The sequence below is a fragment of the Myotis yumanensis genome, unplaced genomic scaffold (assembly GCF_028538775.1).
Source record: "Myotis yumanensis isolate MYYU_CA2020_CCGP unplaced genomic scaffold, mMyoYum1.0.hap1 SCAF_7, whole genome shotgun sequence".
Classification (NCBI taxonomy): Eukaryota; Metazoa; Chordata; class Mammalia; order Chiroptera; family Vespertilionidae; genus Myotis; species Myotis yumanensis.
Window position 1 is genome coordinate 10,357,965 of NW_027223758.1, and position 144,179 is coordinate 10,502,143.

Genomic DNA, 144,179 nt, shown 5'->3' on the forward strand with positions numbered 1-144,179 from the left:
TGTTTTCTGGGTTTCGAAGCTGCAGGATCTTGCTTGTTTGGTAGGAACACTGTCTGTGGGAGAGGAGAGGAGTAGGGAATTTAAAGGCGAGCATGCCTGGGTCTACTTCCCAGCTCTTCAACTGACCGGCGAGGCAGAATGGTCAATTTTTATGAGCTTCACTTTTCTTATTTGTTCAATAGGAACGCCGCCTCCGTGGGGCTAGTGTCAGGATAAAAGAGAAGGTTTCCAGACTGTGAGGCTGTGTTCCTCAGGAGTCTGAACTCTGAGGCAGACAGCCTGCGTTCTGTCCTGGCTCCTGTCATTCCTAGCTAAGTGATCGTCAGTGAATCACTGCCCCCTCTGTTGCCTCGGGTTCCTCATCTGTAAAGTGGGGAGGGTAACAACACTACCTCTAAAAGCTCTCATGGCCCTAACCGGTTTGGCTCAGTGGATAGAGCGTCAGCCTGTGGACTCAAGGGTCCCAGGTTTGATTCCAGTCAAGGGCATGTACCTTGGTTGCGGCACATCCCCAGTAGGGGGTGTGCAGAAGGCAGCTGATTGATGTTTCTCTCTCATCGATGTTTCTGGCTCTCTATCCCTCTCCCTTCCTCTAAAAAAATCAATAAAATAAAAAAATTTAAAAAAAGCTCTTATGAAGATCATATGAGTCAATACAATAACTTAGGGAGATGTCTCACATTTTGTAGCTGTTTGCTATCTGTAATAATAAAAGCATAATATGCTAATTAGACCAGACAGCCAAACGACCTTCTGGACGTCCTTCTAGACCAGCGGTTCTCAACCTGTGGGTCGTGACCCCTTTGGGGGTTGAACAACCCTTTCACAGGGGTCGCCTAAGACCATTGGAAAACACATATATAATTACATATTGTTTTTGTGATTAATCACTATGCTTTAATTATGTTCAATTTGTAAAAATGAAAATACATCCTGCATATCAGGTATTTACATTACGATTCATAGCAGTAGCAACATTACAGTTATGAAGTAGCAACGAAAATAATTTTGTGAGTGGGAGTCACCACAACATGAGGAACTGTATTAAAGGGTCGCGGCATTAGGAAGGTTGAGAACCACTGTTCTAGACAAAGACGGGGCATTGAGGGCTGAGCCCTTTGCAAGAATTTCATGCATGCGGCCTCTAGTTTCATTATAATATACCAACTGCCCAGCACAAAGTATTTGTTCAATAAATACTTTTCCTTGTGCTCCTTTTCATAAGCTCCTTCCCTGAGAGCCTGTCTCACTGCCAGCGTCTCTTCAGCATCCTGCCCAGGGCCCGCTCACCCAGGAGAAATGGAGCACTCATTCCTGTCCAGACGCCTCGTGTCTAATGCTATTCTGTACATGTTGTTCATTTCCTATTGCTTTGCACTATATTTTAAATATGAAAGGGAATAAGGAAAACATTCCTCTTTTAATGTTCAAGCTTACCGAAAATGGCTTACCAAAAACTCACATGAATGCCTTAGGGAACGCTGAGCAAGGAAACAATAGTGTCTTTTCAAACCAGCCGACATTCTACATGGCCCCCATCAGCGGCAATTCCCATCTTTCCAGAAACCCATTCTCACTAAATAAAAAACAAGACAGATGCTGCTTGGATGGGTCCAGCTGGATTCGTAAGATCTTTCCAAAGGGGCTTCTTGAGGAAATCTTCATTGGGACGTAATGGCTAAGGAACTCCACCTCGTTCCGTGGGCAAAGGCCGTGCGTGTCCTCCACCTCGGAGGTCTGTCCGTGGCACGTCTGAAACTCAGCTGGAGCTGGAACAGCACAGAGAACTTCTCCCTGGACCCAGACCTAAAGCTGGAGAACCTCACAGGTAAGTCCTTGTTATTCCACGAGCTTTCATGAAGCTGGCACACATACACCTCAGGACTTTCAGGTGTGGGGCGCCTGGTTGAGAGCTCTAGGGACGAGTTCAATGCCTTTGAAACACCAGAGTGGGGGTCCCAAAGATTGGGATGCCAAGGCCGTTTGTAATTACGTTTTCCTTCTGTTGGATAACGTTCAACCATTAAAGTAATTATAAGGCTTCAGGGAAGACCCAGCTCCCCCCCACCCAAGTCTGTTTCCCCTGCCGTGCTGATCAGAGCACACATTGTTTATTGCCCCTCCTTTACCAGCCCCCAAATATCATTACAGTGTCTGGGCCATGATATACGTATGGTTGTTACCCTTTTAATGGATAAAAAAAGATTTAAGTACTTCATTCTGTTGCATTTTGACAGCTGTTAGCCATCATTTTTCCATTCACCTGCATTTAGCAATCCCATAAAGGCAGGCAATCTCAGAAGGCGCCGGCGCCCAGCCCCGCAAGGTGATAATTCTGCATCGCTCCGGCCTATAAATACCTGCCACGCGTCTGCTGAGTCAGCAGGCTGTGACGGAGTGGCAGCCGTGCCCTTTTATCTGTGTGAGTGTCTCACGCAATCGGACCACCGGCCCCTGCAGTGAAAATCCATAGTATCGATCAGGCCATTTCTCCACTGTAATTCTTTTGTAGGAAATCCCTGATGACAAATTTTATCTGCACCACTTTTTGATCGCTGGTTTGATGTAAAGGATCTCCAAGGGCAGAGTTAAGCGCTGGGCCGTTCCACGTTATCAAGCAGCCGTTTTATTTACTGAAACTACAATTGTGGTCACACGCGCACGCACACACACACAAAGGAAGAGAGACAGAGAGTACCGGGAGAAAAAATAGAACCAAATAATATTTCAAAGGGAACAGAAGGCGAGGGGAGGGCAGACTCCAGCAGAGGTTATAAAAGGCCGGTCCACATTTGCAGCCACATAAATAGTGGCGATGGTGTTTGGATAATGGTGCTGAGGTGATGTAGGGCTGTATATTGAAATTGAGTTGGTCTATTTTTCTCCCCACGCGACCCTAGTCTTCTCCCCAGGCTAGTTAGGCTTCTTGCTCTATGTCCTCAATATGTTAGAAGAATCTCTTAATCTGATGGTGTTCAGCAGAGATTAGGATCAGATGAATCCAAGACCCAGGTGACCTTCTGCCAAATATCCAAACCCCCACAGAAAGAAGGGAAAGGTTGCTCCGAACCTAGATCCTCACACAACTGCTGGGCTTGCTATTTCTGGGCACGAGTGCAAAGTGGAAAGAAAAGTAAATGACCCTCCGTAGACTCCATAGGCTGACACTTCCTCCGCTGCAGGTTCAAGACGAGCCCCAGGGACCCCCAGGTGCCGAGGTGGGTAGGGACGCTCTCCTCCCTGACTGCTTAGGTGAGCAATACCCCGTCCATGGCCAGTTTGTCAGCTCGGCACTGTGAGCACTGGGGGCCGGAAGAGTCTTCGTTGTGGGAGTTATCCTGCACCTTGTGGGCCGGTCGGCAGCATCCCAGGCTTCTACCTGCTACGTGCCAGTGGCACTCCCTCCCCAGCTGTGACAACTGACAATGTCCCCAGACACTGTTAAAGGTCCACTAGAGCAGAGAGGGCGAAATAGCCCCAGGTGAGAAGCAGTGATCTGTAGGGCACTTGTGGGGGTCAGGGTGTGAGAGGTGTCCAAAAAGTGGGAGACCCTGGCTATTTCAGTTCAGTTGGGCACAAACAGAAGGGAAACACATCGTCACCCTCAGCCCAAGAAGGACTAGGCTGACTGTTCCCTGTGAGGAGTTGCAAACCGGATTCTCTTCACCTGACTTCTGCCCCGGGAAGAGTTTAATTTGGCCAGCAACTTTCATAATTGAACTTGAGCACGTTCGGTGGGACCTAAACTCTGCAGCTCTGGGCACCCCCTCACCCTGCCTGTGACCTTAACCCTGACGTTACTGCCGGGGCGCCTGAGGCATCGGTGCCCTAATCCACCCTCAGGGTGATATTTCTAGGACGGTGGTTCTCCACAGGGGATGAGTCTGCCTCCCGGGAGACACTCGGCAACGTGTGGGCACATTTTGTCTGTCTCAGCTGGGGTGGGAGGGGAGGGCCATGCTGCTGGCATCTCGTAGGCGGAGGTCAGGGGCGCTGCTGAAGACCCTACAATGCACAGGGCAGCCCTGCACCACGAAGGCGTGTTCGACCCCAAAAGCTAGTAGTGCCGAGGCTGAGAAACCCGATTCTGATCTCTCAGCCTTTCCTGCGAAGGCGCGCGTGTTTGCAGGGCCTCCGGTCTGAGTGCGGAGCGGCCTTGCACGGGAATCTGTCTGTCTGCCTGCCTGTGTCTGCGTGGGACAGAGGCATGACTGAACCACTCCCGCCCTCCCTGGCAGCGCCTCGCCACCAGATGGAAGGAAACCATCCCCAGCCCACATGCCGGGTCCTAAAAGAAGGCTGCGGCTGCCCCGGGGTTATCAGGCCCGATTCTCTATCTGAAATCACTCCGGCAGCAGCGAGCGGGAGCGAGAGAGGTCACGGGTTCTCGGGGTCATCTCGCTTCACTCCGCGCATCAGCATTTTCTCGCTCAGGAACTCGCCCAGCGGCGCTGAGAGGCGTCAGATGACTTTATTCCTCACACGGGCTGTATCACGGGTCCGCCTGTGAAGGCCCCCACGCTTGAGGAAAGCTCATTAAACAGCTGGAAACCGTACTTCAGTGACTACACACAAGTGCTGCCGCTCAAATAGGGAAATAGGGCCTCTGCTCTGATCTTATCTCTAATCCTGGGTGCAGCACTGATGCCCATGGAAGTCGAGCTGGGGTCATGGACCAGTGAAGCGGGGAGGTGTGGGGGGGGGCGGGGGGGAGGGGGGTGGCGGAGCGCTGCCAGATAAAATGCAGGATGCCTCGTTACATCCCAATTTCAGATGAACACCCAATAATGTTTCGTATAAGGATGTCCCATAATTTCAGAACATTCAAAGTAAGTATTTTCGTTTAAGTAGATCCCAAATATTGCGTGCGACCTACTCGTACTAAAGAGAAAAACTATTCCGTTATCTGATATTCAAATTTAACTGGGCACCCTGAATTTCTGTTTGCAAACTCTGACCGTGGTGGGCTGGGGTCAACTGGAGGGGACTCATTCCAACTGAGAAGATCTGCTGGTTTACAAATTTGACCAAATGTTGCCACTAGCTGAGGCAGGATTGCCAGATCTTCCGATTTCTGCAGGAAAATATTTTTTATTATTTTATGTAAAATCTACTGATTTTACAATGCTGGCAACTCGCTTTTTAAAAAATCTAATAATTCCCCATAGAGGAAAGCAGGCAGGCCTGCGGGCTGCCTCCCGCTTGGGGCAGAGGCTCACCTGGGCGGGAGAAGGAACATCAGCTGAGTCTTTGTTGCAAGCCAGGCCTGTTGCAGGGGCCCATGCATAACTCACTGACTCCTCCCACCTGCTCTCCATGGAAATAGCAGGAAAGTGAGGAAAGAAAGCCTAAGTATTTTGGCAAAGTTAATGGAGTAAGGGGCCCAGTTGGGGTTTAAAACCAGGAAGCCCCACCAGCACCTGTGTTTCTATCCATCACACTGCACCATCTTTCATAGCTTTCCAGAGGGCAAAATAATAATAATAATAATAATAATAATAATAATAATATATACACACACACATATAAACAGGTAAATGCAAATTAGTCGGGCATCATGACCAGCTTGAGGAGGCTGCATCAGGACTGCTCAGGAAGAGCTGCATGCACAGATGGGCAGGAGGGGACTGCATACCACCCCCAGCCCCAGCGGACACACACACCAGGGGTGGGGGCGTGCTCCGAGCAGCCGCACAGTGCAGCTCAGAGCACGCCCCCGGTGGGTGGCTGCAGCGGCCGGAGCGAAGCAGCCCCGGTCCCAGATGCCTGTCGGCAGCCGGAAGGAAGCAACCCAGGTCCTGGGTGCTGGAGGGAAACTGGTGACGGCAGCCAGGGGAAGGAAGACCTATTCTTGCACAAATCTTTGTGCACCGGGCCTCAAGTACAGAAATAATAAAGCTGGTTCTGAGTACCTCCTTCCAGACACAAAGTATGTGTGCTCGAGGCCAGAGGGGGTCAGTAACAGCACCGTGCCGGGTCATATTGGAGCCCAAAGCTAAAGAAAAAACCAGCGATACTGACTCTGCCCTTATTTAAAACTAGTGGCCTGGTGCACGAAATTTGTGCACTTGGGGGTGGGGGGGTCCCCAGCCTGGCCTGTGCCCTGTCACAGTGCAGGAGCCCCACGATCCATCACCCCAAATTGGTAAGCCCCAACCACCCATCCGGGGCTCCTCGATGGATTGTCCCAAAGAGGTAGGCCGGAACTGCAGACCCCGAGGCCTCCGCACCACGCGGGGACCCGCCGGCCGCACCTCCCCCACACCAGGTGGAGGAGGCCGAGCCCCCCAGGCCTGGCTGCACGCGGAGCTGGGAGGAGGCAGGACTCCCAGTCAGGTTCTGTGCCTCTTATGCAGTGTCAAGCCCAGCCCCGCCCACCTGCACATGCCCACTGTGCGCACAGCCATCTTGTGACGACATGAGGGCATCGTGGTGTGATGGCATGAGGACTACCTAGGCTTTTATTAGTAAGATGTTGCCATTTTGCTCAACATGGATTTGGATTTTTGTCATTAATTACATTTTTTTCTAAATATTGCACTAAGATATTATTTTACCACAATAACTAAGATTTGAGGGTGTCCCCTTAAATTTTGCACCCAAAATGAATATCTCATTTACCTTACCTATGCCTTTTACAGAATAGCATTTCCACATTTCTTGGTAACTTTTCAGATTTTTTTTAAGTTTTATGGGGGAAGCCAAAACCGGTTTGGCTCAGTGGATAGAGCGTCGGCCTGCGGACTGAGGGGTCCCGGGTTCGATTCCGGTCAAGGGCATGTACTTGGGTTGTGGGCACATCCCCAGTGGGAGCTGTGCAGGAGGCAGCTGGTTGATGTTTCTCTCTCATCGATGTTTCTGACTCTCTGTTTCTTTCCCTTCCTCTCTGTAAAAAAAAATCAATAAAAATATATTTAAAAAAAAAAAAAGTTTTATGGGGGAAAATGCATCATACGCCAAGATGTTCATTACCTTTTTATTCAAAACAGTGAAAAACTAGTGATGACTAAAATGTGCAACAGAGGGGAGTTGATTATATAAATCACAGTATGCCGATACAAAGAAATAGTAGGCACCATTCAAGGGATGCTTACAAAGAGGTCTTGAAATGATGGTTAAGTAATAATGTAAAATGAAAAAAATGAGAAAGTAAATTTATTTTTGCAGCATGACCTCAACTATCCTTTTAAAAAATAAAAGGAAAAAGAACAAACTAGGGGGAAAGACAGCAAAAGGTGACAGCAGCTTTCTCTAAGGGAGACTACAGGTGATTGTTTGTCTTTCTTCTTAAAGATAGTGTGATGCCCTGAAAAATCAAGCATGGGTTTTGGAATCAGAAAACTCTATGCTTGAGTTCTACTTCTTTTTTTAAAAATTTTTTTATTGATTTCAGAGAGGAAGGGAGAGAGAGATAAAAACATCAATGATGAGGAAGAATCATTTATTGGCTGTCTCCTGCACACCCCTTATTGGGAATCGAGCCCACAACCCAGGCATGTGCCCTTGACCAGAATTGAACCCGAGACCTTTCAGTCTGCAGGCCGACACTCTGTCTACTGAGCCAAACCTACTAGGGCATTGAGTTCTACTTCTAATAGGTACTTTGGGCAAGTCACTTAGCTTCATCAGAGACCTGTCATGAGTCCTTAGGATTATGTATATGTATATGTATATGTAACATACACACACACACACACACACACACACACACACATCATCAGCACAGTGCTGACTCACAGAGATAATAATAGGTTATCAAACATTATTCATATTTTTTCAGTAGTTGCTAAACATTGGTAAAAAACAAATATAACTATTATAATCAGAAGAAAATAAATCCTTTGCCATCCCAAGGACTAAGGAGTTGCTAAATCAATTTTCTACAAGGACCAGGAAAGTAACATAAATAAGTGAAATGAGCTTCGTGTCCTACAACTAGAACTGGGGAGACTGTGGGAAACTGTGGGGAACTGGGCAGCCCTTGTCCTGAGGAGGGTGCCTTCCACTCAGCCCAGGGGGATGCAAACTCAGCGTTATCACATCCTTCCTCTGATTAAAAAAAAAAAAAAAGAAAAGTTGATTTCCTGCTTCATATGTAAAATGCTAGCAGTTCATTCAAATTTTTAAAAATAATACTCTTAGAAAGATCAAAACAAACATGTTTATGACTCCGTATTTCTCAACCTCAGGAATACTGACATTTGGGGCTGGATAATTCTTTATTAGGAGGCCTGACTCTCCCCATACATTGTGATGACAAAAAAATGTCTCCTGAAATTTCCAAGTGTCCATAGGAGGTAAGATCGCCCCCGGTTGAGAACCACTGCTATCACGGAACCTGGCCATGGGCCACCTGTTGCAAAGTTTGAAAATTATTAGTCTCCAATGAAACCAAGAGCTGGTTCTTTGAAAGGATAAACAAGATTGACAAACCCCTAGCCAGGCTCACCAAGAAGCAAAGAGAGAGGTCCCAAATAAACCAAATCAGAAATGATAGAGGCGAAATAACAACAGACCCCACAGAAATACAAATGATTGTTAAACAATACTACGGACAACTCTACTCCAACAAACTAGACAACCGGGAGGAAATGGACAAATTCCTAGAAAAATACAACATTCCAAAACTCAATCAGGAAGAATCTAAAAATCTCAATAGGCCAATAACTATGGAAGAAATTGAAGCAGTCATCAAAAAGCTTCCAGCAAACAAAAGCCCAGGACCAGACGGCTTCTCAGGGGAGTTTTACCAAACTTTCAAGGAAGAACTAAAACCTATCCTCCTCAGATTACTACAAAAAGTTCAAGAGGATGGAACACTTCCAAACACATTTTATGAAGCTAGCATCACCCTAATACCAAAACCAGGTAAAGACAACACAATGAAAGAGAATTACAGGCCAATATCCCTCATGAACATAGATGCCAAAATCCTCAACAAAATCTTAGCAAATCGGATCCAGCAGTACATCAGAAGGATCATACACTATGACCAAGTAGGATTTATCCCAGGGATGCAAGGATGGTACAACATCCATAAATCAATAAACGTGATACATCACATAAACAAATTGAAAGAAAAAAACCACATGGTCATATCAATTGATGCAGAAAAAGCATTCGACAAAATCCAACACCCATTTTTGATAAAAACTCTCAGCAAGGTGGGAATAGAAGGATCATACCTCAACATAATAAAAGCCATATATGACAGGCCCACAGCCAACATCATACTCAATGGACAAAAACTAACACCATTTCCCCTAAGAACAGGAACAAGACAGGGATGCCCACTCTCTCCACTCCTGTTCAACATAGTCCTGGAAGTATTAGCCATTGCAATTAGACAAGAAGAAGAAATAAAAGGCATCCAAATTGGAAAAGAGGAAGTAAAACTGTCCTTATTTGCAGACGACATGATATTATACATACAAAACCCTAGAGACTCCATCAAAAAACTACTAGACTTAATACATGAATTTGGCAATGTAGCAGGATACAAAATTAACCCCAAGAAATCCGAGGCATTTCTATATACCAATAGTGAACTTTCAGAAAGAGAGATTATAAAAACAATCCCATTTACCATCGCACCAAAAAAATTAAGATACCTAGGAATAAACTTAACTAAAGAGGTAAAAGACCTCTACTCAGAAAACTACAGGATGTTGAAAAAAGAGATAGAGGAAGACATAAACAGATGGAAGAACATACCATGTTCTTGGATTGGTAGAATCAACATCATTAAAATGTCCATACTACCCAAAGCAATCTATAAATTCAACGCACTTCCCATTAAAATACCAATGGCCTTCTTCAAAGATCTAGAACGAACTCTCCAAAAATTCATCTGGAATAAAAAAAGACCCCGAATAGCTGCAGCGATCCTGAGAAAAAACAAAGTAGGTGGGATCTCAATGCCAGATATCAAGCTGTATTACAAAGCCACTGTTCTCAAAACTGCCTGGTACTGGCACAAGAACAGACATATAGATCAGTGGAATAGAATAGAGAGTCCAGAAATTAGCCCGAACCAATATGCTCAATTAATTTTTGACAAAGGAGGCATGAACATACAATGGAGCCAAGATAGTCTCTTCAATAAATGGTGTTGGGAAAATTGGACAGATATATGCAAGAAAATGAAACTAGACCACCAACTTACACCATACACAAGAATAAACTCAAAATGGATAAAGGACTTAAATGTATGACAGGAAACCATAAAAATTCTAGAAGAATCCAAAGGCAACAAAATCTCAGACATATGCCAAAGCAATTTCTTCACTGATACAGCTCCTAGGGCAGTTGAAACTAAAGAGAAAATGAACAAATGGGACTACATCAAAATAAAAAGCTTCTGCACAGCAAAAGAAACCATCAACAAAACAACAAGAAAACCCACTTCTTGGGAAAACATATTTGCCAACGTCATATCTGATAAGGGCTTAATCTCCAAAATTTATAGGAAACTCATACAACTTAACAAAAAGAAGGTAAACAATCCAATCAAAAAATGGGCAAAGGATCTAAATAGACACCTTTCAAAAGAGGACATTCAGAAAGCCAAGAGACATATGAAAACATGCTCAAAGTCACTAATCATCCGAGAGATGCAAATCAAAACAACAATGAGGTACCATCTCACACCTGTCAGAATGGCCATCATCAACAAATCAACAAACGACAAGTGCTGGAGAGGATGTGGAGAAAAAGGAACACTTGTGCACTGCTGGTGGGAATGCAGACTGGTGCAGCCACTATGGAAGGCAGTATGGAGGTTCCTCAAAAAATTGGAAATGGAACTCCCATTTGACCCTGTGATCCCACTTCTAGGAATATATCCCAAGAAACCAGAAACACGAATCAGAAAGGATATATGCACCCAGATGTTCATAGCAGCACAATTCACCATAGCTAAGATCTGGAAACAGCCTAAGTGCCCATCAGTAGATGAATGGATTAGAAAACTGTGGTACATCTACACGATGGAATACTATGCTGCTGTTAAAAAGAAGGAACTCTTACCATTTGCAACAGCATGGATGGAACTGGAGAGCATTATGCTAAGTGAAACAAGCCAGTCAATGAAGGAAAAATACCACATGATCTCACTTATTCATGGATAATAAAGACCATTACAAACTTTTGAACAATAATAGATACAGAGGCAGAGCTGCCTCAAACTGATTGTCAAACTACAGTGGGAAGGCCAGGGAGGGTTGGGGGGAGGAGGGGGGGGATTAAGAGATCAACCGAAGGACTTGTATGCATCCATATAAGCCTAACTAATGGACATAAGACACTGGGGGGTAAGGGAGGGCAGGGGTTTGTCAAGGGCGGGGGGGGGGAAAAAAGGACACTTATGTAATACCCTTTGTAATACTTTTAGCGAAAAATAATAAAAATTAAAAAAAAGAAAGAAAATTATTAGTCTCTGCATGGTCTCCATCTCTAAATATCTGCCTCCACACCGGCCTTTATTTTTTAAATATATTTCACCTTGCTTTACTTCCAGTTTTGTTGTTGTTGTTTTTGTTGTTGTTGCTGTTGCTGTTGTTGTTGTTGTTGTTGTTTTTAAGAGGATAGAAAGAACAAAACAAACAAAAGAAAAGAACAGAAAAAATTGGGAGAAATCAAGAAGACATGAAGGACTAAGGGAAGAACTAAGTACCAATGGAAAATAATGATTCACAAGGAAAAATGAGAAACGGGGGATGTTAAACACCCAAATCTCAACAGATAAGACCCAAATGATCATAAGAAGAAAACCATCCTAGAGAAGCAAACTTTTTTATTATTTAAAATAACTCACAGGCCCTCACACACATTCTTCATATAGAGACTCACAACAAATAAAATCGGGGGGAACCAGTCCTCGGGAACATCTTTATGAGGTTTCAGGCAAACGCTATAGATCCTTCTGTGTTCATGCTCCTCTATATCAATCACAAGTTCATTTCTGCACTCATAATGCCTATGTAATATCAGTGTTGCTCTTATTATTGAAGTACTCCATTTTCTGCACTCTATCTCAAACACTATATCCAGACGAACCACTTATTTAATTGAATAAGCTGACCCAATGGTCAGCTAAAATCAAGTAGCGTTCCCCCTCTTTCTGAACCCTGAGCTTGCCTTAGAAATCCAAGCTGTTGAGTTCTCACTAGGAAAGCTGAATTCTTTCAAGGTGGAATTCAGTCTTACTTGTTGGTATTACAAGAAGAAGAAATCCCACCAGGCAAACGTACGCACGCTAATATAGAGGTAAATATTTTGATAGGTTACATGAGGTGTGTTTTAATTCCTGGTAATTTATTCCAACCTCCTGGCTCTTCTCCATTCAAAGTTCATTCTTTTGATAAGTAAAAATGTTTCTATATCTTGTCATATCTTGAGATGTACCTAGAAAATGGCAGGTCTTGCCTCCATGAGGTTTATCATCGAGGACCTGAAGGACAAAGTTGTCATAGTCTCAGGTTTTGAGTTTCAAAGTCAAGGTCCAGGAAAAAAATAAAATTTAGAGAAAAGTTATAAAAGAGCATATGATGAGGTAGAGCAAGATTTTTCCACCCAATTAGAGATGGGGGAAGAGCGAGCCAACGCAAATAGATTTAGATGCTGGTGGAACTGCCAGTCCTAGAAAGGGTCCCCACGTCCCAGAATAGCCCCCACATGAAGAGCAATGACAGAAACCGCAGAGAATTTTGAGGGATCCAAAGGAGAGGGTGCTGGGCTCTGCTCCTGGGTGAAACTTAAAGAGGTGGCAAGCTTTGGGAAACTTTCTCAATTCAGTTGGTGTGATAACAATGCAGAATGAGCCAGGCGAACCCCCTGAAAATAATGGCCTGGGGAAGTTCCAGGATGCTTGTTTCTGTCAGCGTGCCCAGAACGTTGGGTGTGTTTTTTTGGTGTGTGTGTGTGTGTGTGTGTGTGTGTGTGTTTTATCTGTATGGACAAGAATGATGCAAATGAGGCCAACAGAGTGAGCAGATAATCCGCCATCTGGCTCAGGACACGCAGAATGCAAGAGCAATGTGTGTGGACTGTACAAGCAGAAACCAAATAGCAATATTAGGTATTTCATCCACTGACAGCCTGGACAGATGATGGAGTTAGCCCAGGTGCTATCCCCATCCATTCTAACCACCCTGTAGTCTTACTTAAGTCCCTTTAGAACATGTATGCATCTCCAGGGTGTCATGGCCTGAATTATGTCCCCTCAAACTCACATGTTGAAGTCCTAACCCCCAGTTCCTCGGAATGTCACTATAGTTGGACATAGGGACTTTAAATTAATGATTAAGCTTAAAATGAAGCTGTTTGGGTGGGACTCCATCCAATGTGACTGGTGTCTCTATAAGAAAAGGAATTTTGGACACACACAGAGACACTGGGGACATACACACATGTAAAAAAGACCATGAGGATACAGCCATCCACAAGCCAAGAAGAGAGGCCTCAGACAAAAACTAAACCTACTGACATCTTGATCTTGGACTTCTAGCCTCCAGAACTGTAAGAAAATTAATTTCTGTGTTTTAAGCCCCCAAGTCTGTGGTATTTTGTTATGGCAGCCCTAGCAAACTAATACACTGGGGGAAAGAGTTTGAAGCAGGAAAGACCCTTAATTGAGAAAATTTGGTGTGTCAGTCTGGATAAGCTAGGCCAGTGGTCAGCAAACTGCGGCTCATGAGCCACATGCGGCTCTTTGGCCCCTTCAGTGTGGCTCTTCCACAAAATACCGGCTCTTCCACAAAATACCGACTTCTGCACATGGGCCACGAAGTTTCAATCGCACTGTATGTGCGCACCCGCACGTGGTATTTTGTGGAAGAGCCACACTGAAGGGGCCAAAGAGCCATATGTGGCTCTCGAGCCACAGTTTGCCAACCACGGAGCTAGGCTATACTGTGATAACAAATGATCCCAAACCTTAATGGCCAGAAACAAAAAGTTTAGCTTTTGTTCATGAAAAAGCAACTACAGGTCCAGGTCACTTTTGGGTGCTGCTGACCTCCACATGGTGCAATAGCATTCGAGGCTACCTCAGTTTTGCAGCATTTATGTATCTATCTTTTTCCACGAATGAGGGGAGATGAAGAGAGGATGTGAACAATTGCGTGCCAACTCCTAAATGCTCACATTTTATTGGCTAAAAACAGTCCTATGGTCATATCTACCTTCAAGGAGGTGGGGAAGTGCCAGCCTCCTGTGCACTCAGAAGGAGAGAAGAACTAGAAGTAGCATCTCCCGTAAACATATGAACCTAGAGTAGCAGGAATCAACTCAAGATTAAATAACTAATCTCCTGCCTCATGATGGAATGGGGCTCAGAACAGTAAACAAATGAAGTCAAGGAAAAACAAAGGTATATTGCTTTCACACCTGAATTGGCCATCTGCGATTCTGAGATCGCTAACACAAGTTAAAAGTCAGGACAGTTAGATTTGTGGGACTTCCATCTCGTTTCAGCTATCTATTGCCGCAATAACTCTGCATAACTAACACCCACAGTACCCAGCGGCTTAAAGCAATACATGGGCTGGTTCTCATGGTTATAGCAAGAGAGAGCGAGAATGAGAGAGAGAGAGAGAGAGAGAGAGAGAGAGATGGGGGGCAGAGAGAGGAAACTGAGTGGTTTGAAAATAACACCCCATCATTTCTAGCACATTCCATTGACCAAAGCAAGACAAAGGGCAGCAAATATTCAAGGGTTGAAGACATAGTCTATCCCTCCGAACAGGAGGAGCTTGCAAAGGGTATGAATACAAACAGCGATGCAGACTTGGGATCACTTTCCACACACAGGGAAGGGGACCTATTCCAAGGCCCAGTAGTTCTCACACTTTAGCAGGCATCACAATCTCCCAGAACATATGTTTCCAACTTGTGGCCTACAGTGGGGCCCAGGAATCCACATTTCTAACGAAATCCCAGGAGAAGCTAATGCTGATGCAGCTGGCCAGGGGGTAATATGTTGAGAATCACTACAATAGCCTCGCCTGCAAAATAGGAAAACCTGGAGACATAAAGGAGTCACCTGGGTTACAAGTCATGTCTGGGCTGAGGCCAGAAGTAGACCCTGCCTACCATGGCAGCCTGGGCTTTCTTCCCATGACACCTTGCTCAGCTCTACAAGTCGTTGCCTTGCCTTTGTTCGCCTGTGTCTTGAATATTGTCATTATTTTTACTATCATCGTTAGTACTGATTAAGAATTATGAGGCATGACAAGGTGCTGAACGTTCTGCCCAGGGCGTATTAAAAGCTCTGGGCCCTGTTGGAGAGGCACAGTCTCAGTCACAGCCAGACGTGCAATACTCCGGCTGAGAAACCCCCCAGTATGACCCTGAAATTAGGCAGTCCCTGTCCACTAAGCCATTCATCTATGCAAGAGGTCAAATATGTCCCTATGAATCACACGTGAACTGTGTTCCCAGGTGAGAACAAAGCAAGTCCATCTATATATCCTCCAATCTAGACAGATGGTTTTCATTCCGTCTCCTGTTGGCCACCACCAGGGACAATCTCTTTCAAAGTGACATGACATTCGTTTCTCTATGTAACCATGCGACATAGCAGCTTCTCCTAATGATTCCCTTCACCTGATACCTTGTTCCTGAACCTTCATGGAAACCTCTCACTGACTTGCTTTAATGTCATGCCCTTGGATTTTCTTGAACGATGTTACAAGGTACTAACCCATGGTAATCACCATCCTATTTGTTAATTCACATATCCCTCCATGACCCTATGTAAGATGCCACTCCAAGTTCAGGTTTACAAAATGCTTTGCATCCCCTGAGAATCAGCAATACTTTGGATTTCCTTGGTAATGAGTATTATGAAACCAATTGTGCTGCCCATACCCTTTTTTCTTTGGCTACTAGGAAGCTCAGAGCCAAAGTTAAAGCTCAGTTTTAGTTGAGCGTGGTGATACGCTTACTAAACTCTTTTTTTTATATATTCTTGAGTGTATATTCTACTTCCTATTTTCTCTGATCCTAAATGTCTACACTTCTATCCATTTCGTTTACTACTTTTGTGTGGACGTATTACTTCATATTCCTTTTAGGACAAAGCAGGGTATAAATATATAAACACTTTCTCTGTTTTCCTAAGTAAAATCAAACATTGATTACATACAGCCCAACAAACATAAATCCTCCTCAATTGAATGTCTTGGTGTGTGGGGAAACAGGGAGGCATGTGGGAGGAAATGAGACACCTCAGTTTTGGGGAAAGACAAAAACAGATCTTTAAAAACACCCACTTTCACGTGAGAGGACGCAGAAACGTTAGAAAAGCAGGAAGTTAGAATGGGAAGCGAGTCTGAGCGACTTTGAAGCCCCTCTCTGTACTGGTGACCACAGCGCATCCTGGCGGCTGTGCCCCGCGGGCTGCGGCCTTCCACCCTCCACAGCTCTGCCCCTTCCCGGGAGTCAGGGCCAGATCGCTCCGAAAACAGAATGTCCTGGTTAAAAGCACTGTGCAGTGTTATATTACCCAGATGCACGATTTACGATGTGCTTATGAGGTTAATCGGGAACAGGTCCAGAGGAAACAGGAAAGAAGTAAAAAAACAAACACCTTTACTCTTACTTTTAAAAAAAAATCCAAAGAAGAATGAGTTTTTTCTATCAAAATGGTACTTCAGACAATCTTGCGGGGGGGGGGGGACTTAAGCCCTGGATGCTCTTATGATGGCTTCTTTTTTTATGAAAACACTGACCTCATATCCAGAAGGTCACGCGAGCCCAAGATTTTGGCTAGTCTAAAAATACGATGTGCTTCCTGGACCACTTAGCATGCAAGCCTTTTAGAAACGCTTCCTTCTAAACCTCACTCGGCCATTTCCCCGAAGACGGGCAGATGACGACACTGTGGAGTGATGTCAGCGGCGGGGAGCACAGCTCAGAGGGAAGGAACTCGAATGCTGCCAGCCAGGAAGGGGAGAGGCAGGAGTGAGCACACACATACCCCCCCAACCCCCACATCCCCCCACACACACTCCCCACACCCCCCCCCCCACACCCCCACCCCCGATGGTCACACAAACGCCGCCCTGTCCTGTTGCACCCCCTGGGCCCTAACCTGCTCTGCTGCTGAATCAATTAAAGTGAAGTGATCAGCTTTACCTTTCAGATTTGAAAGTTATTTTTGAAGCATTCCGTTAAGAAACTGCAGAGAAAAACTCGTCTCTCATTAAACGTGATAGGAAGGGTCTGAGACATTCTATTTTCCATTCACCTTCTCGATACGACGAAAGCTGCAGCCAGTGTCACTCAGACACAGACTAAAAGGTCAGCTCTTCCGCAGGGAGGCTTTGTAAAGGGTTAGAGAGCACGGCCATGACACCACCCAAAGCAAGTGGGGACCGTCACCCTGCCGGTCCACAGCTTCCGCCTCTCTGCTGCATGCAATGGAGTTGAGTTTCTTGGGACAGATGCTTTTTCTTCTCATTGTTTAGATCAGTGGTTCTCAACCTTCTGGCCCTTTAAATACAGTTCCTCATGTTGTGACCCAACCATAAAATTATTTTCGTTGCTACTTCATAACTGTAATATTGCTACTGTTATGAATCATCATGTAAATATCTGATATGCAGGATGGTCTTAGGTGACCCCTGTGAAAGGGTTGTTCGACTGCCAGAGGGGTCGCGACCCACAGGTTGAGAACCGCTGGTTTAGATGTTCCCTGTGCTTCATATCAGAGAATGGTAACTCCATCTCGCCCCTAATCCAAGAGATGCAGCCTCTTCTAAGCCCCACAGCACAGGTGGCTCATTCCTACCATCTGTCTCCAAGCACATCGCCTCCGGAGAACTTTCCCAATTCTCCCTTCATCCCTCCCTACAGGCCAAGAGCCATTTCTCCTGGCCAACTTGCCTGGAATGCTCACCTGAGATGCCAGTTTGTTATCTGCTCATCTGTGGATGGATGAGTGGAAGTGGGTGCAGGTCTTGCCTCAGAAGACCCATTCATTCACTCACTGAATGAATATTTTTGAGTCATTTTCTAGCACTTTCCTAAGAGTTGAGGACACTTGTACATAGGCCATCCAGGAAGCCTGCTCCTGGGAAGCTTACAGGCTGTCAGAGGGACAGGCATTTAATCAAGTACACGTGCTATGTTAGCTGTTTGCCGATGTAAGAAGGGCTTCAAAGGAGAACAAAGTCCTGAAAGATGTGTCACAGCAGAGCTCTGAGGAAGTCTCAGGTGAGCAGGTGTCCAATGGTCAAGGGGAGGAAGTAGTGCTAGGGAGGCGGGCATGTGCAAAGGCACTGGGGCAGCATGGAGACTTTGAGGGCCAGCAAGTGCTGAGAGTGGCTGTTAGAGGCTTCATAGAGGCTCCATATTCGTGTGACACATTCTTTAAGAGCAGTTGGGAATCACAGAAAGTTCTGGTTGCTGATGAGATGGGATTGCTTCGTGAAAATCACATGTAAGAGAACATTTCTAAAGTCTTTCTAGGCCCTGGATCAGCTGGCCCCTGCTTAGCTTTCTGAGCTCATCTCTCCAACCTCACTCACTACGCTCAGTTACTCTTCCTTTAACAACCAGGGCCTTTGCTCGTGCTGTTTCCTCTTCCCTCTGAGCACGTGGCTTCATTCATTCCCTCACTCCATTCACATTTCTGCTCAAACGTCCTCTCTTCAAACAGGTCTTCTCTGAGGGTTTGATGCAAAGAAACACCCACTGCCACTGCCTATCCTTCCCCTTGCTGTGTCCTCCAGACTCATGCCTTCCCGAGACCAGAATAGATATCCACTTCTCCATCAGTTGTGCTCGTTCTCCTAGATCAGTGGTTCTCAACCTCCCTAATGCCGTGACCCTTTAATACAGTTCCTCATGTTGTGGTGACCCCCAACCATAAAATTATATTCGTTGCTACTTCATAACTGTAATTTTGCTACTGTTATGAATCGTCATGTAAATATCTGATATGCAGGATGTATTTTCATTGTTACAAATTGAACATAATTAAAGCATAGTGCTTAATCACAAAAACAATATGTAATTATCTATGTGTTTTCCGATGGTCTTAGGCGACCCCTGTGAAAGGGTCGTTCGACACCCAAGAGGTAGCGACCCACAGGTTGAGAACTGCTGTCCTAGACTCTGAGCCCCACGATGGTGGGTTCCTTGTCTGTCTTGTTCACTGTTTAACACCAGTGCCCAAAGCGCTGGCCTGGTAGATAGACACTTGATGACAATGTGTTGGTAAATGAATTAATAGAGGATCAGTCAAAGGGGACCAGGCTGGGTGCAGGGCATCTATTCAGGAGGTGATTTGTAGTAACTGAGTTGAAAAGAACTTGATTTTTTTTTTTTAAAAAAACACAATTCATACCAAAAAATATTTAGTCATGCTTTACCCCATACTAAGTACTTGGCTGGGATCTAGAGATAAAACAAAACAGGACAGATAAGCTTCCTGTGACTACAGAGTGTACAACCTAGGGATTTATAACATGATATAATATGACAGGATATGAAGTGATACCACATATAATGGTAGCTTCCATTCATTGAATACCTACTACATACCAGATCCCGGGCTCACTGTTACACATATTCACCCCTTCAACCTGACTCACATCTCAATATTATCTCCATTTTACAGAAGAGGAAATGGAGGCAGAGAGGTGAAGACTGAAGCCACACAGCTAGTGAGCGATGGAGAGAGGTTTAGGGGTTAAGTTTATATGGCTCCACAGTTCAGGCTGGTAGCCAGGGCTGCTTCTGGCCTCTCCTCACAGCCTCAAGAAGGGAACTATGTCTTGTCCATGTGTGTGTCCCCCACGGCACCTGCTGATGTGACAGGTGTATGAACTGACAGTGGAGTTCTACATATCATACGTCTGCCTGTAGCCACCATAAATGCTTTTAAGTTTCATTGCCTGAAAAATAACATGCGTCCACGTTTTCTCTCTCCAATAATAACTAGAGTATCTAGCATTAATCAGACACTGACTAGCTCAGCACTGTGCTAAGAATTTCGCATGAATCATCTCATTTTATTTTCCCAAAAACCCCAATCCCAAAGTGTAAGAACTATTACTATAGCAGCAAGGATTTTTTTTTTTTTTTTGATTCAAGGAACTGAACTTTAAACTGAATCACTTTTTAAAAACCAACAATTTAAGGAAACATTTCGAAAATGACTTTTAAAGAGACAACAGCAAAGTCCCACATACAGCTGGCTGCAGGCAGGGTGGATGCAGAACCTCCACCGGCTTGGGAACACTGTGTCCGGAACCAGCCACTGAGACGAGGGAACCGGGATCCCTGACTGGTCGGGCCTGGGTGCACAGGGTGTGAGCACATCACAGTAACCCGAAGGAGCTGATGGTCCCGGGAGAAGTCACTCCCAGACAAACCACAGGGAGCGGAGGGAAGGGCAGTTCCGAGAGAAATGGGCTTTGTCACCAGATGAAGGGGACAGAGGCTATGGGGCAGGTAAAAGCAATAGATGCCCATTCTACATACTATTCCTGCTTCACGTCACAAGGTAACAAGCAGATATGGAAATCCACAGGGCCCAAGCCCAAGTATGGTACACTTAATCCTCTAGGTACCTGCCTACTCAGGTATCTCTGTGTCCAGCAGGTTTGTGAGAAAGAAAAAATTCCAAAACTGCTGAAAAACTCAGAGAATCACCAAATGTTAGAGTTAAAAGTAATCCTGGTTTAGGGTTTTAAAATATGACAAAGGCCCAGAGATGTTAGGTAGCTTAACTTGAGGACACATAGCAATCTAGACTTGAATGCAGGTTTTTTTTTAATCATCCATTCATCAAATGTTTATTGCACACCATCTTTTCCCACCATGAGGCTGTGTGCTAGGGACAGAAATGTAAGTAAAGCATCTTTGCTGTTAGGAAGCTCACCATTTTGTGGGTCATGTGGACCTTAGCCCAAAGCTCTTTAAACATGACATGGACGTCTCCTTTGAACTACAATTGTTCTACAGTATTCTTATTAATGGTTTTAAAAAAAATGCTTTCTTTGCTGTGAACTTACTATGTACCAAACAGGATGCTGAGCATATTACATAGGACAAACATTTGATTCTGTCAAGATGCATTTAAATACCAAAAAGCTAAATACACAACTCTTCTGGGCATAGCATTTAGGCACTGTATAAATTAGGGAGCTGGTGTGGTTGATGCAACAAAAGCAAAAATAACAATGGCTTAAAGAAGAGACATATTTTCCCATGAAACAGCCCAAGGGCCAGCATCCAGGCTGGTTTAGGGTCATTCTATGGTAGCCAGGACAAGAGACACCCATAGTGTAAGGCTCTGAGGATGCAGTTCTATCTTCTTCATTGTCTTCCTCTACAAGCAACTTCTCAGGGGCTAAGATAGCTGATCCAGTTCCCAGCATTCACATCTGCATTCCAACCAGTGGGAAAAGGGAGAAGGCTACAGGAAATGCCCCCACCCTTTAAAGAGCTGATTAACACTTTGGTCACATTCTATTGGCCAGCACCCAGCTCAAAGGAGGCTGGGAAATGTAGTCCTTAGCCAGGCCACCATGTTTCCCAGGTAAAAACCAAGGGTCCCACTAATCAAGGGAACAACTAATATTGGACACAACTAGGTGCCTCTGCCCAGGCAGCATGAAGGCAGTAGACAGCATGGTCAGAAGACTGGGCACTCATAAGGGGTACAGACAATGCTTTGTTCATCTCTGCATCCTCGGGGCCTTACACTAGGGGTGTCTCTGGCAGAGTAGGTACCCTCCTAGAATCAAGGGAGAAAACAGATAAATGAATTTACACATTTGTAAGAAATAAATGTATGTGATGTCTTTCCCCTTTAAATATGGCAGGTCAGTCATTACTATAATATAATCATTACCTGACAGAGCTGCTCCTATAACCTGAGTACCTAATTCAAGGACTCCTAAGTGGGGTGATGAAAACTCTCAGAGACAGGTGAAAAACATCCAAATTAAACAGAGGCAGATACACAGTGGTAGAGAAAACCCTGCATCTGGAGACCAAAAGAAAGATTTGAATGCTAACTTAGCTATTTATAAACAGTATGGTCTTGGGCAATATTCTGAGTGTGTCTTATCTGAACACTGGTTTGGTCAATTATAGAAACTGTGAAATTAATAAATTAACACCCACTTTACGTGGTTGTCATTAGGGTTAAATTAGAAATTATATGTAAGATATTCGGCATAATACCTGGCACATATCTCTATTTATTAAGTATAATTATTGTCATTAGCAACAAAAATAATAATCACCAGGGTGCTAAAAAGACCGTGTGTAATAAGAGCGGCACAGCTAACATTTTGAGTACTTTCCAAGTGCCAGGCATCATTCAATGGGCTTTTTGAGAAATTGTCATTTAATCCCCTCATTCAATTCAATCCCTGTGAAGTGGGTCACATTGTTTTTCCCATTTTCTGAATAAGGAAAGTGAGATGGAGTGTGGCAGGCAGCCTCCACAATGGCGCTGCTTCCTGGTATTCCTGGACTAAGTAAGCCCTCCATGGGAGCATCAGAGGGGTGTGCCTAACTACCATGAGTCAATTCCAAAGGCTGTAACTTTCCTCTCCAGAACAGACGCTCTCCCTTGATCAATTTTATAAACCAAGCTGCCATGTTGAAGAGGTCATGGCAAGAAACTGAGGGCAGCCTCCAGCCAACAAGATGAGACCTCAGAGCCCCACCCTAAAGGAGCTGAATCCTGACAGCATCCATGAGTGAGCCTTGGAGTGGTCTTGCCCAATTGAGCCTTTGGATGAGGATGCAGCCCCAGCTGACACTTTGATTATGACCTCATGACAGACCATAAAACCGAAGACCCAACCAAGCTGTGTCCAGACTCCTGACCCATAGAAACTGTGAGAGGATAAGTGTGTGTTGTTTTAAGCTGCTAAATTTTGGGATAATCTGTTAGGCAGTAATAGATAACTAGGCAAAAGTCTATCAAATGAGCCTAAGAATTTCTTTAAAAGCACCGGCCTGCAACTCAAGAGGCCCACCAGATATCAAATCTTTTGTGAGCAGGGCTGAGGCCTCAGCAACGCAAAGCATGGTGGGAAAGGTGTTTCAAGAAGAAGGAACGGCACGGGAAAAGGCTCCAAGATGAAAGAATGAGGTTTGATCTACTTAAACAAGTGCTTCTAAAATTTTAACGTGTACACAATCATTGGGGAAATTGTTAAGATGGCTATTCTGACTCTATAGGTCTGGGGTGGGGCCTGAGATTCTGCATTTCTAACAAGCTCCCAGGGGATGCTAATGCAGTTGGTCCAAGGGCCACACTGAAGAGCAGAGGGACACTTACGTACTGCTTAACAAAAGGATCAAAAGTGGATGGTCCAATGTTGACCAAGCTTCTATGTCCATTGGCCAGAGTCTGACAGTAGGAAAGACTCAATATATGACAATATATGTATAATATTATATAATCCTATCTAATAAAGAGGGAATATGCTAATTTACACTCATGCCATCACAAAGATGGTGGCACCCACAGCCACAAGATGGCAGTGCCCAGTCCCCTCAGCCCCCAGGCCACCCAGGGCCAGCCCGAGGCACAGGAAAGCCTTGGATGGAAGCTTCCCAACTACCCAGGGCCGCCCGAGGCTCAGGTAACCAGGGCCAGCCAAGGCTTGCACTGCCAGCAGTGGCAGTAGCAGAGGTGTGATGGAGCATCGCCTTCCCCTGATCGCTAGGTCGCCTCCCACCCCTGAGGGCTCCCGGACTGTGAGAGGGGGCAGGCTGGGCTGAGGGACCCACCCTTCAGTGCATGAATTTTCATGCACCGGGCCTCTAGTATAAAATAATTTTATATATGTAATTTGTACATGGACATATTTTAACAACTGGCACTGGTGGTCATTAACAAATCAAAACAAATGAAAGCTGTGAATGGTATGACCATAATGATGTATAGTAACTATGTAAAATATTACATTTATATGCATATGTATGCATGCACATATGCATCAATATACACATAAACATACACACATGTGTCTGTGAGAGAGAGAACAAGAACCCAAGAATAAACATGCTTAAACTCTAATTTGTTAGGATAAAGGAGACACACACACACACACACCATGCATGTATCACAGTTTCCTTCTCTGACAATGGCATCAGAACAGGACCCTGCTGTGGCATTGTAATGGGTGGTGGCAGTCCGCCTTGCTTGCCCACCTGAAACAGTCAATGCTCTTCCTGCAGGCCAGGTCTGTCCCACCAATAAGTTGCATCTGGCTTGAACAGTGCTTTCAATGTTCCTTAAATTGAAGATTCATTGCTTTAAAGCAGTGGTTCTCAACCTTCCTAATGCTGCGACACTTTAATACAGTTCCTCATGTTGTGGTGACCCCCAACCATAAAATTATTTTTGTTGTTACTTCATAACTGTAATTTTGCTACTGTTATGAATCGTAATGTAAATATCTGATATGCAGGATGTATTTTCATTATTACAAATTGAACATAATTAGAGCATAGTGATTAATCACAAAAACAATATGCAATTATATATGTGTTTTCCAATGGTCTTAGGCGACCCCTATGAAAGGGTTGTTCGACCACCAAAGGGGTCGTGACCCACAGGTTGAGAACCGCTGCTTTAAAGGAAATTTAACATGAAAATCTAGGTTTCAGGCTTCTCAAAAAAAAACAACAAAAAAAAAAACAGAATCCCCTGGAATGCTGAGCCCACATCACCACACAGCAACCACTGGCTTGAGCCAAGAGTTCATCCCCTTCAGAGGGGACAGGTCACCAGCTGTCCTGCCTTGGCCCCTGGAGGCTTTGGAGTCTGCAGCCCCTGCGTTAATGCCTCTGTTTTCTGGCCAAGGCTCTTCCATGGTCCACACAGGGGACAGAAATCATGCAGCGACCTTCCTCTGACTTAGGGTGGTGACTGCCCATGGCATCTCCTACAAAAAGAATCCTGGACTCAGCTTCTTCCCACCTCTATGTCTGTTTGGGGTCCAGGGGAAGCACCATGCCCATAACCCAGATCCAAATGCAAGTGCTTTTGGACAGGATGAGGCCCTACAATTCGTGGGTCAGCCCTGATGCCCTCTAATAGGCTGTTGACCTTCCTGACTACCATCACCATACAACCATCCAAAGGCTTTGAGAACATCAGCGATCACAGAGCTGCTGGGTAGAAACACTGCTTTGTCTCTTTCCCTCAGTCCTCCTAATGTCAACAGAGGTTACTCACAAAAAGTAACCCTCAGGGGCCGGGCTGTCTTGCTTTATCTTAATATCTTTATGATAACCAGGCCGTCGTGTCATTTGCCTTTTGGTGTGATCCATGGAAATGACTCCTAACTGCTACCTGCAAACACACGGACGCTTGAGATGAAGCAGCTCTAGTTAAAATGCTTACAAATTACAAGCGAGGTTAAGCCAGGGCCTCCAGGTAAGTGACAGGTATAGATACAAGTTAGGTGTTTGGGATGCTTCTAGGTCCTAGGGTCATTTATAAAGCGTTTCCCAAGCTAAGGATCAGAAGGATCATCTGCAGTGTATGTTAAACATACATATTCCCAAGGCCCTCCTGAGGGGAGTCTCAGATAATGGAGGGTGGAACCCTAGTGCTTCTGCTGTTAAAAACTAGTCCCAGGTGATTCTGCTCATCAGGCAAGGCTGGGAGACATGCCGATGGACCTGTGGATCCCACACCTGGCTGAGCCTCAATCCCTGGGAGGCTTTTGCAGCATGCAGATAATCAGGAAGCCATTTGGCACATTTGGAAGCCATCACTGGGGCCATGCATCTCTGACTCCAAGTGCACAGGGATCACAGGGGGTCTTGTGAACATGTAGATGCTGAGGCAGCAGGTCTGGCTGGCCCTGAGATTCTCCCAGGTGACCCCACTGTTGAGAGTCAGCCAGGCCCCTCGCGTAAGTTGTGAGGCCTCGTTGCCGGGAAAATGCGGGAACCCTTGTGCTTTCTTCAGTCGTCTCTCTTTCCATTGGTCATGATGTTTTTGAATTTGCTTTTTCATGTTGCATGCTCTTGAGCACGGGATGCTGGCAGGGTGAGTGCACCCCAGTCAGGCGCCCATCGAAGCAGAGGGCAGCAGCCACCAACCAACACCGGGCAGTTCTGGGAAATGGACTGCCAAGAACCCACAGGGAGGCGAACAGGCAGAGGAGCTAGGATGAGCTGAGGCTCAAGTTTCTAGAACAAGTGATGTCCATAGGACTAAAAAAGATGCAAATTTAAAGACAAATTTAAGGATTTCAAGGTGGTGACCACAGAGCATTGCACCCCAAGCGAGGGATCCCCGTCTGAGTGCAGGACCCTCTGTCTCTGCATTGGTTGCATGCCCCTGAAGTCACCCCACACCATCAGCATCCAGGAAGACAAAGTGTTCTCTCCTTTGGTAACTGATCCAACAAAGGACACTTTGAGAAATAAAAAATACTGTCTTCTCTAAAGGAGTCAGCTGGAATGATTTTCGTATAAAGAACAGTACTGATTGCACTAAGACTGAAGAAGACAGTCTAGAATAGTGGCTAAACGTCCAGGCTCTGGAGCCAGACAGGCTGGGTTCACGTCCTGTTTCTACCACTTATTAGCTGTGTGGTCTTGGGCAAATCACTTAATGTCCTTGTCCCTCAACTTTCTCGGTGGTAAAGGTAGATGATGAAGCTCTCAACATACCTATCACATAAGATGCTTGTTAGGATTAATAAATTAATTCCCATAAGGGACTGAGAACAAGAACTAAATATGAGCTTTATTTAGATGGAAATGATGCAGCAAAGTTGGCAAACTATGAGCCCACAGTCCACCACCTGTTTTTTGTCAATAAAGTTTTATTGGAACACCACTGTACTCACTTGCGTATGTATCATCTATGGCTGTTTTTGTGCTGCAGTGTCGAGTTGAATAGATGTAGAGCTGAAACATTTACTGTCTGGCCCTTTACAGGAAAAATGTGCTTTGGGAGAGTATAGAACCTTGCCTTTCAAGATCTGTCTTCAAGAGCCAAGGTTTCATATAGGTTTTCAAAAGGTGGCTTCACCTTCAATTTGTTAAATTACATCTAAGTCCTCTTAAAATTGTAAAGAAAAACACACACTCTCAACTGTGCTGTAGATCGCCCTGTAACACCACTAAGACCACCATTGTCCTCATGGGAACAGCCAGCATAACTCGATTTTGTGCAGACCTTGGAATAAATTGTCTGACTAACCGTGGAAACGTAGTTGAAGCACTTGTCAAGGCGTCATTGTTTGAGAAGGCTGTAGCTCTGCCCTGGTCTTTTTCAAAAGTTCTGAGCTGCACATACCCACTTCCATAAATTCCTACAGGCAACTGCACAGGTAGGGCACATGCAGAACATCAGCAGTTAAATGCCAGGTGAAGGTCGGGGCACCCGCTCAGAGTGGGGGCCAGGAAACAGATACCCAGCCGTGCAGAAGGGATAGTTTTACCCAGCTGTTCTAGCTAACATGCTCATCAAACCACCCCAACTCCGTAAGATAAATGTTATTTTAATCCCCATTTTACGTATGAGGAAGTCCAGGGTCAGCCTGGTTATGTAACATGCCCAAGGTCTCACAACCAGATTGGCAAGCCAGGATGTGAACAGGCAGTCTTGTGCGAGGGTCAGCCTCTAATTCAGGGATTGGTGAATGTGTTCTGTAAAGGGCCATCAGATAGAAAATATTTTCAGCTTTGTAGGCCATACAACCTCTCAGCTCTGCTGTTGTGGGGAAATCAGTCACAGACAATATGTAAATAATTGGATGTGGCTGTGTCCCAATAAAACTTTATTGACAAAAACAGGTGGCTGGCTGGATTTGGCCCATAGGCTGCTGTTTACCCATTCTCACTCCAACCACTAAGTTTCACTGTTTCTAGTATGTATAACAGGAGCCTAAAATATGTCTGACCACACAACAGGAATGGAATAAATAATAGTATTGACTACCATTATAAAAATAAGAACGGCGTGTCTTTGCACTACCCGACGCCAGCGGTCGTTTTTTCCACAGAGCTACGTTTCTTTCTGAGCTGAAAGGCTTCTTTATGTCATTTCATCTTGCCGCCACCCAAGAGGGGGGTGCTCCATCGAAACCCCCCTCTCTGGTGGGATTAGTCAATCACATCGACGCTGCAGCTGACCTCTGCTTCCACCAGGGCAGGCGTGGACATCTGTAGCTGCTCCTGGGTCACAGCACAGCAAGCTGCTGCCATGCCCAGGGCACTTGTTTAAATCCGCTCCTGGATTTCAGCCTGAGTCCTATGGGCTGGGAATGCCAAAATGCGCCCCCAACTACCTGTCAGCAATTAGGAGCCCAGGAAACAGCAGTCGGGCTGGCCAGATAGGCAGACATTTTAAGCATCAGAAAGGTTTGCAAAATGTGCACAAGGGCAGGCCTGGAGTGGGGGTGGGGAGAGTGACTCAAAGCCATCACATGGCCGAGTCAGAGACACTCCATTATGGTGATGCAACGCAGCCTCTGATAAGGAGGGCCCATAAGTAACAGGGCCGACAGAAATGGAGGAAAACTCGTTTTTAGATTGAAAAGCCGTGATCAGGCTCGACAGGATCGTTTCTACTCATTTTACCCCCTGCACTTTCCAGAAGCAAACGCCAGTCAGCAGCGCGTTCTCCTTCCCCCAAAGGTCAAAGGGTGAGATGTGAACACAAGCCGTAAAAAGCCCTGCATGTCGGTGGCTTGCCGGGGTCGTAATTCTTCCCCGCAAAGTTACCTTTCCTGTTTCTATGAATTACTCTTACATTCTTGTAAGAGATATGGTTTGAGGTATTTATGGTGCATTCAATTCTGCTATCATTGATTTATTGAACGAAACCAGCTCCGGGATATGATGGAAAGGGCCCTAATTCCAAAAACCCTTACATCTCTGCACGGAGAGCATTTTCTGCCCTGCTGGCCTCCCGCAGATGACCAGCCGAGATAAACAGAGGGCACGCCTCTCCCTGTTGCAGTGTGCGTGCCGATGTGAAGGAATCAATCAGACAAAAGCAGATTATTACAGTGTCTGAGAGAGATCAAACAGGCCTGGCATCCGCACCCACACACGCCTGATTTACAGGCGAGCTGATAAAGTGCTACAGCTCACTGTCAGGAGAACATGACAACTCCTTGAGCTCTGTGGATAAATTATTGCTGAAGCCCATGATAACATTTCTCCACCTAGCAACCAAACATAACAGGATGTGGCTCGGAGTACTAGGAGCCGAATGATACAAAGACGCGACGCCCAGGAGCTCTCCGAGCTCTGAAGGCTTACCCCAAGATGGGATAGTGAAGTAGCAGCCTCATGAAAACCTACGTGATGTCTCTGAGTAATTAAGAGCGCGGCAGAGGATCGCCAGACCTGTCCTCTCCATGCCGGTGCGCAGAGGACGTATCCTCTTTTAGGATGAACGTTACCATAGCCAACAGTTCCCCTCTGCGCCAGGAACTGAGCTAAGTGCGTTCTGCTGCATCCTCGTGGCGACTCCCAAGGTGAGAAAGGAAGTTAACTTGGACAACAGAATTAAGCAACATTGAGCCCCACACAGAGCAAAGTTAGCCCTTCTCTGGTTCTTATCGATGTTCCCAAAGACACGAAGGAGGACGTCTCGGTGAGGTGTTCCTCTGACGGAAGCACCTCTCAAACCATTGCAAATCTCTCCTCTAAACTAAGGAAGGGCAGAAAGTCCCTGCGAGACCAACATTGTTTTGCTTTTCTATCTTCATTTTTTTAAAAACGTCATCATTTTCAAGTGATACTGGTTCTCAACTGATGCAGGTGATACCAAGTGTCTATTTAAAATAAACGGTGATGGAAAGAGACTTGACTTTGTATAGTGAACACACACTACAATATACAGATGATGTATTAGAGATTTGTACACTTTAAACCCATATAATTTTATTAACCAGTCACCCCAATAAATTTAAATAAACAAACAAAATTTATTTGGTTTGAGCTTCATGAGGGCATGAAGTTTGGTCTTTTTTTTTTTTTTTTTTTTTTTAGAGAGGGAAGAGAGAGAAAAGGGGTAGACATCTATTTGTTGTTCCACTTATCCATGCACTTATTAGTTGGTTCTTGTATGTGCTCTGACCTGGGATGGAGCCCACAACCTTGTCATATCGAGCCGATGTTCTAACCAGCTGAGCTACTTGACCAGTGCGGGAGTTTGGTCTTATTTATTCACTGCTGTGTCTCCAATTAAGGATGTTTGCAGGGGGGCCCTACAATGTGTATTTTAAGAAACTCCTGCCAAAACCGGTTTGGTTCAGTGGATAGAGCGTCGGCATGTGGACTGAAAGGTCTCAGGTTCGACTCCGGTCAAGGGCATGTACCTTGGTTGCGGGCACATCCCCAGTGGGAGATGTGCAGGAGGCAGCTGATCGATGTTTCTCTCTCATCGATGTTTCTAACTCTCTATCTCTCTCCCTTTCTCTCTGTAAAAAATCAATAAAATATATTTTTTTAAAAAAATAAACTCCTAAAATGATTCTAGCATTGATAGTATAAAATCATACATTAAGAAATGACCAGTGTAAGTAATTTAATCCATAGCTTTTGGGAGGTGCTTCAGTTAAAGAGTCTGTCACTTGCAGGAAATGAAAACTTGGACTCAGCTGGTTTCAAGGATGAATAAACCTTAACAACAGAAGGAGATGTACAGTGGGCTCTGGGTGGGCTGACTCAGGAGCTCAGTGATGTGTACACCTGTGAGGTAGGACCTCTCCATCTGCATCCCCACCATGGGGCTAAGGCAAGATGGCTCTAGCAATCCCACCATGGGGCTAAGGCAAGATGGCTCTGGCAATCCCACATGTCACGTCCTGGCTCAATATACAAAGGAAGAGAGAGGCTTCCTTTTCCGTGAAGTGTCCCTTTCCCAGAGACTCCCCTTCATCACCACCTTAGCAAACTTCCCTTCACAGCTGATTGGCCAGCATTACATCAGGTGACCATTCCTGAGCCAATCACTGGTAAGGGGAATGGGAAGACCTAACAATCAGGCTCACTGAAGATGTGGGGTGGGCTGGGCTCCCCTTGAGGCAACTGATTGAGCAGAAGGCATGGAGATCTGAATGAAACTAGGATTCTATCAGCAGGGAGTAAAGAGCACAGGCAGGGACAAAACAGGACTATATGGGTGTCTTCACCATCATTCATTCCAACTGTCTTTGCATTTCGATTAAGACTCTTGTTTGTTCCATCAAACATTCCATCTACTCTATTTTTATCAACCTTATAGGGTACCAATTTATTCTCTATATTTAGCATAGCTCATGAATTCTATTTATGTCCCATAAGATTCTTCCATACTCGTTATTGTTCTTAACACAGCCTGTGTGTATCACCTATACCTCATAAGCCAACTAGCTTACTTACCATCCATGCTTAAAATGCCTTATGAGTTTCACCTATCCCACTTACTTTGTTTTGTTGTCTAGCAGATTTTAATATATTCAAATAATACAGCAAACCCACATTATAAAATACCTAAAATGTTGGAATTAAGGTGAAAGATGGGAGGAGGAATGACTAACAGATTAAAACAAATATAAGAAAAATATTAATCAGATACAATTTTAAAAAACACATTTGAGATAATTGAAGGAATTGAACTTTGTCAGGTTGCTTGATGATATCAAGAAATTATCATTTATATTAGGTGTGAAAATCGTATTTTAGGTGTGAAATAATAGTTTTTATGGTTTAGAAATGCATACTGAAATATTTATGGATAAAATTACATGGTGTCTGAAGTTTACTTCAAAGTAAGCTGATGTTTTGCAATTCAGATCAACAAATAATTCTTAAGATTATGCTAAGTAGAGTTTTGCAAACTGAGAATCATGACTCATTAGTAGATAAATTGTTTAATGAAGAATAGAACAGAACAGAAAATACCAGCGTGTGTGGCATTCTGTCATAGTGAATTTTGTTCTGTGAAACTTTTGTTACAATTGTGTGTGTGTGTGTGTGTGTGTGTGTGTGTGTGTGTTATGAGCATATGTAGTAAATCATGGTGTACAATGTATTTCTTCCCCTGGGTTGCAACTGATGAAGTTTGAAGATGACAGTGGAAAGCAGAGTCCTGATCACTGATGGGCACAGCTGATTCAAGAAGCATGAGATGGGGCCTCCCTTTCCAGAAGAGGCAGACACGACAGACAGTGTGGAATGCTCAGAGCTCAGCCAACAGTGAGATCCTGGCACTGTGGGAAGACAAAGGAGGTACTGACTAACTGGCATGACCTTCACAGAACAGGTAATATGTGAAACTAGAGGCCTGGTGCACAAAATTCGTGCACGGGTAGGGTCCCTAGGCTTGGCCAGTGATCAGGGCCGATCTGTGGGGCAACTGGTGGGGCAATCGGGGGGGCCCCCACTGGCACCTGCCTTTGCTGGCCTGGCACCTCCCATTCGCTGGCCCTGCCCCCCGATCTCCCTGCCAGTCACCTCCTAGGTCTGGCCTGCTTGCCCCCCAGCCCTGCTCCCCTCTGCATGCACGCTGGCTAGCCCCACCCCGCCACCACCGCCACCCGTCAATTGCCTCTACAGCAGTGGTTCCCAACCTTCCTAATGCCGCGACCCTTTAATACAGTTCCTCATGTTGTGGTGACCCCCAATTTCATTGTTACAAATTGAACATAATTAAAGCATAGTGATTAATCACAAAAACAATATGTAATTATATTTGTGTTTTCCAATGGTCTTAGGTGACCCCTGTGAAAGGGTCATTCGACCCCCAAAAGGGTCGCAACCCACAGGTTGAGAACTGCTGCTCTACGGGGTGAGACAGGGTGATCAGGGAGGAGGGACCCACTGACACCTGCCGTGGCTGGCCTGGGACCTGCGGGCTGGTGGCAGCTCCTGCATTAGGTATCTGTTCCCTGGTGTCAGTGCTCATCATAGCAACCAGTCGTTCCACTGTTCAGTTGATTTGCATATTAGGCTTTTATTCTATAGGATGAGTGTTGAAGGATGAAAAGGATGAAAAAGGGTGAAAAGGCCATCTCCCAGGGAGGGAATAAAATGGCAGAGGTGGAAACACACATGTGCCATATTTGGGCAAAGAAAGTAACTTGGAGAGGCTATGATCTGGCTGAGCAACGATAGTGGCTTGGAGTGGAGAGGCTGAGGAATTGGATTCAGAATGTTTCACGCTTCCTAGGACCCTCCAAAGTCCCTTTACATGCGATGTCCATTTGTCACATCTCAGGTCAGAGCACTCAAGTCACCTTGATGCCTTATTGGTGGGGACACTGTCATGACTCCACCCAGATGTCCTTGGGCCCTTTCACCATTTCTGTGCACTCATTCCTGGCTGCAGTCTCTTAGCTTCTAGGCTGTCACCTGCTTCTCTCTTGGAAGACTGCTTCTGACATCAGAAAGCTGGAAGTTACACACCACAGGCACCCCTGGTCAATGACTGGCTGGTGTGGGAGTGTGGAAGCTCAGCTCCCTTGGCGTAAACTGTGGGAGTAGAACTTAGGTCCCAGAGTTCCCTTGTGGGGTGGGGCTTCTGCCACCCAATGGGGGAACTGCCTGAAATCACTCCTTTATTGGTTTCTCCTGGGAGCGCAACCCTAAGAAATAAATCACTTGCATGTGAACTCTTGTCTTAGGGTTCTGCTTTGGCAGAACTGAAACTAATACATGTCCCACATACAAAGAATCAGGAAGTTCCTTTAACTCTGCATGTTCTAATTCCAGTCACCTAGGTTAAACAAATGTATATATATATATAGAGAGAGAGAGAGAGAGAGAGAGAGAGAGATAGTTTGCAGTAGCAGAGTTATAACTGGCTTACTTTTATTTATTTATCCAGCACATTGCTTTGTGTCTCTACTATATTCCAAGTATTGCTGCTCTCTCTTAAATTTGTCTTTCATTAATTTGTCCTCAAACACCATTGTCACAAGGTCACCTTGTTGATCAAAACTTTCCAGTGGCTGCCCTGGCCAGGTGGCTTGGTTGATTGGAGATTCATCCCATACACCAAAAGGCTGTGGATTCAATTCACGGTTAGGGCACATACCTAGGTTGTTGGTTTGATCCCCAGTTGGTGTGCATACTAGAGGAAACCGATCAATGTTTCTCTCTCTCTCTCTCTCTCTCTCTCTCAACATATCCTTGGGTGAGTATTAAAAAACAAAACAAAACCCTTCCAGTGGCTCCCACTCACCTCAAGAGGTTTCTCCTTGGGCTTAAGTACTTTCCTTTCTAAAGGGAACATATATATATATATATATATATATATATATATATATATATATACATTTTTTTCATGAACCTTCAATGTAATTTTAAAAATTCATTATAATTTAATTTCAATATGTATAAATATAAAACTAGTTATAAACTCCTTATACTGACAGCTTTGATATAACCATAAATCCAGAATAAATTTTCAAATTATATTCAAACACAACTACAAAACCAATAAAATTTAAATTCCCAACATTAATTTAATGTGACAGATGATGTTATTTTGCTGGAACAAAATTGCTGATATTTGGTTTAATAGGGGAAAGATGTAATCTCAGGTTTGTTTATTTAATCTGTTTCTGGATTTCAACTTCAATAATATTAATGCAAGAAATAACCCTTCTCACAAGCATGCTGTCTAACATTGTATTAATCACTGCAATTTTTAACTTGTAATTCAGGATAATCATAACTAAAAGTCTGCCTAGGAATAATCCTTGCCTGCTGGGTGTATTGAGGCATATACTAATAACTGCAGGTCTATTTTCTCACTTAAAGATAACCTTAGCACCTAGCCAGCATGGCTCAATGGTTGAGCATCAACCTATACAGTGGTTGGCAAACCGCGGCTCTTTGGCCCCTTGTGTGTGGCTCTTCCACAAAATACCGACTTCTGTGCATGGGCCACGTTGATTTGAAAGCCTGTGGGTCTTGTCAAACCGGGGACTTCTGTGGTTTGTTTTCTTGGTGGCGGGGGGAGGGCGGGGAGGGGGTGAGGGAGGGCAGTTCAGAGGAGGGAGGCATGAATAGGGTTTCAGATGCGCGTGAGAGTTAGAAAATGACCACATGTTCAAGTTGCAATTCTGAAATATCATGAACGATTGGCCAAAGGAAAAAAGACGAGGTCATGGAGGTCACCGTGTGTTGTTGTGCAAAAAATATAAACGCAGTAATGTTACCATTGAACCCATGGGCTTGGTTGAATGTTAATTTTTAGTGGCTGCTGCTGCTTTTTTATTACTTTTTACACTTTTAGCAGCAGCATCTTATAATTTTTAAATCACATTTTAAGTATATAAGCAATATGTGAATTCCGTTTGTCCGGTAAGAGCATCCTCCTTCAGAGACAGAGTTAAGAGTTCTTGACTACCCTTCCTTAGCCTGGTCTCCATCTCCCTAGAGCAGCTGTGGGCAAACTACAGCCCGCAGGCCGGATCCGCCCGTTTGAAATGAATAAAACTAAAAAAAAAAAAGACCGTACCCTTTTATGTAATGATGTTTACTTTGAATTTATATTAGTTCACACAAACACTCCATCCATGCTTTTGTTCCGGCCCTCCGGTCCAGTTTAAGAACCCATTGTGGCCCTTGAGTCAAAAAGTTTGCCCACTCCTGTATTCACTACACAGAATTCCTTCCACTTGTCAATTAATCAAACACTGCATTCTCATATCTTTGACCATGAATGGCTGTGTAACATTCCATGTATTCATATGGCATTTCCTCAACGAGGCTGATGTCTATAATGAGTCAGAGCCAACATGGCTTAATGGAAGAATGTAGATTCTACAATCCACCCCCTCTGCCTTTGGGCGTGGGCTCAGCTGCTCACCAGTCATGACCTTGGGTCTCCATTTCCCCATCAGTAAAAGGGAGACACTAGTACCTTCCTCACCGTGTTGCTGTGTGGATCCATATTTGAAAGCATTTTGCAGAGTGCCCACAATAAGCCAGATGTCCAATAAACAGGTGTTCCCTGCCTTCTTTGCAAACTTTTTGTTTCCTTTCATGGTTCTTTTCCAACAGCCTTGAGAAATTCCCAGGATCGTCTTGCAGGTCTGGCCCTTGTGATGAGTGGAGAGACCCTTGGCTCCTCTGTGATTTGCTAATAACCTAAACAGCCTGGAAACATGTTTTTATAAGATACTATTCTGGGGAGAGAACATCTGGATCTCGCTCATCCTTCTCTTTAAAATTATCCTGTCTGTGCCTGTAGACAGATAAAGAATCGATAAGCATATTCTCGTGGCCATGGTTACATTGTGTTTATAAGAAGCTTTAGTGGGCTGAAACAGATGGTCAGCTAAGAAGTTTTTTGCGGGTCCACACCCTATCCCAGAAGCATATTATTAATTCATATGGAATGGCTCTGTAGCCAGAAACTGTGCAAACTTAAATCTTTCCTCTTCGTGGGAAAGTAGAATTTGAGAAACTTGGTTTCCATGACCTTAACAACCAATGGTAATTGTTAAGAATTCTATGAAGCTGACTCAGTAATCACTCATGGTATTTTGTTTTGTTTTGTCTTTATCTAATATAGATGGTTGAATTGGGCTTCACATAGATGGTTTCATCTTGGCCTTCTTGACCTGTGGTCTCCCAAACAATCCATCCACTGAGGACACCACCCATTGAGGTGCACAGAAAGAGAATATTTAAAAGTCATTTGTGTTCCTTAAGAATCAATAATAAACTACCATTAATAACAGGCAACTTTTAAGAGATTGACTCTCCTTGCATAAATGAGTGTTTAAATCTACAATACATGGCACAGTTTTCTGATATTTTTCAGATGAAAACCAGAAACATCAGGAGGTGTCTACAGTTCACTGAGTATTTATATCATTTGAATTGCCAAAAAAATAAAATCATTGTAAATGGGATGAGCCTTTGAAGGGGTTATGAGGACTTACAGGTAAACTGCTTGTAGGACCAACAAAAGAAATCTATTCATGATGCGCTCGGTATATAAGGCATTATGTTAACACCGCCACTTCATCGTGGGCCAGTAATTGAAAAGCAGCCCAGCTCTCAGTGCTGGGGGTGAGGTTTTGTTTTAGAATAATGGTGTGGCCCCCTTGGATCCCTTCTATTCTGTGTGCTCTCCCAATACCCTCTTCCAGGATTCTACCAAAGCCTTGCAAAGAGTTTTCAGGGACAGGCACCTTTTGTTGTGGCCACTTTTGTTCACAGTTTGTCTTGATGGAGCTAGCTCCACCCTGTGGCAGGATTTTTTTTTTCTTTTATTTTTAAAGAATGCCTGTTTGTTGCTAGAAAAATGTTTGGCTATACATAAAAAGAACTCAGCACATAGGTCTATTTTTCTCCGGTAAAGAAATTCAGGTAGACAAATCTGAGCTGCTTCAGCTGCTTGTGTATCTCAGCAAGGATCAGGGTTCTACACCTTGCTTCTTCATTCTTAGACTTTATGCTTTATCCTCATGGTCACAATGTGGCTGCTGAATCTCCAGGCATCATGCCTGTGCTCTAGAAAAGAATGGGGAGAAAGGCCAGAAAGAATGTGCCAGTCGGGTCTAAATCTTCTTGCAAAACCTCTCCAGAAACCCTGCTGCTTACCTATATCTAGATATGCCAGGTAGCTAGATAAAACTAGGTCGGCTGGAAGTCTTGGCTGTAAGTATTTTAGGTGGCATATTTCCCCCCAAAAGAAAGTGAGGGTTTGGGTACTACAAAAGAAGGGCACGTAATTAATATCCAGCTAACAGCAGTGTCTGTTATATCATGGTCTAGGGAGACGAGTCATCTCTTAATAGAAAATCACTCTCATTAGCAACACTAAAACCTCTTTTTCTGAAGACATGTCTATTTTCCACAGGATCATAAGCAAAGCTAGACAAAGCATCGAAATGGGAGTGCTAGCTGGGTGGAAATAATGGGCTTCGAACATCCGTGAAGTAATGAACTTCGGGTCATAAATATAACTCTGAAAATATTAAATTTAAAGAGGCCCTTTCCCTCATAAGGTGAATTCATTCCTAAAACCATTTGCTTTAAACGGAAGGTGCTCTGCGTTACAGCTTATCATCCCGCTGTCTTCCAGTTTTAAATTAGAGCTCTATTGCCCTGGCCAGGTGGCTCAGTCGGTTGGAGCATCATCCCATACCCCAAAACCATTTTGGGTTTAGTCCCCAATGGAGAGAGTACTGGAGGTGACCTCTCTCTCTCTCTCTCTCTCTCTCTCTCTCTCCCAAAATCAATGGAAAAATGTCCTCAGGTGAGGATTTTTAAAAAATGCTGACCACCTAAAATCACATCCAAGAAAACAACAAGCCTGGCCGGCATGGCTCAGTGGTTGGGAGGTCGTGGTTCAATTCCCCGTCAGGGCACATGCCCAAGTTTCGGGCTCAATCCCCACTGTGCGGCATGCAAAGAGGCAGCTGATCAATAATTCTCTCTCATTATTGATGTTTCTATCTTTCCCTTTCCTTTCCTCTGTCTAAATTCAATGAAAATATATTTTAAAAAATAATAAGAAGAAAGCAGCAAACTTCAAAATCACACTTTTGTTTTCTCCCTCTCACCATTCCCCACTGGATTATTAAACCCATCAGGGAAAGAGCCCCATCTGCTTTGTTCATGGCTGTATTTAGGCACTCATCGCAGGAGCTGAAGTATAGGAGATAGTCATTAAGTATTTTATGAACAAACTTATGCATTTAAAATAAAAATTATTGTTTTCTTAAAAGTGTTATTATTAAAGCTCAAAATAAATTTAAAATCTTACCTAATAATAGACAAACATGCAAATTGACCATACTTTCGCTACACCTTAAGCCACGCCCACCAGCCAATTAGAGCGACTATATGCAGATTAACCCAACCAAGATGTCGGCTGGCAGCCACGGAGCTGGAGCAAGCAGGAGGCTTGCTTGCTCCAGTGATGGAGGAAGCAAGCCTGCCACCGGCTCTGAGCTCCACTCAAAAGCAACAAAGTTTCAATTATAGAAGGTAAATAAACCCCAGATACTTGCTTTCAGCAGGCCGTGGCCACAGAGCTGGAGTGAGCAGGAGGCTTGCTTGCTCCTGTGATGAAAGAAGCCAAGCTTCCCGGTGGCTGCTGCCTCATCTCAAGGCAACAAAGTTTCAATTATAGAAGGTAAATAAACCCCAGATACCTGCTTCCAGTCACCATGGCCAAGGAGCTGGAGAGAATGAAAAAACAACGACAAAAGGAAAGGCTGGGAGCTTCAGTCGCCAGGGGGCTTGGTCAGTCTGAAAACAGCCATCAGCCCCTCACCCAGGCTGGCCAGGCACCCCAGTGGGGACCCCCACCATGATCTAAGACACCCTTCAGGGCAAACCAGTCGGCCCCCACCCATGCACCAGGCTTCTATTCTATATAATAAAAGGGTAATATGCAAATTGACCCTAACAGCAGAATGACTGGGAATGACTGGTCACTATGACACACACTGACCACCAGGGGGCAGATGCTCAATGCAGGAGCTGCCCTCTGGTGGTCAGTGAGCTTCCACATGGAGGAACTCTGGTCAGCCACAAGCCAGGCTGACGGCTGCCAGTACAGTGGTGGTATTGGGAGTCTCTCCCGCCTCCTCAGCAGCGCTAAGGATGTCTGATTGCAGCTTAGGCCTGTTCCCCGCTGGCAAGTGGACATCCCCTGAGGGCTGCCGGGCTGCCAGGAGGATGTCTGACTGCCAGCTTGGGCCCGATCCCCCAGGGAGCAGGCCTAAGCCAGCAGGTGGACATCCTCTGAGGGGTCCCAGACTGCAAGAGGGCATAGGCTGGGCTGAGGAACCCACCCACCCCCACCCCCACTGAGTGCACAAATTTTTGTGCACCGGGACTCTAGTACAAATATAAAACAGAATACGATCATAATCTCAAACATCTTAATCTGAAGAGAAATGAGATAAAGTTCAAGATTAACTTCTGACTGAACAATAATGATAAACTCATAATAAACTTGAGGTGAAAGTGAACTTCTAAAGCATGAGGATATCCATCTTAAACTAACACACAAGATTACACTTTAAAAACCCTAGCAGCCATCCCACTGAGACTACAAGCAAGACAGAAAATTTTTTTTAAAAGCCTCTCTTCTGGCCAAGATTCTTAAACGATATTTTTTAAACCTGGCTAATAAAGTTAGACTAGAAAATAATTCTAAATACAATTATTGGAAAGGGGAAGGCAAAAATATTAGCTGATTATATAACTATTCTCTAGAAAACTCAAGAGAATCAACTAAAAAATAACAATTAGAGATAAAAAGTTCAGTAAGCTGACCAGCAACAGAATAAATGTTGAGAACATGCCAGCAATAATCAGAAAGTGTCTATGATATAACGTTGATGAAAACACATCTGCACACATGCGCAACTCCCTCAATATTGAAATAAAAGCGGAAATGGAAATGAAGGTATAGAGATAGATAGATGTAAGTAAATTATGTAACTTCACCAGTGTCAGACAAACAGTATTAAATTAAGAAATCCCTGATTTCTTTTTTCTTTTTTTTCTTTTTTTTTACCATTTAGCATTCTACAGACTGGCCATGTGAGAAAACATCATCACAGTAACCAACACAGGACATAGGACCGTGACAACTGAGACCCCGCAGCCAAGGACCCACATTCAAGGCCACTTGCTTCCTCTGTCCGCAAATCTTACTACACATGGACCTCTTCCTGCTCACTCATCTGCACATTCTACCTTAGTTTCAACTCCCATAAACAATGACGCCGCTTTGCTGAATTGTTCTTCAAAAGTGTATGTTGGCCCTGGCCGGTTTGGCTCAGTGGAGAGAGCGTCGGCCTGAGGACTGAGGGGTCCCGGGTTCAATTCTGGTCAAGGGCACATGCCTGGATTGCAGGCTCAGTCCCCCGTGTGGGGCATTCGGGTCATTGATGTTTCTGTCTTTCCATCCTTCTCCCTTCCTCTCTGAAATAAATAAAAATATATATTTTTTTAAAGTGTATTTTGTAAATGATACATAGCCTTTATTTTTAATGGGAGGTTATCCTAAATCCACCCTCCAAATCCAGTTTAAATCAATCCAGACCAAGAGTCAGAAAGTTAATTTTATTTTCATCGATGTATCAAAGCTTGAGAGGAAATCCACTAAAACATTTAAAATGGGATTAGAGGTGGTTTTTTTATGCTTTTATTTTCAGATTTTCTACAGGAAAGAGGCATTCCCTTTAGAATTTTTTTTTTTAATCTTGATTCCTCCCTTTTCCTCATCCTTCACTTCTTACCTCTCAGCAAGTCTTGCCGGGATAGCTCTCACATCACAAATCTTCAAACTGTACCTCCCACCTGGCCAGCGCTCTTCTCTATGGCCACGACCTAGCCCAGGCACTGTCACCTCCTCACTGGGAGCTGAAATCTACTCCCCGGTTCATCTCCTCACTCTCCTCATTCAGTTGTTCGTGTCAATACAAACAAAAGAGCTGTTGTGCAAGCCTAACAGGACCTAAGTACCGGGTGAACGGGCAACCCCGGTTTTGCCAAAAGGTGGACCACACCATCATGAGAGTAGTCAGACCCATGCCTTCCAACTTCAAGCCACATTTACCCTCCTACTCACTTGTCTCTTTCAGTAGGTCTCTGAGTCCACTAAAAACATTCTAAAATAAGCCAATAAGTGAAGACAGGATATTTTTTAAATCGAAGGATAACGAATGTGCACAAAGACTAATAATAGGTGACAGCTACTATTGGATCTGAACAGGCAACCCTGGAACAATCATCTACACTAATAAAAGACAAAGATAATAATTGACTGTACCTTTGCTAGGCCTAAGCCACGCCCACCAGCCAATCAGAGCGACTATATGCAAATTAACCCAACCAAGATGGCGGCCGGCAGCCACTGAGCTGGAGCAAGCAGGAGGCTTGGTTGCCCGGGCGATGGAGGAAGCCAAGCTTCCCGCCACCTCTGAGCCAGCTGTGGCCTCCACTAAAGGCAACAAAGTTTCAATTATAGAAGATGAACAAATCCCAGATACCTGCTTCCAGCCAGCCTCCACTGGGAGCTTGAGTGGCTAGGGGTTGTGGCCAGCCTGCAAACAGCCATCAGCCCCTCACCCAGGCTGGCTAGGCACTCCCATATATATTGAAAGGGTAATATGCAAATTGACCCTAACAGCAGAACGACTGGGAATGACTGGTCACTATGACACACACTGACCACCAGGGGGCAGATGCTCAATGCAGGAGCTGCCGCCTGGTGGTCAGTGCACTCCCACAGGGGGAACTCTGCTCAGCCACAAGCCAGGCTGACGGTTGCCAGTACAGAGGTGGTGGCGGGAGCCTCTCCCGCCTCCTCAGCAGTGCTAAGATGTCCGACTGCAGCTTAAGCCTGCTCCCCACTGGCAAGTGGACATCCTCCAAGGGCTCCCGGGCTGCCAGAGGGATGTCTGACTGCTAGCTTAGGCCCAGCAGGTGGTCACCCCCCGAGGGGTCCCAGACTTGCGAGAAGGCACAGGCCAGGCTGAGGGACCCCCCCGAGTGCACAAATTTTTGTGCACCGGGCCTCTAGTCTATATAATAGAAGCCTAAGCGACCATTACACTGAACGACCAGAACAACTGGTCGCTATGATGCGCACTGACCACGAGGGGCACACACTCAATGCAAGAGCTGCCCCATGGTGGTCAGTGCATTCCCACAGGGGGAGTGCTGCTCAGCCAGAATCTGGGCTCACAGCTGGTGAGTGCAGCTGCCACAGCAGGAGCCTCTCCGGACTCCAAGGCAGCAGGCACAGTGGGCTGGGATAAGCATGAGTGGTGTGGCACCCTGCCCCAATTCGGGCTCCTCCCTGGCCACCTGTCACTTGGCACACTGCTATATCCCCTGAGGGATCCCAGACTGCAAGAGGGCACAGGCTGGGGTAAGAGAACCTACCTCCCCCAACCAGTGCACGAATTTCGTGCACTGGGCCTCTAGTAAGTTATATGAATGTCTTGTCACAATGTTGTACCCCTGAAACTAATATAATATTTCATGTCAAGTATAATTGAAAAATAAAATTTTGAAAAAGAATTGAGTACACAATTAGCCAACATTGAAATCAGTATGAAATTATAAACTAGCAAATAAATGTGTCTGGGCAAATTGGAGAGAGGAAGCAATTTCAAGTGAAATCCATTCAATAAAACAAATTTGAGATTTTTAAAAACTTTTAATTTATATTTACTTCCAAATTTATAACCATGTGATTTAATTAACTAAAGTCATACGTCACAAGTACCATAAGTAAAACTTAAAGACAAACTACCAGGAATTAAATGGCATTGCAATATATGTGATACAGGTTATGATCTTAATAAAAAGTGCACTCTTAGTAACAAGAAAAAGAGTGCCTCCCTTTGGAAAATGAGCAAAGAATCTGAATAGACAATTTTTTTTCATGTGGCAAATAAACATGAAAAAAGATCAACTTTATCAGTAATCAATAATTGCAAAATAAAAGAATGTGAATAAAATTGGCAAACATGAACTAAAAGGATGGTATTTTTTTACCATTGAGGCAAATAAGACCATTTTAAATATTCTAAGCCTATTTAATGACATTAAAAAATTATGGTGGATAATTTTTAAAACAGCTTACAAAATAACAAATTCAGTGCAATGCCAATTTCTTTAAATTGTATACATTTCAGAAAAAAACTGGATACAAATATGGTGATATTATGGGTAAATATTGCATTATTCCTATTTTTTCTGTTTTTTTAATTTTTCATAAAAATAATGCATGCTATGGCAATTTGGAAAATAAACACTACAAACACACACATGTATGTATGTATGTATGCATGTATGTGTTTCTTTATATAGGTATTCCTCTAAAACTAATAAAAGGGATTATCAGGAATGGTCTTATGGAGAATCAAATAATGTTAAGAAATTTTATTTTCAAAAAACAGCTTTGTTAAACAAGGGGTTCTCAACCTTCCTAATGCCGCAACCCTTTAATACAGTTCCTCATGTTGTGGTGACCCCCAATTTCATTGTTACAAATTGAACATAATTAAAGCATAGTGATTAATCACAAAAACAATATGTAATCATATATGTGTTTTCCAATGGTCTTAGGCGACCCCTGTGAAAGGGTCGTTCGACCCCCAAAGGGTCACGACCCACAGGTTGAGAACCGCTGGTTAACCTTTCTCCCTCTTATTTTAAATAAAGTTTGTGCAAATTGTTCTGATTATATAAAGCCATTTAGGGGCTGTCCATCTACATACTCTTGTGTGCAGTGCCTGGCACACAGTGGGTCCTCAAATATTTGTTTGAGAAAGGAATAGATGCTACATCACAAGTGAGGGCAAGGGTCTTCTAACGCTTTGATAATAATTTTCTTGACACAATTTAGAACCCATCTAACTAGACTACTGGTCCTGCTATTTAACTACTTTTAGAAATGTCTCAATATTAACTGCTCTAAAAACAAAAAATCATTATTTTTGACAGATGCTCTCTAAAATGTAATTGGTTTAACGCCGATAATGCCATATAACAAGCTAATTTACTTAGCTACTTGGGGCACATTTTGCAATTAAATCTTTCCAGTGAGTTCACCATGATGCTCATTGCTTAAATTTTGATGATTCACAAAAGCATCATTGAGATTTTCTACGACTGCCCTGGGTGACAGCAACACCTGTGGTGAAAATTTTTCAAGATAAAATTACCTGGGCCTCGCTCTATAAAGTGGGAATTTCAGTAGTGAATTGATCAACCATTTATTTGTAGAGATGGTGCCAGCAATTATGAGTGAGCATGAGAGAGAAGGAAGAGAGGAATCTAGCTTTGCTTGTAGATTCTCAGGCCCACATTTGTAAGCTAGTGAGACAGCCTGACAAAGTAAGCTCCAAAAAAAATGTGTGCATGTGATGCAAAATGTACCCCTGCTGACCTAGCAAGGCATCTGAGCCCAATCCCAGCAAAGACTTTTAGAATTTTGACAATAGAATCTCATCAGAAAATATACTATCGAACTCTCCAGGTCTGATCACAAGCATGTTGAGAGACACGTATTGTACAGATTTTACCATCACAGATATACATGTAACTTTCCCTATTTTCCTGTAGGTGAGCTTAACCCAGAGCAAAGCTGGATCTAGTCACGTGTGGTAACTAGTGGCCTCCAGTGGTCCTGGCCTTGATGGGAGTCTCTTCCTACACAGAGTAGCCTGTAGGATGCTGCAGAAATGAAGGTGTGTGGCTTCTGAGACTAGGTCCTGCTCTGCAGCTTCTGCTTGGCTCTCCCTGGGGTAACTTGCTCCAGTGGAAAGCCAGACGCCATGTTGCAAGGACACTCAAGCAGCCTTTGGGTTTGTGTGCGGGTGGCGGATTGTTTACTGTTTGAGAAACTAAGGCCTCCCGCCAACAGCCCTGTGAGTGAAAACAGCTCCCGCAGCCCCTGTCCTGTTGCCAGGTGACTGCAGCCCTGGCCAGCATCTTGACTACAACTTTAGGACAATCCCTGAGCCAGAAACATCCAGCAGAGCCACTTCTCAGAAGTGGGCAGAGGTGGTAAATGTGTGTTGCTTTAAGCCACCAACACTGAGGGCAACTTGCTATGCAGATAGATAACCAATGCATTTCCTCTAAGAAAATTCACTCAAAGCGGTGACTCTCGGTCATATCAGGGTTCACATCCAGCCACTCCGGAACCTGACTTCCTCTTTCGGTGTGGAGGGGGATGGAATCTAAATCCCAGAGGACTGACCTAACCTCAAGTCGGGGAAGGACTCTCCTGCCGTTCATTTCTGTCTCAGTGGGATGTTTTTGGCAATAAATGACAGAATGACTGAATCAAAATTGTTCAAATAATATGCATTTGTATCTCCTATAACAGTAAATCAGGAAGCAGATACCAACAGGCCACCTAATTCAGTGGCTCCCCACCTCAGAGCTTCTGGTAGCTTCTGTTCTCTCCACTTTCCCTTTATGGTATCCTTTTTCTTTTTTATCCTCACCCAAGGATATGTTTATTTATTTGAGAGAGAGAGAGACATGGATGTGAGAGAGAAGCATCGATCAGTTGCCTCCTGTATGCACCCCAACCAGGGATTGAACCCGAAACCTAGGTATGTGCCCTGACCAACAATCGAACCCACAACCTTTAGGTCTATGGGACGACGCTCAAACCACTGACCACACAGCCCGGGTGGTATCTTTTTTCCTGTGAACTGTCCTTTCTTTCTTTTAACCAATTCCCTCTTAGGCTCTTGGTCATTTCTTACCAATTTCTAGGAACTATTTATACATTCAAAGGTTAACTTTTGGTGTACTATATGTTGCAGCTTTGCCCAGATTGTCCTTTGACCTTCTATTTTGCATTCTCACTCACGCATATGTTAATGAAATGCTTACACTTACTCCATCATTGTCTTTCAGGGTTTCTGGATTTAAAACCTCTGCTTCCAGGCCAAGGTCACAAAACAATTACCTCACGGTCTCCGGTAGTGCTCCCTGCTTTCTTTTTGTTTGCTTGTTTAACATTGAAGTGTTTAAACCAGGGGTGAGCAAACTTTTTGACTCGAGGGCCACAATGGGTTCTTAAACTGGACCGGAGGGCAGGAACAAAAGCATGGATGGAGTGTTTGTGTGAACTAATATAAATTCAAAGTAAACATCATTACATAAAAGGGTACGGTCTTTTTTTTTTTTTTAGTTTTATTCATTTCAAACGGGCCGAATTCGGCCCGCGGGCCGTAGTTTGCCCACTGCCCATGGCTGGTTTAAACCATTTGTAATTTCTCTTGGTGTGTGAATCTAAGGTATGGATCCAATTAAGTTTTCCCTTCAAAGCCCCCATTTTATTTCCTAAATAGTTCATATTCCTCACCACACTCCCAGTTCGAGATCACATTCTACTAACCCTAACATCACCTGTTTCCCTATGGCAGCCTGAGGGGCTGAGGAAGTGACCGGTACTTAACTGCTCCGAAGGCGCTATGAGACTTCGGCAGAGCCCAGGCTGTGCTGTAGAACAGGAGCCACAAAGGGCGGCCCTGGGCCAGATTGGGCTGCCCCGGTGGCAAGCGAAGTTTTATTGGGACGCAGCCGCACCCACTCATCTGTGTATTTCCTGCGGCCGTTTTTTGCCCTACAAAGGCAGAATTACGTTTGGCCATCCCCCCTTATCCGCAGGGGATGTTTTCCACGTCCTCAGTGGGTTCTCTATCCGTGTAGACCTAGAATAAAATCCAGCTTATAGATTAGGCACAGTAAGAGGTTAACAGTAATAATTAATAATGAAATAAAACAAGTACAAGTATACTATAGGAAAAGGTATGTGACTGTGGTCTCTCTCTCTCTCTCTCTCTCAAAATATCATTGTACTGTCTTTCTCGTGGCCAAGATGACAAATGCCTTATTAAGTGCCGAACTGTCACTTTATCACTTGAAGGAGCACTTGACAGCCTCCCTTGGCACAGCGCATTGCCAACATCACCAGTCTTATGCTTTAGAGCCATCAGTTAGTGAAAGGGAGGTGAGCTGAACACAGCACCTCCACAACCACGCTGGCTGCCCGAGACTGGTGGGCAGAAGCACCCACGTGGAGACGCTGGACAGAGTGAAACATCGTGAGATTTCACCACCCTGCTCAGAACAGCACACGATTTAAAGCCTATGAATTGTTTATTTCTAGAATTTTCCATGTAATATTTTCAGGCCATAGTTGACCATGCGTAACTGAAGCCTCAGAAAGTGAACCCGGGGCAAGCGGGCAGCTATTGTAGTTGTAATGGAGACCATAAGCCCTGTGAAGTCTCCAATATTTACTACCTGCCCCCTCCAAAAAGCTTCCAGCTCCTGTTTTAGAATTGGCGGAGCACGTTAAAGCACATTAACGCCACTAAAGCCGAAACCCAATGAGAAGTATTCTTCCCATTGCATCTGTAAAGACTATGAGACTTGGGGAGGTTAAGTAGCTAGTGACGGGCAGACCCAGGACCCAACCCAAATCCTATGATTTAAATTCCACGAATGTTTCTTCCATCACTTATACTGGGCTTTACGATTTTCCAAGTCCTTTCACACACCCTCATTCTCTTGGTATTTCCAGTAATCCTATGAGGAAAATACGAGTCCCATTTTACAGATGTGAAAACTGAGTTACAGGGAGGGTAAGTAAAATTCTGAAGTACTCACAAGCTTTTAACTGGTATGGAACTTAGGTATCTAGCAAAACAAAAGCAAACAAAACTCAGGCTCCGTCTACAATAGCTCATTGCTGATATGTTAATGCAAATCCTAGCTCACTCCAACCCAAAACACTCTGAGCATCCTAGGTATTCATTAGCTAATGTTACTGCAGCTATCTTTTTCTAATGCTGATGATTCCTCCAAAACAAAAAACAATTAAACTCAGAAAAGGAAAGAAATAATAGGAGGGGCTGCAGGAGCCTGAAATTCAGATTTTTAAATACAATGAAATATACGCCTATTCTTTGAAGCAAACAATCTTTTGAAAGGAGGAATTGGAGGCGTGGTACTCATTCCCTCAGGCTCTGGGTGCCACCAGCACTCCCTCTGTTGCTTCTAGCCAGATAAAGAAAGGCTGCTGTATACCGCTGTGTGCCCACCGCCCAACGCAATATACATCACGTGTCATAGAAATGTATACTTGAAACCTCCATCATCTTATTAACCAATGTCACCCCAGTAAATGTAATTTTAAAAAGGAAAGACCAGCAGAACAATAAGTGTAAGATAATGTTTCAGGCATGTAAAGGAAGGAGGGAGGGAGGGAGGAGAGAGGGAGAAAGAAGGAGAAAAAGAAGAAGAGGAGAAGGTGGAAAAGGAGGAGGAGGAGGACGATGAGGGAGAAGGAAAAGGAAGAGGGAGAAGGAAGAAAGAATGAAAAGAGGAGAGAAAAAGAAAGAAGTTGAGAGAGAACTCCTAGGCGCTGAGATTTAAATTGGATGTCAAAGGGAGCAAGGACTTTCACTGGTTTAAAAAAAGAAGAAAGAATACTGCACCATGCTTGCTAAACTCACTCTCTCAAGGCCATGTTTGTCATTTTCAGGAACCAGGAGGGTTCACACTGAGGCCTGAAGAGGGATATTAGGCGCATTTTTTAAGCTATCTTTTTAATAAACAGCATCCAGAATGTCTAAGCAATTCACACTATTCCCCCACAGGTCCTCTGTGTTTCTACTCCACTGGCTCAATAAAGTCACTTTTTTTTCCGTGTTATTAATCAGGAAATTCACCTCAGGTACTTCTTTAATTTCCTGTAGTTTTTCCAACACAAAATTAATTTGCTTTCTCCCTTATCCCAAGAATGATAACAGGGTTTCTATAAAAGTGAACATCCATGATCAAAGAGAAGCTTGCATTATAAACAAATTATTATAACTGGGCTATCTTTGAAATGTTTTAACTTAATTAGGCTCAAACACTTTTGGCAAGGGTTTAAAAACTTGAGAGTAATTAAATAGCCATCCAGCTTGGCCGGATTTTCTTTTAATGTTGGAGTAAGAGAGATAGTTTACATGGTCTTAGCCTAAAATGCTGCACTGATATTATTTCTCAGTGGCTACTTTTTTAAACAAAAGATACTGGGCACAATTGGATTTGTTTGGGCAATGATGGAATCTCACACAACTTGGTTACAGTGGTCATTCCGTGACTGTACACACTTCTCAAAACACACAGAACTGCCCTAGCCAGTTTGGCTCAGTGGATAGTGTGTCAGCCTGGGGACTGAAGGGTTCAATTTCAGTCAAGGGCACATGCCCAGGTTGCGGGCTCAATCCCCAGTAAGGGATGTGCAGGAGGCAGCCAATCAATGATTTTCATCATGGATGTTTCAATCTCTCCCTCTTCCTTCTGTTATGGGGCAACCCGTAAGAGACGACCACCAGAGCCAAAGGGTAGAATTTAGGAGCCTTTATTAGCTGGCCAGCACTCTCTGAAATCAATAAAAATATATTTAAAAAAAAAATTAAAGAGGCACACAGAGCTATACACTAAAAAAGTTTAATTTTACTGTTTACAAATTACCCCTCTGTAAACCTGACTTTTTAAAAAGTTGGATTGTGACTCCTCACCTGAGTTGAAAATGTTCTCAGGATATTTTTTGAAGCATTGCCTGTAGTGACCAAAACAAAAAAAAAATAACTAGAAACTGTATACCTGTTAATCAGTAAAAGCTTTGATTAAAAAAATGACTTAAATCTATATATATATTGACCTGCAACACTGTGTGTAAAACATTGTTAAATGGGGGTGGGGGCAGGCAAGCTATAGGATAATGTGCTAGTAAACCCAATAATAGCAGCTGTAGGAAAGGGTCTTGGTGAAATCACAGTAACTAATATTTATTGACCATTTCAATGTGTCAGGCATGGCTCTAAGCATTTTGCAAGTGTTATCTCATTTAATTATCCCCAAAACTCTGTGAAGTAGAGGAGGCGGTAGCGTGCCTCAGTTTACCTTTTGCACTCTCCAGAGTTGCCTCACAACATGGCGGCCAACTTCCAAGAGAGGATGAGTGAGAGCACCCAGCATCCGATCCAGTGGCATCTTGCAAGTGGCATTCCTCCACCTCTGCTACGTTCCATCTGTGAGCAGCAAGTCAATAAACCCAGCCCACATCCTAGGGGGCTTTTGCATGAGAGAATACCAGGAGGAAGGGGTCACCGGAGGTCACCTTGGAGGCTGCCTCCCCCAGAAGCCTACACCATGAATTACCTAATGTCCACTGAAAGGGCGAGGGCTAGGCCCTCCACCTTGCCCCAGGGTAAAGGCTACGTCCTCCATCTTACCTTGGCCACGTGCTTGGCAAAGAGCTTCTTCCTGGAAGTCTAAGACTCTGCTAGCCACACCCAGGAACAAGACATCGACTTGCGCCTGGCCAATTGGCAGAGCACAGTCCTTTCTCCTCCCCTTACTCCAACCCCCCCCCCCCCCCCTTTAAAACCCGTCTCTAGGCGGGGTTCTCTCTCTCGGCCACTTGGTTTGCCGTTGTGTCGGTGAGTCTAGTGGAGGGGAGCTCAAGCTAGCTTGAAATACAGATTCTTATGCTTTTGCATTGGATTGGCTGGCTCCCTGATGTGGTTTCTTGGGGATCTTGAAATCTGGGCATAACATCCACAATGGGATTTTTTTAAAAAAATTATATTCTGCATCAAGACATTTGAATCCTCACTCATGCTGAATGGGCTCAGTACTGACCATAAATAGCCTCCAGTCAATTTTAGGTCAGGTTTTGCTTCCAGATAAATGATGAAAACGTTTTGGTTTTCACAGCCTTTTGAGGTTCAGAATTAGGGAACAAAGATCAGAGATCCCTACTATTATCCTCACTTTACAGATGATGGCTCAAGGCCCGGGAGGTTAAGTATGTGTCTATATGTTTGTGTATCTCTGAGCCGAGACACAGTATAGATCAGTGATGGCGAACCTATGACACGCGTGTCAGAGGTGACACGCAAACTCATTTTTTTGGTGGATTTTTCTTTGTTAAATGGCATTTAAATATATAAAATAAATATCAAAAGTATAAGTCTTTGTTTTACTACGGTTGCAAATATCAAAAAGTTTCTATATGTGACACAGCACCAGAGTTAAGTTAGGGTTTTTCAAAATGCTGACACGCCGAGCTCAAAAGGTTCACCATCACTGGTATAGATGCATATGCATCAATCTATGTACAAAAGCATGCAATAGTATTCATTCATTTTTAAATTTTTAAAACAAGTTAATTTTTAGAAAAATAAAATAGTACTTCTCCCATAAGACAAGGAGTTCACCACATTGGCTTCCAATGTGCTGGTCTGTCTATATCCTGTGGTAACACACAATGGAAGAATTAGAGAAAAGAGTAAGAATAACAGAATGAATAAGAGAAACAAAAGTGTAACGAATTAGATCAATTTCCTCAGCTTACACATAGTTGGGAGAACGCAGGGGACAGAACCGAGCCTCCGGTTTCAGAAAATGTCTAGCTGTGTATCTGGGTGTGTAGGGAAGACTTCCGATTTGGTACGGTTTGGGTGTGAGTTAATGAAAAACACTGCATCATTTAAAGGTTGACCAGCCTTGACCAGAACGTAAATGCCAGTCAGGCTGAACCGTTATTTCTGCCTTTTAAGTTATTCTCTCTCCCCTGGTTTGCACTGATCCCTAATCAGAATTTTGAGCATGTATTAAATATGAGAGTAGGAAGGGAATTGAGTCCTTTATTTCAGATTTTACTTTTTTATGGCCTGTTTAAACAGATAAAAACTGACTTTAATAACTGCAAGCGGTATTAGATATACTGAATGGCCCTACTTCTGATTCTGTATATGTTTAACAAATTAAGCATTTCGTCTTTATGACTAAAAGTAAAGTACTTAGCGAGGCAAGCTGAGAAATTCATACAATCTCCTTTAAGAGGTAGTAATAAGCCCAAATGTCATTGGCTTCTGTTGTAATACTGTAACTTTAAATATAACACCTCAATTCCAAATGCATTCATGTCAGAATAAGAAATGACTTTGTGACTATGACATGGCAAACATTGGTTTATTTCTTTTTTTTTTCTCTTTTCTTTTTTAAGTAAATTTTAGAAACCAGGATAGAAAAGGGAATACACAGCAAATTCCTAAAGAGCAGTCAACACTGTCTTGTTATGACCCAGCTTCCCACTAGGTGGCGATGCTTCTCAGCAGCTATGAAATACTGGTATCTTTTAGGAAGTAAAATGGGCCCTTCCTGCTATTTGTGATACAGCTATTGCTGGCCTCGCAGAGTTCATTAACTGTACCGGACAAGCACCACCTCTTTTCCAGAAAGTAAAGTATTCCTGAGTGGGCTCACTTGTGCAATGTGTTTTGGGGGTACAACATGGAATGAGATGAGTAACAAGCCAAGAATGTAGTGAGGTGGGACGGGATCGTCCTAAAGCGCACAGACTCTAGGCCCAGGCTGCCTAGGTTCAAGTTCCAATAAAACAGGTACAATAGCCGTACCTAACTCAGAGGGCCGACGGGAGGCTTAAATGAGTGGGTCTAAGTAAACTCACTGGAACAGAGCCTGGCATGCAGCAAGCGCTACTTAGGAGGTAGCGATCATCCCCATGAACACCCCCTAAGAATGCAGCACCGGCTATTGCACTGCCCGCATTTCACTGAATCCTATCAGCAATGCTGGGCGCAGGCTGGCTCTCGCCAGCATTAGGTCCATTTTTACAGATGAGAAAAACAAGAATAAAGAAATGGAATGAATTTCCCAAGGTCTAAGTTAATGTAAGAGTTACAACATGAACCCACACCTACCTAACTCTAAATCCATGTTTGTAACCACTCTACTATATCATACAAATATTATAAGCAATAAAATTCAGAAAATGTGATGCTCAACCTAAGAGATAATAGCAATTGCACTCCATAAAAGTGTGTTTTTCTATTTGCTTTTCCTTCTCCAACATAATTCTATTTCCTTTTCTTTACGTGGTTTCCCCCCCCCCCCAACATTAAATTTTTGCCTTAATGTTTATTTTTAAACCAGCAGGAGGTACCTATAACCTAAAACCTTAAAAATTCTGGAGCTATGGTTTTGAGGTGAACTTAAGAGATATTCAACTAGAAAAGGTTAGAGTATTTAAAAGTCAAGAAAAGATGATTCTGCAATTCTGCACAAGGATAAAAATAGAATTCCAAGTCCTCTGCCCAAAAACTCCACCACCTTCCAACTGCTGGTTTTTTCCCCCTGTCAGTCCTTGAAATGACCTTGGTTTAATTACCTGCATCTCAATGAGTGAATCTACATAGAAAGTGAAGGTTAATTAATGAAGGATCGTTTCTTTTGCTAAGCCCACCAGGCAGTGGCTGACAGCAAGTCGGCCATGCAGGATCATCCGCTATCTCATTAGAAATGGTCAGATTGATGTTCTCACTTTGGACCAAGGAAACGAAAGAAAATAGTTTATTAATGATGGCCACTCGCGGTGCGCAGTCACAAAGCCGTCCCCCTGGCGCCTCTAACCCTGAATGGCACTGGTCCGGAACTCACAGAATCCAAAATGTTAGAGCCAGGTAGAAAAGCAGAGGTCAGATTCTGATGAGGCTTACACAGCAGTACCAGTGGTGCAATTATTCACACAACTTATGCTGTTATTTTTCTTAACGTTCCTTAGTGAGATATGTGTACATATAAAAAATATCTACTATATGTACACATAAAATATATGTGTATTTATAAAACATATATATAAACATATATATTAACTGAGTTGTTCTAGCACAGGGTTCATCAAGCTCGACATTAATGCCATTTTAGCCCAGGTAAATGTTGCTATTAGCAGCTGTCCTGCGCGTTGTAGGATATTTAGCAGCATCCCTGACCCCTAGCCACTTGATGCCAGTAACTAATTGTCACGACCAAATTTGTCTCTTTACCCTTATTCCCTAAATGCTTCCATGTTACACAGTCCTGGGCCAATTACTAAAAGCAGGAAATGAACATTGATGCGGTACCATTAAGTAATTTATAGGTCTTCTTCCCACGTCATCCTTTCCCTGGTCCAAGAACTAGTAGGGAGGTTTGGGGAACTACTCAAGGATCACACGTTGCATGTCAATTCTTGGTCTCTTTCGTCTCCTCCAATCTGTGACAGTTCCTCATTTCTTTTTCATGACCTTGATACGTATGAAGGGCACTGACCAGTTAGTTATTTTGTAAAAACGTTCTTCAATGTAAGTTTGTCTGTTGTATTCTCGTGATTACATTGAAGTCTCGCATTTCTTACGGGAATAGCACCATAGTGTGTGTCTTCTCCAGCGGGTCATACCCTCAGGTACATAACATGCTGTTAACTCGAGCCACTTGGTTGAGGCAGCATCTATAGTGTCTCCACTGTAAAGTGACTCTTTCTTGCTTTGTATTTAATGCCTTGTACGGAATTTCTTTGGAGCTATGCAACCATCTTTTTTCTCACCTTAATTTCACCCACTAACTTTGGCCGCCATTGACAATTCTTGCCTGAGATAACCATTACTGGGGTGATGCCAAGTGGTGATTTTTTATTTCCATCATTTGCATTTATCATTGGAATTCTACTATATGGAGTACCTGTACCTTTTCCTCCAGTTTTTAGTTATTTTTAAATGAAAGTTTTTCTCACTACCATAAATGAAAACCCAGGATCAAAACGTTTTAAATGTCAAACAATAACAGTAAGAAATAAATTCAATGAAAAAAAAAAGTCTATCAGTGTCCAGCTGGACTGCAGCCTTTGAAGGCTCCCAGTTTGGTGCCTCCTTTTTCTTTGTTAAAAAGAGAGATTAACGGGCATTAAGGAAAGTGTTAAAAACATATAGACTAAAACTGTCTTTCTCCTTGATTTATCATCAGGAGAATTGGAAGACAATCAGAAAAGAAGTCACTATGTGGTTCAATATTATTTGGTGTTGGATCTAAATAATACCTAGGATCTTCTCATCTTTTTCCAGTGCTCCATACCCTGCACTCTGGGAAATACTAACCAGCTTCTCCCATTTTACAGATGAAGTGACTGAGGCCAGTAACTTCACTGATAGAGGATCTTTGCTACAAGGAACAGTAATAACTCAGACAAAGCTAAGAGGACAGAGCTGGAGGTAAAATGCGTTGGTAGGTGGATATTTGTTACCAGGATGTCAGGGTGTCTCATAAAACCCAAGAACCAGAATGCAGCCAGACCAGGAAGGGACTGGAACCTGGGACATAAGAGGGACCAGGGCCTCTACTTCTCCTTCTCTCTCTCTCTCTCTCTCTCTCTCTCTCTCTCTCTCTCTCTCTTCCTCTCTCTCTCCTATCTCAGCCACACAGCAAACACATAGCAAGGCCAGAACAACCAAGTCCACAGTCGATACTCAGAATCTCACTGGGTGTCCCTGGATTCTAAACTCTCGAAAGGAGAATCTGATTGGCTCATCTTAAGCAAGACACACCCTTGATCCAATCAGCTACAACCAGGGAGCAGCATCACGTAATTCAAACAGGAAGGATGACCCTTGTCAGCTGAGGAGTTACCCTAAGCAAGTACCACAAAGCAGACGTGTGCATCCAAAGGACCGATTTCTTCCTAGATTTGTTGGTAAATATTTCATGCTTGCACTTGTACGAACAGAAGGAGACAGTCAGTTAAAGTCTGAAATGAGAAGTGTTAAAAAATTAATGGCCTTGGTCTGTTATAGCAATAAACTGACCAAGTACAATGACTTGATTGAATAAAATCATATTATAAAAGAAGGGAGGGGCTGATTTCTCCATGGCTGGGCCAGGACCTTAAAGTGGTGTGTTCCTGGCATCGGTCTTTAGCATACCAGCCATCCAAACGCCACATACAGCACTTTTTCTTTATACTTTTTCTTTGACCTGACTCACTTTTTTTTCTTAAGTAAAAACATAAGTCCAGATACTTGTGATAGTATGAGCTCAACTAGGAAAGTCAGGAGTTTTTCCAATACTGGTTCAAATCCATGCATATTCCTAAAGCCCTGGGTACATTCCCTGGCCGTACCAGTCCCCAGTGTATGCACCCCTTGCTCCATTAAGTGCGAGCCACGCTACACTCTGAAGCCTCTGTCCTCTGTTTCTCTGTCCCCTGCAAGATTCTACGTTCAAACCATTTCGTTTTCAAGCCATCCCTGAGTTATTCTCCCTAAAATTAAATTCTTCTGACTTGAAAACTTGCGCATTGTTGGGAAACTGGCTTTTGATGGTTCTCTGAGCTCTTCACGCTGACCATTTTGAAAAAAAATCAACCCTGCTTGGGTCTTTACTGGTTTTTACTACAATTGCCTTTAGTTGGGGATTTTTAAGGGCAGGTCTGGGTCATGTTTTCAACTTGGTTTTAAAGGGCAATGCAGATAATTACCTCAAATGGACTATGGAGGGTCTTCCCTTCTGGGGATACAAAGATGAGAAGACCCTGAACCTGCTCTCAAAGAGCCCTCAGGAAGAGGGGAGGGTGGATGGCGTGGAGGACGGAGAGAAGCCCAAACAGACCTCGCAGTGAGCAGGGTAAGTCTGTGCAGATGTCCACCAGCACTCACCTCCCCCAGGAGGTGTGGAACGAAAGTACGGGGCTGCTTAGTCCATTCTAGAAGGCTGGACAGGCTTCGTGGAGGAGAGGGCACCCACGCTGAGACTTGAAGAGTGTCCGGAAGAATCAAGATGAGAGGGAGGCCTCCTACACAGAAAAGATCTGTCTGTGCAGAAAGCAGGAAAGAGCCATGGAGATAAGTGACTGTCTTGGGTGATTCGTGTTCTGCCGGAAACCCCTTGGAAAAGTTCAAGAAATCAACCAACCCCATTATCAGCAACCTACTCCCTGACACCCTTGCATTTGGGAACAAGGAGCATGCAAAGAATCTGCATGTCTCTGCCCTCAGGGAGCTGTGGGTTGGCGGGGAAGCTAGTACTTAATGACAAGAAACAATCCGTGGATAATAACATTGCACCTACATGAAAATCATGTTTTGTTCAGCAAATCTTTACTGAGTATGCACTACATGCTCTCCCTGTTGGAACGCTGGGGATATAGCAGCGAAATAAACTAAGTCCTTTGTCTTCATAGTTTTTACATTCTGGAAAAGGAGCAACATATAAACAAACAAGTAAATGCAGAGTAGAACCAACCGTGACAGCGGTTATGGAGAAAGAGAGAACTGAGTAAAGGAGATGGGGCATGCTGGTGGGAGTTGAGTAAAAGGTTATTTTATGAAGTAGGAAGGTTTGGGGAAGTACTCAATGGTCAAGTAACATCTGAGCAGAGACTTGAAGGAGCTGGAAGATGTGACATGTGGAAACTATCCGAGTCAGAAGGAACAGCAAGCACAGAAGTCTTGAGGCAGGAGTATGCTTGATATATTCTGAGAAAGCTAGGAGCTATTTGTAGCTGGGACCGTGAGTCAGGGGACGGGAAATAGGAGTGGAACCAGAGAAGCAGTTGGAGGATGGGATGCAGGTCACGTGGGACCTTATGAAGGACTCGGGCATATCCTTGTCCTGAGATGGAAGCCACAGGGAGTCTTGAGCAGAGGACAGAATTTCATTTTAAAAGGCTTCCTTTGGATGCTCTGCAAAAAGTAGAGTGTAGGGGCCAAAGGTGAAAGTAGAAAACCCAGTTAAATTATTAGAAACTAGAGGCCCAGTGCACAAAAATTTGTGCACTCAGGGGTCCCTCAGCCCAGCCTGGGACCCGTTGGAGGAAGTCCACCTGCTGCTTAGGCCTGCTCCCTGGGGTATCAGGCCCAAGCTGGCAGTCACACATCTCTCTGGCAGCCCGGCAGCCCTCGGGGGATGTCCACTTGCCAGTGGGGAGCAGGCCTAAGCTGCAGTCAGACATTCTTAGTGCTGCTGAGGAGGTGGGAGAGGCTCCCGCCACCACGGCTGTACTGGCAGCCATCAGCCTGGCTTGTGGTTGAGCAGAGCTCCCATTGTGGGAGCGCACTGACCACCAGGGGGCAGCTCCTGCATTGAGCATCTGCCCCCCAGTGGTCAGCGTGTGTCATAGTGACCAGTCATTCCCAGTCATTCTGCTGTTAGGGTCAGTTTGCATATTACCCTTTTATTATATAGGATAGAAGCCTGGTGCATGGGTGGGGGCCGGCTGGTTTGCCCTGAAGGGTGTCCCGGACCAGGGTGGGGGTCCCGCTGGGGTGCTTAGCCAGCCTGGGTGAGGGGTCTGATGGGTGTTTGCAGCTGGTCACACCCCCTTCAGGGTGGGGGTCCCCACTGGGGTGCCTGGCCAGCCTGAGTGAGGGGCTGATGGCTGTTTGCAGGATGGTCAAGTCCCCCCACCCCCGCAGTGGGGACCCTCACCCCATGGAGGTTTGGCCAGCCTGGGTGAGGGGCTGATGGCTGTTTTCAGGCTGGCAACACCCCCTTTAGGGTGGGGGGGTCCCCACTGGGGTGCCTGGACAGTCTGGGTGAGGGGCTGAGGGATGTTTTCAGGCTGGCCAAGCCCCCAGGCGACGAAAACTCTCAGCCTCTCCTTTTTTTCTTTTTTCTTTTTTTATTCTGGGATTTATTTCCCTTCTATAATTGAAACTTTGTTGCTTTGAGTGGAGCTCAGAGCCACTGTGGCAGGCGGGGAAGCTTGGCTTCCTCCATCATTGGGGCAACCAAGCCTCCTGCTTGCTCCAGCTCCGTGCTGCCGGCAGCCATCTTGGTTAGGTTAATTTGCATATAGTCGTTCTGATTGGATGCTGGGCGTGGCTTAAGGCATAGTGAAGGTGTGGTCAATTTGCATGTCTGTCTTTTATTAGTGTAGACTAGAGGCCCGGTGCACAAAAATTTGTGCACTCGGGGGGGAGAGGGGGTCCCTCAGCCCTGCCTGGCCTGTGCCCTCTCGCAGTCTGGGACCCCTCAGGAGATAATGACCTGCTGGCTTAGGCCTGCTCCTGGGTGGCAGAGGGCAGGCCCAATCCCTAGGTGCAGCCCCTGATCGGGCTCAGAGCAGGGCCGATTGGGGAGTTGGGGCGCCGCCCCCTGTCATGCACAGAGCATGGCGGATCGGGAGGTTGCAATGCCACCCCTAGTCAAGCTCAGGGTAGGGCCGATTGGGGGGTTGGGGCACCGCCCTCTGTCACACTCAAGGCAGGGTCGATAGGGAAGTTGCGGCGCCACCCCCTGCCATGCACAGAGCAGGGTCGATCAGGGGGTTGGGGCGCTGCCCCCTGTCACACACAGAGCAGGGACCATCAGGGGGGTTGGGGCTCCGTACTCTGTCACTCACAGAGCAGGGTCAATCAGGGGTTTTGGGAGCTCCCCCCTGTCATGCACAGAGCAGGGCCAATCAGGGTGTTGGGGAGCTGCACCCTGTCACACACAGAGCAGGGCCAATCAGGGGGTTGAGGAGCTTCCCCCTGTCATGCACAGAGTAGGGCCAATAGGGGAGCTGGGGCACCGCCCCCTGTCACATACAGAGCAGGGCCCGTGGGGGGGGGGGGGGGGGAGTTGAGGAGCCACACCCTGTCACACTCAGGGCAGGGCCGATGGGGAGGTATGGCTCTACCCCGTCTCACATAGAGCAGGGCCCGTGGGGGGGTTGGGGTGCCGCCACTGTCACACACAGAGCCGCAGGGCAATCAGGGGGTTGGGGCGCCGCCCCCTGTCACCCACAGAGCAGGGCCGATCAGGGGGTTGGGGTGCTGCCCCTTGTCACGCTGATCCCGGTGCCGGGAGGCCTCGAGGCTCCGCTGATCCCGCCGGACAGGGTTACAGATCTGGGTCCCAGACCACAGACAGCCTTGCCTGCTGCTGCCTGCCTCCAGTATGCAAATTAGCCGCCATCTTGTTGCTTCAGGGTGGGGGTCCCCACTGGGGTGCCTGGCCAGCCTGGATGAGGGGATGATGGCTGTTTGCAGCTGGTCACACCCCCTTCAGGGTGGGGGTCCCCACTGGGGTGCCTGGCCAGCCCGGATGAGGGGATGATGGCTGTTTGCAGCTGGTCACACCCCCTTCAGGGTGGGGGTCCCCACTGAGGTGCCTGGCCAGCCTGGATGAGGGGCTGAGGGCCGTTTTCAGGCTGGTGAGTGACTGAAGCTCCAAACCTCTCCTTTTTTTCTTTTTCTTTAATTCTGGCATTTATTTACCTTCTATGGCTGTCACTGGAGCTGAGAGCCGGCTTTCTCTCTGAGGCTCCGCTGAGAGCAGGTTTCTGGCCTTTGTTTTCTGTATTCGAAACAATGTTGCGACTCCAGCTCTGAGATCCCGGCTGACTGACAGGAGGTTTCTGGAGTTTTGTTTATCTTCTGTAAATGTTACGATGTTTCCAACTGAAGCTCAGAGGCCGGTGGGGAACGTTGGAGTCCACAGCAAGCAAGCCTCCTGTTAGCTTCCAGCTGCCTGGCTGCTGGCCGCCATCTTGGCTGACAGTTAATTTGCATAAGGATATGCTGATTAGCCAATGGGAAGGGTAGCGGTCGTACGCCAATTACCATGTTTCTCTTTTATTAGTGTAGATAAGCCAGATAAGCAATAAGGGCAGCTTGGGTTGTGGTGGCACAGTGGGGATAGTAAAAAGTGATTGGATTCTGGGTATATTTGAACATAGCACCAACAGGATTTCAGAAGATTCGATGTATGGTGTGAAAGAGGGATAAAGTCAAGACTCCACGTAAAGTTTTGACTTGAGCAACAGAAAGGATGGAATTTCATTTACTGAGATGAGGAAAGATTTCTGGAGCTGTTAGGTGGGAGCTGCCAATCAAAGGTTTCATTTTGGACATGTCAAGTCTGAGAGTCCATGAGATGCATCCATCAAAAAGGCAGCTGGAGACACGAGGTTCAGGAGAAGCGTCTACACTGGAAATATGGGGCAGTGTAGACTATTAGTTCAGGACCTGTTATATAGTTATAATTCAATAAATAGTAAATGCATGAGCACCATGGTTTAGATCAGCAGAAATATTTGCTTACAGTTGGAAAATAACTGGGCCTTCACACCCTACTAATGGTGGGTCAATAGCATTTTCAGATGAGAAGGAAAGCATTTCTTTTTCTTATCCCAAATGATCTGCGAAATAAGATAGCGTGGTTTCACTTAGGTTGCTTTCTATCTCTACATTAATAAACAAATTTGAGATCACACAAGTACAAACGTAAATTATTTACAGTGCGTTTGAAGAGCTCAGAGAACTTTGTAAGGTAAATAATTCATAAACTCATAGTTTCTTTTTTTACTAATTAAGGGTGAAAATTTTACCAATAAATCATGATAGGTTTCGGGAAGTACATGAGCGAGATCAATTCAGTGCAACAGGCACTTGGTGGGCAATGGGCGGCTCAGGAATCCGTAGGACGGAGTTTCTGCTGCAAGGCGCTGCCTGTGTGGGAGGGGAAAGGCCATTCTTTTTTTTTTTTTTTTTTAATATATTTTATTGATTTTTTACAAAGAGGAAGGGAGAGAGATAGAGAGTTAGAAACATCAATGAGAGAGAAACATCGACCAGCTGCCTCCTGCACACCCCCCACTGGGGATGTGCCTGCAACCAAGGTACACGCCCCTGACCGGAATCGAACCTGGGACCCTTCAGTCCGCAGGCCAACGCTCTATCCATTGAGCCAAACCGGTTTTGGCGGAAAGGCCATTCCAAAGGGCTAAGGGCAGGAACTGCTCACCCCTGGGTTCTGATGCTCTGTTTGGCCGGCACACAGTAGGATGACAATTCTCCGCTGGCCTCAAGAATAGGCATGACCGTGGGGCTTGCTTCATCCAATGAAATGTAGACAAAAGTTAACGTGTTACTTCCACATGGAAGCTTTGAAAGGCCATGAGTGATTTGTGGTTGTTATGGACTGAATGTTTGTGTCTCCTCCCCCCCCACCACCACCACCACATTCATATGCTGAAGTCTAATCCTTAACAGGATGGTCTCTGGAGGTGGGGCCTTTGGGAGGTAATTAGATCACGAGGGTGGAGCCTCATGAATTGGATCAATGTCCTTATAAGAAGAGCTCAGAAACCTACTCACTCTCTGCCGTGTGAGGCTAGGACGAGAAGTCGCAGTCCGAAACCCAAGAGACTGGCTCTTACCAGAACCCAATCATGCTGGCCCCCTGATCTCAGGCTTCCCGAACTCTGTGGCATAAATTTCTATTGTTTACAAGCCACCCAGCAGCCTGGCCACATGACGGTGACCAGAATTATTGTTGAAGTGTTACTTCCTTCAACCTAGGCCCACGGGACTGTGGACATAGCCTTCCCCACCCCAACCAGATGACCTGCTGAATGTATGGCATGAACAGGAAATAACTTTGGGTGTGTTAAGCCACTGATATTGGGGGGTTGTTAGTTACTGCATAATCTAGCCTGTCCTAAAGGATACCAACTCTATATTGATAAAAGACACATCCTTTATGCACTTCCATGTTAAAAATGCCTCCTTCACCCCCATCCTTGGAGCTTTCAGTATCTCTATTTTAATTTTTTTATGTTTATATAGACTTGAGAGGGAAAGAGAGAGAAACATCAATGTCAGAGAGAAACATTGATCAGTCGTCTCTTGCATGCACCCCGATCAGGGATCGAACCCACAACCTGGGCATGTGCCCTGACCGGGAATCAAACCGGCAACCTTTCCGTGCACAGGACGATGCCCAACCAACTGAGCCACACTGGCCAAGGCTATGTCTCTCTATTTTAAAATATAATTTCTGCCCTGAGCCTCCCAAATCATTTTTCTACTTGTAAGAAACAAAGTTATAGAAACCAAGTCATAGGTCCAAGCCATCCTTCAAATGTTTTCCTCCACTCCTTCATTGATTTTAAAATTCCATATTTAGCCTGAATCGCCTTGTTTTATTTTCAATTGCCCTTCCACTTTCATCACCTGTAGCCATTTTTAGTCATATTGTATTTGCCACCAAAAGCAGAGTTTTAGTAGTTGTTGTTGATTTCACAAGAGTTCCCGGGTGTGTGAGAAGGTCTAGGGAACCTGTGAATGCTGGATTGTGACTTACTACGTGGCTCCCTCTGAACCCCCACCTCCTTTAATAGATTGAAACTGAACCTCAGCAAAGGTTATAAATACATCTTTGTTAAGGGCCTTCCAGGGACAGGCAAGTTGGCAAAGCTATGAAAGGATGTCCTGTTTTTGTGTATTTTTTTGCTGCCATCTTTCTAGTGCCTTCAAAATGTGTCGCACTGAGTAGGTGCTAAATAAATACTGTGATGGGAAGGAAAGGAGGGAGGAAGGGAGGAGTGGGGAGGGAAAGGTGGAGGGATAAAGGGAGCGAGTGAGGGAGTGAGGAGGGGAGGGAAGAACTATAATACCGCTCAGTAAGTGCAAGGACAGAGGCAAGGGGTGGGGGTGCCAGAGGAGTCAGGAGTTGCAGATTGGAGACGCACAGGGTGTGAATGCTTCTTGGGGAACATAATAAAACAAAGGCCAAAAGATACTCTTCTCACAGTTCTGGGAACGTCCCACCATCATTAATTTCAGACCCGAAGAAGGATTTCTATAGGTCAGCAGTTCTAATGGTTCGGAAAATCTACTCTGGATCAAGGGCAGATGCTACCTACAGCAAAGGTACTGGGTATTTCTTTAAGAGCAACCAAGTGCCATTTCAACTGTTACGGTAGATTGAGTTGGGAAAGGTCAAGGCAAAGAGAAATAAGAGAAAATGTGCTCATAGCAGTGGAAGGGCCAAGATGGGGCGGGGGCGGGAGGCCTCCCACCACTTAAAATCCTCAGAAGTCACCCCAAATAAACCACAGTAAGATATCATTATTTTCATTAATTGGCATTGTCTCAATCTTAAGACAATATGACTTTTCAAAACAGTTCCTCACTCCGATGTGTAATGCAATCTAAGTAAGTGGTCTTTCTGCAGAAATCCAGCTTTAGGGCAAATCTCACCGTCACTACCAGGTTGCTCTCAAACTGGATTTTGGAACAAACATTGGGTTTTAGCGAACGATTCATTCTCAGCATCAGCATCGATATGTACAATGTCCATCCTCGACGCCCATCGCCCAATTCCAACAGGGGAGCTGATATTGTTTCATGTTCACTTCCGTCACTAGCTTATGTGTTTGCTGATTGCGACCCAGTATCCATTTTCCCTTTTCTGCCTGGAGATAGTAGCAACCCATTCTGTCTGAGTTAAGATGAGGGGGTTTTTTGTTTGTTTTTAAGTATATTTTTATTGATTTTAAATATATTTTTATCGAATGGGCAAAGAAGTGCCCATTCCCTCCTCTTAAATACATTACCCAGAGGTTTCATTGCAACTAATTGAACAAGAACTCAGCTTCATGGTCCCAGGTAGGAGCAAGGGAACCTGGGAAATCTTGCTTTATTTGGCGCTTCCACGTGCCACTTACCAATTAAAGGTCAATTATGAGGGAATAAGAGGAGACTAGCATTTGGGAGTAATCGGCACTTCCATCCCCTCCAATATGGTTTATGCCAGATTTTAATTCGTCTCCCTCTGCCTCTTCTCAAGTGCTAAGAAAAATAATGAGATGTATAAAGTTTTCTGAAAGCATGAAACCGAACTCATTTACCTTTATAATTTCCTATTAATCTACTACCAGAATTCATTGTACATTTAATTCCAGCCTCTAACACTTTAATGCCACCTCTTTAGTCTTCACACATTACTGGCCTCACTCATGTCAGACTTTTTCATCTCCTTTATGTCCATTTATTTTAACTTTTAGTGGTCTTCCAGCCAATCCTTTATCCTTTTTATTACAAGAGCATGAAATTTTATAATCCCCTAGAGCTTTGTTAGTCAGTTGCTACAAGCTTCTTAACCTTCACTAATTTATGCCCTCATTTTTTGACTTTCAGATCTGAAATAGGCCTTAATATTTTGTTTTGGAATATGAGAGTAACTTTTATTAAGTAGGCTTATTGCATTAATAGATTTTTATTTCAGTTTTTACAGTTATATTTCAGTTCTCTGCTAGTTATGCTGCAGATCACTTTAATAACAATTTATAATGCTATGCAATGTAATTTATATTTTAATATAATAAAAATGTGCGTAGTATAATAAAGCAAGAGTAATTTTATAAAACTTTACCTGGAAATCATTTCAAATAAGCATGTACTTTTTTTAAACTGCTGAACAAACAATTTTATTGATATTTATTATAATAGAAATTCCCTAAACAATAATAGCTTCTCTTTTTAAGGAAAAAATAATAATAAAGACAGTGGCGCCTGTTAAGAGACCCCATACGTTTGGATGTTTTATTTGCCTCACGCTCTTTCCTCACTGTTTTGATTTCTCAAAGGCAGAGAGGGAATTGGTTTCCCTTCGTCATCCAATTACACGAATGATCAATACCCGGCTGTGAAAATTTCTAATTCAGGTTATAACAGCGAGAACAATCATGTCAGTATTAACTGAGATATATAAGTGACAATAAAATACTACTAATAATTATAAAACACTCTCTCCTCCTCCATCGAAAACCGGGCAGAGATTATAGGAAGACTGATCGAAATGCAAATGTTAGACATATATTTTGCACATGGGACAGCGGGGCAGGGAGAAAATCCGAGGAACGAACTTGGGGACTTGAAATCTTGGGGGCTTTCTTAAAGTGAGACCAATACAAGGAAAACAATGGGTTCCCAGAGGCTTGGACTCGGATGGTATTTCTCTTAAAGGGTGTTCCATGGCCCAATAAGTTTGTGAAGTGCTAGGTCAGACAAAGGGGAGAACCTAACTAACTAGATCATGAGCCTGTGTTGCGTAACAAAGCTCCCCCAGACTCCGTGGGTAAAGCAGGCGCTTTTGTCTAGTCCGTAAGCCTGCATATTGGCCGTTGGGATTGGGAGGTTCTGTTTGATCTCAGCTGAGACTCACTGGTGGGTCTTGGTTGGTTTCTGAGTCAGCTGGGGGGCTGGCTGGCTGTTGGCTAGGCCCCACCTCAGCTGGTGTCCACATGACATCTTATCCACCTCCCCCACCCCCCCATCCCTGTCCCGCAGGCTACTCGGGCTTGTTCAAATGGCCACAGAGTTCCACAGCGGCAAGAGGACAGGCCCCATCCATGGGAGCTCTCCGATGTCCCATTGTCCAAAGCAGGTTCCCCACCCAGATGCCAGTGGGGAGTGGGGAACACACTGCCTCTTTACGGGAGGAATGGACAATTGTGGGCATTTTACACTCTACCACATCATACCCAGGGTAGCCAGGATCTTTGCTCTCAGCTCTTGAATCCTCATGGCTCATGGAACATGCCATTCTCTCAAAAATAATGAGTGTTTCCTTTGTGCCAAGCCCTAGTTTTATAAGTAGTGGGGCGCAGGGGGAGTCTGGCTTCACGTAGCTTGCATTTTAGTGGTTCTAGTGGGGCCCCCTTTCCAAAACCCATCTCCTTGTTGACCCTCTGCCTCCCCTACCCCGTAATGGAGCTCCGTGGTTTCCACACTGAGAGCCTTTCCTTTTCCTTCAGGCATTAGCCTCTCTTCCTTCCTTTTGGGGACTTCCCCTTCGACCTCCTGGAGACTGTCAGACAGGGTCTCTCTTTCCTGCCACACATTGGACCATGAGATCCAGTCCAGCCAATCAGAATACCTCACCCTGGACACTGTGGTTGGTCCAGGGTTGGGCAAATGAGCCAGGAAACTGATACACAGCTATTTTTTAAACTCTGGAATCTTTACCTATAGACACAATATGAGCTAGCAGAGCCAGTGATCTTAGATACCAGTGATCTTAGATACCCCAGTACAAATAAATCACCAAGAGAAAATCATAGCAAAATAAGAAGAAGAGGAAAGAATCCTGGCAATGTCGTTTGAGCTCCTGCAAACAGCCATGCCTGAAGCTACTTCTACCCAGGTGTTCCTTGGGAAGGTGACTGGAGAAGAGCAGAATTTTCTGTGACCTGGGTGGAAGCTAACACCCTACTCTCAATTATATAAATCAATAGCTTTTCAAGGTGGAGTTGGGTTTTTGTCATCTACAACCAAACGAGCTGTGAGTAACCCAGTCTTCCACATTGAACATTGCTGTCCCAACCTCTCAGATTCCTGTACTATTTGCAGAATACCATGAAATACACTGTATATAACTCCACTATACCAACAAAGAGCAATTGATTGGTCAGAAAATAATCACATAATACAACTACAATATTACAATCATAAACATATCTTTCCTTTAAAAAAATCTTATTAAACTAAATGAGCTCTACCATTTCCAATTTATTATTAACAATCATTTGATTTTTATTTATCCACTGCGTCCCTTACAGCTGGCCATAGAGACAGGCTCAAGAAACATTTATAGGAAAGATAATAAAAATGAATCAAGTTCATTCTGTGAGTCCTATTTTTCTACAAAGTCAAAAAAAGATTAGCTTCCACCCAGGTCACGGAAAATTCTGCTCTTCTCCAGTCACCTTCCCAAGGAACACCTGGGCATTCTAACAGAAGCCTCTAGGAAGTCTATTTCCCCAATTACAACCCCACCCAGCCTTTCTCAAAGGTGTCCTTTGGAATGTTATACACACACACACACACACACACACACAAACACACATGAGTTCTGAGTTCAAATTATGCCGCATACTCATTACCTCCTTAAAGAGAAATTATATGTAGTCAGTACAGTAAAAGCCTGTTGAACATTGTTCGACCTAGTATTTCACAGACTTATTTGACCACAGAACACCTTTTTTAAAATCACGTTAATGTTCAGGAAACCAGTTGTCAGTGGAGTAAATAGTAGTCTACCATCTAAAACAGGAGTCAACAAACTTGTTCTGTGAAGGGCCCAGGAGTAAATAGTTTGGGCTTTGCAGGCCATGCAGGGTTTGTCACAACTGTCCAACTTGGCCACTGTCATGTAAAAGCAGCTATAGACAAGACATAAACAGATGGGCATGGCTGTGTTCCAATAAAACTTTATTTATAAAAACAGATGGCAGGCCAGATTTGGCCTGTGGGACATAGTTTGTTGGCCTACGTCTAAACCAACAGGGAAACAGATAATCCCATGGGCTTAGAATCAGTCCAGGTGGGAGTCCCAGCTCCAGCTGCCAGCTGCTTAGCCTTGAGCAACTTCCTGAACCTCTGTAAGCCCTGTTTCATAGTTGCACAAGCTTCCATACGCCTATGGAATTTCTACAGGAGTTCTCTGAGTGCAGGGTGCGTGCGTGTGCACATCATTCAAAAAGGGGGTTCTGTTCCCCACGTGGGCTAACCGAAGTCACAGCACAATAGGATGATGGAAAGATTCTTAAGCCAAAGTCAGGCAGCAAACAGCCCTCAGATCCAAGGTGGCAGATTCAAAATACATAGCTCTTCTGGGATGTCTGAATTTGGAGCGATAGCTCTGAACTTCCAGTGTATGGGGCGAGGTGTGAGCGAATCTGATCTAACTTCTCAAGGGCCAGAGAGGCCCAGTTAACATCTTGTTTCCATAAACCTACCGAAGCTATATTTGGGTTTATATTGCGTCTAAGGAGACGAAAGAAAACTGCCATCCAACTCACTTGCAAACGCACATTTTTGCTATTTAATTTTCAACCAGAGCCTCTGATGACCGAATAGACCATCCAAAGGTTCTGTTTTCCTTTTATTGGAAGCACAAAATGAGGTTATAAATTGTGCTGTGGTTCTAAAGGATTGGAATCATTTACCCAAGTGTTTGCTTTCATCAAGTTTTCTTTGCCCTCATAGTGGCAACGTTATATTTTTATTTTGCCACACTGTGTTCATAATTTCCACTGCTGCTGCCTAATGTAGATAGATCTTTCCCATCCATGCTGTGTTTTACATGCACAGATGACAGAGGAAGGAGACAAAATGCTCGAATCCCCCCAGAATTCCCCCTTTGGCTCCTCGGGGACCTAACATTTATCATGATTAATTTTTTTCTTAAAAAAAAATGAAATGAACATTTCTTTGTCAGGTAGAAGCTTTTAGTCATCCTGACACCAGGCTTTCACGCAGCAAAAATATTACTAATACTATTTTCCCTCCGAAGTGCATTTGTTATCAATATGCACTTAAACTGGTGATCAAGTCTTGCTACGAGAGACACCTGCTCTGCATTTCCTCTCCGTTTAATACCTTGGGGATACATCACTTAATAATTTAGTGCTAAACCATTTAGCATCTTAGCCCATCATCGCTTATATTACACACAGGATTTCAGTAATGTCTGATAAAATTATGTGTTAGCTGCCTTATGTGTGTGTAAAACTTAATAAGTCTTCTTTCCCCCCTCAAGTTTAATAACTGATTTTCTTACATTTATGGATGTGAAATTTTATTGCTCATGGATATCGTTTGAACCTAAATCTTCATATCTTATAAATTGATTTTTAGTTTCCTTTTTGACCTTATGAATTTCAATCAGACATTGACCTCTTGTTGCTCATGAATCTGACTGATTTAATGCCTTATAACAATAACAGTGGAGAAAAGCATTATCATAAGAGCCCCCGGGGTTTGCAGAAACCCATAACTGGATCTTGGAGGCCTCAAGCAATAATAATTCTTGACCCAAGACCACTCTCTAAAGCCGGCATTCTATACCATACGGGATGGCCCGTCCTTGCTGCGGCGGGAAAGAGATTGGCTAACATTGTTTCCGAGAGGCAGCCGTGAACATAAGCCAATAGTCGGAGAGGCCGGGGAAGCTCATTTATTCTCAGTGTTAGCATGATTGGAAACAAAAGAGAAATAATAGACTGGAACTGTCTGTTGGGCAGGGGGAGGCGCTTTAAATATTTTAACTCGATAAAAAATGAAAAATTAATACTAATTGTCTTTGCAGACGGTATTGTTACTAGTCTGCCTCATATTGTGACTGCTGAGTCTCTGGTAGAAGTGGCACTGTTGAAGGATGGTTCCTTTGTTTCCCTGGCTATGCTAATTTAATTTAATTGGTTTACTGAATAACTGGGTGTTGATGTTCATTATTCCTTATTAAGAAAGACTCTTAAACCAAAAACAAAAGCAGCTCTTTCTTTCTTGTTCTTCCTTTTTTTTTTTTTTTTTTTTTTAATGAACACAGGGGTCCGACTTTTTTCTTGCACAGGGATCCACACTTCTCGAAAGATAAAACAGCTAAAATTAGGGCTAACCCAAGCATTTCCCTCCTCTCCCCCCACCCCCCAATAATTCAGTCTCTCAAAAATCTAAGAACCCTGCAGTTACTACAGCAGAACGTGGCCGTGGACTGCTGACTACAACTGACATTACTTGGGAGAATAAATCTTTTCTGCACAGACAACTGAACACACTTGCTTCTGAGGCAGCTGCTTAAAGTGAACAGTAAGACCTTCAGGGCTCTGGCTCTGATGAACCCCAGGTGCAGTTCAACGATTGGGCTTTAAAGGCACCCAAGATGCTAACACTCATGTCCCGTTTCAACCCCCCATAAGGGAGACGCTCGCCAGTGTGTCCAGGTCTCCTTCCGAGCATTTGACAGGATTATGCTTTCCCGCCTCCCTGCAGCGAGGGGTATCCATGGGACTGATTGCAACAATGAAAGCTGAGCAAATGCAAATGCCGACGCTCAACTCTACAACGTCCCCTTCTTGTGCCTCGGTGAGGGCAGGAGCCCTTTGACCTGGGGGTGCAGAGCAGGGCTGTTGGGTGCCGCCTGGGATAAATGGCGTGTGGCCGACTTCACGTGAGCGAGAAATGCATGTTGTTGTGTGAGCCCGTGAGATGGGGACATCGAAGCCTGTTGGGTCTGAGACACCTGCCCTTTCGATCTCCCGTTTGGGGAGAAGATCTCCACTGCACACGAGCAGTGGGGCCTGGACCACGAGGAACTGAGGTGGAAGTGACCACCCGAACCCAGATAGGAGCTCTGTGAGGGGCACACCGTAAGCTAAAGCTGGTTGCAAACGGGTCCTGCTGATGCAAATTACAGAGATGAACAGGCACTAGCAGTCATCCACTCCTCAGAGCACATTAGCAAAGCGTTTCTGGAAAAGGGTCGGGGTCCCAGGGTAAAACAGGGAGAGGAAGGGATGCTGCCCCGCCGCCAGGCAGTGAGGAGCCCTACCCCTAAGAGAACCAGCGGGCATCGCAGGCCGATGGGGAGGGACGGAGTCAAAAGGAAAAGTGTCAGCATATCGTAACCGGGACCCTGGAGCTGCGTCCTCATCATTTTTGCAGTCTTTGCTGGTGAGCGCAGACTTAGAGTTCCAGTTGCCCAACCCTTGAAGAGTGAGTAGCCGGCAGAGGTTCATTGACTCCTTGAACAAATAACTATGGAACAGCTACTGAGGGCTGCCCAAGCCAGGCCACGCCGTCAGGGTCTCCCATGCTGACTTTGGCCACCAACCTCACATCCAGGAGACCCACGAGGTAAAAGTATTCGCTGTGAAGGGCTCATGGCAACATGGGGCATCACCCGGGGGTGCTGAACAGTGCGAGGGAGTCTCCCCTCCCTGTCCCATCTGGTCTGTGACAAAGCAGTCCGGGGACCGTCCGGGTGATGCAGGCTCCTCAAGCGGGGTTCACATTAGGTGGAAGCGACTCCAGAAGAGGAAACTGCTGTTTCCAGAAAAGCACAGGACCACCAGAAACTACGCATGCCACTCTATCCTCAAAGCTATGAACAGCCCTGGCTGGTTTGGCTCAGTGAATAGAGCGTCGGCCTGCGGCCTGAAGGGTCCCGGGTTCAATTCCAGTCAAGGGCACATGCCTGGGTTGCAGGCTCGATCCCCAGGAGGGGGCGTGCAAGAGGCAGCCAATCAATGATTCTCTGTCATCATTGATGTTTCTATCTCTCTCTCCCTCTCCCTTCCTCTCTGAAATCAATAAAAATATATTTTTTAAAAAAACAACTATGAACAGCGTCAACATGATAACGGATGACATCTTACTTCTGCATTTTCCTTTTTCCTTTTTAGTTGTTATGTTTTTTTCCAAAGGCACATGTTGCCTCTGATATTATATGAAAGGGGGGAAAATACTACATTTTAAATCGCATTTCCTCTTCCAGCACCAATTGTTTTCATCACTAAGATTACAGTCTAAGCTAAACAATCTCAAATTCAGAGAAAGGCAAACCCCTGGCTGAACATCCTGAAATGCGGCCATCTATTCCAAAGTTATCTGAATGCCTCTGGCAATAATATCGAGAGAGAGAGAGAGAGAGAGAGAGAGAGCGATTCAATGACTTCTCTAACCCACATCGAATTACTAGTGGAAGATGGGACAAATTATGAAAAAAATCAATCCATATTTGTTTTTTCTGGCCTTCTAAGTGCCTTTCCTGCTTCTATTTTCTAGCGTTCATTGGAAGTAAGTCCTCGGGGCAACCTCACAGTTCCTGGGGTCTCTTGTTCATTTCCTTTCCCGCGAGGCCACATTCGTCACAATGGCAGCGAGCGAGCTGACTATATACCAGTACATGCCCCTTTCTGCTTATCCATAGTTGCCTGTCAAAGCCAAGAAGCCTGCTTTGCATTAGAGCTTGGAAGTGAAGTTGAGGGAGAGGAAGTCCCTCTAGTGAAGGTCACCGAGTTGCAGGAACACGTACCCGAAGGAAGGCCCAGGGCCAACATCTGCCCGTGTGGCCATCAGGCCGCCTCAGAGCGGGGAGGGAAATTTCCCAAAGGCACACGGACATATCCAGGGAAGCCAGCTAGTTTTCTTAAATATGAAAACATCTGCTTTTTAAACATCTTACCTTATCAAGATTGTGACTGTAAAAGTGAACTCTCACGAATGCCATTAACATAAGTAAGAAGAAAACCTCATTTCCTTCTTAGCTTCCTCTACCGCGGGGTCGTAATCTTCCATGGAACCCAGTCCCTGAGAGAGTGTCCTTAGGGCACAGCGCACGGAGACAGCCCAGGTCCTAACCTTGAAGACCTCCTCAGTGTTTCCCAGAAGACGTTACAATGATCACACGTTCATAATAGCGAACTTCGCTGCGTGGCTGTGACGAGCTTTAAATTGCTAGGCCCTTAATGTGCGTTATCTTTTTAACCCATACAACTCTAAGCGGCAAGCATTTTTGTACTCATTTTACAGATATCAAAACGGAGTCAATTCATTAAGTGCTTTGACAATCACAATTCATTAACTTGTTTTCCAAAGGCACATTACAGTATATACAAAACTCTTCTAATCAAAAGCATCCTGCATGCACTATGTGAAATACCTCTCTCCTATCACCTATTACATATGGATCCCAGTTTAGAACATTCAAGAGGAAGAGAAAAGAAAAGAATTTCTGTCTGGCTGCCTCCACAGGCCAAGCCCTGCACTTGTGCTTTCCAAGCTGTGGCTGCACAAGCACTGCCAGCGGCTACTAAAATAGCGTGCAAGCTGTGGGCAGAGCTGGGACCTGAACACAGGTCTCCGAGGAGGGCATAGGAGGCAGTGTATCTACGGCCTCTGAACTCAGCTGTGTGTGTGAAATACAACCCCAGCCCCGCCACTCACTAGCAGTGTGACCTCCGACGAATGAGTGAAACTCTGAGTTACAGTTTCTCATAGTAGAGGATCTCACCAAGATCCAGGGCGTGGAGGCAGTGTCTGCTACCCAGGAAGCTCTTACCATGACCAGCCTCCAGGGTGTCCCTGGAGTTCACAACTGATGTGCGCCCCTCTCCCATTAAGCAGGGCTGAGCTGTGTAGGATACTGCGGGGGGTGCCTGCATGTTTCCTGAAACTGGGTCCTACACCTTGTTGTAACGTATACCTGGGTCTTGGCTCTCTCTGGGGCAAACCACCCATCCTGCTGCGAAGACACAGACCTCTGGAGGGGCCAGTATCCCAGGACCAGAGGCCTCCCACTGGTAGCCACACTGGCTTGCTGGCCATGCGCCGTGGGCCTTCTGGGAAGTGGGTCCTCCAGGCCCCTAGAGGGCAGCCTTCCCATGGGTGCAGCCCCAGCTGAGCTTTGGATCACAAGCTCCTGGGGGAATCAAGCCACTTCTGAATTCCTAGCCCATGGAAACTGATGTAATAAATGTTTATTGTTGTTTTAAGTCAATGAGGTCTGGAGCAATTTGTTATGCAGCACACGGTGCTCAAAAATGCCTTTGGCAGAAGCCAAAGTCCATGTTCTTTCTGCGTCAATGAGAAACTTCCTTCGACAAAGCAAAGGCTTACCTTTGTTGTAATGTTAGCCTTCCAGTCCAGGGTGGGAGATGCCAGTAATGAGGGGGACTTGTGTTTAGGGGTAAGGGCTAAGGGCGGTGCTGTTCAGATGGCCACATGCCCACAGGATCACATCCACTGAGAAGTTCAAAGTCCCATTACTAACACCATCAGTTCTAGCACCTGCCCTAATACAACCGCAAACCATTAGGCCATCCTGCATTTTCAATATCCATTTGCAGACCCCAAACACTCCATCTTGTCCCACAATTCCTGCCATTCACTGCCTGGTTTCTTTTCTTCCGATTTCTCCCAGCCAAACAAAACAGTGAGAGATAAGCATGCAAAGTAGTATTTCTAGTAAAGAATCTTGTTTTCCTACGTGTCGTATCTTTCCCATCGGAGGCACGCAGGGAGCAAGAACGGGCTGAATATTTTTGTATTATCAAGACTCAAAGTAGTAACATCCCTCTGCAGCCCTCGCAGTCACATCCAAATTAATCACCATCTTATCACCCGGTCCACGCACTCCAGGTTCCATCGTCCTGTACAACACTCCTCATCAATTGTTCCGGAAAAGAAGTTTCAGAGCCATGGAGAGGTCCTGAGCGTTTTCCCTGGGTCCTAGTGATGAATGGACTGACTTCCCGCCTGCCCTAAATGTAGGGATATATATATGAATAAGTGATCAAAATTCTGGTAGCTAGACCCTCTCTCTACAGCATGCACTGCTGATGGGAATAAAATTGGGTACAGCCATGGTAGAGAAGATTTAGTGACACAATGATTTTGCATCAAGCACCAATTTACCACTGACTTTAGACCCTAATGCACGTGTCAGATGCAATCTCTCTGTAAGGTAAGGGGCCGTGAGAGCAATACCAGAGGCACGAGAATGATGGGGGCAGAGCAGGAAGTGACAATTTAGGAAAATGGGGAGCGACATTCTTTTTGAAAGAACAAAGTAGACGTCAAGTTGAGCATTAAACAAAGCAAACACATGTCAAGCCCCTACTCTACGCCTGGCTCTGTGTATAATTTGTTTTGCAAACATCCGTATCCCCTGGCTCCTCAGAGCCAACCAATCTATTACCTTTACGGAATGGCATGAAGTAACCTCAGGCCTGGGGGCCAAATCCAGCCACCACCTGTGTAAAGAAGTAGCCCTGGCTTGCAGCCACCCCCCTGGCCACACAGCAGCTGTGGCTGTTTTCACACTACAGTTGAGTAGCTGGGACAGAGTCTGTACAGCCCATACTATGGACTGAATTGTGCTCCCTCCCTCCGCCAGATTCTTATGTTGAAGTCCTAACACTCACTGTGACTGTATCTGGAGAGAAGGTCTTTAGCAGGTAACTAAGGTTGAGTGAGGCCAGCAGGGTGGGGCTGTGGCCCTATAAGAAGAGGAAGGTATGTTTCTCTCTCTCTCTCTCTCTCTCTCTCTTTCTCTCTCTCTCTCTCTCTCACACACACACACACACACACACACCACCACCACCACCACCACCACGTGAGGACACAGTAACACAGTGGCCATCTGCTAGACAGGAAGAGTGCTCATCAGAACCTGGCCACGCTGGCACCCTGAACTCAGACTTCCAGCCTCCAAACTCTGAACATTCATTTCTGTTGATAAGTCACCCAGTCAGTGGTATTTTGTAATGTATAGCAGCTCTAGCTAATGCAGCTCACAAAACCTAAAATCTTTCCTAGCCCTTCACAGCCAAGGTTTGCAGACCTGCAGAGACCCTGCAAGCCAGACAGACCCTTGAGAATTCCCCACCCACTCTCTCTTCCTTGCAGGGAGGCCTACAGTTTTCTTAAAGCAGGAGGGCTGGGTTTGAAGGCCCACATATATGCTCATATGCTTCCCTCCTGCTTCTGTCTTTGTCCCCAGCAGTTCCAGGAATCAGATGAGCCTAATGGGAATCTGAAACACAGCACATCTAGAAGGGAACTCCTGACCCCCAACCCCTTCCCAAACCTGCTCTCCCATCTCAGTCCATGGCATGGAAAAAGGGCATGCCCAAGGGACCAGAGGGACTAGGACGGCTTCACGGAAGTCTGGGGCCTGGGTGGGACCACACACATAGCCGAGAAGACAGAAAGCACCGTTTCCTCTCTGAACCTGCTATGGATGCGAAAGAGAACATTCAGTTGAAATTAAAATGTTCCACCCCAACTGGCTAGTGCCTTTCTACGCAATGCGTGGTCCATCACTCAGCAGCCTACGTGTCAACCAGGAGCTTCTTAGAAATGCAAACATCTCAGGCCCTACCCCAGACCTACTAAGAATCTGCATTTCAACAAGGTCCCCAGGTATTCACAGACTGACAAGTTTGAGGAGCACTGTTCTAGAGGGTTCGAGAGCTCTGACTAGGGAATGAGCAGAAGAAGCCCTGACTGCTGACTCTAAAACTTAACTGTCTTGCCCGACTGGAGTGACTCAATTGGTTGTCATCCTATGCACCAAAAGGTTGCCGGTTCGATTCCTAGTCAGCGCACATATCCTGGTTGCAGGTTCTATCTCTGGTTACGGCACATATGGAAAGCAACAGATCAATGTTCTCTCTCTCTCTCTCTCTCCTGCCCCCAACTCTATCCAAGCATGTCCTCAGGTGAGGATTTCAAAAAAAAAGAAAGAAAGAAACTTAACTGTCTGTAAAATAAACTGGTCATAATAGTTATAAACCAGTCACCATAGGCCATCGACAACACTATGGGTTAAACGCTATTATTATTGGCAGATGAGAAAATTCATCTGATTTTAGTAACTTGAACCATTTCTACACAACTAGTAGCTTGGCAGAAACTAAGATGTGACCCACTCCCGAGACGGGTTGATTCTAGAAGTTTCATTCTTCTGTGCCACTCAGCATCCCCTAATTATAGGAATGAGATCATCTTTGCAAAGGACTTAATACGACGCCTGGTACTTAATATGCATAAGCAATGAAGAGAAATACTCTGACTCACTTTAATGAGACTGGAGCCAGCGAACTCTCAATCACTAAAATGTGGCTATCGCTTGAAAACTTCTAATGCCGGCCAACTTCTGCCGACACGCAGGATACTTTTCAACAACTTTCCCTTCCCACTGGCCCATGTTTTATAAAAGGAAAATAAATGTTCCTACTGGCCTAAACGAAATGCAGTGCGAGGGGTGAATCTGCCGCCTGAAGTCAAATACGGACCTTGCAAGTCTCACATGAATGACTTTGGGTTTTCGACCGTTTTGAATTATCCACGCCACCGCTCCCCTTATGGGCACTGATAACAGAGTGTTAACTACATTACATGCAATTAAATTCAAAATATTTGTGCAGCAATTATATGGATTCATCAAACCTAATGGTGCAGTCAGAATTCTGTGTGTACTCATCAGTACTGCTCAGGAGGGAGAAAAATTGGCATATAGAAATATAGTCCCACAAACTGATCGTTAGAAAGTAAACATTGTGTCTAATGTCCTCCCGTTAGCTGATGTCTATCAATAGTAAACGAATTAGAAGTTTCTAGCAACATTGACCCCACTGCTGGTATTGTTATGCATTCTTCACCAGAGGTCGGATATATCAAGTGGGCGATTGTTCCGCAGTCGATGAATAAACCATACTGCTGTTTCCTCTTCTGTTGATAAAGTTGTTTTTGTTCTTCTTTGGAGATCTTCTCAGCCTCTCACTTTTGGTCAGCCAGCACACGAATCCATTGAAGAAGACGGTGCCGGAGGCCACCAATACCCATGGCCCACCTCCATGTCTATCCGGAGCCAAAGTGAACAAACTCTGTCCACACCGACAGCGTCCCACCTCCAACACCCATGGCTCTCCCTCTCTCTGGGAGTCCACACTGGCACCCCATAGCGTACTCATCTAGGGATTTAAGGATAACCCTCAACCAATGAAGAACGGGGGTTGGAGGAATCGTATTCCAGCTTTCCCACCCCTTGGGGGGCAATTCTGAAGTTCCTAGAGGGTCCCCAATGGACTGCGGCCCAGATGCCCACAGGGTTCGCTACGTTCCAATGCATCTTTTATTGACTCTCCTCCCTTGCCTGTCTCATTTCCCAACATCCTCCCTGGTGCTTCCCAGGATCATCTTCCCAATACACTCCTTGCATCCAGGCCTTTGGAAAAGGATCTGCTTCGGGGAGAAACCCTGTCAATGCACCCCGTTTTGTTTAAGGACTTGACCCTCTGATGAAACTCGGTGAAGGTCAGAAGCAAATTCCCAGAGTGGAGATTCGTTCTCACCTTCCTGAACGCCTTTGCAGTTCGTATGCATAGCAATCGGTGAGTCTTTGCGAGGTTATGACACAGACGAGCATAGTCTACTCTGGCAGCAGCCGCAGGGCTACATCCGGCCCCAGAAGTGGCTGTGGCTGCGATTCCAGCTGAAGCGATTCCAGCTGAAACTCTCGTTTCGGGTGAGGCAGCAGCCGCATCTGGGCCCAGGGGTGCTGGCAGCAGCATCTTCAGGACACAAGGTCCTCCATACCCCGATTTTGGCCCTTTTCCTGGTTTCTCTGGTCCCCTGGCCATCTGCAGACACTCCAATAAATTCCTTTTCAATAAAGCTAGAGTTCATTTTCTATGGCTCAACACTGAAAAGACCAACCGATATGGGCTCTGTTCTGCTTATAAAGGGTGTCCCAAAATTCACACAAGAAGTAATTTTGATAGAAAACACAGGTTTATAATAAACTGTAAATTTTTTATTGATTCATAAAGTATACAGTATAGGGTTATGTATGGAATAGCACATCGGGTAAATGGCCTCCATGGCTTTGCTGGCACATACGCAAAGCCGTGGTCTTCGTTGGTCTTCATTGTCCCTGCTCCTGGGCCATAATTGGTACTTGGTAATGCTTATCAAATTGAAGGGATTGAAATCAAAGGGCAACAGATATTAGAATCTGATTCAATAAACCAAGTAAAGTTAGGCTTTTATTTTTTGTTGTTGTTGTTAATGCTCACGCAAAATTCAAATATTGCGTGAATTTTGGGACACCTTTTATATAAAAATAACAGGGGTGTTCATTATGACATTGTCTTTCAGGGAAAATATTGGAGACAACCTAAATATCCATCAGTAGGAGACTGGTCAATGATGAAATAGCAAGTCAACGGCTAAAAGCTGACAGGCTAGCTCTGACTGTATGTATACGAAATTATTGGAGGATTAAGTTTTTAAAAATCAGAGCCATGCATGTCATTTGTTATTCCTTGTTTTAAATAGATAGATAAATATGTGTGTATGTATAGTCATATATTGACATATGTATGTGTGTACATATGTATTTGTGTGTGTGTGTGTGTGTGTGTGTGTGTGTGTGTCTTATGTGTCCTATATGCTTGCACAAGTATTAACTGTCTGTAGAAGGGTCTGGTAACAGGGGAACAAGGATCCTAAAAATAAGGTATGGGACCAAGTCTTATATTTCCCTATATGTCCTTTTAAATCTTTTGAGTTTACAATTATGAACATATATCATCTGTGCAAAAATAAATACCATTTAAATTGTGTAAATGAATGTAGCCATTTGAAGAAGAAAAATACAGATTCTGAGGCCCTGACACAGTTGGTCTAAAGCAGGGGTCCTCAAACTACTGCCCGTGGGCCACATGCAGATACAAATATTGTATTTGTTCCCGTTTGGGTTTTTTACTTCAAAATAAGATGTGTGCAGTGTGCATAGGAATTTGTTCATAGTTTTTTTTTAAACTATAGTCCGGCCCTCCAACGGTCTGAGGGAGAGTGAACTGGCCCCCTGTTTAAAAAGTTTGAGCACCCCTGGTCTAAAGCAAGACCAAAGACTGCATTTTTAGGAAACAGCTCAAGTGGCTGTCACCAGGGCTTCTGAAACTCGGGCTTCCATTCTCAGGGATCAGAAGTGAATTGTGCCATGTTCTGCTCCTGATTGTCCAAATCTCTGCACTGAGCCCAAGTTAATATTGTATCTGTTTGTGTAAGTCAGTGTTTTTTAGAAGAGTTTATGCTGAGATGAAGCACATGCATTGACATCCAAAGATTTCCTGTGTGCAAAGGGAAGCATCAATACATTGACAACCAGCAGAGTTTCTTAAACCAGTACCAACTGCCCAGGCAAAGGTCCTTCATTTTACTCCCTTCCCCATCTTTCCTAGAATATTAAGTGGAGACGACATCTATATATATAAAAGTTTAAGCAACCGACCGACCAGAATGGCTGGGAAGACCGGTAGTTATGATGCGCACTGACCACCAGGGGGCAGATTCTCAACACAGGAGCTGCCCCCTGGTGGTCAGTGCGCTCCCACAGCAGGAGTGCCGCTCAACTGACTGAGCTGTCCCAACGGGCTACCAGCCCAGCAGCAGCCACTCACTCCCTCAGTAGTCCTGCAGGTCCAATCTCCGGAGAAGGGGCCAGGCACTGATGGGCCAGGCACTGATGGACCAGCACCACCTGCACGATCCAACAGCACTGCTGGCCTCCTGGAAGTCAGCCTCGAGCACCACAGCTGCTTCCCCTCCTTAGATGTTCTGCAAGAAAGAAATAATATAAAAGTAGCCACCAGGTGGCTCCCGACAACCGGTGCAAATGTCAGCAGGATGGATCCAGATCCTGAGCTGGAAGGGCGTCCCACCACCCGCCCAGCAGGCTGATCCATCCCAGCCTTCCCCCACCCTCCTCCAGACCCCATCTGTGCACGAATTTGTGCACTGGGCCTCTAGTATGCTTATAATGTGCTTTTTATTTCGACATCAACATAAACACACACACGCACGTGCACGCGCGCACACACACACACACACACACACTCACTCACACATGCTCTCCCACACATGCTCTCCCACATGCTATTCTTACCTGATTTGGGAATGTTTCCAACCAGAATATATTTTGAGCATGAGGACAAAAATCACTCTTTGAAAGTTGAAGGGTCACTATTTTCACTGCATATCAGTGTGGTCGTCTTTCTCAGCTAAAATGCTTTTCTGCCCTATCCCCACTTTTGTCTCATTCTTACTTTTTTCTGTGGGAGTCATGCCAAACATGTAAGAAGATGACCCACTTTATCAATCTATTATATTCTTTTAAAGCCTCTGCCAGCCCAGCTGGCATGGCTCAGTGGTTGAGTATCAACCTATGAACCAGGAGGTCACAGTTCGATTCCCAGTCAGGGCACATACCTGGGTTGTGGGCTGGATCCCCACTGTGGGGTGTGCAGGGGCAGCTGGTTAATGATTCTCTCATATCATTGATGTTCCTATCTCTCCCTTTCCCTTCCTCTTTGAAATCAATGAAAATATATTTTTAAAAAATAATACATAAATAAAACCTCTGATATTTCAAACCAATTTATTTTCATATGTCATCTTCCATAGAAATTATCTCAAAATACTTTGTTGAGGAGAAGTCAAAAGTATGATAAAACAGTTTAAGCATTTTTAAAATTCTTGGTTGTGGGGATCAAGAGTTAAGCATGTTTCCATCATTTCCTGTAACTTCACAGCTCTTAGTGTAAGAGGTATTTTTTACTTAGCAATTCCTGTTTTAGAGAACAGTGACTGTCAAAAGCTTACACTTAGGTCTAGGTTATCAGAGTGTGATCGTCGCGTAAGGGCTGGATTAAGAAAGTGCAATTGCATTCAATTCAGACCTTGGGCCACTTCCTTAAGCCAGTATTCTACCTGACTGCCCACCCCTCATCACTGACCTTGCTAATTCCCCTCTGGATTTCTCAGTGACATGTGACTCCAGTCCTCTCCGGCAACCCTTTTTCTCCTCCCAATGGAGTCATTCATTCTGCTGACCAACATATGTTGCATAGATTATTCATCTTTTGTTCTATTCAGAATCTATTCTTATTTTGGTAATTTCCCTCAAGATCTCTTTTGGAAAATTTCCACCAACTGTGTTCCATGTGTTTTGGGTGGAGTTTGCCCCAGGTCCAGGTAACAGAGGCGGGGCAAGATCCTGGCCCAATCAGAGTGTTCCATTGCCCTGGCCTTGAGTGGTTCAAGGATGAGTATGTGTAGTTTTTGTTTTTTCATATGTGATCCCAGGAAACCCCAGTAGGGGAGTGGGGACCTGAGCAGGAAAGGGGAGGCAGCCTATACAGAGTGTGTTATCGATGCAGTTACCATGGTGGGGTACATGGAGAGGATCCTTCTCAGCAACTCCGGCACTCAGTGTAAAGCAGGTCTGCCTGCAAGAGAAAGACCTTCGGCAAAGAAATGCAGCCCTGACTGTTGGGATTTGGGCCAAATTGCAGTAAAATGGTGAGTGCACAGGGGTGGGGCGGGGACGCTGAGAGCACCTGCTACAGCTTCTCAGACTTAGTGGCCATTTGCCATGCTTCTTTGACTGATCCAAACATGAACTTTCTTTCATACATTTGGATGAACTCCTACTAATGAATCTTGATAAGAAGTAGTGATCACCTGCAAGTATAAAGGCTAAAACCCATATTTTCACACTTTACACCTCCCTTGCAGTTAGGGTGCAGGCACTTGACCCATCTCCAGCCAACCAAATGCACCCACGCCAGATTTAAAGAGTGAACTTTAGGCACTCAGTAGCAGGAATCTATTCTCGCAAGGTTGTCTGTGTCATAAGTTAGTATTCAACAACTGCTAGCTGTATTGATTAAGAGGGATACTTCCAAATATTTTCTTATATTTAAAACTAGAGGCCTGGTTCATGAATTCATGTACCAGTGGGGTCCCTCAACCTGGCTTGCAGGATCAGGCTGAAACTGGCTCTTCAACATCCCCCGAGGGGTCCTGAATTGTGAGAGGGTGCAGGCCAGGTCAAGGGACCCCCACCAGTGCATGATCGGGGCTGGGGAGGGACATAGGAGGTTGCACAGCTGGGGAGGTACTTCAGAAGGGCTCTACGGTGTGTCTGGCTCATTTCACTCAGTCCCTATTGGCCGGACCCCAGCAGCAAGCTAACCTACTGGTCGGAGCATCTGCCCCATGGTGGTCAGTGCATGTCATAACGACTGGTTGACTTGTCAACTGTCTGTCCCCTTGTGGTCAGTGCATGTCATAGTGAATGGTTGAGTGGCCTTAGCATATCATTAGCATATTACACTTTGATTGGTTGAACGGACAACTGGACACTTAACATATTAGGCTTTTATTATATAGGATATGGGACCCCTAGTAGTCTTTGGTGGAATCTTCGGGGTTTTCTATGTACAAATGATGTCCTGTGCAAATAATGGGAGTTTTACATCCTCCTTTCCAATTTGGATGCCTTTTATTTCTTCTTCTTGTCTGATCAATATGGCTAGCACTTCCAGTACTATCTACACTAATAAAAGAGAAACACGGTAATTAGCATACGACCGCTACCCTTCCCATTGGCTAATCAGCATATCCTTATGCAAATTAACTGTCAGCCAAGATGGCAGCCGGCAGCCATGCACTGAAGAGAACATGAGGCTTGCTTTGCTCCAGTGACTGGCGGACTCCAATGTTCCCCGCCTGCCGCTGCGGGCCTCTGAGCTGGCAGTTTGAAACTTTGTAACAAAGAAGCTAAACAAAACCCCAGAAACCAGCTTTCAGTCTGCCAGCCTGACTGCAACATTGTATCAAATACAGAAGGAAAAACAAAGGCCAGAAACCGGCTTTCAGCAGCGAGACCTCAGAGCTAAAGCTGGCCCAGAATAAAAAAAAAGAAAAAAAGGAGCGGTTGGGAGCTTCAATCACCCGCTTCCGGAAAACAGCCCTCAGCCCCTTAGCTAGACTGGCCAGGCACCCCAGTGGGGACCCCCACCCTGAAGGAGGTGTGACCAGCTGCAAACAGCCATCATCCCCTCATCCAGGCTGGCCAGGCACCCCAGTCGGGACCCCCACCCTGATCCAGGACACCCTTCAGGGCAAACCAGCTGGCCCCCACCCGTGCACCAGGCCTCTATCCTATATAGTAAAAGGGTAATATGCCTCCCAGCACCGGGATCAGCATGACAGGGGACAACGCCCAAACCCCCGATCGCCCTGCGGCTCTGTGTGTGACAGGGGGCAGGGCCACAACCTCCCTATCTGCCCTGCTCTGTTCGTGACAGGGGAAGGAGCCCCAACCCCCTGATCAGCCCTGCTCTGTGCCTGATAGGGGGGAGCTCCCCAACCCCCTGACTGCCCTGCGGCTCTGTGTGTGACAGGGTGCGGCGCCCCAACCACCCAACCCCCACGGGCCCTGCTCTGTGTGTGACAGGGTAGAGCCATAACCTCTCCATCGGCCCTGCCCTGAGTATGACAGTGGCGGCGCCCCAACCCCCTGATTGGCCCTGCTCTGTGGGTGACAGGATAGAGCCATAACCTCCCCATTGGCCCTGCCCTGAGAGTGACAGGGTGCAGCGCCCCAACCCCCTGATCTGCCCTGCTATGTGTGTAACAGGGGGCGGTGCCCCAACCCCCTGATCGGCCCTGCTCTGTGGGTGACAGGGTGCAGTGCCCCAACCCCCTGATCTGCCCTGCTCTGTGTGTGACAGGGGGCGGTGCCCCAACTCCCCTATGGGCACTGCTCTGTGCATGACAGGGGGGAGCTCCTCAACCCCCTGATGGGTCCTGCTCTGTGCGTGATGGGGGGAGCTCCCCAATGCCCTGATCGACCCTGTTCTGTGTGTGACAGGGTACGGAGCCCCAACCCCTCTGATGGGCCCTGCTCTGTGTGTGACAGGGTATGGAGCCCCAACCCCCCTGATGGTCCCTGCTCTGTGAGTGACAGGGGCCAGCGCCCCAACCCCCTGATCGGCCCTGCTCTGTGCATGACAGGACGTGGCGCCGCAACCTCCCCATCGACCCTGCCTTGAGTGTGACAGGGGACGGTGCCCCAACCCCCCAATCGGCCCTACCCTGAGCGTGACTGAGGGTGGCATTGCAACCTCCCAATTCGCCCTGCTCTGTGCATGACAGGGGGCGGCGCCCCAACTCCCCAATCGGCCCTGCTCTGAGCCTGACCAGGGCTGCACCTAGGGATTGGGCGTGCCCTCTGCCACCCGGGAGCAGGCCTAAGCCAGCAGGTCGTTATCTCCCGAGGGGTCCCAGACTTCGAGAGGGCACAGGCCAGGCTAGGGCACCCCCCCCCCCCCCCAGTGCACAAATTTTTGTGCACCGGGCCTCTAGTGTTGAATAAGAGTGGTGAAAGTGGACATCCCTGTGTTGTTCTTGCTCTTAGGGAAAATGGTTTTAGTTTTTGCTCATTGAGTATGATGTTGGCTATAGGTTGGTCATATATGGTCTTATGTTGAGGTATGATCTCTCTATTCCCACTTTGATGAGAGTTTTTATCAAAAATGGGTGTTGGATTTTGTCGAATGCTTTTTCTCCATCTATTGATATGACCATGTGATTTTTGTCTTTCAATTTGTTTAGATGTATCACAATTATTGATTTGTAAATATTTAACCAACCTTGCATCCCTGGGATAAACCTTACTTGGGCAAGGTGTATGATCTTTTTAATATATTGCTAGATCTGATGTGCTAATATTTTATTGAGGATTTTAGCAACTATGTTCATCATGGATACTGGCCTGTAATTCTCTTTGTAGTGTCTTTATCTGGTTTTAGAATTAGGATAATGCTGGCCCCATAAAAAGAGCTTGGAAGTGTTCCTTCCTCTTGGATTTTTTGGAAAAGTTTGAGGAGGATAGGTGTCAGTTCATTTTTGAATGTTTAGTAAAACACTTGTGAAGCTGTCCAGACCAGGGCTTTCGTTTGTTTGGAGATTTTTTGTTGTTCTTTTTTTATTACTGCTTCAATTTTATCCATTGTTATAGGCTTATTCAGGTTTTCTGATTCATTTTTGAAATATTATATTTTTCTAGGAATTTGTCCATTTCATCCAGATTGTCCAACTTGTTAACATATAGTTGTTCATAGCATTTGCTTACAATTCTTTGTTTTTCTGTGGGGTCAGTTGTTATTTCACCTCTTTCATTTTTTATTTTATTTGTGTCCTCTCTCTTTGTTTCTTGATGAGTTCATCAATCTTATTTATCTTTTTAAAGAACCAGCTCTTGGTTTCATTGATCTTTTGTATTGTTTTTTTAGTCTCTATGTCATTTATTTCTGCTCTGGTCTTTATTATTTCCTCCCTTCTACTTCCTCTGGGCTTTTCTTGTTGTTCTCTTTCTCATTCTTTAAGTTGTAAGGTTAGACAGTTTACCCAGTGATCCCACTTCTGGGAATATATCCTAAGAAACCCGAAACACCAATCAGAAAGAATATATACTCCTCTATGTCACAGCAGCACTGTTTGTAATAGCTAAGATCTGGAAACAGCCCAAGTGCCCATCAGGAGATGAGTGGATAAAAAAGCTGTACATTTATACCATGGAATATTATACAGCTATAAAAAGAAGGCTATCTTACCCTTTGAGACAGCATAGAGGGTACTATGCTAAGTAAATAAGCTAGTCAGAAAAAGGTAAGTATCACTCATATGTGGAATCTAATGAACAAAATAAACTGGTGAATAAAATTGATCCAGACACATAAAAGCATGGAACAGACTGACAAATCTCAGAGGGAAGGCAGGGATGGGGGGGGGGGGGGGAGTGGAGAGAGATTAAGAAAGGATTTATATGCACATATGCATAACCCATGGACATAAACAATAGTGTGGTGAAGGCGGGGGATGGGGGAGGGAGGAGAGGAGTCAATGGGAATAAAAGGGGACATCAGTAATATTTTCAATGATAAAGATACATTTTTAAAAAATATGGGCCTCCTCCCTTTAACAAAAAAAAGGTGTATTCCCTCCAAATATGTTATTTGATATTCAAAAGAAATTAAATACCATTGTGGAAAATAAACCAAAGCAATGAAATAAAACACCATCTTGTTGGGAAAACATCACAGCCAATCGCCTCCCGCACAGTATATTGGTGTGCCTACCTCCAGAAACCACCGCCCCCACCCCACCCCCAAAAATAGAAGCATTTGAAGATAATTTATTACACTGACTGGAATATCTAATTGAGCCTCACCCTGTTCTAGACTCTGCTGGAAGCCAGGTATAACGAGATAAAAGACAAATTCCCTGCCCTTCAAACAAACACAGACTAGGTGGGGAGATGCATTGATAGAATAATAATTACCAACATGTTACCACAAATATCTTTCCAGAGGGCAATGAGAAAGCCAAGGCAGTGGGCACCTCACTCAGCCTGGGGGTACCTGATTACCAGTTGCTTCAAGCGAGACTGAGCCAGAAGAGAGTGCAGCAGTGTGCCCTAAGAAGAGAGATGGCATGAGCATGAGCAAAGTCAAGGTTCTGTAAGAGGTGTGAGAACTTCGGGAAGATCAGAGGAGAAGGGAGTGGGAAGGTGTATAGAAACCCCAGGAGCCCCCTGTATCCTTTCCTCAGTAGACAAATCCTAGCATGGCTTCCTTTGTCCAGAAATGGAAGAAAAGAAGGGGGGAGGTATGGAGGGAGGAAGAAATTTGAGAGAAAGGATCAAGGCTGTTGCTTGCCACCCTCTTTCAAACAAACATTATCCTATACTAAAGGCCGCCTCTGAACACATGCTGCACATTTCTGTCATTTACCATGTGAGCAAAAGGTGACTGAGCTCATGGACCCCAGGCATCAGGAATTGGAGTAAAGTTGTGTGTGGTGGTGGTGGTGGTGTGTGTGTGTGTGTGTGTGTGTTTAAAGAAAGATTCTTAATTCTTTGTTGTGGCTAAGCCTTACCTGAGGATATTTTTTCTATTGATTTTGTTTGTCTGTTTGTTTAGAGAGAGTGGGAGGAAGGGGTGGGAGAGAGAGAAACATCAATGTGAGACACATTGATTGGTTGCCTCCCACACAAGCCAAACCTAGGTCTGTGCCCTTGACCAAGAATCAAACCTGGGACCTTTTGGTGCATGGGCCAGTGCTCTAACCACTTAACCATGCTGGCCAAGGCTTAATTATAATTTATTTTTAAGGAACATCAGCGTTTAAAGGTGTGGATTTCAAAGTCATTCTTCAAACTAGTCCATTACTCACAAGTAGAAACCATCATTTTTAGAAACACAGGCGGATTAGTTAGGTTGACTTAGCTTTCTAAGAAAAGAAATACCTAAGCTCCACCTGGAATCTCATTTTATTCTAGTGCCTGTTTAAGTGTTTGTTATTATTAAAGAGATTGGGTGGCTGTGTCTGTATTATAGATGTGTCCTTCCTGTGTCTTATTTGGAACATTGCTGGTCTCATTACTTCAAAATATATTCAATTGTCTTCTAAAGGTTGACCTTTATCCAACTTCATCAGAAATTTCATTTTGGTGTTCACAGCAGTCACCAATATAAGAAATGTCAATTATTCATTTCTCTTTTTGATTTAAATCAAATCAATGAGCCTTATTGAATACTGGTGACTAGTACAGCACTCAGTACTGAGAAACTAAATTTTCTTCCTGTCTTTTTGTATTTATTACTACTTTTTTGGCAAGGAAATCCACTTGGGGGTCAAAAACAGGAATTCTATCCAATTTCTTATGATTTAACGTAGGTAAATAATAAATGGATGTTTTCATTCTGAAAGGCCCAATATTGTTCATCAAACAGATCACACATAATTGTGTTATGGAACACATTCTGTTTTGAATATACATAGGATTAAAATTTAGATAGGATACTAGGTTTAAAATCAAATTTTCCCAAAATATTCAAGCCAAAACATAAATAAATAAAATGTGGACTAGATACGTCTATAATAGCCCTTGTCCTGACATTAAATGTAAAAATCCATCTCCTCCTTCCAGATTTGTGAAGTAATTTATCTGGCCCAAAGTCTAATTTAAACTTGGATGTAATTTTGGATTTGTTTGCAAGTGGGGGAACCCAGATGTTAGGGGACTAAGAGAGTTGTTTGGAAGAAGTGAAATGGATGGTCCACATGTCGAACAAACAACCGTATTATTTCTACTCTATAGACACAACGCTAGAAACTATCAGAAACTTGGGATTAACTGGGTTGATTATAGTGCGAAAAGGTAGCATGAGGAAATGTTTTGATCTTAAAACCCCCAAGGAATAACTAGTGACCTTCAGAAGAGAATCTTTTGCATGGTTTCAGGTTGACTTTCCTGCTCCCTGAAGGCAGCTTTGCTGTACTGTGAAGCGTAAGGTGTGCTGTGAGCCAAGTTCAAGGTGCAAACACAGCAACGTGGCCACATGCACAGGAGTTGGGTTCTGGGGGCAGCACAAAAGTGCAATTTACAAATGGTCAGAATCATCCTTAAAAATTATCTTTAAGAGGGTGACCTGTCTACACTTGCGCGCTGCTACACCCAGCCGCCTCCCAGCCAGCCCAACACCAACCATTTTTCTGCGGAATTGAAACAGACGGTGGCTTTTCTGTCCACTCTATAGCTCAACTACATTTAAAGGCCAGGTTATATGAGCGATACGCCTCTTTAAACGCTAGAACACAGCAAAAAGGGTGGGACGCCCACTTTTTGAGTGAAATGCAGGGACTGGGATCCCCAAGGGAACAGCAAAGTCTCATTTTCCATCTCACGTACAGTTTGGATCATAGAGTGTTACGTAGACTGGCGAGTGTATTTGCCAGCTTTATTTAGATTGCTTTTCTTTTGCTCTCCTTTGCTTCGTACAATTTCAATTGACATATATTGAAAGCATGTGTGATGGACTCCACGCGTCCCTAAGACAGTGGGCTGTGTGATCAAATGGCACACACAATGCATGAGCCACGTGGGGTACGTTTAAGGCCGCGTTTGGCTGGGACACCCAGGGCCAACTGCTCCTGCCCTGAATCTGTTTGGATCGCCTGGGCTTCACCTCTGAGTGGTTGGGGCTTGGGGTTTCATAGTTTAAATATTGCCACTGGGTACAGTTCCCTAAATCTAAGGCTACAAGAAAATCAGACCATTGACAGAATTTGCAGGGAAAGTCTTACTAGGCCCTAGCCTAAACAATATACAAACTATTGACACCTAAAGAAGTCAGGACTTCTAAGAATCTATATATATATATATGCCTAAGCGACCGTTAAAACCAAAAGACCAGAACAACTGGTCACTATGACTCTCACAGACCACCAGGGGGCAGATGCTCAATGCAGGAGCTGCCCCCTGGTGGTCAGTGCACTCCCACAGCCAACCTCCCATGGTTCTCCCCACCCCCCACCCCCACCCCCGCCCGCAACCCCCCTCCCCTGCCCCACTAAGGCTCCGGGCACTGGAGAACTGGGTCCAGGAAGCCTGTAGGAGGAGAGCGATCTCAACACTGATCGATGTTGACTGAGACAGAGTAGCAGCTCGGAGGGGGCAGAAGGGGCAAGGCAGCAGCCTAACTGCAAAGACGTAAAGTAAGCACCTTACCTCTGCCACTGCACTGTGCTGCTCACCCTTCTGCCCCTGTCAGCCACTTCTAGCTCGGACTGCACCTTTCTAGGCTCCCAACCGCTGATTGGCTAGTGCTCCTACAGCGGTGTGCCACCATTGGCCAAAGTCAGCTACCTATCATGCTTGGGGGCGGAGCCCAGAGAAAATGTGAGGCTGAGGTAGGAGAGATGACCTGTCTGTCAGCAACTCTGCCCCGGGGAGAGTGAGACGCTGGAGGGCAGGCAGCGAAGTAGAACTGTATTTCCACCTCAGAGTGTAGCTGGTATTCAGGCCGTTTTGGGGGCTCTGTCTGTGGTCTTTGCTTGCCGCTACCTTGGCACATCTGCACAACTAGATCAGGGCCTACCAGCCAACTTCCCACGGTCCCTCCCCCCCACCCCCTGCACAAATTCGTGCACCAGGCCTCTAGTAAAAGGAATGTTCTGCCCCCTCTGTCCATCCAGGTGTGGTCAAGAGGGTTCATTTCCCTAGCTCTCCCCACCCCCAGGAAAGCCAACCCCAAGGACACCTGCTGCTCATCATGTGGGGCTTCTCGGGCCTTGTGACTCGGCCTGATAAAGAGCCGCATGGTGGGAGCCTCTGACGGGGAGATGCTTGTCACAGGCTCTAATGGCCCCTCTGTCAGACGCTCACGGAGCAGCTGTCAGTGGTGACGACCACCAATCGCCCTCTCCTCCCGTCAAAGTGCGAGCCTTCCTTTGGCAGCCGCACAAAGGCAGCTCGGGAGGGAAGAGCAAGAGGGAAGGGGACTCAGAAAACTCAGAGAGACAGGCTGGAGTGACATGAGAGAACAGAAAGAGGCAGCAGGTAGGAAAAATTCGCCAGATCCCTCCCAACTGGGCACATCAAGTTTGGCAGGAAAACAATGGTGCCGCCATCTCCGTGGCTTCGGCTGTGAGGAGCACACTTCATGTGCTCATTCCTGATGTTCTGGGGGGCAGATGGCTTCCTCCCCGCTCCCTGGTCATGCAGAGCTCATGCCATTTCCAGAATGTCACATGTCTGGGCTGGGGCAGGAAGACCCAATCCCCAGGCTCGACGTGAGCACAGGTGGGGGCAGGGGAGCTGCCATTATCACATTCAATGGGCCCCAGGTGGAACCTGTTCTTGCTGAAGAGAAAATATTAGCTGGCTTCCAGAGGAAGGGTGCACACGTGACCCCTCTGGCCTGTCCTGCTGTCTACGTCCCAGGGCGAGATTTATTTAGAATCTAGGAACCAGCACCAGAAGTAAAGATTACATCTAAACTCGACTTAACTTTCCTCCCCAACCGCCAAAATCATCCTGCATGCTCTTCCTTGTGCTAAGGGAGTGGGGCGTGGGCTGTGGGTAGACTGCAACGGGGATTTCCTGTCCTCCCCTGACTGTCACAGTCCTACGAGGCCATCGGGAGTGTTTGTGGTAACACCATGCCATAGAGCCACATCCTATGTGCGTTAAACTCCTGCCATCAAGGATGTGCGCTAGGCCAGGAGACAGAGGAGGGAAGGAAGGAAACCGTGCAGGCTGGGGAGTGTTCCCCATTTCCCTCGGTGAGTATGTGCCCCAAACAGGTGTGTGAATGAGGCATAAATCTGACTTCCCTCTGCCCTTCCTCCCCACATTCTTGCACAGCTGATCCTCTCACCTTGCTGAGCACAGACTCTGTGAGGATTTTTCACACAATGTGGCTCCCAAACACAGGCCAACTCTCTCAGCGGAGCCCCACCAAGAAGCTCTGGTCTGAACTAAGCCTGCGGGAAAGCCTGGCTCACCTGAACTCACTGGAGGATGCTGCGTTTTCCGGATATGGTTTGGGGACTTGGTGGGAGGCTGGTTTTGACTTTAGGAGAATTTTCCCTTCAGTGATGGCTTTAGAGCCCAACTCCTGTACAGGATGAGCAACGTCCTAGCAGCTGATGAGAATCTAAAGGGGACCTCTAGCAGCAAGGCTTCCACTAGAGGTCCCTTCCCCTGAAGTCAGGACTCAGGACCATCCTGTGCAGCTCCTGATCTGTGTCACAGTTAAATGAACATGTTGTACACAAGTAACAGTGATTTCAGAATGACGCCAGGCCTTTACCTATATTCTTGACTGCAAGAAATAACCCTTCAAATGTTTTTCCTGTCCCTCATTCGGCCTCGCACAGCCCAGCTTCTCACCTCGAAGTGCTCTGAAATGTTCTTCCAGCTCAGTTCTCCACTTTTCCCTCTTCATTCTCCACCAACAGATCCAAGTGACACAAGATGCCCTGTGAAGGACAGAGAAGGAGAAGAGATGGAAGTGAGCGAGCCGGAGTCTTCCTTAGCAAGCGAGGAATGTGCAAAGGATGAGAAACACTCCATAATTAGTGCTATTTTTATCCTGTCGCATTTTCAGACTCTTGAAAATCTGTTTTTTTAGGCTCTGAGGAGTTAAGCTCTGATGGTGGACTGCCAGGTAGTAGAGGCACCTACCTGGTGTCTCTTCAACAGTCTAAAAGCCACTGAATATTCCATGTCACTCCATATGGACAGTTTGTAAGTCCCAGTTCCACAGCTTGGATCCACCAGAATGTACCCCATTCAACTTCAGTCTTCTCTCTCACTGTTCTTTCTATGCAAAATTCACCTACTCGCTGTTTCCCACATACACTCATGATTCCTTCCCCCACCCCTTGCCTTTTCCCTCACCTCCACATGCTGAAAATCTGCCCCATCTCCAATTCTGTTCAAATGCCACCTCCTTCATGAAGCCATTCTTGAACTCCAGTGCCCCTTTCCTCCACCTACTCAGTAGCACTTACCACTGTCTACCCTGTGTGTTTGGAGACTCTTTTATTATTACTGAACTAGAGGCCTGGTGCACGAAATTCGTGCACTGGTACAGTCCCTAGGCCTGGCCTGCGATCAGGGCCAGCTTTCCCAGCTTCCTGTAGCTGGCCCCGGTCCCCACCGGCACCCACCCCCAGTTCCCCATTTGCCATTGGGTGATCGGTGCCTGATGGCCAGGGGAAGGGACCGAGAGGTTGGCTGTTCCTGCCCGCTCACCGGCCCCGCCCCCACAGCAGGTGGCCATCAGGCAATCAGAGCCTGTCGGCCGGGGAAAGGGACCAAGAGGTGGTCAGTGTGCCTCATAGTGACTGGTCTAGCGGTTGTTCTGCCATTAGGGTCAATTTGCATATTACCCTTTCATTATATAGGATAGAGACCTGATGCATGGGTGGGGGCCAGCTGGTCTGCCCTGAAGGGGGCCCAGATTGGGCGGGGGGGGTCCCTGGTGGGAGGTGGGGCCAGCCTGGGCAAGGGGCCTGGAGTGGTTTGCAGTCTGGCCATGCCCCCAGCTTTGTCAGGAAAGATGTCTGGAAGACATCTGGTCTAATTAGCATATTACCCTTTTATTAGCATAGATGAGTCTGGCTTAACCAAGGCACAGACCTAGACAACTAATGAGCATCTGTTCACTGTACAAGTAATGTAAATGTAAAGAGAAAACAAAGCAGGCCACTGTCAAAGAAAACCACAAAATGCACGTATGCTATCACTATCCCATGCTTCTAAATCAGAGTTTGCCGATAGATGACATGTGTGCTGTCTTGCATGACTCCTACGCCCATAACAGACATTAGCAATCCATCACGGCTCTGAACCCCAGCACAAGCACGCCTGTAAATCAGAGGTGGTAAATATGTAGCATGTGTGCTGACTTGCATAACGCCTAAACTCATGGCAGACATTATCAATCAATGATGCCTGCTTTCTGCCTAAACCCTGGCACAATCTCAGCATCCCTCCAGGCAGACTAAGCCATGTGGATTGCCACGACATGAAACCCATTGCCCTGTAAGCTCTCCTTACCCGGAATTGCTTATTCCAATTATTTGATACAACACATTCCTTCCTTTCTCAGTCCTCCCGGCTTCCAGACTTGTGCTCCTCCCAACACCCGGACTTAGCAGTGGGCATTGTGTCCCACACAACAAGCTCAGCAAGGCATCGGCCACGGATCTACCTTTCCAGCCAACTGAGCTGCCCCAGGTGAGCTGGCCCCTCAGTCTAACTTACCTGTAGGACCCTCGCCCCTCCTTGGGCACTGTTTCTACCCAAGAAAAAGAAACTCCTGTTATGTGCTCATCCCAGACGCAAGAAATAGCCCCCTTAGGTCAAGAAGGCCAAATACATAGCATATAAACTGTAACTGCCCTTGCCCATGTCCATGGCCAACATCGCTGGTTAAATAAGGTACTCTCTCCTATGAGTCAGAGGCCTCCTCAGAAGTTTTCTTAACACAGGACCCCAGACAATCATTAAAAATCAATCTCCATTTCCATTTGAGATGAAATGTATTTGCTAGTCATGCCCCATGAATCAGTGGGGACTCCAGTTCCAAAACCATTTAACCCTGCCGAGTGGATTGGGTTGCAAAGACCTCTTTCTTCAATTCCCTCTTCAATCCTGGGAGAGTCTTGGAATGCGCCTGGAATCCAAGTGGGCCACACAAGAGCCACATCAAACAGGACTAAGGACTCCTCTGGAAACAGCTGCCCCGCATGTGAGCAGTGGATCACCACTGTGGCCAGCTGAAGCCTGGCCGGGATTCCGAGGTCCTGGGCAGTAGGAACCTCAGATTCACTTCCCGCTTTCCATTGGAGGAAACCTTACCAAAATAAAAATCACAGCCTGTCACATTACATTACGTCAGAGCTTGACGTCACGTCATCATTTCTAAAAGCACTTGCTCTCATTTATGGCGCTGCGTTATGCCCGCAGGAAGGCTGGTCTTCCCTGAGTGCCAGTGCATTTGGACAGGGATGGTTTGCCCCCAGACTTTGGCAGGCGAAAATGAAGGTTGGCCAAAACCAGGTCTTTAGATGCTACTGAACGCCTGCTTCTGAGTCACTAGGGCTCTATCCATCTCCTGTCCTGAGCTCAGACTCTACAGTCCTGTGCTGTCCAATAGTGTAGCCACTAACCAGCATGGTGCGTGAGGACTGGACCTGGGACAAATCCGAACTGAGAAGCGCCACAAGTATAGACTGAAAACACATTGGATTTTGACAGCTTAGGACCAAAAACATGCATAGTATCTCATTAGTAACTTTTTTCTCTACTGGGGGTGGGTCCTCACCTATCCTGGGGTGGGCGCCCACCCCTGCATTGGTGCTCTGTCTCCGACAAGCCGCCGGGACCCCTAGATTGGGGGTTGGTGCTGGCCTATAAGGCAGGTGACTGGTAGGAACAGAAGAAGCCCAAATGCTACCTAAGTTGCTTACCACGTGTCAAGCCCTGGACCAAGGGGCATTTTAATTACCTCTGATGCCCTCAGCCATCTTTCATTCTACATACCAGTCACATATGCTCAGAAGCCACCCCCCGAGGCCCTTGGCTGGGGGTGTGGGGGAGTTTGGGGGAGATGAGAAAGCACCTGCACTTTGAAAAGCCCCAGGAATGCACACTTCCTGCCATCACCACTGAGATCCACGGATGACATTTCATTAGTAACTTTTGATATTGATTATATGTTGATATTATATTTTGGACATGTTAGGTTAAATAAATATATTATTTAAGTTAATTTCCGTTTTTCTTTTTACCTCTTAATATGGCTGCTAGACCATTTTAAATTACATTTGTGACTTGCATTATATTTCTATTATTAGTGTTATTACAGAACACCTCACTGTCTCCATGAGCAGGAAAACCAAAGAGCTAAAAATGTTGAATAATAGAAAACTTAAATTTCCTTTGGGGGTTTAGAGAAGAAACTGTAGTCAAAGTGAGGGTTCTAAGTCACCTCAGATCATGTCACCCCCTACTCAGAACTTTCAGGGACCTCTAGTTTCACTCAGGGTAATGGCCAAAGTCCTCAACTGGGGTGACTTTGCTCCCACAAGACATTTGGCAGTGCCTGGAGACATCCTGGTTGTCACCACTAGGGGTCAGGAAAAGTGGAGCTACTGGCATTTAGTGGGCAGAGGCCAGGGGTGCTACTCAACATCTTCCACTGCACAGGATGGCACTCACAACAAAGACTGACCTTGCCTCCAATATCGACAGTGCTGAGGTGGGGGATCCCCTGCCCTCTGGGGTCCAGGTGGTCTCCCCTTCTCATCCACCCTTTAAGACTCTCTGTCGTCAGTGCCTTTGGCAGAGCCCCTCTCTCACCCCACTCCAGGCACACTGGCCTCCTGGGTATTTCTTCAACATGCCGGATGCATGCTGCCTCAGGACCTTTGCACCTTCCATTTCCTCTGCATATAACACTTTTCCTTCGGAAATGTGCATGATCCCTCTCTCACCTTCCTTATCTCTGTTTAAAATCCCTCTAATCACTGAGGCCACCCAAATTGAAGTGCCATCCTACCCAGAGCTCCCTCTCCTACTTTATTTTCTTCAGAGCATGTATCACCATCCCACATACTATATATTTTACTTGTTTGTTTTATTATTATCTGTCCCCCAGGTAGAGATATTTCCCTTTGCTTTTCTGTTGTGTTCATTTCCAGCACCTAGAACAGAGCCTGACACAGAGGACTCATACAACAAACTTTTGCTGAATAAATGAATAAAGTTGCACAATGATTTGTTGAGAAACTTTGTCAGAAGAGTATTTCAATGGATTATTTTTGCATGGAATTAAAGGCAAAGAATGCCAACTTCGTGTAGTCTGGGACAGATACATCTGATTTTAAACCTTGGACAGATGGTATGACTGAAAATGTTCTATTATCTGTGTTTACACCTAAAAGATCCACCAGTTTCCCAACGTTCCACCTGATTAGCTCATTTTTTAAATGACCCTATTTTTCTCGAAAGCTTGTATCTATTAAGATGCATTTCTAGCCCTAGACGGTTTGGTTCACTGGATAGAACATTGACCTGCAAACCTATGGGTCCTGGGTTTGATTCCAGTCAAGAGCATATACCTCGGTTGCAGGCTCCTCCCCAGCCCAGGCCCTGGTCAGGGCACATGCAGCAGTCAACCAATTAATGTGTTCCTCTCACATCAGTGTTTCTCTCTGTCTTTCCCTCTCTCTTCCACTCTCTCTCTAAAAATCAATGGAAAAATATCCTTGGGTGAGAATTTTTTTTTTTAAAAAAAGATGCATTTCTAAAACAATTATTTATATTTCCACTTTTAAAAATTAGTAGCATTGCACATTCGATCTCATGATGGGTGGTAGCTAACTGTTCTTTCCTCAATGAGTTATAAATCCAAAGCAAAAAGTGAATAAATGTGATATATCAATTAATTTACGAGTACCTGTGCTATATAAATCTCAGGTTTCAATTCAGGAGTTTGAAAAATTAAAATTGCCTTGTCTTTCTCATTTTTAATCTTCACGTAGCCTGAGAGTCTGACTACCTCAGGTTGATTTACTCCCAACCTTCCCATTTTACAGATGACAAACGTGGATTTAAAGGCTCTTTATCTCCTTGTGTGATAGAGTAATTGCCCTGAAGCAAGATGGGCCCAGACTTCACAGTCAGACCTGCGCTGTTCTCACCTCTGTCATCTATTGGCTGGGAGCCCCCTGTATCGGCATGCACCGTGCACTCCTCTGATTTCAAGTGACAGAAACATCGACTCAAACTGATCAAAGCACAAAAGAAACGTAACAGCTGAACTTGGGGAGAGGGGGACTTAGTCTTTCTGCTGCTCTTGGTTCTGCTTCTCTGAGTTAGCTCCCTTCTCATTCAAGCTTGTGCCTCCTGGTGACAGAATGGCTGCTGGCAACCCCGAACTGACATCCTTACCGCTCATGCCCAGCAGAGAGAGGACGTCCTGCTCCATTTGCTCCCGTGAATGTCCTGGGATTCGGGCTGAGGAGCTCTGCCCATTCACCCGAGAACTCTTCTTTGGAGCCGAAAGGTGCTCTCCTCTGATTGACCACCTGGACCACGTGTCTATCCCTAACACGGACCCCCCCTCACTCTCCTGCCTTTTTCTCTCACCTGCCCACACGCCCTTCCCAAGTCAAACTAGCAAATTCTTCTCTGTCTCATGCGGAAAACGTTTTCCCTTTTTCTGAACCTCATTCCTCAACAACTAAGATTTTAAATTTCAGCTTCTGCCCAAAGATATCTGAAATTACTTTCCCAAACTAAGATAATTTCATTTCTTAGGGAAATTCTAGTGCTACTTGTCAGGAAAATTTTTTCCCCTTGCAACGTTATTTGTTTAAATCCGGGTCATTTTAACCCAAACAGCAAAAAAAAAAAAAAAAAAAAAAGTATATCTCTTTCTTCCATTATGCAGACTAAACTTCTGAATACAAGAAAAGCTATATGAAAGTAACACCAAAAAACTACAATTAAAATTCTAGTTTCTCAAAAAAAAATTCTAGTTTCTCAAATTAAGAAAAAGGTGGGGGTATAAGCAATGCCTTTGGACACAGAAAAGCTTAGTTTGGCACAAATAAAGATTCCAGAACATTGAAAATAATGATGGTGCTCTGGCCAGTGTGGCTCAGTTGGTTGACCATCGTCCCATGCACCAAAAAGTTGCTGGTTTGATTCCCAGTCAGGGCACATACTCAGGTTGAGGTTCAATCCCCGGCCAGGGCACATACAGGAGGCAACCGATTGATGTTTCTCTCTCACATCGATGTTTTTCTCTTTCTCTCCCGCTCCCTTCCTCTCTTTAAAGTCAATTTTTTTAAAAAAGAAAGAAAATAATGATGGTGACAGTGAAGATGATAACAAAAGAGCAGCATTTACTAAATACTAGATACCAGGCACTATGAAAAGCTCCTTAATATACTATTACATTTAAAGCCCTAATTTAATTAAAATTAGAGAGTATCATTATCTGTATTTTACAGATACAGAAACCACCATTAAGAGAAGTGAAATGCTTTTCCCAACACCACACAGCTAGTTAATAGCGGGCTGGGATTCAAGCGCTTTCAGTCTAACTCCTGTCTGCCTGCTTCCACCCCCGCCTCCGGTTGCCTTTATCCTCCCACCTGTCTCCTGACCGGTCATTACGTCCACCCTTCCCTGGATATTTCGCTCAAGCTGTGACACCTCCTCATTCTTGCAAAGACTGGCCCTGTACCTGGGTCTTCGAAAAATTAACTGACTTTCCAAGACCAGGGCCTAGACCCAACCTGCTCTGTCTACCTACGTGCCTACCTCTGGGCACAGAGCTGTCTCTTTAAATGCCTGGCAACACCTAACTGCACCGGACACACACACTGGATGCAGTTCCCACTCTCTGCTCCCACAAGCAGGCCACCTGTGGAATGTCTGAGGATGGGAAGTTGTCATTGTGTGAACACTTTGGATTCTGGGGCAGGAGGAGAGGAAACAGTATTGTGATGTACTATGCAAAGCCAGGAACCACGGGGCGGCTGCACCCCTGGCACGATGAGATGGCGGGCCTGGTGACTGCAACCGGAGGGGAGGGGTCTTCCCTGTGCATAGATGCCAGTGACATCACCCCAACTGGTACCAGCCCAAAACGTCCCCAGACATTGACAAATGCTCCCCTGGAGACAAGATCGCCGCTGCGTCAAAGCCACGTTCATAGACAACCAGCTGACGTTGCCTATGAACCTCCTCCCAAGCGAGCGTTTCTTCCCGAATCAGCGTTTCTATGCTGAACCTGCCGTTAAAAACACCAGGAGCGTCTGGAGGCCCTGCATCCTGGGAACCGCAGCAGAGACCAGCCCCACATTCCCAGCAGCTCACCCCTGGGCCTGCTCCCACCTCTCTGCAAATCCACTTCGCTACCTCCTCCTTCCACGTATGCTCCAATTCACCTGGTTCTCAGAACTTAACGCTTTTACTAGAAAAGACACACACACACACACACACACACACACACACACACACCTCACTGTCACAGACTTCCTGGCTCTCATCTTCAGAGTCTAACACTGAAAATAAAAACTAGGTTCGCTCTAACTTCCTGCAATCCATGGTCATGTCCCCCGCCTGGCCCCCCATTGTTTATGTCAGGGCTTCTCAACTTCTGTTCCAGGGACATTTGGAGCCGCATAGCTCTTCGTCGTGGGGCCGCCCTGTGCCTTGCAGGGTCTTCAGCAGCATCCCGGGCCTGCGCCCACTTGGTGCCGGGAGCACCCACCAGGTTCGGCAACCAAACATGTCTCTAAATGTCCCCTGAGTGCAAAATTGTCCCTGCCGTTCTGTTTGGATTCACTATTCCTGGCTTCATCCCCCATCCAAGGCACCGTCCCAATAGCCATTGAACCTTTCAATCCTTCATCACCATGAATACACAGACCTGGTGTCTGGAGCTATTCTCCGTTAATAAACCCAGACATTTCCTTTTGAAAAGACAGGAATTGTCGCATAACAGGAAGCAGCGGCTGCGGCCTCCTTCTGGAGAGCTCGCCAGCTCTCCCCAGCCCAGGCAGGAACTGTGTGCACCCCCTGACCGCGGCAGCTGCGCCCTGACATCCGTCATCCCAGAAAAACACGGAAAGAGCCTCGAATCCTTACTGCCCCCTAGAGAAATTCCGGCAGAAGCGCGCAATCTGTCGCAGTCAGCAGAACAGCAAGGCTGCCAGATGCAACTGCGCCCGCCCCGCAGCTGTAACGCCAAGGATTTATTTGCTGAATTTCTTGAAAGACGCCCTGCCTTTGCGATCGCGCCCCTGAACCAGGCGCTGACACAATCGTAATTTTGCCAATTCCAGGTCCACGCTCCCACACCAGGACTCTATGCGCACAGATGAATCAGATTCTGAGATTCTACCAAGTCACAGTAAACCATATTTTAAATGCAAATGTTCAGTTTGTACAATGTGTTCTCTGGCCTTTGTTTCCTACCTGCCCACCTACACAGAGATTTCTTTTTTATGCGTTTCAGAAAGACCAGGACGGCAGAAGGAATTCACTAAATCTTTATGTTCACATTCGGTTTTGGTGAGTGGGAACTTTCCAGCACATTTTGGAGCTAGTCATAACATCTTTTCTTTTCTTTTTAAAAAGTTATTTTTTTTTAACTTTGGATGTTGTTTAGATAAAGACTTGCCTATTACTTAACGACCATCTATATTCCAATGAGAGCTTCCACGCTGAGATTAAGGTGAGCTTTCCCTACCAAAGTCCTGGAAAACTTACCCCAGGCCTAATCCAGGCCTCTTAGCACAGCTGGAAATTGAACGAAATATCGTTGAAAAGTACAGGCTTGTAGACATACATTAGATAGGAAATCTTGCCAGTTTAATCAGAACTTTCAAATCATTGTCTCCATTATGACAGGCAACAGCAAAAAAAAAAAAAAAAAAAAAAATGCTGAATGTTTATGCCTAATGGGTTTGCCCTTTGCCAGACAAATCCTTTTAGCTACGGCAGGAAAACATATAATTTTTATGGGCTCTTGGAGAGAGTGCATACTGCCCTCTGATGGTAACACATGCTCACAATTTTATGGGGTCCCTTGATCAGGTTCCAGAAGGCTGTAGAATGTTACTACCACAGGTAGATCAATAATCCCATAGATTAATGGGTGCCAGTGGCTATCTTTACTATTTTCATTTTTCCACCCCTTGACAAGGAAGTAAGATATTTGATCCTTTCCTTCATTATCAATAGCTGTGAGAACTATTTTGCCCAAATGGAAATATGTCAAAAAAGTAGTACTTAGGCCCGGCTGGTGTGGTTCAGTGGTTGAGCATGGGCCTATGAACCAGGAGGTCACAGTTCGATTCCGGGTCAGGGCACATGCCCAGGTTGCAGGCTCAATCCCCAATAGGGAGCATGCAGGAGGCAGCCGATCAATGATTCTCTCTCATCGTTGATGTTTCAATCTCTCCCTCTCCCTTCCTTCTTGAATTCAATAAAATATGTATTTTTTTAAAGTAATACTTAGAATATTTCAACTCTACTAGACACAAAATAACATGCACACACACACACACACATACACCACAGACATAAAGCCTCAATGAAATAATGTTTTACTGCTGAATAAAAGCAGTTTCTCTCTGAATTTAAACTATCAATTAAGCCACCTATGGTCTCAGAAACTCAGAATCAAAATTAGCCAGAAAAATTGTGGAAGGATTTTGAGGGTCAGGGGATGCTTTAGCATATTCTATAAAGGTATTTTTGTGTGTTAATCCTCACTGGAGATTTTTTCCATTGATTTTTTTTTTTAAGGGTGGAAGTGAAGGAGAGAGAGAGAGAGAGAGAGAGAGAGAGAAAGAAACATGGATTACTTGCCTCCCAAACCAGGACCAGGATGGAACCTGCATCCCGGGTACATGACCTTGACCAGGAATTGAACCTGTGACCCTTCAGTGCGTAGGCCAATGCTCTAATCACTGAACAACACTGGCCAGGGTTATACAGGTATTTTTTAATGAATGTGACAGAAAATACAGCGTACAATAAATTTTCCCCGAAGCCCTTTTGAAAGATAAGCTACTGGTTCATTGTGACCTCTTTAAAAATGTGCAAATTTATCATATCCAAATTACAGATGCCTCCTAATGTTACTAATTCCCAACAGCCAAGAAAGAGAGGCGGGGGCCGGTGGGGGGGAGAAGGGGGGAGGCGGGGCAGCATGTTCACTGCCGCAGCAGAGCTCTGGGAGCAGAATCCAGAAGGAACTGTTGATCTGTGGAAATGCAAATGTCACTTCTAAATATAGCCTCGGGGGCCAGAGAACCAGCATTTCTGTTGACGAAACACCTTTCCGGGAAGCAGCACGTGCACGGCAAACGCTTCTCCCTGACACACGGAAGAGTCACGAATGTTCCGCTCAGCCCTCCATCCCGGAGGAACCCAGCACGTCCCCATCGATTTCCTTCGCCTGCTAACCCACCAGATTGTGAATCAAAGCAAATAATTTCCTGTGCCTCTCTCCTCTCACCTCAAAAATAAAAAATGGAATTTCCCTCTGTGTCCAAAGGGTTCTGTCGCACTTAGGGATGGCGGCCACCCCACAAAGGAAACCAGAAGATGGGGCGTTGAGCAGAGCCACGCAAGGAGGGTTCGAGCGGGCGTGGGGTTGACTGCACCCCCACCAGCTGCAAGGACACGACCGTGGCCCCCTTCTCAGCCTTCACCGCTGGTTCCTCCACCCTCCCCGAATGCTTTCAGGGTCTGGCATGTGCCGTCCTTTCTCCCACTTCGGGTCCTCTGTGCAGGCTGGTCCCTGTGCCCAAACCTCCTCCTGTGTGCTGTGTGCTTCTCGCTCTCTCTCCTCTTTTCTGCCTCTGGTTGCCACTTTCTAGTAGGAACATCCACAGACTGTGGTTTTAGTCTACTGCCGCCAGGTTGGGTGTGCAGCTTCTGCTCAAAAGGGCCCCATACGTGGTTTAACGCTCTGCTGTAGAGATCTGAAATTCTTCATTTTCTTAACAAGGTAAGAGCCCTGCATTTTTGTTTTCCAACCCTGATCACCGCCCTTCATTTCCTTCATAAACAAGAAATTGTCATTGTGGATTGGGTGGTGGAGAGCTGATCTGTGTTCTCCATTAGGGCAGAAATGGTGTCTCTTTTGTTATTGTCTGAGCCAGTGCTGGGCAGTAGAGTTTCCTGCACTGATGGTGTTCTGTATCTTTGCTAATACAGTAGCTACTAGCCACTTGTGGGTATTGAACACTTGAAATGGGACTAGAGCAACTGAGGAACTAAATTTTTTTATTTTTGTTAACTTACTATAAATTAATATTAAAATAGCCTCATGTGCCTGGTAGCTATCGTATTGGGCAGGTCTAGCCCCTAAGGCCCAGCACAGCCATGGACAAATGCGTCTAGGACCGTGGTCGGCAAACCGCAGCTCGTGAGCTACATGCAGCTCTTTGGCCCCTTGAGTGTGGCTCTTCCACAAAATACCACGTGCGGGCGCACAGGTACAGTGCGATTGAAACTTCGTGGCCCATGCGCAGAAGTCGGTATATTGTGGAAGAGCCGGTATTTTGTGGAAGAGCCACATTCAAGGGGCCAAAGAGCCACATGTGGCTCGCGAGCCACGGTTTGCCGAGCCACGGTTTGCCGAGCCACAGTTTGCCGACCACTGGTCTAAGATATTATTAGTGCTTTTCAAAGAAGCTCCGTGGCAGGAATAGGGCACTTTGGGGTGACTCAGCAGGATTCCCTAGGAGCTTGTTGAAACTACTCGTATCCCTGCCCCACCCTCTAAGACTCTGACTCAGCAAGTTTATAAAATGTCTGAGCATCTGGTATACCCCAAAGTTTGAGAAGCACTGTGTGTAGTTTATTGTCTTTACATCAATTATTTAAATCTCTTAAACTCTTCCAGGTCACATAATGTTGACACAAGTACCATTTCTAGGAGGATTTTATTACCCACAAAATGTCCCAGCTACAACCAATGGCTGTTTCGAGCAGTATCTAGCCCAGTAAAATTCCAGTGGAGAAAATAGATTTTGACCATCCTTTTAGTGGTGTTGTAATGAACTCTGACCTATGGCCTTCACTTTCCGAGGCCAAGAATGATGGATAGCTCTTTCTTTCTCAAGACTCGAAAATAACTGGTTAAATGTGTGTCTGCAGCACCCAGCATTGGGTAAGTGGCAGGACTTTATTAAGGGGAGACGTGGAATTATTCGAGTCAGGGGAGGAAATAGGAAAGTCTTTGTTCATAAATGTGGAGCGTGTCCTTTTTTAATGACTCCATCTAACCTTATTCTTCCTTCTCCCACACAGACACAAGAATGCAAAAGGCTGTTAATGTCCAGCCCTCTCTTTTGCACCTTTGTCTTTAACCATGATTGTAATTCAGCCCTCTAGCATGAGCCCTTTTTCCTCCACTGAGCTATCAAAGACACCTTCCTAATCAACATTACACACAGGGCATAATAGATGGCGCCGCAGCGAATACAAGGATGCACCGTAATTCACTCGGGGCTCCGCTGATGTCATACCCCGCGCGGCCAGCTTTGTGGAGAGTGGCTGCGCCCAGAAAGTGTGTTCCGCTCTCGGCTCACTCTGGAAGCCATCTGTTGAGGAAACAGATTTAAATGCAGACCTTTTCATCTCCGTCGTTGACAGAGATTTCAAACTTCTCCTGTAGAATTTAAACTTCTCAGCCATGAACTGATGAAGATTCCTTTCTGGAGGCACATTTGGTTTGGGGGCCCCTTTTATAACAAATAGTTTAGTGATCTCACCACCCGTGGCTGCAAGCCTATCTTAAAGGAGGGACATGCCCCCTGCTCTGGTGAATGCTGTGGCTACACTTGTCTGTTCCCAGTGCCCTGACTCCGTCCCAGGTCAGAGACTGAAAGACCAGAGAGTCACCTTCCCAGCCTCCCTTCCAGCAAGTGCTGGTCACGTGACCCAATTCTGGCCAGGGAGACCTACAGGTGTGTTATCCTTGTTCCGAGGAGAGAAGCAGGAAAGACCCTCTTCATCTGCTGCATCTCCACCTTCGCCCCAACCCCAGCGCAGCCAACGCGGGACGCCCAGAGGAGCGCGCAGTCTCTGAAGCTGCAGCAGCCACCTGCCATCATGACGGGACAAGCCCGCAGATGAAGGGCCACCTGCTTGGATGGAAGAGGGGGAGGATGGAAGTGTCTGGATGCTGGATGACCTTGAGAGCTGCTGAGCTAGCAGCCCTAGCCCTGTCCACCTCCAGGCTTCCTTGCAGTGAATACTGTATCCTGGGTTCCTCTAGAAGCAGAGCCTGAGGCAAGCATTGGGTGGGAGTAATAAACATGGAAGGGGATCCCAGGAAGCACCAGTAGGGAGTGCCCGGTCCAGAGAACACCCTGAGGCAGACAACCCGGCTTTGAGTGATAAACCAGTGACATGTACGGAAACGTTGTGTATGTATGGGATGGAGTGACATGTACGGAAACATTGTGTATGTATGGGATGGAGTGACATGTACGGAAACATTGTGTATGTATGGGGTGGGGGAAGAGATGACATGAGGAGGGACTTCAATAGCTCAGTAGCATCTTCTACAATAAAGTGTAAAAGTCTTACATTCTGAGTCACTATTTATCAATAGTGTGCTGCTGGCGGCAGAAACTGTCCCTCACTGACATCTCTGTGGAACTGTTCCTGAAGTCATTGGTGCCACTCACATTCCTCTGCAACCCCAACCAGTGAAATGACACAATTACCAGTTTAATCGGACAAACCTTTGCAGAGCAGTGTCTCATGTCCAAGATCAGCAGGGCGTGGTGAACCAAACAGGTGTGGTCCCTGCCAGTGCAGTGCCTACCCTCCGGTGGGGGAGGTGGGCAGGAACAAGCAGCCGTCTCGGGCTCCAGCTGGGACACAGTGACAGGCGATCTACAGACAAATGGGAAAGGGCAATGAGAGGTGCACAGATCTGCAATGTGGAGTCAGGGTAGAGTCCGTGAATCAGAGACTGGAGGGATGGGGGGAGACAGCCAGAAGGAAGAGAGGAATAGTGCGCCTAATCCCAGCACGAGTGGGGAAGAGGCGCTACTGGACACAACATCAGGAGGGCTTCACTAAGAAGGCCATTCAAATAACATATTTCATGGCAAAAGAAAATAAGAATTTGACCTTCACTCAAAGCCTTATCACTAGTAAAAGTAAATTGAATAATTTCAAGAGCCATCCTTTTCTCTTGAAACAAAGAAGTCACGGCCCAACTAAATAAATTCTGATCTTCCTGCTTCTTCAAAGTAGGAGACAACTCCTTTGGGACTTTTTAGGAATAATAAATGCTTATTCACAAAAACTTGATTTTTCTGTGGGGAGAAGTAAAAATCACCCTGTCTTTACCACCACACATAGACTCTATATTCGTGCATATACAAGGAAGGTCTGATTCCAAAGATGGTGTCACAATGCCAGGTTCATAAACATACTGACTGCCTCTGGGTAGTGGCCCCCTCTCTCTGGACCTCATCCTTCCATCACCTCCCAGACTCTCATGCAACTCCATTGAAATCCCAGGGGAGAGCAGAGCTGAATTTGAAAACACTGCTATAAGAGACTTTTTCCCCTAATAAAAAGTCAAGATCTATATAAAGATATTGCTGATCATCTAAGTCAGGGGTCAGCAAATCCCTTGGGCCAAATCCCAGCCCCACCCGTTTTTAATGAAACACAGCCACACTCAATCATCCACATACTGTCCACAGCTCCTTTTTAAAAAATATATTTTTATTGATTTCAGAGAGGAAGGAAGAGGGAGAGAGATAGAAACATCAATGATGAGAGCGAATCACTGATTGACTGCCTCCTGCACACCCCCTACTGGGGATCAAACACTCAACCCAGGCATGTGCCCTTGACCGGAACCAAACCTGGAACCCTTCAGTCCGAAGGCCGATGCTCTATCACTGAGCCAAACTGGCTAGGGCCACAGCTCCTTTCTAACAGCAGAGTTTAGTTGTGACAGAAACTGGTACAGCCTGTGAAACGTAAAATATTTGCTCTCTGGCCCTTTGCAGAAAAAGTTAACCAACCCCTGATCAAGTCATTGTCTGCAGGAAGTCCAATCCTGTCCTCAAACCTAACAATCAGACTATAGTAAAAGCACAGAAGAGAGTGAGAGCAAAAGGAAAGCATCATTCTTGAGCAGGCCCAGTCCTTGGGGTAGCAAGATGGTCATGGACAACTCCAGCCTCCTAGATGAGACCTTGAAGGCAAGAATGAGGTACTGAGGTCACCTGGAGGAGACCCACTTCGCCTCCCATCTAAGAATACCAGGCCTCAGCCCAGCATCTGGGGGGCTGGCAAACTCAGAACTCCTCTCAGCATCCCTGATCTCTCATCTCTGAGACTCGCACATCCTACTGCCTCGACCTAGAACACTCTCCCCCATCCCCTTGCTTGCTAAATCTGCATCTTCTAGTGCCATCTGCAGTGTCACAATCTTGAGAGTCTCGCCCGAGGTCCTAGGCGTGGGCAGTTCCCCTCAGCTCTGCTCCCACATTGTCTTCTCTTTTCCTGCACCTTCGCCTGTCACTCTGTGTAATAGTTGATGGATTCCTTGTCTGATGCCTCCACTGAGTATAAGCTCCACAGAGTCAAGGTTGTACCTGTCTAATTTATGGCTGCACTATTCCAAGACTGAAACAGTTCCTGGCAATATATAAATGTTTGGTGAGTGAACTCCTTTGTGTGAAGGGTTTGGAGCTAAAGAGGGGGATTGTGATGCATAGGCAGGAAGAACAACTACACACTGTGTCTTAGGTGTTATTTCCCAGCCCTATTTCATTCCCAGTTTCCATGGAATGAGGTCTGAGTGGGAGACGATCAGACAGAGAGGACAGCATGTGCAAAGGCCCTGAGGCAGGAAGAAGCATGCAGCATTGAGGCATTGAGGCTGTAACACAGGAAGCCAAAGTAGAAGAAAGTCAGAGCCAGAGCACGCAAGAGTGACACATCATGCTGAGGATTGTTTATCTCGTTCTAAGAGCAAAGGAAGAACCACAGAAGCTTTTAGCTAAGGCAGTGGATGACCGGATTCACTCCAGCAAAAGTTGTGAACTCAGAGGTAGTAGATAACATACCTAAGTGATGCCTTCCACAGTGCTAGATGATGCATAAGGATCCATTGTCCCTGCGCTCAAGGTGTTTTATATAAAGAAAACATAATGATAGTTTGATAAGGGTTTCAACAGAGTTCATCTTGGGGGGGGGGGGGGGAATGGAGCAAGCACCTAAAGGAGCCTCCACATGCTGCTCAGATGCATGAAAAGAGTGTGTCCCTACAGGAAACCTTCAGTGCTGCTCTCTCCCTGGAGGCAGACCAGTAAAGGAGATTCATCCCACCCAACAAAATTATTCCGTCGCCAGAATTCATCATAACAACTATGAAGACCCCGAAAACATGAAATTGTTCTCAAAAAGCCATTAAGTAAAAAGCACTTTTTGTAAAGAGCCAGATAGTAAATATTTTTAGGTTTCACAGACCATCTGGTCTGTGTCACAACTACTGAACTGTCTGCTGTAGCATGAAGCAGCCATAGACAATCTGTGAGTGAATGGCTATGGCGGTGTGCCAATCAAACTTTATTTACATCAACAGGCAACGGGCCAAATTTGGCCCTCGGGCTATAGTTTGCTGACATCTGATCTATTTTGTATTATAATTCTAATCAAATAAAGATATAATGTTATGAACAGAGACAAAAAGGAATGCAGAAGGATAGAAGTGTTCATAGTGTTTGGAGAACGGGATTATGAGTTTGATGGCTCTCTGCTGTTTTTTCCTAATCAGCATGTATTTATCCTTCTGGAAACAATGCTCTGATATGCAGGGAGGGGTGCAAGGGGAGAGAGAACCACTTTTCCATCATCTTTAATCCATGGGGTCCCAGGGCTTACCCCACCCCCAAATCCATAATGAGGTACATGCCCCAGTTGTGGCCCTCATAGGTCGTTTCACTGCCTTGGCCATGGGACTTCATTCAGAGAGGTGCTTCGGCCTAAGGAGACCAATGAGAATCACTTTCCTGGGTTTTTTTTTGTGTGTGTGTGCTTTTACTGATTTTTTACAGAGAGGAAAGGAGAGGGATAGAGAGTTAGAAACATAGATGAGAGAGAAACATCGATCAGCTGCCTCCTGCACACCTCCTACTGGGGATGTGCCCGCAACCAAGGTACATGCCCTTGACCGGAATCGACCCTGAGACCTTTCAGTTCGCAGGCCGACGCTCTATCCACTGAGCCAAACAGGTTATGGCTGGTGGATTTTTAATATTAAGAAAGAGGAGACCTTCTGCTGAAGTTGCTGGAGTTGTTCGTGACCATCTTGCCACCCCAAGGGCTGGTCCTGCTCAAGAACAATGGCCACACATTGAGAAACAGAACAAAGAAGAAAGGCTCCTCTAGGTTGAGCTTTATCCGAAAATTGCCCTCTTCCTGAATTTTTCAGTGACTTAAGCCCATATGTTTTTTTCCACCTCATCTTACCTCAATTCAGTTCCTGTTACTGTCAACCAAAAATCCTAAATGAGGTCATCGTTAATGGGGCTCTTTTTCTAATTTTAAAAAGTCCTTCGGTATCTTTATACTATCACTTTAGCAACAAATCAAATTGAAAAAAGATGGATGGAGGAAAAGGTCACATATTTTAAAAATGAATTTCTCAAATGAAAGTCATGCTCTATTTTTCTCAGTGTTCCTTATCAGTCGAGGGACAGAGCCAGTTGCAGTTCTTAAATTTGACCAAGAGCATCGAAGCACACTCTCTAAAAATTGACTGGAAGCCTATTTTGAAGAAAATATATAAAGACAGGGCTATAGTGGAGATCACAAATGATGACAATAGAAAATAATTCAGGAAGCACTATCTGACTCTGCAAAAATATAGTGACATATGTAGGACAGCTGAGAGGCTTCACGGGGATGAAAGGGATCCGTGACCATCACATGGCCACAACCTCCCAGAAAAAAGACTTTGGGAGAAAACACAAATCTGCCGGTGTCACTGCCTGTTCAGAACGCAGCGCTGAGTCCCAGTGGCCTAGGTGAGCCCAAACTCCCCTAGTGGATATGATTTTCACTGAGTCCAAACTTGCATGTGCAAGAAATTTTTTTTTAATTTTTCTATGACAATTGAATGTCTTTTTTTCTCATGTCCCCAGTCTATCTAATAGCAGAAAATTTAGTCATTCCAGGTAAATGCCATCATTTGGGGTTAAACAGCATCAACTCAGGATTCTGGACACACACATGCACGCACGCACGCACGCATGCACGCACACACTTCTTCCTGCCCCTCCACTGGCCTGCTGCCGTCCTCTGCTCTCCTGTGCACCTGGAAATATTTTCTGGTCTTTGGTGTCACTGGCATTTCTCTCCTGGCTTGTACTGAGATGCCCATGTTACCCCTGTGGCTCTGGTTATTAGGTCCACCAAGGTCAACACGTGGCCTCCATGTCCAAGTGCAAGTGCGCCACTCTCATGCCAAGCACCCCAGCCCATGGCCTCTCTGGGCAAAGACGCTCCCAAATTGTGGCCAAGAGCACTTCTACTTACAGCCCATTGGCCAGGAATCGGTCAAGTGACCACAGCCACAAAAAAGCTGGGATGTGTCATGTTATTCCCAGGGACACATGCCAGGGTAACCTTTGGTGGTCCAATTCCTAAGAGAGATGGGGAGAGAGAACTAGCAGTCTGTCTCTGGCATTTAACATGCACCCTAGAACTGGTCAAGGCAGAAAGAGAACCCCAGAGAAGCAATCGGGCAGCTGTACCGAAAGCAAAGAACAAAGGAGCGAAGGAAGAGGACACAAGAAGGACGTTAACATTAGTAATCACAAAGGCAAGGGCCTCAGACTCACTAGGACCGAAAGCTGAAGCAGGAAGAGAAAGCAGTCAATAGCTGGCAGGTGCCGGGGGGAAGGGGGAGTGAAGTGGGGGGTTGCTCCCGGTGAACAAAGTCTAAGAATTGAGGCCACCTCCAAATGTGAGCCAAGGTTTCACAGTCATTTTCTTGATCTTTCAGGGAAATAAACTGAGCGTGAAGCAGGGAAGGTGAGAAAAACGCAGCTTATAAATGGCAATGCACGGAACAAAGTGGGAAATTCACATCAAGCCCCCAGAAAGTCTCAGAACAAAGAGAAACGTTTTAGGGTCAAAAAAAGGAAAAGGAGACTCTCCCATAGCAACATGTACCGGTGCAGAGGGAGGTGAACGTCAGGAAGAAGTCAAGAAGGGGCTCTTACCTAAAACTGAGCCACAGTTTGGTAAAACGCGGATCAATGGTTTTGCAGAAGAGACAATGGCATGTAGGTTTCACTGGAGAGCTTGATACCTTGCATTTCTCCACCCTCGGGATTTGCATGAATCTACTTGCCTGCTTTGAACAACACGCAGATTAAGGTGTGGCCCTGGCTCCTTTTTAAATTATGTATCACTATCATCTGCTCTGGGAGAAGCTGGATCTCGCCCACCGAGTTCATAGCTCCTTCTGTCTTTTTCAAAATGCATTTTAAAGCTTCGCGTTTCTTTCTGGGAAATCTACCATAATGTAACAACAGACTTTTTTTAAAGCTTAAATGTATATTAATCATGATGCCAACAACCACAATCTAATATAGTCCTTACCTTTTACTGACAATGTGCATTTTAATTAGGTGCATAATGCATAATTAAGATCCGAAACGCAGAATATATTTTCGGTCCTGTTTACCGTGTGTAAGAAACTCCAGCAGGGAATGGAGTTTGCCTCCCTCCCTGCTACAAAGACCTAACATTGTACAGATTGGGTGAATGATGGCTACAATGGGGTTTGCAGAGACACGCTGATGACTCATTTATGATGGCTGTCAGAAATTGGAAACAAGCTTTATGCTCATCAATGGAGTAGGGAAATGCTCAAATAGATTATTGTACATCCATTCTACAAAACATACGCTTTCCTCAAAATAACGAAGTGGCCCCACAGGCACTGCAATGGAGAAATATGCAGGATATATTATGAACATCATTATTCATAGTATGACTCCATTTAGCTAAAAATATATGTGTATATATATAGATAGATAGATAGATAGATAGATAGATATAGATATACACACACACATGTGTTTGTGTATAAAGATGTATTTGTGTAATTGCATATATACACACTCGGACATATTCAAAAACATGAGAAAGAGTCTGAAATAACAGACACGATATGTAAACATTGATCACACTAGAGCGGAGGTTGGCAGACTTTATGTCAAGGGACAGATAATAAACATTTCCAATACTGTGGGCCATACAGTCTCTGGCACAACTATTCAACTCTGCCCTTACAGCACAGAAGCAAAGCGAGGCGTTGTGACCGGGTCCCCACAAAATTTATTTTATAAAGCAGGCAGGGCGAGGGGCAGCTGGAGTCAGCTTGTGGTGACAGGTCAGAGTTTGCCAAGCCCCGCTCTAGAGACATGGTGTTCTGTGAGCAGACGGGTGAAGAGGGACTTCTACTCTTGATTCTGGATGCATTTGACTCGTTTTACAGGCTCTCTTAGAATTGCTTTTAAACATTGAAAGACGACTGAAGACACTGAAATTGGGTCAACTTCTACTTTTAAATTTAAATAAGTGAATAGGAGGAGAAACCAAGATGGCGGCATAGGTAAACACCGGAGTTTGCTGCCTCGAACAACCACTTCAAAAATACAACTAAAAGACGGAACGGACATCACCCAGAACCACAGGAAGGCTGGCTGAGGAGAGACTCTTCAACTAGAAGGAAAAACAACAGCATTATGAGGCTTAGAGGAGGCGCAGTGTGGAAAATTTAAAGGTACGGTGGTGCGGCGGTGCGCGCACAAAGCGGGCTGGTGGCTGAGGGCTCGGTTGTCATTTTCAATCAGGAGTGAGTCTCAGACTCTGGGCTACAGATCCGGGCGAGTCTCTAGGGACCCAGACTCAAACGGGAGAAGCGGGACTGTTTGGCTACGGTCCCTCCGAGGTTTGCAGCGGTTGTGGGGACAGAGAGGCAGAGCCCCTGGAGACGGACTGAGAGCAGCCATAGCTGCTCCCTCCCCCAGCCCTGTTGAGCCCGCCCCGCCCAAACCCTGCGCACAGCCATTTGCCGATCGCCTCAGGCAAAGGCTGGACTAGCGCTTCCCCAGAGGACTGAAGTTTTCCACACAGCTGATTCCTACAGCCAGTCGGCCTGGTGGTCAAATCCCTCTAGTGTTAACTACAACAATTAAGGCTTGGCTAGAACAAGACTGTGCACAAAGACCACAAGGGGGTGCACCAAGAAAGCATAAAAGATGCGGAGACAAAAAAACATGACAGAAATGGAGGATATGGAGCTAAGAATCGCAATTTTGAGGGCTTGCTATAAACTTGAGCAGAGCCTCACGAAAACTAATGAGACACTCGATGCTACGATAAAGAAATTAGAAAGTAAGCATACACGGACTGAAATAAAGAATATTATACCCAATAGCAGACCAGAGGAGCACAAGAATCAAACCAAAGATTTGACAAAAAACACCCAACTGGAAAAGCAAAATGAAAAAAGAATCCGAAAGTGTGAAGATAGTGTAAGGAGCCTCTGGGACAGTTTCAAGCGTACCAACATCAGAATAATAGGGGTGCCAGAAGATGAAAGACAGCAAGATATTGAAAACCTATTTCAAGAAATAATGGCAGAAAACTTCCCCCACCTGGTGAAAGAAATGGACTTACAGGTCCAGGAAGCGCAGAGAACCCCAAACAAAAGGAATCCAAAGAGGACCACACCAAGACACATCATAATTAAAATGCCAAGAGCAAAAGACAAAGAGAGAATCTTAAAAGCAGCAAGAGAAAGAGACTCAATTACCTACAAGGGAATATCCATACGACTGTCGGCTGATTTCTCAACAGAAACTTTGCAGGCCAGAAGGGAATGGCAAGAAATATTCAAAGTGCTGAATACCAAGAACCTACAACCAAGATTACTTTATCCAGCAAAGCTATCATTCAGAATTGAAGGTCAGATAAAGAGCTTCACAGACAAGGAAAAGCTAAAGGAGTTCATCACCACTAAACCAGTATTATACGAAATACTGAAAGGTATCCTTTAAGAAGAGGAAGAAGAAAAAGGTAAAGATACAAATTGTGAACAACAAACGTGCATCTGTCAACAAGTGAATCTAAGAATCAAGTGAATAAATAATCTGATGTACAGAATGAACTGGTGATTATAATGAATCAGGGACATAGAAAGGGAATGGACTGACTATTCTTGGGGGGGAAAGGGGAATGGGAGATTCGGGAAGAGACTGGACAAAAATCATGCACCTATGGATGAGGACAGTGGGTGGGGAGTGAGGGCGGAGGGTGGGGCGGGAACTGGAAGGAGGGGAGTTATGGGGGGGGGGGGGGAAGAGGAACAAATGTAATCTGAACAATAAAAATTTAATTTAAAAAAATTAAATAAATAAATAAGTGAATAAGCTGTTGTGTGTCCTCCTCCAGGTGGGCATTTCATACAGTTCCTTCTAGGGTGGGGATTTTTATCCCCTTTTCATGGATGAAGCAGTAGAATGCATGGAGTCAAACAAGCAGACCTAGAGCCCGGCAATAGAGGGTTGAATCCTGAGTCTGTGTCTCCCTAACTTTTAGGCTTCACACAAATCATTTAACCTCCCTCAGCCTCCATTTCCTCATCCATAAAATGGGAATGACAGCACACTTCACTTACAGTGGTGAGACATCAATGAGTTCATACATATAAACCTTTAACCCAGATTCTAACTCGTAATACACTCTCAGTAACTTCAAGCCGCTCATATTACACCTTCAAATTAAATATCATTTCTTTCCTTAATAAAATAAAGTGGATATATTTGTAAGTTGCTTCTTACAAACCTAGTAACTTGATTTACTCCTGGCTGTAAGTTCTGAGTAACCATCGAAGTTCTGAGTAATCACTGTGTAAACCAAAGACAGTAAGCCATTTCCAGCAGCCAGTCTGCCTTTTATCCTGTTAACAACAAATGTTCAGATATGTCAGATGGGCCCACGGCCGCCCAACCGCAGAATATATTTCCCCATCTCCTTTTTAGCCTATTGTGGCCTGGGACTCTCCACCCGCCAAGAGGATGTGAACGGAAGTTAAATACAAACTGTGCACCTCTTCCTGCAGGTGGCAGTAATAACCAGATGTGATGGTGTCAAGGGCAACATTCCAGGAGATGGCACAACCACAAGAGAGAAGGAACCTCGGTCATGGTTGACATCATGGAACACCCTGACTCCCTATCACCAAGGTCTTTAGATAAAAGTGACCAGACCTTAGTCAAGGCATGTTAACATGGGGACAATAACTGTAAAAAGGGGATAATAGGACCGCATTAGTTAGAGCAATTCTGGCTGATAGTACAAATTGACTCAAAAATATAAAATGGCTCAAGCAGCCCAGTTGGCGTGGCTCAGTGGTTGAGCATCAACCTATGAACCAGGAGGTCTAGGTTCGGTTACATTCAAGGCCCATGCCCAGGTTGTATGCTCAATCCTCAGTGTGGCTCGTGCTGGAGGAAGCCAATCAGTAATTCCCTCTCATCACTGATGTTTCTATCTCTCTCTCCCTCTCCCTTCCTCTCTGAAATCAATACAAAAAAATGTTTTAAGGCTCAAACATAATTGACACTTATTTCTTGCTGATGCAACAGTACTGAGTGGTTCCAAAGTGGCGTGTCTGTGGTTGGGAGAGGAAAGATCTCGGCTCCATGCTGTCATTCAGGGCCAGGATAATAGATTGCTCCGTCTTCAAGAGATGATCATCGCCATTCCAGAGGAAGAACCATGGAAGATCACATGTAGGAGATTTTTATGGGCCAGACCTGGGAGTGACCCAAATTACTTCTACTCACATTCTATTGGCTAGACTTGTCAAATGGCCACACCTCTCTGCAGGAGAGGCTGGGGAATGCGCTACAGCTATTGCCCAGGAGCAGTTTTGTTGAACAGTTAGCTATCTCTGCTGCTATGTTAGCTAGTAGTGCTATGTAAGGTCCTAGAAGGCAAAGACTTTTGTCTAGTTTTTTCACCACCCTGTCGCTAGTATCTAGAACAGAGGTTGGCAAACTTTTTCTATGAAAGACCAGATAGTAAATATTTATACTTTGTGGGCCACACTGTCTCTGTTGCAACTACTCAACCATGCCACTGTAGAATGAAAGACAATATATAAATGAATGAGCATGACTGTGTTCCAATAAAACTTTATTTACATAAACAGGCAGAGGGCCAGACTTTACCCTTAGGCCTTAGTTTGCTGACTCTGATTTAGAACAGTGTCTGACACTGTGGTTGGCGCCCAATACATGTTTGTTTTGTTTTGCTTTTTATTGAATTTTTTGGAGTGACATTGGTTAATAAAATTACTGGTTTCAGGTATACAATTCTATAATACATCATCTGTGTATTGTATTGTGTGTTCACACCCCAAAGTTTGCTAAACGGATGATAGGGAGCGAATATTGCACAGGTTTGTCCTGAGGAATAATTCATATATCGCATGAAAAGGTTTAGCCAAGTGCCTGATGCATAGTAAGAGCTCAATAAATGCTATGTCCTCGTTATTTGGAGATATAAAACAAAATGTATTCCTCAAGGAGTAATGTAGTAGAGCAGATTGCTATCTCTAGGAAAATAATTAAAATAGTGTTTGCATGACGTTACAGGAGCATGTCCAGGGCTCCGATTCAGTACCAGCTGGTTAAATCTGGGGAGGGGTGAGTGGGCCAAGTTCAAAATCACAGGGGGAGAGAAACCTAAAAAGGGGGTGGAGGAATGTAAACGGACCTGCACAGGCATTGTAAGAAACGAAGTTTTTCCCACCTCTCGGAGCCAGAAACTCATTAAAGGAAAGCTGATGGCAGACACCAGAAACTGCGTACATGTTCTGTCGGCCCGGACGCCCCCCTCTCCCATCTATTTACATTGAGTTCCCACCCGCCCGTCAAGGACCAGCTCAATCACCACCTCCTGACGGTAACTGCTGCTGCCCAGCTCACCTTTCTCCGCGCCTCACAGACCAGGTCAGCTTCCATGCCTGAATGCTCTTTATCACTCGTTTCTTATAAACGTACACTCTGCTGACCGTGTGTACATGTGTGTGCGCGTGTGCATGTGTGCGTGTGTGCAATATCCATTTCTGCAAAGGACAAGGAGCAGGACTGCTTTGCTCGCCACTGTAACCCTGGTGCCTAACTGACCCTAAGGCACATAGAAAACAATCGTTGAGTGAAAACTAAATTTTGCATTATATTCTCTTGACTGTAGATAATCAGAGCTTCAAATTAAGCTGAGATCAGCACCTAGGGAGATGGATGGGCTGGTGATAAAGTTGATGATTTGGTAAAATCTTAGATCTTATGAGACAGTAAAATGCAGTGCTGAGGGGGTGGGCTCCCGTGATCTATCTCTGCAACGTTTTGGTAAATCTAAAATTGTTTCAAAATGGAAGTTTATTTTTCCAATAGCAAACTCTAGAGCTGCCCGACCGTGGGGACCGCAGTCCTGGCCATGCCATGTATTTATCCAACATCATTGGGTGTTGACTCGTGCCAATCTCACCTGTCAACTGGGGAGGGCGGGAATAAAGGCTTGGACTCCTGAGAGGAGCCAGGGAATTTGCAATGAAATGCTCCCACAAGGTGAGTTCTCAGAACTGTTAGCTGCTCTTGTTGGTTTTTTTCCTCCTACCACTTGGGAGGAAAGCAGGGGAGCCATTCCCCATCCTGCCAAAGGTGAGCCAGAGGCCAATGCAGGTGAAGGCGCACAGGGCGAAAGAGACTTCGTTCCGAGCAACCACCTCATTGCATTCTCCACATCTGGCCATGACTTCATTTCCTTGAGAAGGTTCACAGACGTTTGCACACCAAGGCGGAGACAATTAGGTCAATATTGATCGAGAAGGCCAAAGGTCATTCAGACACACGGCCATGTGTGCCCATTAAGCTGTGATATAATTGACATCTCAAAATTAAGACCACAGGCATAAGGATGAGAACATGACTCATAGATATTATATGTATATACATTCATTTATCAACTTCCTGTTGCATATATGCGCACACAAACTATGAATCAGTCACTTGATAATTCAAGATCCGATGCACATATAGCCTCACAAGTCAACAATATCAATCCTTTTTCTCAGTAAAGTGTGTATGTGTCAGTGTTTTGTAATAAAAGTTTACAGTGATCAAATGTTATAGGCATTGGACTAAGCATTTTATGTGCTCTAAGTCTGTTTAATAAATATAAGGAATTATGACCTGGTTTAATTATCCCATGTGCTTTTTATATGAAGAAACTGATGAGAGATAAGGCAACTCACCCCAGATAATACAGCCAGAAGAGGCAGGGTAGGGGCTCTGACACTGGGAAACAGTGTCGCACCATCTGACACCAGCTGCTGTTGCTGTTGGTGGTGTCAACAGCTAGTGTACAGAAAAGAAAGAACAATGAATATAATTGCAAAAAAGAAATAAATTTAAAGTTCAGTGTTTAGGTATTAGAACTGGGACAATTCCAAAGAACAAAATTTAGCCCCATTTGCTAGGATGATCCATTTGCCAGATTTTTGAAATCAAGTCTAGCCCACCAGATCCAAGCCTTGGTGGCACACAGCATCTTGACTGGAAAAATACGTATTATTTCTAGTTTATTAAAAGCTCTATGAGTTACTGAACGCAGCTTATAAAAATACAACAAAAAGAAAATAGGTTCAATAAAAAACTAAATTCTAATTAAAGTAAATAGAATTACAAGTAATAGTAGCAGCAAGAGGAAAAAATGGGCAAAACTCCCAAAGCTGTGTGATTTAATCTTCTTATCGTTGCATCAAAATAGAGAAACCATGATGAATGAATCTTAGCAGTATCTACTGCTGGGAGGGAGGGGATAGAAGAGAAAATGCCCTGTTACTAATTTGAAATTTTTGCCCCAAGATAGTTCCCCCCAAAAATCCTATCTCTACTCTTGGCAAAACATAGATTTGCATTAACATTTTCTTTCAGTGTTTTTTTGACATTGAAACAGGAAGAAGGGTGATATGGAGTTTTGAGTCAACAACTTTGTCGGATAGAAACACTCAAAGCTCTCTCTGATAAGGAAGAGGCGTGGGCCGCCCGCTGGTATCTGTACCCATCACTGTCAGGGTCAAGTCCTTATCACCTGAGGGAATGATGCCGACATCCAATGCCAGCAGCACCTGCATTTCTTTGCCTGAGGGATTTTTCTGGCCTCCGGAGACCAGTTGGCCATTGGCATGGTAGATCAGAAGTACCAGCAATTAACACTCCTGAAGCAGCCTTCAACCGAAGGACGGGTGTGGGTGGATAAATACCCCCACCCCCTCCCTTCTCAAGGGGAACAACTGCACTTTCTACACTGGCTTCCAGAGTGTCCTCGGAAACATAGACTCCAGTCACCCATGGTGGTAACTGTCTTGATGAGGCAACGTTCCTTCCCTGTCTCACTCCTTATCCCTTTCTCTGTTTTTCCTGGTACCACCTCCCAACTAAACGCCATGCACACAAACTGTTATCTCAAGTTCTGCTCCTGGAAGAGACCTAGATAAGACAGAATCTCTGCACATGTCAAGGGGAAGAAACATACGAAGGCCCAGTTTTGCTCGGGTTCCTGATGGGAGTTGGAGAGAAGAGATGAGAGACACAAGGGGATCTGGAGGAGAAAATGGAGTCTATTGTTCATCCCACATCCTGTTATCTAAACCCTTTATGGAAGTTGTTCTCACCAACGAAGCTGGATGGATGAATACTGACCCTATAGTTTGTACACATGGGAGACCACATGGAAACTCTCGGATATGGTTGAGAGAGAAGGTGGTTCGCAGGAGCTGTGTTATGGCACAGGTGGAGGCTGCGATGCAGGTGAGTGATCGGCATTCTATCCCTACACCTGGTGGCTGAGGCCTGGGATGCCCAGGTGGTTGAGAAAGCCACGGCTAATAATTGTCCTAAACTCACAGATTCACTGAAATTGGCATGTTCTATGCAACATTTTTAAAGCTCTCAATTCCTTTTCCTAGCAGATGGTAAACTTCTAGAAATCAAATCCCAAAAGGTAATACTGCTTGTAAATATATGTAGTTATGAACATTTTTAAAGAAAACTCATAAGTGATAGATTCATAGGGAGTGTTTTTAAGCAGCACTGTAAAAATTAAAGGAAGAAGTTGGTGTCAAAAGCAAAACAATGTTCCCCTCAGCCTTGGGTATGTATTTTGACCCAAATTTAAATGAATTTTTAAACTTTCTAAAATTTATAGGTGTGTATTTTTAGATTTGTTGTTTTTAGAAAATTCTGTGTTTTTTTTCAGATGGTTAGAAGCCTGGTCTTTGGAGGCAGATAGTCTGATTTATATCCTGCTTTTATCACTTACTGTCTCTGAAATCTTAGGCAAGTTACTTAACCTCACTGGTTCTCAACTTTCTCATCCATATAATGGGAATTGTTGTGGGGTTATTTCTTTCAAAGGGTTGTATTAATCTTGGGCAATTTATTCAGTCTCTCTAAGTCATTAGACTCTGTAATTTGAGGAAGGGCTGTCATTCCGATTTGAGATGGTCACTGGAGAGATTTGTCACCTCTTATGGAATTCCTCCCCCTTCTACCCACCTCATTTAGGGCCTGTACTCAACGAAGACACCTCTACAGAGAGGTAAATAGTTCAATGGACAGGGCTGAGGGACTTGGAACCAGATTGTTATGTGGCTCCCAAGAATGAGTCTCTAACTCTCCTAATATTTTGTAGGAGGCCAGTATTCTCTTGATAAATCCAGGCTTTGTCCGTTTTAACCAGAGTTAGTTTCTGTTGCTTACAGCCAACAACCCTAACTGATTAGATGAAGCACAGTTTGAAACAAACATTTCAAGTTTACTTTAAACTTTCATAACATAACTTTACATTTGCAGAATAATAATTTTAAAAAATCATCATGCAAAGTAGAGCAAATAAAGTTCTACGAAAGCTTCCTGGCTTTTGAGACTCCACAGAAGCCTGCAAGGCAAATGCAAGACTGGGAAGTGGTGAAGAGCTCAAAATCTAGAATGAGACAGATATGGGTTCAAATCCAAGCCCCGCTTCTTTTGAGCAAGAGTGTGCCAGGGAATTTATGCCTCGGGTTCTTGTCTTCCTCATTGGCTGAAGGCAGATAATCATTGTTCCCACCATATGGGGCTATTGTGAGAATCAAATGGGAATTGGCATGCTTTGCACTCAATAAATGTGAACCAAGAATGATGAAGGTGATGCAGGCGATGAGTCTGTCCAGGATACAGGTGGCGACGCCTGAAGCAGATCCTGGAACAGAACTCGTTGCAGTGGAAGAGGATTCGAACATTCAGTGGGGCTGACCTGGTACAAAGCCTTAGTTGTCGAGTAGAAGGAATAATTCTGAATAGAACATGGTTTGGGGTCCTTGGGTTTGTCTCCTGGCCTAGACACTTATTGCCAAGTCTGAAGGAGAACTGAGAAAATGCATGTGCAAACTGAAGATGCTGAGACACAAGTACTCTGTACACCACGGGGGTACCAGCGACTGCCTGGGCCCCTTTATCAAAGAGTATTATAGTGGGGTCAGCTTTAATATATATATTTATCACACCTTGGCATCTCGGGGTCCCAATTTCCCAGCATTCCCCTCCACAGGATGGATTTGCCCAGTGAGAAGTTGTACCCAGTGCCTGTCCAGCAGCCCCCACAGGGCCCGCTGAGTGTATGAGAGTCAGAGGGAGGCCACAGATGGAAGCAAAATTCCATGTGAATCCATGTGAGTAATGCTCGGGGCCAGGGCCAGGGACAGAATTGAAGGGCTGCTAATGCACTCGGTAATCAACATAAATGATACATGAAAGCAATCTTATTCGAATCAAAACTCCACAAGGAACAAAATATCAAAAATTTAAAGACAGGATCAGTCATAGCACCGTGCCAAGCCATCTTGGAGCCTGGGGCATAAGAAAACACCAGTTGTAATGATCCCATCTTCATTTAGAATTTTGGTATTTTGTTCCCCAGGGATTTTTGTACATGAATTTTGTTGTGTGTGTTTTTAATACTCTATTAATAGTCTTCTTGATCATTGAGCTTTGGGTGCACCCTTAAATTCTGTGCCAAAAAAAAAAAAAAATTCTGTGCCCAAGGCGAGTGCCTCACTTGTCTCACCCTGATGGTACCAGAAACATGTATTAGGGAGGCGGGTGCTTGATGGGGAAGAGCTAAGCAGATGAAATCTAGAAGCAAAAAAAATGTGGGTCATTCCTATCTCTGTGCTCCTACTCCCCGCCCCCATTTTCACTCCCCAACACAGGTGGGCAGTATCCATGCTGGAAACCATTGCAGAACCATGGACAGGTTGGTATAGAGTTGAAAGTCACCTTGCAAGTTACATTTGCTCTCCGGCGTTTAGGACCTGGTTTTCCCTGTCCTGCCCTGGCCGGCCCACCCCAGCCCCGCCACCAGACACACACACACACACACACACACACAAGTTTGTCAGCAGCTATTCTGAGCCCATCTACTGCTCCTTTGTCAGTCGTGGCATATCTCTACGTGGGGACACGGCGCTGCATACGGAATAGGGGCCGTCCGCCCAGCCCGGCTCCCTCCACTTGGCAGGCGCGCCTGGCGCTGACAAAGGCTAATTGGCAGGCTCCGGCCGTCAGTTTCTGATGACACAGTAGAAATCATAAAAGACAGAGATGGGAACAAAGAAAGTTTAGAGGGAATAATAAAGGGAATATCTACACCGTGAACATTTGCAGACGGGAGAGAGGGCAAGTGGAGACAGGGGAGGCCTGCTCCGGGTAAACAAGGAGGAAGGAGAAACAAAGACAGGCAATGCCTTCCCGCACGGATCCCTGAGGAGCAGCAGTGCGCAGACAGGTACACAACCGGGCAGAAACGCACATGGAATGGGGAACTCGGCATTCGGTGCTCTGAGCCTGCCATTTGCTAGAACTCAGTGACAGACACACACGCATATACAAGCTAAATTCGGTCATAAGCACAGAGTTCAAATTATAAAGTCAAATAGTGAAGCAAACGATTCAAGCTGAGGACAGGGCTGCAATATCTGTGTACACACGCACAGAGGCCCCAGGGGGCTCAGGAGTATTTTTCTTTCTCATTTGTTCCTTCACCCATTTATTAAATTCTATAAAATGAAAAGAAAAAAAAAACATCCAGAGGGAAGGGGAAAAAAATAAAAACACGCCACTCCGTTCCTTACAGAGGTCAGCGTCGTCCTAAGGAAAATGAAGCAGTGGATGGTATTCTTACAGGGAAACCGATTTCAGATTTCTGCTTAAATTAGCATGATTACAAATCCTGCTTTTAAACTGCACGAGTGTAAGATTTTTGTCAGACTTGGTTTTATTATATCAAACTGTGTGCGTGCTGGGGGAGGAAACGTATGCTTTTTAGCAGGAAAATGATCCATTTTTGCTGCTTTTGTTTCAGAGAATTTCCCTGCCCTTGGAAATGACCTAGTTTATGGCTTCTCTGCATTTAGGGCATGTTGCACACAGAGCAAAAAAATGGCAACAATGGGAAATAGCCTTTGGATTTTTTTTTTTTTTAAAGCAGAAGCCTGGTTTTATGTATGGAAAGTATGCCAGAGTTCTTTGACCAAAACTCAATTCAGTTTAGGACCTGTCCAGTGTGAACAGGCCAAGGTTCAAACCGTAACGGGAGTTGTAAGGTAAAGCAGAGGTTGCAAACTGGTGGCCTGGGGACCAAGCTGGGCTGCAGACACGTTTGGTTTCACCCTCACTTTGTGGCATGACAGAAGACATTAAATTTTATTTGTTAGTTAGCTGACAGCATTTAAAACTTAGGAGGCTGCATGTAAAGTTTCAGTTTTCTAGCTTCTCTTTAAAAACCTGACCATCTGCTACCATTAGGCCTGTGTCCCCACCTGACAATGATTGCCCTGAGGAGTGGCCGCCCCCATTAGGCAGTGCCAGCTCTGTTTCTCCCCAGTCTCCACCCCTCCCTAATGTCCTCTGATGTGGAAGCTTGTGTTACTGTATTTCTTATAGGGAATCTAAGAAACCTATGTAATATTCCTTGTATCCATATCCCCGTCAGAAGTCTGAAGATTGCCCTAACCGGTTTGGCTCAGTAGATAGAGCTTTGGCCTGTGGACTGAAGGGTCCCAGGTTCGATTCTGGTCAAGGGCATGTACCTTGGTTGTGGGCACATCCCCAGTAGGGAAACCGGAGGCAGCTGATCGATGTTTCTCTCTCATCGATGTTTCTAACTCTCTGTCTCTCTCCCTTCCTCTCTGTAAAAAATCAATAAAATATATATTAAATTTAAAAAGTCTGAAGATTAAAGTCAGACCAAGCAATTCATGTGCTTCAAAAAAATAAATGTTCTCAATTTCAGCTAACTTGGTTCACTTAGCGAGCAGGTCCCTCTAAAAATAACAGTGAATACTTATGTGTCAGACAATTTGCTAAACCTTTCATATATTTAAATTAATGTAATCTGTATATATATACTCTATGAAGTAGGAATTATTATGATCTAGTTTCCCAGATGAGGAAACTGGGGTTTAAAGAGGTTAACTGATTTGCTCAAGGCCCCTTTTTCAGGACCTGTAGGCATTTGAATGTGTGCCTGGCCCACATATATGATACAAGCCAGTAATAAAGATAGGTAACAGGTGTTGCAGGCCTAGTATGTTCCAGGCACCAGGAGAGGCTTTTAAAATACAAAGCAGTATGAAAGGAAACTTACAGTGGGTTGCAAAAAGGCTACAAATAAGATGCTTCAATGGCTAAAAGGAGAAAACTATGACATCAAGTGCACAGAAGGCTCTCAGAAGCCTAGAGGGTTTTTCCTTGAGGAAGTGAACATTGAAATGGATCTAGAAGGCTAAGGAAGATACGCAGAGATGTGGCTTGGAACACAATGGGAGAAAGAAAATACATGGAAGATTATAAATGGAAAATACAAGGCACAGCCCAGGAAGAGCAAGGGCAAGACCAAGGTCGATCTGGACCAGATGTCTGCCCAGTTATTGAAATGCTAGAATGTAACTTGCATCCTGGGGGGCAGAGGTGAACAAACCGTGGACATGGCCCTCAAAGAGTGCCCACTCTGGTAAAGAAGAATAAAATGTGTGGAAGCATCTACAGTTCAAGGGGAAAGGTGAACCGTGGAGCCAACTGCCTGGTGAACACACTCACTCATGATCCCACAGGCACTGCACACGAACAGGGGGAGGAAGGACCCACCATCTCCCACCACACCCCCTCTTCCCAGGCGCATGCCCCCCCAGGACCACAGCTCACCCAGCTCGGCACCAGTCTTTGCTTCTCACTCTTTCTCATTCCATCTTCTCTCCTTGCCTTGTACCATTACCTTCATCCAGCTGGCATCTTCTCTTGTCTAGAATATCCCAACAGCCTTCTCACTGAACAGTCTGGCCATTTTCCCTAAGCTCACCATACGTATTTTGATTTATCCATGATTTTTCTCTGCTACAGTCCACTTGATCTTGCGAACAGGCATATTATGAATGAGGATATACAAACTGACAATTTATCAACGTAGAAAGTCTATTTAATACAAACAATAGCAATCCAGAGAGCATAATAGTCTGCTAATTAGTGGTAAAATGGTTAAGAACATGAGTTTGGGGAGTCTAACAGGAATGAGTTCAAAAGCCACCTCCATCCCTTACTAATGGTGTGTGACCTTGGGCAGCTTAGCTTCTCAGTTTCCCCTTCAATAATATGGGGTTAATAATAATATCAAAACTCCAGGTAGTTGTAAGGATTGAATTGAATAATCATACATAATAAGTTCTCAAAAGTTATACTGTTATTATTATAAAGGTTATCATTGTGTTATTAGGTCATCAAAAATGTTGGTTGTCTAATAAACCAGGCCAGCCACAAATACACTAGAACCCAGTGTAACTGGAGGTCCTCGGAGCCTTGGGAGCTGTGGGGCTCCCCAGTGTGGTTTGCCTCAATTAAGAGTAGAGAAATGGTTTCTTCTCTGTATTGTGATTTTAAGTAATATCAATGTTTCATAAAACTTATTAGCGTAGGTCTAGGTGAAACAAAAATAAGCTAGCGCACTGGGAAATTAATTTTAAACAAATTACATGTAAAATGCAAGGATTCGTAATATTGTTCCTAGAGCAGGCTAATCTTAATATCGCATATTTTGCTTTATGACGCTCCCAGCCTTAGATTAATCATTTTGTTTTTTTATTTACTACTCCATATAATAATTGGCTTATCTGTGATATTAATATACATGAATTTTTTTTAGTTTGCTTCGTCAAGAAAGCATTCAGCCTGATGTTTATATGTTGATTTTAATATGCAATGGATGTGTTTATATGCAGATTAAATTGGATTGCATTTATACTAAACAAGAAAACCAAAATATAGAGAGGTGCTCCGACCTGAGTAGCTCTCATTAGAGTATAAGAATCCATGATGGAATTTTCAGTTCATTCCCTCCTAATAGCATAGCAGTAGCTAAAATTTTACTGTTTCCTCAAGATGATGCTATATATATTTTTAGAAAGATGAAGAAGTATTTGAGTCTAAATTTATCCTATAGCTGTGAGTCTCAAGGGGGGGAGGGGAAAGGTGTTGACTCCCAGAGGACATCTGGCAGCATCTGGAGATATTTATGGTTGTCACACCTGGTGGGGGTGGGCAGGGAGGATGTTACTGGCATCTACTGGGTAGAGGTCAGGAATAGTGTTAGACATCCCATAGTGCACAGAATAATCTTCAAAACAAAGAATGATCCAACCCCAGATTTCAATTGTTCTGAGGTTGAAATTCATCCTGTGGGAAGAAATGTGTCAAAAATGACTAACAATTGTTTAGCTGTACTAAATTGGAGCTACATGATCCCAAATAGTTTCTACAAAGCAACCTTTACTACTCAAAAGTAAAATCTCTGTCTTTTTACAAGCAGATGATTTCTATTCTATATATCTACTTATTCGTCAACAGATATTGAGTTCCTACCGTGTGTCGGAGACTATCCTAGACACTGTCTTCAGGGAGGTTATGCTGATAGAGTGAGACAGGTGGTATATAGGTAGATAGTAAACAGACACGCTATGATGTGTGGGTAAGTGCTATGAAGACATATAAAGCAGGTTAAGAAGTGGGGACTTTAGGGAAGGCGTGTCTGAAGTCATGACATTTGAGCAAGACCTAACTGAAGTGGAGAAGGAACCCAGGCAGGCACCTGGGGGCAGAGAGAACAGGAAACGTGAAGACTGTGACGTGGAAATGTGCTTGGCATGATCAAGGAGCAAGAAGGTCACTGCATTGCAGGGAAGTGAACAAGCAGAGGAGAGGAAGGAAATTAGGTGAGAAATAGTGAGAGCCCTGCTAAGGACTTTGGATATTATTTTAAGTGTGACATCTTCATAGGTAGATAAAAAAAAAGATATATGTGGGGAGGGGGGTCCAAAAGTAGTACATACTCATTGTTATTAAACATTAAAGATTATAATATTTAAAAATGCACCCAAACACTAATACATATTATATAGCATATAATACAGCCATAATAATATTTTAGTCAACGGCAGACCACATATACCACAGTGGTCCCATAACATTTTACTAGAGCTGAAAAATTCCTGTAGCCTAGCAACATCTTACTGGTAGCTAGTCATAATGTTGTAACACAATGCAATCCTCACATGTTTGTGTTAAGCTGGTGTATACCAACCTACTGCGCTGCTAGTCATATAAAAGTACAGTACATACTAAACTACAGCATAGAAAATGTAGTCAATAATATTGTAATACCTATGTATGGTACCAGATGGGTACTTGAAATATCAGGGGGAAGGGAACACTTTGTAAAGTATATGATTGCCTAACCATTATGCTGTATACCTGAAATTAATACAAAATAATGTTGAATATAAACTGTAATGTAAAAATAAAATTTTTAAAAGTGTAGCACATACAACTACAGTAGTAGGCTATAACATCTAGGTTTGTGTAAGTACTCTCTGTGTTGTTTGCACAATGACAAAATTGCCTAACCACACATTTCTCAGAACGTATCCACATTGTTAAATGGCCCATGATTGTATATATTTGGAAGTGTGTATTCCTCCAGTTTTTCCAGGTGTATACTAACACCACCATATGTACTAGTTATTTATTCATTCATTTATTTACTACAAATAAATACACAAATACATTTATTTTTTGACAACTTTCCTTCCCCTCCTCCCCCCACTTATTTCTATATCCCAAGTGATTTAGTTTCATTTTGTTTAACTTTTCCTGCTACTCACTGATGAATAGCAGTAGAGGGAGGAAGAAATCTTTTAACTTCCTCTCCATTCGACATCTAGCAGAAAGGCAATCAAGAGAAAAAACAGACAATAAAATCAGACCAACAAAAACCACAAATATTGAAATGCACAGCCACAGGCTTTAAGATGGTAGAGTTGTCTATTTTTAAGGCACCTGATTTATTTCCTTCACTAATGCTTTGCAATGTTCTCTATAGATATGCTGCACATCTTTTGTTAGTTTTTTCCTAGGTGTCATTGCCTTTCTAGAACACATCACTTCCCTCTTTAAAACATCCGGAAGGGCATGAACTGCTGTGTAAAGGCCACGCTCCTTAGCTTAACACCACAAGCTCTTCTTCACTAAGGATCTTCTCAACCACACTTTCTAAAGCTGAAGCCATTTTCACTGATAGTTCAGGTACTTTCAGATGTCTCCTCTTTGGTGCCCTATTCCTTCTATCAAGGACATCCTTTGTTGTTGTTTTTATTGTTGTTGTTGCTGTTTGAGGTTTTTTTACTTTACCTCAGAGACAAACTTATCTTTCAATACCAGCTAAAATAACACCTCTTTGAAAAACTATCGATGACCCTTTAGTCAAGATTTCCGTCAGGAGCAGATCTTGAACTATGATTCTGTGTTGTTTCCACTCAGCTCCCTCACTCACTATCCTCTCACTGGTATTCCAAGGAACAGTTTCTCCCAAACCAAAGGCAAAGACTCAAAGATGCCACAAGACCAACTATGAGACAGAAAAATCTGGATGCACGGTTATAGAGCAAGTTTTCAGCTCCCAACAGCTATGGGTCACACTTGGGCTGTGGGAAGGAGGAGGGACACGCGGGCGACTCAGACTAGAGAAGTGGAAAACCTTCAATCCTGAAACTGCAGGAGGGAATTGAGTATCCCCTGGATGTTGTCTCCAGGACCACAGAGCAGAGTGTAAGAGGCCAACATGTCCCCATGTAGATAGTGCCATCCAGTAATCCGAGATACCTACCAATCCTGTGAGCAAAGAGTGGGGGCCTGGACAGCCGGAGTAGGGGGAGGATGTCAAGGGAAATCCTTAGCCCCCAAGCAAGATATAACGGAAGAAAAACAGAAATGTTCCCATGCAAGTTTCTCTATGGGAGAGGAATCTCCAACAACTCACGGCGATGCCCAGGGGGAGAAGTCAGCTTACCATCTGCGAGGTCCGGAACCATCTCACAAAGCAGGCCCTTTCCTGTCCTCCCGACCTCTCCTCCATCCCCTTCTCTGAACCAGAGAGGTCAGAAACGCCTTTGAACACACGTGTAGACTTGGAGGGAGGGAAGAAAGAAGACGTCTATGGCCCTATTTGTTGGATGTAGGCTTCCCTGCAGGCCATGTCTCGGGGAAGGAGAAGATTTCATTTTAAGTCAAGTTCAGAGGTTGGCTTATTATACAGCACAAAGCATTTAATCTCTGAACTAAGATTGCAGTTAGTAGCTTAAAGTAACTGTAGAAATTTCTATTAAAATTAGTGATAAAATAATCATCTGAGACAGGAAAGAAGCCTCCCCAGTTTAATAAAGTTGTAAGTGGTAGTGGTAGATCAGATAAAATTGCTTCATGTTTACACCCCATCATTCCTAACTTGTTTCATGTTCTATTATATACATAAAGCCACTGCTTAGCATAATATCTTACACATGGGAAGTTCTCAATAAATGTCCTTGAAAGAATAAAGACATCCTTGAAAATTACCATTTCAAGATGAGAGCGAAAAAGAAAAAAAAAATCACCATGGGTAATTCTAGCCCACTTTAATTTAAAATGACATTAAAATTACCGTTCCATTTATTCCTGGGCACTTGAAATTTTCTCCTCTTCGCCCAGTCCTGTACATTATTCAATCAGTCAACAAATGAGGTTGACCAGAACTCAGAGTTCCCGGGGGGAATGGGCTCAGGAAATGTGTCTTCTCCATGGAGAAGAGCAGCATAGTTCTACCCCACAGTCCCAGAAACTCGAGTTTTCAATCAGTTATTCCACCGAAGCATAAGCATCCAGAAAACAAGGACTTTCTCTATAGCAGCGATTTTCAACCAGTGTGACGCAAGAATGTTTAAAACATGCAATACATGACTATTTGGTCAGGGGTGCCGACATCTTTCCCCTTAGATTTCCCATTTAAAACATGACAACAGCCAACACAACAACAGCCATTCCCGTGAATGTATCAAAATTATACATGTTTTTGTCAGATCGGCCAAAAATAAAATACATTTTTGGTGTGCCGCAGAATTTTAGTAATTAGTTTATGTATATGTGCCATGAGATTAAAAAAAAAAAAAGGTTGAAATCGCTGGTCTAATTACATGTTCCCCAAATGGCCAAACTATTCCTGGAAACACGTATCCAAGTAGTACATACGCCTGCCGATGGGATTTCCTCTCCATTTCTTCTTGAAGGAAAGTTGGGCAATGGACTCTAAGGGCTTGGAAGCAGAGGGCCTTTCCAGCAGAGAAAATGACTGTGAAGAGAGATATGAAAGCAAGGAGATATTGAGACACGTTAGCTGGTTTGGTTCCACGGTGACATAGGTTCCAGGGAGCAGGAGCAGGAAGAAATACCAGGAGGTGTGATCAAAAAAAGAGGCCAAAACGATGCTTTGCATTTTGGAAACCCATTCTGCCAGGAAGGTTTAGGCTCACACTGCAAGAGAGCAAAGAGTTTCTCCCAGCACTTCCCTCCTCTTCCTCACTTTTTTTTTTGTATGTGCTTTTTTTTTTTTTAATTTCATTGATTTTAGAAAGAGGAGGGGAGGGGAAAGGAGAGAAAGAAAAACATCAACGTGGGAGAGAATCATCAGTCTGCTGCCTCCCGCAGGCACCCTGACCAGGGATCCAACCTGCAACCTGGGTGTGTGCCCTGCCTGGGAATTGAACCCTCAGCCCTTTGGTGCACGGGACAATGTTCCACCCAACGGAGCCACCAGCCAGGGCTCCTCCTCACTTTTAGTCAAGGAGTCAGATCTGCATTTGGTAGCTCAGGGAAGAGCACATGTTATTCTCAAGTGTTTGGAGTAATTTTTTTCCAAAATCCTGGGATGAACACATGTGACTTTTAAAAGAGAGAAAGAGGAGGCTTGCAAACAAACTCAAAGTGTATTGGACAAAAGGAGGAGACTCTAGACTAGAAGGAGAATCCCACCAGGACAGAGAAGATGAACTTAAGCAACAGAGGAAAGGAAGGGGGTCTGGAGACTCAGAGAGCTGGGAGGCCTTGCTCCCCTCCCCTGCAGCCCACTAGAGAGGCAAGAGTCCCCCCCAAAAAGGGATCTTCGCACAGCAAGTCTAGGCAGGTGGGGCCATAAGCATATCCCCCCAATTCTCCTCATGCCGAATATGGCAGAGAGGTAGCAGACAGCTGCTGGTCTTGTTGGGCAAACAGGGCAGTGGGCGGGCATGCCTGCAGGGACCTGTGTTGTTGAAAACCAGTAAGTAGATGAGGGACCCACCTCTGAGGCTGGAGCATAGTGCAAGGCCCCAAAACTCAGGTACAAACCTGGAAGGATCAGGGCTCATGATTGTAAGCAACAGAAACTAATTCTAATTAATTTAAGTGTGTGTGTGTGGGGGGGGGGGGGGGAAGGAGTATAAGAGGATTCTTTGTAGCTCACAGAATCTCCCAGAAGCTCTATAGAACCAGGCCTGGAGGCATTGCAGTCAGAACAATGCCTACATTTGAGCTATAATGCTGGCCCCACAGCCAGTCCAGTGCTGAGCAGACACTGCAGTTCACACTGGACGCATCTAGGCCTGTGGTCGGCAAACTGCGGCTCGCGAGCCAAATGCGGCTCTTTGGCCCCTTGAGTGTGGCTCTTCCTAAGCCTTAGGAGTACCCTAATTAAGTTAATAACAATGTAGCTACCTATATAGTTTAAGTTTAAAAAATTTGGCTCTCAAAAGAAATTTCAATCGTTGTACTGTTGACATTTGGCTCTGTTGACTAATGAGTTTGCCGACCACTGACCTAGGCCATCAGTGCGGGACATGGGACAGTGATGTCAGAGCAACGCCCGCCGCTGCCTGGAGATGACCACTGCCTGGAGATGACCGCTGCTCCTGGCAGAAAGGATTCTGTGTGATCCCTGCCCTTTCCTGCCACAGCTTCCTGCCACAACGGAACCTGGCGCCGCCGAGGAGGCTCACATCTGGTGTCTCCATGCAGTGGTGGGAGGCGAGTCCGCCTTGGACACGTGAGGGTTCCTCAGACGGGAGAGGGGAACACAGATGCTCGGCAGCCACAAGCAATGACCAGCGTCCACCACAGGAGGGGATCTTCAGAAAGAACCCAGTCTCACGCTCCTGCCAACTCCGCTGAGTGGGAGCTCCAGGTTAACAATTCATTCCACAGTAATTGTGCATCTTCGTTTGGGAGCTAAAATTTACGGTACTCACTTCCCCTGGATGGTGTTTTATCTTCAAAAACCTGAGCTAATGAGCTACAGGTTTCGTGTTCATTATGATCAAACTGTCTGGTCCAGCAGTAAAGAGCGCAGAATCTCTAGTTCCTACCTCATAGCATGATGGCCGGGATTAATAAATTATACAGTGGATTGAGTTAAGGGCGCCAATTCTTCTCTGTCCCTGTATCTATACTCTGTGCCAGATTGCCTGTCAGTTTTTCTTGCAAAGAAGGTAGAGCCCTAGCCGGTTTGGCTCAGTGGATACAGCGTCAGCCTGCAGGCTGAAAGGGTCCCGGGTTGGATTCTGGTCAAGGGCACAAGCCAAGATTTGGGGCTCAATCCCCACCGTAGGGCGTGCAGGAGGCAGCCGATCAATGATTCTATCCCTCCCTCCCTCTCCCTTACTCTCTGAAATCAATAAAAATATATTTTTAAAATAGGTAGAGTCCTTCATATCTGGCTTGACCTTGTGACTTGCTTTGGCCGATAGAATTCAGTAGAAATGATGCTGTGCCTGCTCTGAGTCTAGGCCTCAAGGCTCCAGTATGTCCTGCTTGGCCTTTGCCACTGTCATGAAAATGTGCCCAGGCTGGCCTGCCAGAGGAGACGAGTCACCCATCACCCAGGAGCCCCCCAGCTGACACCCAGATATGTAATCACCCGCAGGCCATTTAGCGGACCACCCTCAGGCAAGAGCAATAAATGCTTATGTGTGTGTGTCACTGAGCTTTCACAGCTGTGTGTCATGCAGAAATCACTTAGTGCCACAGAATGATAAAACATGTAATATTTAGCAAACAAAAGAAAAAAACTAAGCATGCTGCAAAAACTGTAAATGTTAATGAGCAGACCAAAAAAAAAGGGTATCTTACAAAATGCTAGCAGCGCCGTAACTTGACAGAGCAAAGGCTGATAGTCCCTATGAAATTATCAACGAGATTCGTCAGCCGAGGACACTGTGCAGGGATAGATACTTTGAATGTCACAGGTAGAAATGTCAGTCCTCTTCCTAGAACACAGATCGGAGTGAAGGTTACAAAACAAAGGGCTCGCACACCCCAGCTGTCTCGAGTTGATGTCAGCTGGAAGCATCTTTGGCCTTGCTGACTCAACACATAAGTCACGTGTGATGAAATAGACCACTGCAGCTCAAAGTCCTGTTTAAGCGCCAGATCAATGGTTTAACTCTTAAGTCAGGACAGGTAGACACCGCTATGTGATGGAAATGTTGTTTGGGGGGATAAAAAGATTTTTAGTGGCAAAAACCTAGACCACCACATCTGTTTTCACTGGTTTAATGTCAAACCAACTCTTTAAAAGGCAAATTCTAGGTGCCTGTGGGTATATTGTGGCACAAGAAGACTGTTTTTATTTTATTTTATTTTTTTTGTTAATTCTCACCTAAGAATATTTTTTCCATTGATGTTTAGAGATGGTGGGAGGGAGGGAGGAGAGTGAGGAGAGAGAGAGAGAAACATCAATGTGACAGAGACACATGGATTGGTTGTCTCCTGCACACGCTGCCAAAAGGGCCAGGATGGAACCTGCAACCCAGGTACGTGCCCTTGATCTAGATTCTAGAGTCAAAACCTGGATCCTTCAGTGCACTGGCCGACACTCTAACCATTGAGCACACTGACCAGGGCAAGAAGACTGTTTTTATTATCTCTATTACTACATGTCTCATCTGGCCCTAGTCCAGTGGTTCTCAACCTTGGCTGCACATTAGAATCACCTGGGAATCTTTGTAAAATCCTGATTTCTGGGCCTCATCCTCCAGAAATTCTGTTTCTTTGTTACTAATGTTGTGGCCCCACCCCATAACAAAGAAACAGAATTTCTGGAGGATGAGGCCCATAAATCAGGATTTTAAAAAGATTCCCAGGTGATTCTAATGTGCAGCCAAGGTTGAGAACCACTGCCTTAGTCCTTTCTCTTACAAACTTAAGTTTTCCCCCCAAAATCACTACAGTAATCACAAAATAGTTTTACTTTGCAAAGCTACTGAGATTATCAAAACTCTGTTCCCTATGCTTCCAACGTAGGGGGTGTATAATGAATTCAGAAATTCAGTAAATAGAGCTCAGTGGGCCGACATTTTTTCTCCTGACTCCTATGATTATCATAATTTGATTTTATACCTTTCTGTCCTAAGCTAGCAGCCAGGGAGTAATCTTTACTGAGTCATGAACTTTCCCATCATTAAATGTCTGCACCTATTTTCAACATTTCAGAAGTGTCCAATAACTACATTTTATCTGCCTTGAATACAGTCGAGGGGAGACACGGGGGAGCACACATATAATAAAGCTTCCTTTGTGCGCTAGCAAGGTCCTTGTGGTGTGGAGTTGCAGCTCCGTCTTTGACCCCTTTTCCGGGAGCATAAAGATTGTGTAACACATCTTCCGTAGCGACCAGGACATATGTTTACAAGGACAGAAATCTGAGTAATTCCCCACTGGCCCAGAGGGAATATTAAACTCTTCTGTCATTCTGTAGTATATTATTTATGGTCCCTTTTTTGTTGGCTTTTTTTTTTTCATTTGTAAGTTCCACTCCATGTCCTGATAGAAAGTGATAAAATGCTCAATATGTTAAAAAATCTTATCACTAAATCAGGAACAAAACTATAAATTTTGGCCTTTGAAATCAAACTGACTGGTGAGGATCATTTTGCTCCTGAAATATTACAGTAGTGATCAATTTGCTGTAAAACTAAGCAGTTTAGCTCAGCAATCTATAGTTGGAAAGCAAGTTGTTCAAGAGGAAAGTTTATGCCCGGCCCAAGGGATAAATTAAATTTTACGGGGAAAATATGCATTATTACATGCGTATCTGTTTAACATATTATTCTTTTCCACATCAGTATAATAAATATTTTTAATCGTATATTTTATCTCACACACATATAGTGATGGGGTAATTTTATTCCTCCTGTATTGGCCCAAACATGTTCGATTAATCATAGAATAGAGAAGAGCTTTCAGATCCTTTTTTATAATGTGCTTAGCAAGTGTACATTCCTGGTGAAATCGAGCTGGTTTGCAATAGAATAGCTCAAATTATATTTCCTCGAAGGGTACACATCAACTGATCTGTTTTATCCTTTCTCCCCATTTCAGACCCTTCTCCTTGCCCAAAGCTTTCAGCTAAAAATGCTTCCATTCATAAGGACTGGTTTCACTGGAAAGACTTTGCCTCAAAGTACCTGTTAGTTGTAAGAAATCAAACATAGGCAATGCAAATCAGGGCCTGTACTTACAGAAGTCGTAAGTCATGAGAGTTAACATTAGTTGAGCCTCAGTACTTGTCGGGCTGGCCTGCATTATTCCACATCATTCCCACAAAAATTCAATGGGTCGAAACATTGCTATGTCCGTTTCAGAGACAGGAAACCGGGCTTCAAGAGGCTCAAAGTGACTAGAGCAGAAGGGGAGAAGCACGGATAAAGCCTTAACAAAGGATGGCGGCAATGGAGGTGAGGAAGAACAGGTGAATCCAAGAAATATTTGGAAGATGGAATCAACAGAGCCCGATGGTTTGGAGGCTGGAGCCATTCCCAGAGAAATGCATTTTCAAATGCTTGCCCACACATGCTGCGCATGTATGAGAATAAAGTAACACAGAAAAACGCGGGCATGTTTCCACGTTTCCTCCTTCGCCCATCCATCTGGCATGTAAAGGAATACATAGGAAATGTTCCCTCAAACGTCAAAGGCTAGAAAGGGGGTTGAGTTTAAAGCTCATTCTAAAAGTTTTAACTGGTCAATGCATCATGGTGGCTCTGGGGTAGGGGGACAATTCTCAAAGCATTTGTACCTGCCTCGTGACAGCTTTTACCCCGGACCAGTGATGGCAAACCTTTTGAGCTCGGCGTGTCAGCATTTTGAAAAGCCCTCACTTAACTCTGGTGCCATGTCACATATAGAAATTTTTTGATATTTGCAACCATAGTAAAACAAAGACTTATATTTTTGATATTTATTTTATATATTTAAATGCCATTTAACAAAGAAAAATCAACCCAAAAAATGAGTTCGCGTGTCACCTCTGACACGCGTGTCATAGGTTCGCCATCACTGCCCCAGACAGTCTTCTCAAGGACGTTTGCAGCGCATATAGCCTTGAAAAACAGACAGAGTGTCTGCCCCCAGGGCAGAAAGCATGTTTGTTTCCTGACCAGAGTAATATAGGCAATGCCTCCCTGTAAGGCAAAGGCTGGGCAGACTTGCCAGCAGCCCCCTTATAATATGGGAGGCTTCTTAAACTCGGGGATTCAGCTGTAACATAAATCCATTGCATGTGCAGAATCTACCAGGCCGCTCTACATTGCCTCCCTGGGACACGGATCAAGGGGAACAGACATGTACGTGAAGCTCATGCTGCCTGCTTGCTGTAATCATGTCCTTTGTCTCTGACCCAGGGGTCTAGTGTCTTCTGCCAGCATCCATGAAACTGGCAGACTCACTTGTTAGCTTCCAAGCAAAGTAAATTCTTAAGCTCTGCCCCTGCCCTACCCCACCCCCACCTGACAGTGCTTGACAGTTATATCACCCATTATCTAAAGATTCTTAACATTCATTTCTTTTTAAGACTTATCATTATTAAATTATCCAGTATTCATCCATTCTCTCCAAAGGAACTAGAACAACCTGTTCGTTTTCATGGCTCAGATTCCACCATTTTGGATTTCTGCTTCCTTGCCTCATTTTTCAGTTGGTATAATTGCACGGCAAATCAGGATGATCACAACCCAGACGTATGAATTATCACACGGATCTACACTTGTAAATGTCTTGACGACATTCTAAATAGACTGCTCCACATAAACAAAGCAGTACACGCACGCCATTCATCAACAAATATTTACTGAGCGCCATCTGTGTGCCAGACGCTGCGTGTGAAAGCGCGAGAGATGGCGCAAGGCCTGCCCTCCCAGGGCTTGGAGTCTACGAGGGAATGCAGACACTTGATCAAACAACAGCGTGAGAGGGACTCAGCCTAATGCTGGAGAGATGGGAGCTGCCGTCCGGGGGAGCTAACGTGTAAACTGATCATTGATTTCGAAGAGGAAAGAGGTGAGAGGGAAAGTAGGCAAGAAGCAGGCAGGGAGTTTTTGTAATCATGAATAGGGTTTCAGACCTTACCCTGCAGGCCATGAGAAGGCGATAAAGGGTCTTAGGCAAGGCAGTGACGTGCCCGGATTTATATTCTAGGAAGTAAAAGTCACTCTGGCTGCCGAAATGGGGACCCAGTGGAGTGAATGACTCAACCTTGGCACTACTGACATCTGGGGCCAGGGAATCTGGGAGTGGGGCTGCCCCTTGCAGGATTTCATCGCCACCCCTGACCTGTACCCACTAGGTGTCAGTAGCATCCTTCGGGTTACAACAACAACAACAAAAACATCCCTGGGGAAGCAAAATTCTCCTTGGTTGAACACCACCGGTGGGAAGGAGACCAGGTTGGGAGCCATAAGCCAGGAAAAGGTAAAGGCAGCCTGGACTGTAGGGAAGGAGGAAAGAAAGTGGGCTCAAAAGAAACATAGAAGCCGCCTTGCGTTATCACTGGTCCTTTCAGAACATCCCTGAGCAGGGTCTGCTGGCGTGACCCACCACTCACTTGCGTAAGGAAATGAATTTTACCACTTGCTTCTGGCTCTTTCTGGAAGCAAAACCTGCCATTGCGAGTGCCTGCCTCACCCCCGCTCAGCTGCATGCTTTCATACATATGTGTGCCTACGTTACGTTTCTGCAAGCATAATTTAGACTTTTCAAAACAGCGACACCGTAACAAAGAAAATTGAGACGCATGCATTGTGAATATTGATTCCAGTTCCTCACATCCTACCCCTGACGTTTCCCATGCTGCTTTGTTTTTATGCATTTGTTTTCTCTGCTTTCCCATGTCTTGCCCAACTTTAAAGGAATCTGCAGCTAACAGGCAATTAGGCCCACCATTACCCGTAGAATGCAAACGCGGTCCCAGACCACCCAACCAGGAGAATCTGCTGGTTAAAACGGGGCTTCCACAAGCTGATGAACAACTCAATTGTTTTCATAAAATTTTTTTTTAAATATATTTTATCGATTTTTTACAGAGAGGAAGGGAGAGAGGTAGAGAGTTAGAAACATCGATGAGAGAGAAACACCGATCAGCTGCCTCCTGCACATCCCCCACTGGGGATGTGTCCGCAACCCAGGTACATGCCCTTGACCAGAATCGAACCTGGGACCCCTCAGTCTGCAGGCCGACACTCTATCCACTGAGCCAAACCGGTTCCGGCTGTTTTCATAAAATTTATTTTCATAGAATGGAAATTCTATTCATCGGAGGTGAACTGTGTGCTAGGTGAATTTTGCAAATATTGCCTCAAGTGTTAAATCTTCACAAATATTATAAGGAGAAACTAGTTATCCCCATTTTACACTTGCAAAAGCTGAGACTCAGAGTAGTAAAGAAACTTATCTAAGACTATAACCCAGGGGTGAGCAAACTTTTTGACTCGAGGGCCACAATGGGTTCTTAAACTGGACCGGAGGGCCGGAACAAAAGCATGGATGGAGTGTTTGTGTGAACTAATATAAATTCAAAGTAAACATCATTACATAAAAGGGTATGGTCTTTTTTTTTTTTAGTTTTATTCATTTCAAACTGGCCGGATTCGGCCCGCGGGCCGTAGTTTGCCCACGGCTGCTATAACCAGACAATGACTGGGAAGCTGCCTGTCACTACTTGAGTCAATTAAGCAGAGACAAGGTTGAGTCATTAAGAGTGTTTATTCCAATCCTGCCGGCAGTATGGGAGAGCAGCAGGTCATCCACAAAAATCTGCTCTGCAGCCCCCATAAGCCAGCTGCTTATATTGGGTAGAAGGACAAAGATTACACAGGAAAGTAGGCAAAGGGGTGTGCCAAATGGGCAGCTTACAGGTAATGGGGGCTGGAGATTTTCAAGGGCCTGCAGGTATGCAAAGGGCTGGGGATCTAGAAAGGGCTGGCAGCTCTGATTTCTGGCTTGGTTTCTGCAACAAGGTTGTTAATCTTTCCATGATGATAGGCAGCTCCTTGATGGGGAGGATGGGCTGCATTTCCAGGTGAGCTCCCAGGTCCCACTGCAACTGCCAGCCAGGTTAGAATCTGCCTTCTTTAGTCAGAATAAAACAATCCCGGTTAATAGAGCATGATTAATATTTCTTACAATTATGTGGTCCCCAATATTCTATTTCTGCCCCTAATAAGACCACCTAACTGTAAGTTACAAAAGCTGGCATGGAAGGACTGCGGAGTGAGGCTCAGCACGCCGGACTGCCAAGGTTTGTAATTATGTTTTGACTTTTCAGGCCTTTCGGTCTCTGTCACAGCTACTGGCTCTGCCCTTGTAGCTGGAAAGCAGCCACAGACAATATGTAAATGAACGGGCATGGCTGTGTGCCAATAAAACTTTATCTATGGTAGCTGACATTCAAGTTCATGTCATTTTTACATGTCAAGAATTAGGATGATGATGATTTTTTTGACCAGTTAAAAAGGTAAAAACAATCCCTAGCTCATGGCCAGATAGAAAAAACCAGAGAGGCCACCATTTGCCGAAGTGTGCGGCAGCAGGGTGGCTGAGAACGCAGACCTAGAGGTTGACTCTCCTAACGTGAGCTCCTGTTCTCCCACATCTTAAATGTGCAAACTGGGTGAGTTATCTAATCAATAGCTCTGTGATTCGGCATCTCGGGTTGGGATCCCCAAAAACAGGTCCTGAGATAGGTTCTGAGGGCAGGTAGTTAATTTGGGAGGTGACCCCAGGAAGCACCGGTGGGGATGTAGAAAGAGACAGGGAAGGGAGGGAGGTCAATATGGAGCATCATGAGCAGGGTCCTGCTGGGCTCCTTAGGACAGGCAGTGCAGGGACCAGCCCGGGTATTGCCCCACCTGGCAGAGGCTGGGGGACGGATCACCTGTCAGTGGTGGAGGGCTGCTCCCAGGGGCATTGATGCGCAGCTCTGCCTCAGTCTCCGGCTGCTGACAGGGGACCAGAGCAAGCCCCGGGGCCGAGAGTCAGGGCCTGCGTAAGCCTTTGGCACAGCGGGGAACTGTGCATGCCCAGGGGACACAGTGGGGCACCAAAAGGTCTGCTGCCACTTAGCGCCCGCATCTGCAAAATAGGCATAATAATAAGGCCTACTCGGAGGGCCTATCGAAAGATTAAGTGAATAATATGTCAAGTGCTTTAGGGCTGGGACTAAGTGAGACACGGATGAAGCACTCGCCTCAGGCATGGAATTTCAGGGCGCCCCCAAAACTCAGTAATCAAGATCAATCCTATTTCGATGCAATATTTTTTAAAATCAAAATTAAGGAGAAAAATCCATAATGAGCAAAATATCAAAATTTTACCTAAACATAGGATCAGCGCTACACGTATCCACATTGGAGCCCGAGGCAAAGAGAAATGGTGCGTCCCCATATGTGTGCGTTTATGTATTTATTTTAATGGTTCGTTTTTCTTCCCAGAATTACATTTTGAAAATATTATTGAGGATTTTGCTTCCATTAAGGCCAGAAGAGCAAAATTATCATCAATTCTGTTTGGGGTAAAAAATAAAATACTTAGCCATAAGATAATGTTACATTTTGATACAACTGTTGTCAATTTTTCAGTATTTTTCTTCAACATCCTTAATGTTTTCGGAATGCTACTCATTAAGAATTACATCAAAGCATACATGTGGGAAGGCACATGGTCCCCCTTGCCTCGGGCTCCAATACAGCCTCACACAGCACTGTTTCTGATTCTCCTTTATTTAAAATTTTGATATTTGGTTCACTACTGATTTTTATGTTCATTTTTTAAAATATGGCATTAAAAGATGATTACTCTAGATGACTGAGTTTTGGGGTGCGTTCTCCCCTAACTTTGCACCCACGGTGAATACCTCACTCTCCAGGCCCTCGTCCTGACCCCAGTCAGTAAGTGCCTGGCACATAATAAGCTACGTGCATAATGAATGTTAGCTTGACAGCGCATCTTCAAACCCAGTGTCTCCGGCACGGCTGCAAGTATTCTCTTTACAGCCCGCACTGCTTCCTGGGTCCATCAGGATCACCATGGTCCCATCTTAGCAGGTAACCAGTCACCACAATAAATTACCTTTTTTTTTTTTTTTTTTACTATCATGGCATGTGGGTGGGAAAATGCAGCCTTTGATTGAATAGTTCTGAGGCGTAAGTGTTGATAACTATTCACATAACCTGTTAGGGAGGGAAAAGTTAGCAAAGCCAAGGCAATTATGGCTGGATAATGTGAAGGGCCCACTTTCTCTTGACAGCAAATTAATTGATGTTATAATGGCTATGTCACCCTGTCATCCATCAACATTTATTGAGTTCTGACAATGTGCTAGGTGACACGTGAAATAGAACACACACACACACACACACACACACACACCAGAACCCCAATTCATTCCTTCCCGAATGTGATCCATTGATGGTGATGGTTTATAAACGTGTATTTTTTTCTGTATAAAAGGAAATAATTTTGCCTGTACCCCTTGTTCCATCCTTCCCCCACCCCCATCCCTCCAATTATCTTAGCACAGTGGCTCTGGTTGGTTTGGAAAATGAGTTGTAATCAACTTCTGAAATGCAATAAAGAGAATAAACCCTGATTTGCGGGGGAAAGTAGATTTGTCTGATAGATGCATTTTAATGACTCTCGTTTATTAATGACCCGGGCTTTCTGGAACCATAGTCAGGAACTGAAGCTGTAAAGACTCTGCTGCTGATTCCGTCTCACAACCTATGGCTGCAGAAACAATGAAAGGATCCACAGTAACTGCCTAACCAAGGAACCCTCCTGTGCTCCCTGGGAGGTGCTGGGTCTGGAGAAGAAAATAATAAACAAGAGCTTTATGGAAAGTGCTCCTGGAAAAACAGCCTGCCAGTCAAAGCGGGGGAATCACCGAGTAATTAAAAAAGAAACTTCATTTCCAAGTGCTGGATTAGAAGTGAAAGAAACGCAGGGAGCAAACCCCAACAGAAAGGCAGCTCTTTAATCACCAGGCTTGCTGCTGGAAATTAGATGAAACCATATGTGGCGAGGATCTGTGACTTTGTCCAGAGCTCCACGTCACCGTCTTTAATTTATTTATTTGTGTACCTACATTTGCTTTTGGCAACACATTACGGT